The following is a 144,179-nucleotide window of genomic DNA, read 5'->3' as shown; positions in this document are numbered from 1 at the left end:
TCCCCTTTGAATGACACCAGAAGCTTAGCCAATTGTTGAAATTGATCATTTTTTCTTTATCCTGAGGTATCATTCTTGGTGAGGGCAGGATGCTACTCAGGGTCAGGGTCATACCCACCTGGGCTACATGATCAGAGAGCTCTTCTATGTCTCTTTTCATGTAGTCCAGGGAGGTACATCTCAGGTCATTCACACCAACATGAGCAATGACGGAGTCATATTTGCACTTGTTCTGGAGTGACCCGAGTGCTTGTGTTATGTGGAGGATTCTGGTTTCCGATAAGCAGCTAACAGTAACTTTCTCCTTGTCCAGCCTAGTGAGTGGGGCATCAGTGTGCCTGACTATTGAGTCACCTATTACTAGTGTGTTAGGTATGTTATTTCACCTTAAGGGCTGTGATTGTACAGCACATTGATTTTGTGTTTTATGTGTTGTCTGTTTTGTGACAGGAGGTGCAGGTTTTGTGGGTGTCTGCTTTGGAGCACTCTGATGCTTTTGCAGGTTTTTATTTAGAGCCTCCAAGTATGATTTTGTGTATTCATGTGTAGTTTTTGCCAATGCTGGTTTAGTAGGTCTATGTGAAGCTGGAGGTGTGGTGCAAATGTTAATCTTCTTCTCATGACTGTCTGTTCCAGTCTTGGGTGGAGAGACCTTAGCCTCCAGTTTGGTTTTATAATTGCATCTCTCGCATTGGTTAGTGTTTTGTGGTAGGAGGAGAGGGCTGTCTATGTACATGAGGCAGTTGTAACATTGCCTCAGGATACCCAGATTCACCAGCTGGACTGGAGAGTACACCTGAAGTTGCTCTTTGGTCATGCCTGAATAGTAAGTTGAGCTGCTTAGTCGTTTGGTTGGTGAGGAGTGGATAAAGAGCCTTGACCTGCTGGGAAGTCAAGTGTCGGGGTATATTAGTGCTTGCTATTAGGTCAGAGCAAGTGCTGGACTGTAGGATGCTTTTTGAGTACTCAGGTTGAGAGTTAGACTAGTTTCAAGTGAAAAAACTGAAGGAGAGACTTAGTGGAGCTGGGAATAATTTAACCCTAGCTAACTGGTGCTGCCCAGTACACAAAACCGTGCAAACACAGTTTTTAAACTACTAACTTCTGGGCTGGAACCACTCCTCCAGGGACAGATGGCTGCTTAAGGTTTCCCTCTCTCTTAGGTGAACAGAAAAACTAACCCTCCATCCAAGTAAGGTATGGGCAACTCAGAAACTTGTAACACAGCCCTGAATTCAGCACTAGCCTGAAAACTGGACTATACTAGCTTAGAAAGACATGAAACAAGAACATTATTTTTGTTTTTTTTTTTGTTTTTTAAAAGATAAGGCAAATATAGTAAAAGGTGAATGAAAAGGCCCAACACCAACATGCTGTTCCTAGATATTGGAGTGTGTTTCCTTGCAATTGGCTATGGGAATGTTACCACAGCTGTTCCACATGCAATCATCTAGAGGAGGGCTGCAATTCATGCAAAAGCCATCAGCTGATCATGATCATCACTTACAAAACACATGCTGCTACAAAGCAGGTGTAGTTCCCCACATCCACCAGAGAGGGAGTGTGAGAGGCACACAGAAACAAAGTAAGTCAGGGAGGGGGTGGGAGAGTAAAACCTAAGCATGTTTGTGTCACACACAGTACAGGGTACCAAACCCTTGACTAACTATATATTGCTATCACGTGTCCATACAGTTACTGCATGCGCCACATAGCTTACATGTTGAGGAGCTGTCCAAACGTATATGTGATGGTGAGTGACATCTGCAACAGTGATATGGTAGTGATACAGTAGGTGTAGTACATGTGCCTGTCCACAAGAACAAGTGTCAGCGTCAACACAGCTACACTCTCTCATGGAAACACACACACACTGACACACTTGGCAGGGTTCATTAATACACTTCCTAACTAGTTAGTTTGCCACAATACAGTACTGTGCAGGTATCACATGCACCACAGGGGTTATCCAGAGGTTATATGGGCAAAGGGTATGTGAAGGTGTCTGACATCAGACAGCATGCTTCAGTATGCCAGTTGGGGTTGTAGTGAGTGTGATTGTGGTCAAAAGCATCATACACCACACACAGACACAGGGTGCCAGTACTGACATGCATGGGTGCATTGCTTCATGGGTATGTAGCGGTTGACTGTGCCAGAAGGATATACAAGGCTAGGTGAAGGGTATACCTTGGCATCAGGCCACATGACAATGGTCTGCAGTGTGGCTCAGGGGTGTAGTGTCTGGATTGGTCCGCACAGGTGGGTATTGTATTCACCATCCAGTCACGTAGGTAACTATTATGTGTGGCCATTGCTGTGCAATGCTTGCATGTATGTGTTCTTTAGTCCATGACATGGACACTGTCTGGGATGTGCACATGTCCCACATGCATATACAGTGACATATGGAACTGTACCTGGGGTGTCTTGCCCATGTTGTGTACACAGATTGTTATCATCAGATGTGCCTGTCCTGGTCTCATGTGCTGGGAACAGGTAATGGATAGCAGGTTGACCCTGCACCCACATTGATAGCATGATACAGGTATTCCCTGGTGTCACTGGCATCTGTCTATACTGGGCATGTGTATAAGGCATGATATGTCCTTTATGGGTCACATTTGAGGGCACACCAGGTGTTGCAGGCATCCAGTGGGGAACATAGTGAAGGCCCACTGTCTGCATGTACGCATATATTGTACTGATGGAAAGGGAGCCATGCCCTCTGTAGTCCACTGCAATCACACCATGGTTACTATCTGTGGGCAATATGCAGGGTACTACCAACATAGCGGTTGTTGCCTAGGCAAGTGTGTTTGTGTATGAGACATGGGTTGAGAGTGTTCTCTGTGTAATACAAGGGTTGCTAACTTTGTTTGCCAGGCCTTGATGTCACATGACAGGAATCTATCCCTTCGGCATGTTCTATTTATTGTTATGGTGAGGTTTAGCTTACTAGAGCACGTGGCTCGCAGTGACTTGGATTTCTTTAGGTGGAGCATGTCCATCAATTCTGAGTTGGACATGGCTTTGTAAGTCAGGCAGAGATCACCTCTGAGTAAGCGATATGCCACCCCAGCCTCTCGGTGATTTCACATCTGTTATCCTTGTAAGGTGGACATTGTGACATATAATAGGGCCACCATATAAGACATTTGCAAAACCTGCTTCACAATGAGTCCAGTTGTCACAAACTCATAGCCACTTCCACACAGGATATGAATGACAGACACACATACACACACACACACACACACACACACACACACACACACACACACACACACACACACACACACACACACACACACACACACACACACACACACACACACTTGCCATGGCTGAGATTATAACTCCTACCTAACTAGTTTATTACACTACAGAATTACACAGTTATAGGATGCAAAACGGACATTACTGGGCTACTCCTTTCCCAAAGGTGTGTGTATGTATGTATTTATTTAATTTTATTTAATTTAATTTAATTTATTTATTTATTTTACATTTGTTAACTGGGAAAGCCTGACTGCATGCAGGTCCATTTTCAGCAGAGGCCCGGGGAGAAAAGCTCCAAATGTACATAACAAGTGTAAATACAGTGAAACTATTACAGTGGATTATCACAAAATTGAAATTTGTTTAACGATATATACACACTGGCACATGTTTTTCTCACATACACAGGAAAGGTTGGAAGTTAGTAGCTGAGAAAGAAAGCGTTAGAGATTTCATCTTAAAAAGGGAAACACATACATTAAGGTGGTTAACATGCATGGTATCATCTTAACTTTAAATCTTTCAGTAGGTGAGAGATATTCAACATTCTAAATAGAGTATCAGAGTTTTATTCTTGTAACGAGGTTCTCATTTATAGATTATGTTTGAGTGGGGGTTTGTACAGGGACAAAGCCAATGCATTTTTAGCTATTTCCTAAGGAATATTTTGAACTGGGATAAGAAGGGGTCAGTGGTGAGTTCAGCAGAAAGTAGGTTCCAGTTTTTGCCGGCAGAGTTGGAGAATAGTGACTCACCAGCTGAATTGTTGTTTTTAACAGTTTGTACTAGCATTTTGTTGGAAGACCGAAGGGCCTTTAGGTTACTGCAGGGGGTGATAATATTTTTCAGTATGGGTATACTGTTTGGCTGGTAGAGAATTTTGTGAACAACTATTAGTTGGTTATATTGCAGTTGGCAGGGTAATTCTAGCCAGTCTAACGACTGAAAGTTAAGACAGTGATGGGTTCTATAAGCTGATCCTGTGGCAAATCTGGCAATATTATTGTAGCAGCTAGTAAATATATTGAGGTTTGATTTGCTTAGGTTTACGAAGATGGGTGAGGCATAAAGAAGGATTGATAGCAGATGTGTACGGGCAATAACAGTTCTAGCAGATGGGATTAGGACTTGTTTAATCCTGTATAAAGAGCCTAGTTTTTTTATTAACTGTTTTAATAGTTTTGTCTATGTGAGCATCAAACTTAAGGTTGTTGTTGATGATTACTCCCAGTAGTTTAGTACTAGGTTCTGGGGAAATTATGGTGCCACTGTTAGATGTTGTGGTGAGGGGATCTTTGGGGGAGAAGAGTAATTGTTTGGTTTTATTTGGGGTTAATAGAATTCGGCGACCAGCGAGCCAGTTCTCTACTTTGTTAAAAGTGATTTGGGATAAAGACTGTAAATCTGTGGGGGAGGTGACAGAGCAGATTAGGGTGGAGTCATCTGCATACTGAATACAAGTTGCATCTGGGATGAATTTGTGCAGGTCATTAATGAATATGAAGAATAGGAGAGGACCTAATATAGATCCCTGTGGGACTCCAAGGTTGATTGGTAAAAAGGACGATAGGTTATCCTTTCATAGTACAGCTTGTTGTCTGTCACTTAGGTAAGAATGAAAGCAACTAATTGCTAGTTTATCTATGGAGAGTGATTTTAGTGTGTCTAAGAGTAGCTGGTTGTTTACCATATCAATTGCCTTGGATAGGTCTAGGATGAGGGCTGAGGAGAGCTTGTTGTCATTACAGTTTTGATTTATTGTGTAAGAGAAGGAGAAAGGGCTGAGGTTGTACTATGGCCAGGTCTAAATCCATGCTGGGAGGGGGCTAGGAGAGTATTTTGATTCAGATAGGCAAGAAATTGCTTATGGATACATTTTTCCATTATTTTAGCCAAGGGAGACAGAATGCCTATAGGTCTGTAATTTGAAAGTTCAGTGGAATTTCCCCCTTTATGAAGAGGAATAATGTGGGAGATTTTCCAGATGGAGGGGATATAAGCTTCGAGAATAGTTCTATTGATTAAAATTGAAATGGGGTATGCTATTTCATTAGCAGCTTTTTAGAGATACTCTGCAGGTAGTAGGTCTGCTGAAAGGGTGTTGGGTTTCAGTTTCTTAAGTAGGGACTTAATAAAAGATGTTGGTACTGGATCAGACTTGAAGGGGATTTTATTATCAGGGGTGGGATTGGTGGTACTTGGGGTATTGGGAGATAGCTTGCTGGCTAGGGATTGCACAGTTTCTGTAAAGAAAGTGTTAAAGGTGTTAGCAACAATTCTAGGAGGTTGTTGGAGGTAGTTAAGGGGGTAGGGGTAGCTGATTGACCTGGATGGAGAAGTTTATTTAAGCCTGACCAGAATTTTTGTGGTTGATTTTGATGCTTTCGTTACAGATTACAGTAGTATCTCTTTTTGTCTAGCATAATAGACATCTTTGTATCATTTCTCAACTGTTTATATATGAGGTGGTCTTTTGGGGATTTAGCAGTTCTCCATGTGGTCCACGCTTTGTCTCTGCTAATAATTTTTGTCTTGTATCATTTCACAGCCATGGTGCAACTTTGTTATTGGTTCTGATAGTACATTTGGGAGCATGGTTATCCAGGATAGCTAGAAATGTAGAGTTAAAATATGAGACCGCTTCATCTAGTGGAAGTAGTTTTAGGTTGGACCAGTCATGAGTTAAGTTCATTCTGGAATTTAGTCTGGATAAAGTTCTTTCTACTTCTAATGGTTTTAAAGGTAGATTGTTGAGGGATATCATTTCTTTTTCTGATTATATAGGTCAGAAAGTCATCACTAAAGTCCTCAGGTAGGGTGCCTGTTTTATGTATCTGGGGTAGGTCATTTATTAATATCCATTATAGGATACTTTCCTTATTGTTAGACTTATTGATTCTGGTAGGGGAAGAGATAATCTGGAAGAAGCCATGCAAATTTATATGGGTAGTGGGAAAATCTGAAGACCAAGTATTCCAATCGATTTTAATGTCCCCGAAAATAATATTTTCCTGAGGGCAGTTAGTGGACAGCCATTGGAGAATACCCTCCAAGGTATTTGTGTTGTCACCTGGGGGAATATAGATACATGCAATGTTTATAGATTTGTGTTTGTTGATTTGGACCATTGTGATAAGTATTTCTGCATTGTTAGTAATCAAGGTATTTGGAGTACTAGTTTTGGATACTTTTAGAGTGGATTTATACAAAATGGCCACCCCCCTCCTTTCTTAGAGATGCGATCAAGTCTTAATATTTTGTACCCTTGGGGTATAATCTCATTATCAGTGGTAGTAGGTTTGAGTCAGGTTTCGGAGAGGTATAGCACATCAGGAGAGTGGACATCAAGGAGAGCATGTAAATAGTGCATTCTCTTGTTTATACTTCTAATGTTTAGGTGATGCACTAGGAGTGAGTTGGAGGCATTATTTGAGTTTTGTAGGCTAGTAAGGGTATTTGTGGGGCTGATAGTAACAGGTGGTGTTGGGCCTGGGTTAGGGTGAATGTCACCATCCACTATGAGGTTAGGTAGTAATCTAATAGCAAGTTTCTGGAGTTTTAATAAGCATTTGTGATAGTATTTAGTTCTAGGGTTAATATATGAAGCACAAATGGGATGTTGAGTTTTTGCATTAGAAGAGTTTGATGAGAGGTGGGGTAGTAATTGATTAGAATTACGTGCCAGATTAGTAGTAGTACTGGTTTCGGATATAGGGTAGTGAGCATCAGGGAGATTTTGGTATTCATAGGCTGTGAGAAGATAGAGAATTATAAGTGGGGGTATTAGGCAATAAATAGGTTTTGATTCTGGAGGTGTGTTAAAAGTATGTGGAGGCATTGTAGGGGTATTTACGTAATGCTTGTTTAAAAGTAGAATTAGAGTGTTAATAATTGGCTTATAGTGAGAGATTGGAGAGAGTTTGAGTAATAGGGTTGGGTTCTATGAGTAAATGGTTAATGCTGATTGTTTCTTTTGGGTGGGACTGGTTTAAGATGAGAAGGAGTGACAAGGTGATAATAAGTGTAGGAGTACTGGAGGAGGGTGGGAATTGGGGGCAGGGTAGGGAAGCAGAGTGAGCCTGGAGGGTGAAAGGAGTGGGTAGAGCCAAAGAGAGGTAGAAGGCAGGTCTGCCTGGAAACAATCAGTACAGTGGAGAGCAGGTTTGGAAGTAAGTATGTAAGGTTGCTGAGAGAATAGTCAGCATAAAAATATGAGCAGAAACGCTTGCAAGAGAACACTGGCCACAATCTGCACAGGTAGATATGCTTAAAGGAAAGCCAGTGCTGAAAGGCTGAAATAGACTAGGCAGTGAGACTATAGAGGGAGAGAGAGGTATTACTAGCAGCAAATAGCAGGTCAAAGAAAAATTAAATAGATATTTTGCAATGGCAGTAAGTAAGAGACTACAGGCAGTACAACAGGGCAGAAATACTAGCAAGAGAGAGAGAGACCAGACATGTTGTTCAGAGGAAGAGTAAAGCAAGGAAAAGGAGAATAGCACAGAAACAGTATGCATGGTGAGGGTAGCCAAAGAGAAAGATTTGGGGTTGCTGGCATCTGCTTTTTGTAGCAACTAGTGGGAAAACACTGCACATATCTGTTATAGTATTTACTCTAACATTAATCAAAAGACTAGCTTATCATGTAGTAGTTATTCACCGGGACACATACTTCTGAGGTATTAATTTTAAACTTATTTGTTGGCTCCTGGACCGATGGTCAAAGTTGCAGGGTATCAGTTAAGGTCCACAACCCACTGTTGCTATTACTGTGGCCAGAAGAATACTGCAGGGGAAAAGGTCCTCTAGGGCTATGAAAACAAAGACGAGGGGGATTAGTTAAGAGCAATAATTCAGGAAAGAGAGAGAGGTAAAAACACAGAGAGAGGGAGAAGAGAGAATAAGTAATATTTAGGAAACAATGCGGTACAGTATTGCAAACAATAATTCTTCCATTTTCTTTTAGTATAGCTAAAAATAGCAGAGAAAATTACACCACTAAATGTGATCTTAGGGTGCAGATGCCTCTTATGACAATACAAATGAATAATCTTACAACAAGACAAATAGGCTTTGAATATGCATATATTCTGTTCAGTGTGTGTTTGTAACACAACAAGAAATGTGATGAATATTAGTAAATAGCAAGCTATGTGTGTTCCTAAGGTGCTGGTGCCCCTTGCGACTAGACAGATAGGCATTAAATATTCAGTGTGATAAACATTAGTTACTGTGGCCAGAAGAATACCTCAGGGAAAAGGTCCTGTTGGGTTCTGAGGTATTATTTTTAAACATACATGTTGGCTCCTGGACCGATGGTCAAATTTGCAGGGTATCAGCTAAGGTCTACAACCCAGTGTTGCTGTTACTGTGGCCAGAAGAATTTCACAGTGAATGACATCAGCAGGCTTGTCAAAGTAGGGCATTTGAATTGTAGTGATTGTGGCTAGCCTAAAAAGCATCAGGGTTACTATATCACACTACAGCATTACGTTGTTATAGGACACACCACAGAGACTACTGGGCTACTTCTTTCCCAAAGATGTTTTTCACAGTGAATGACATCATCTGGTTTGCCAAAGTAGGGCATTTGAATTGTAGGTAGTGTGACTAGCCTAAAATGCATTGCCCCTATACAGACAGAGAGACACACACACACAGTTGCCATGTCTAGGATTAGAACAACTACCTAACTAATCCATCACACAACAGCATTACACAGTAATAGGACATGTCATGAAGATTACTGGGCTACTCGTTTCCCAAAGGTGTATTTCACAGCGAATGACATCAGCAGCCTTGCCAATGTAGGGTATTTGAATTGTAGTGAGTGTAAATTGCCTAAAAAGCATTGCTCTCTTCACAGACACACACACACACACACACACACACACACACACACACACACACACACACAAACAGTTGCTATGTCTGGGATTAGAACTCCTACCTAACTACTTTGTCACACTACAGTATTATGCAGTTATAAGACACGCCATGGAGATTATTGCGCTACACTTTTCCCAAAGGTGTATTTCAATGTGAATGACATCAGCAGGCTTGCCAAAGTAGGACATTTTAATTGTAGAGAGTGTGACTAGCCTAAAAAGCATTTTGCTCCCTACAAAGACACACACGCACAAACTTGCCACATCTGGGATTAGAACAGCTACCTAACCAGTTTATCAAATTACAGCATGACACAGTTATAGGATACACCACAGAGATTACTGGGCTATTCATTTCCCAAAGGTGTATTTCACAGTGAATGACATCAGCAGCCTTGCCAAAGTAGGCCATTTGAATTGTAATGAGTGCGCCTAGACTAAAAATCATTGCTCCCTACACAGAGACACACACACACACACACACACACACACACACACAATTGCCATGTCTGGGATTAGAACTTCTACCTAGCTAGTTTATCACACTACAGCATTACTCGGTTTTAGGATGTGCCACAGAGATTACTGAGCTACTCCATTTCCAAAGGTGTATTTCAAAGTGGATGACATCACAGGCTTGTCATAGTAGGGCTATGGGGAGGGCAGTGTGTGTGCATGGACCATAACCCATATGTCTAGAGGTAGACACACCACACGCAGGCACATGCAGGTTTATATTCCACAGGTAAGTGTATACAACTGCTAGATGACTACTGCCTTGTACAGTCATGTTGCACAGCTAGCACTTGCACCACAGAGTCTGTATTGCTGATGGATACCAGTGGCTAATTTCTACAGTGAGTCACATTTATAAATCATGTGGTTGTAGCCATTTGGCTGTGTGCTAGGTGGGACAGGCCTCATGATGGAAGGCTTTTTGTCATTGTCACTCTCTTCTACACATCTATGTATGTCTACTTTTGGCATATTATAGTGTGTTGTCCTTGGATATATGTCTGTATTCCTATCCAATGTGTGTGCAAAGCATGACTGGTGTATACTGAGGAGTGTATGCACTAACATTTGGAACTGTCAGATATGTATGGTCCACTGTTGTTTGCAGACATGGGCTTCATTTGTTTAACTTCATTTGTTTAAGTGTGTGAGCATGCCCAGTATGCCCTTCTGTATTGAATGTGTGGAATCATTCCAGATAGTTTGCACTCCAGTGCAGACCTTTGTGTTCTACACCTACAGGTAGCAAACTGTTTCTGCAGGATATCTGTAGATCAGTTGGCAACATGGGTCAAACTGCACAAGGGATAGTGTGTACTGTAGGTGATTGTGTCTGTGCTGCTACTGCTACATGGTACTGGTGTCAGCAGAGATATTCAGGCATGTGTACTGTTATACACTATGATGTTTTATGTTGTCAAGTATTGTCAGGTGGACATTCTTGCTCACAGTTATGTCCTAGAGAACAAAAGTGAATGCAGCTGTGTCCAGTATTGTGGGAAAATGCCTACATATCCATGGAAAGCTATACCATTCTGGAGGGGGAGCTGCAGACGCTTGCTACTGGGTCTGTGTATCCAGTTCAGCACCTTGGTACAGTGCTGGCAGAGGATCCCATACTTGTATATCCATCAGCATGACAGTATGGCCTTATCTTGCTGTGGCAATACCTCACAGCTGTACAGATTCACACAGGTTACCCAGAGGCAGTGGTCATAAGTCAGGACATTACCCCTATTGTGGTGTAAGGGCAGGTTTATAGCCACCCATGTATGTGTTTGCAGCCAGGGATAGTATGTGCACATGGCTGCATTGGACCTTGCACATTCCATGCTGCCCATGCTCCCATCACCCCCCTCTATTATTCTGTCCTCTTCCATACATTATGCATACATTCTCTGATACTTTCCCTAAGGTTATCACCTCATCACAGCTGTTTTTTGGTGTTGGTCTTCAGTTCATGCAGTGGGACATGGTGGACATGTTACTGTGGTTTGTCCACATGGCCTTGCATATGGCTTATGCAGAGTGTGTTATGTTGTTATTTGGGTGTCCATGACATAACAGGCATTGGCAGTACGTGTGAGACACAGGCCTTTGGCAGAGGCCTGTAGGCCATTTGGTGGTGATGCAGCCCAGTTGTGGCAGGCCGTTGCATTCTGTTGGTCCTAAAGTCCCAGACCGCCATACAGAATATTCCCCTGAGGTGACAGGGTAGGGGTGCTAGGTGTTCATGCCAATACTTCCTATCAGTATTGATCAGGTGGTGTGGATGCTGGCAGGGTGCTACTTACAGTGATGACACACCTGCATGGGACACCTGCACTGCATGCTGCATTCTTTCGCTATTGCCATACACAGGTCGGGGTCATATTGTACCCATTCCCAACAGCAGGGATATGACCAGAGAGGTACCTGTGGGTGGTGTTTGGGTGAGCTGGGTGCTTGTGTGCTATGGACACTACTTGCATCTGACTCACAGATATTCATAGGGCATTCCAGTTATGCTGGCTTGTGCAGGTACATCAGATGTTTCCCAGTACATCAGTCCTATCACCTTTGTGATCTGCAAGTGTTCAGCCAGACGACACCGGTATTCCCAGATAATGTGATTCATACCTGTATGTACAATTCCAAGGGTGTGTCCATTTCATGGTTACACATTATATACTGTATGTCTAGGGTACTTTTCCCTGTGTACTGCTTGTATATCTAGCCCAACAGCCATGCCATGTCCATCTTTCAGATGGTGACACATATTACCACCATACATTTACAATGGCTTACTGCTAGCATGTGTTATACTGGGGGGAATTGTCTTTGACACTGCAGTTGTGAGGACTTGGCCCTGTCATTGGCAGTACTGGGCAATGGCCACCATGTCAAACCTTAAAATCCATACATACTGACCACTCTCACACAATATGAAACACACACCAACCTAACACATAACATACCTGCATATTGTACAAATGCTACAATCTATCCTGCTACCTTGGCCACCTCTGGGCATCTGTGCTCCACTGGAATTATACCTACACATACATGTTACTACATGTCTACATTGGATTGGGGGGGCACACCTGACTGTTACTACATGTCTACATAGAATTTGGGGGGGCACACTTGACTGTTTCTACATTGCTACACAGGTTGGGGGGCACACCTGACTATTACTACATTTCTACATATGATTGGGGGGCACTCCTGACTGTTACTACATGTCTACATAGGATTCGGGGGGGGGCACACCTGACTGTTACTACATGTCTACATTGGATTTGGGGGAGGGCACACCTGACTGTTTCTACATTGATACACAGGATTGGGGGGGCACACCTGACACTTGTACACATTTGCTATGACTGTACTGGTATATCAAGTACTCCATTTCATTTTGCTTTCTGACCTATCATGGTCACTAGAGGCATATCAGTGTACTACAGGTCTTAGGTTGGATTGACCTACATATTAGTTTCTAACTTCCTACCCCTCAGAACTAATATCCCACTGCCTGACCTGATGTAGTCTGTCTGTGTAGGCCTGGGGGGAGGTAACCCATAGGCATCATTCAGAGGCCTTAGCAAAGCCTTTGTTTGTGTTTGTCTACACCTGTCCTGCTGGCTGAGACTGTTTCTTGGTATGTGAACCTCCCTGACTGGCATGTGTGTGTCATATGGACACACATGTGTCCCAGCACATTTCCTGCAGGGGTTTTGCCACCTTGTGTAGTACTGGCTACTATGGTGACACCAGTATTTGTTACAGATCTCATGCTACCACTATAGGTGTCTACTATCGGCTGGCATCCCATTCGGCCACCCGATTCGCTTGCATGATCACATCCATACCATAGATACAGGTAAATATACATACTTCTCCATTCAGCAATTGGTAAGGAGAGTGACTTACCTTGTGGGTGTGCCAGTATTGAGGATGGTGCTGGAGGGCTGCCTATGTCGAATGCACATAGTATACTCCCTACACATGGTTGAGCACAGGTAGTGTCATGTCTGGCATCCATTTTACTGTATGTGGGAGTCAGAGAGAGGTGTCATTCCCTGGGTCCCTCCTGTGTCAGTGTATGTGCTATGTGTTGCCTCTTTGCCAAGGCCAGGGCATACTGGGCATGCCTCCATCTGCCTACTGGGGCAGGCTCAGGTTGTTCCTCCTCCGAGTCGCTCTCTGCCTGTGCAGGCCTTGACATTGGTGCAGGGCTGTGTGGCCCTGCCCCATGCTGTTCCTGCTGCAGCTGTTTCCACAGGATCATATTGTGTAGCATGGCACATACGATAACAATTTGAGTACATGTAGCTAGTGAGTACTGCAAGGCTCCACCGGATGTGTCCAGGCACCAGAATCATGACTTGAGCATCTCAAACACATGCTCTATTATAATTCTGGTCTGTTAGTGTGCCTCATTATGGAGATCTTGTTCGGGTCTGTGTGTATTTCTGATGGGTGTCATCAGCCATGGCTCCAATGCGTAACCAGCATCCCTACAAGGTGACTGTAAGGGATGTCCTCATTGGCAAATCTCTGGTCAGATGCCAGAAGTGGGAATCATGATAGCTTCCAGGGCAGCCAGCACACACATTCATTATAATGCCCTTGGCATTGCACATGACCTGGCAGTTGATGGAGGGGAAGCCCTTGTTCTTAATGTAGACCCTACCAAGCTCACCGGGTGGTGCTTTGATGTATATGTGAGTGCAGTCTATAGCGCCCACCACCTCAGGGTATTCTGCTATTTGGTGGAAGAGATGCATATTGCTGGCCAACACCTCATGGGTGTTGAGGAAATATATATGCTCACCAGCATGTGCTGACATGGCATCCAGGAACTGGTGGAATACCCTGGATGCTGATGCCTGTGAGATCCTTGTGATATCCCCAGTTGGGGTTTGGGAGGTACTTGTGGCTAGTATTCCTAGGCCTACACATACTTCGGTATCCACTGGGATGGGTTCCCCTCTGTTAGTTCTGTGTGTCAGGTGTGACGGCACAGCTTAACAATTTGCTGGAGGAGGTCCCTGTCCACCCTATAGCTCTTCACTATCTCTAGCTCATTTAGCCCCTGGTAGGTTACCCTGGGTCTGTACACCCTTCTCTGTCTCCTCACTGTGGGTTGGTCGACAGCATTCTCATCCTCACCACCCTCAGCCTCTTCCACATATTGATGTCTGATAGCTGCTGCAGCCCCTATCATTTGTTGTTTTTGTTTGTTAAAAGTTCCCCTCTTGTATACACTGGTGGTGTAGAGTATGTGGGAAAAACCAGAGGGAAAGGTGTTTGCATAGTTTATAGTAGTGTTTTGTGTTGGGTTGATCTGCTGCCTGTGTAATTGGCGGATTCTGATACATTTCACCTGCCAGCTATGCTTGTTCTCCTAAATTACTTTCCTACTGCTGTTTTCCCTTCCCATTGCCTTCCTGTTTAAGCCCAAGGGTGTGCCGCACAAACACAGTGCTCAAATGTGCACAGAGCTGCTATTTCCTGGTTTTCTTTTTTTTTCCTTTAAAACCTGGTGCACAGTGTGCATACCCACTTAGGCAATGTAAAGAGTGCTAGGCAGCCTCAGACACACCCCTTTGCTTAGTTCTGCTAAGCTAAGGGCAAACCCGGGCCACAGGGCTCCAATCTGCTTACAATATGCCTGACACCCACCCATGATGTCAGCTAACTCCTAGGCTTGAACCAAGCTATTCCTGCTCTTACACTGCTGGGTGCTGACTAGCATTGAGGGGCAATCTGGGATTCAGTATCATTCCCCTCATTTGCATAGGATTGCCTGCTGATGCATAGTTACAGGACCCACACTGAGCCTCCCCTCTTAGCAACCACTATTCACTGATCATGTTGTCTTCTGCTGCCCTTGAGTATAATGGCAAAATAGTGATTTTGGTTAGAATGCTTATTTTAGGATTTTTATTTATTTTTCTCCCAATCCCGTTTGCATGCCACTGCCCTACACTTAAACAGCTGAGATTAGATAAAAAAAAAATTAAAGTTATTTTTTTTTTAGTTTTGCAACTGTTTTCCATGCCAGTGGTCATATATTTGGCCATTGGCATGCTTTCTACATAATATCCACCCTTTATTTGGAGCTGTCATGGCTCTGTTTTGTAGTTTGCAGAAATGTACTCGGTTACTAACAGAGTACATTTCTGCAGATTGCACTAGGCCTGTACAGCCAGCTTCAAGCTTCCTGGATCACAAATTCACCTAATTTGCATGGATTTCACCTGCAAATGGGGTAATTTGCATACAGGAGCTGAGTCCGTGCAGGACTACTGCAGGAGTGCTCGTGCACATCCCTACAGCTTATTCCTGGATCGCATGGCAGACATATTGCCTGCTGGACCTCTTGCACTAGTCCTGCACACTGTGCAGGGCTTGCTGAATCCGGGGGATTATTTGTGCACTGAAAAATGTAATGGACATTGAAGAGCGTATTTTGCACTGAAGAGTGTATTTTGTGTTTCATCTTTATTAAAGGGTGAATTTATGGCCATACAGTGTGGATTTTTATTACGGAACGTTCATTCTGTGAGCTGGTGAGAGATGGTGCTGGGGGAATTTTGTGTGTTTGGAATTTTGGAATCTACAGTCCCTGCACAGCTTCACTTGGGGTTAGCCGTTGGTTTGTGCACCATCTATGTGGCTATATATACACACACACACACACACACACACACACACACACACACACACACACACACACACACACACACACACACACACACACACACACACACACACACACACACACACATCTACATGTACATTTCCTCTACTGTTGAATGACTGTGCTTGATGATATGTTTGAGAAAACATCAAATTTGTTTATACCTGTATGAGAACCAGGCTAAAATAGAATACAACAGTTGGAAAAGAAATGGTGGAATATGTAGACAGGGCACAGCAATAAAGTTTATGCCTGGTTGTGATTCCTGACATGGCTGAAGGTCATACAAAAAATGTTAGTGAAATGCTTGGGCCTACCTCATTTGGAGATATGGACAGAGTGATCTCCAAGCAGTTTACCTAATGGAACATACCCACTGCCGTTTATTGCCAGGTTCAATACTGACTGACCGAAGCAGTGTGTTATCTTTGTTATGGAAACCAAGGAAGATGTTTTATTATCGTGGCAGCAAGATATGTACTGAGCATGATATCAGTGGGGAATCAAGGAAGAGAAGATCACACTTTATACCCATGGTGCAGTTATGTCAAGCTAGGAAGCTGACATTCAAAATAATGCATTTCTCTTATTTTAGTTTTTTTTCCAACTGAATTAAAGTTTTGCTGGATGTTGACAAGGCAAACAGAGTTTTAAAGGAAAGGGTCACCTTTCCAGATGGGTAACAGAAAGTGAATGGGAGAACTCTTAACATGATGAAAACTTGTAGTATGGAAGGATGCTATACCCATTCCTTTATTTCAGAAAAGGTTGCAGCACAAAGACAAAAGCTATGTTTTTGGGGAAAGGGAAACAGAGGAAACATCTTTATTGTACAGTTCTTGTTAAGGTAAAGTTATGAATGTAAATCATACTGAGGCTAAACTAGTGAAGATAGCAGAGCTTGGAAGAATTATAATATTTGGGGAGAAAATATTAAAGCAATAGGTATTACAGAATGAATACACTGATGAATATGAGGAAAGGGAGTTTGCATTAGAGTACAGATCTTGGCTGTCTACCACGTGTGTGTGTGTGTGTGTGTGTGTGTGTGTGTGTGTGTGTGTGTGTGTGTGTGTGTGTGTGTGTGTGTGTGTGTGTTGGGGGGGGGTAATAAAGAGAAGGTAAATGTCTTTGAAATATTCCATAAGTATCATGAATGTATGTCTGCTTTGAACTGCACAGTCAGTGAGGTTCAAAGAGCCTTAGAAGTAAATAACTTTGGAACAATGGATGTGAGGATACCTAAACATGTCTTCCATTTACACAGACTTGATAGATTATTTGTTGTTTGTTATGTCATATTCTTAGATAGTTTGTTTGCTATTGGTTATGCCATATTCTTAAATAGTTTGTTTGATGTTTGTTATGTCATATTCTTAGATAGTTTATTTGTTGTTTTTTATTTCATATTCTTTGTTTGCTATTTATGTCATATTCTTAGTTTGCTGTTTATGTCATATTCTTAGATAGTTTGTTTGCTGTTTGTGATGTCATATTCTTTGTCTGCTGTTTGTCATATTCTTAGATAGTTTGTTTGCTATTTGTGATGTCATATTCTTAGATAGTTTGTTTGCTGTTTGTCATATTCTTAAATAGTTTGCTGTTTATGTCATATTCTTAGTTTGCTGTTTATTATGTCATATTCTTACATAGTTTGTTTGCTATTTATGTTATATTCTTAGATAGTTTGCTTGCTGTTTGTTATGTCATATTCTTAGATAGTTTGTTTGTTGTTTGTTATTTCATATTCTTTGTTTGCTATTTATGTCATATTCTTAGTTTGCTGTTTATGTCATATGCTTAGATAGTTTGTTTGCTGTTTGTGATGTCATATTCTTTGTCTGCTGTTTGTCATATTCTTAGATAGTTTGTTTGCTATTTGTGATGTCATATTCTTAGATAGTTTGTTTGCTGTTTGTTTGTCATATTCTTAGATAGTTTGTTTGCTATTTATGTCATATTCTAAGATAGTTTGCTTGCTGTTTCTTATGTCTTATTCTTACTGCCTTACATCTTATTACTGATGATCTTGATTACCAAAGTATTAAACAGTTACATTCTACAGGGTGGTAGAAGTGGGGCATGCATGGGGGTTAGTGCTCAAGTTATGATATTTATAGATTCATAGTTTCATAGTATAGTACTAGGCTATCTGCCCTGGGGCATTTGTAAGCCTAGCCATAGTTATGTGGCTTTTGCCACCCCATGAAATGGTACAAAAATGTACAGAATAAATTTAGAATACTGTGCCTCTGTCTAGTAGTGACACAATGAAGGTCCCCTTATATAATATAATTAGTTTACTATGCCCCTGTCTAGCAGTGACACAGATGTGACCCCTGGGGTAAACTTACGATCTCCCACTCACTCATCAAGATTTCTCTTGAAGAGAGTCAGTGAGGGGCTCTGCCTAATATGAACTGGGATCTTGTTCCAAAGCATGGGAAGCCTCTGGGTTATGAATCTATCCCTCCAGCATGTCCTATTCATACTTGTGCCGAGGTTTATGTCTTTAGCTCTCATGGTCCTGATGGATTTGGATTTTTTGAGGTGGAGCATGTCCATCAGATCCTGATTGGACATGGCCTTGTATGTCAGGCAGAGATCACCTCTGAGCAGGCGGTATGCTACTGAATAGAGCTGACGTTTCTTTAGTCTGGCAGAATAAGACATATGTTGGAGACCCTTGATCCTCTTGGTGAGGTACTTTTGTGGTCTCTCCAGCTGTTGCAAATGCCGGGTGAGGTACATACCAAATGGGGCATTGTACTCGATCATGGGTCTGATGAGGGAGGAATATAGGGGTACAATGACATCCTTGGATCTGGATGTGAATCCCTTCATGATGAGGTGTGCAAGGTAGATTGTTTTTCTAACCACTTTGGCAACGTTGGTGTCAAATGAGAGGTCGCTTTCGACTTGGGTCCCTAGGTCTCTGATTACTTTTTCCATACTCAGTGGGTTGCTGTCTATGTGATAATTTGTGGGTACTTTGTTTTTCCCAAAGGGGATGACTATACATGTTTTGGCATTTAGTTTAAGGTCGTGACTCCGGCACCAGTTGTCCGTTTCTGTGAGGCCTTTTTGTAGGATGTATGTGTCCGCTGGTGTATCGACTATGGCACCTAGTTTGCAGTCATCTGCGAACTTTGTCAGCCACAGCCCTCCCATGTTTGCTTTAACATCTGAGAAATAAATGCCGAACAAGAGGGGTCCCAGGACAGATCCCTGTGGGACACCACTTGTGACTGGCTTTGAGTCTGACATTGCTCCAGCGATTTTAACTTTATGGGTTCTGTCCTTTAGCCAGTTTGCAACCCATCTAGTGACATAAGGGTTTACGTTTAAGCTGTTGAGCTTATCTATGATGCCTGAGTGGGGTATTGTGTCGAAGGCCTTAGCCAAGTCCAGGTATGCTTTATGGACTGCTTTACCCTCATCAATGGCTCTAGTGACTGTTTCAAAAAAGTCAACCAGGTTCAAAAGGCAGGATCTGCCCTTTACAAAGCCGAACTGGGTGGGGTCAAGTGTCTGTAGGTCCCCTATGTCTCTGTTTATGAGTTCCATAATGATTCTTTCCATAGCTTTGCAGACCAGGCTGGTTAAGCTTATGGGGCGGTAGTTTTCAGGGTCTGTAGAGGCACCCCCCTTGTGGAGTGGGACCACTGTTGCTGTACGCCAGTGTTCAGGTACATTTAAATAGCATTTTTATCTGTGGGTTTAGCTCCTCTTGGAGTTCACATAACACGCAACCCGGGATACCATCAGGTCCCATTGATGCTGTGTTTTTAGCTTTGTTTAGGGCAGTTCTCACTTGGACATCTGAGATGACAGGGAGATTACATTCAGCTGGGATAAGTATTTCTTCTTTTGGGAGTGAGGGAGGGGAGAAATTTGCACTGAACCTGTCAGCCAGAATGTTGGCAATATCTGTGGGTTCAGTGTATTTTTTGTTGTTGTGAACCAACTCTGAGCATATCTGAGGGTTTCCGCCCAGGTTTCTAACATAGCTGAAGAAGGCTTTGTGGTTATCTTTAGTTTCCTTAGCGAATTTTCTCTCAAAGTTGGCCTTGGATGTTTTTCTGAGAGAACGTAGTTTTCTGCAAATGTTGATCAGAGATGTCTTCCCTTCATGGGATTTTGCTCTGACGTGCAGTAGCTTCCTTCTTTTGTTATACAATTTGTTTATGGCTGAGGTCCACCAGACAGGACACTTGCCTTTGGTGGAGAGGGACTTGGATTTGTTTGGGATTGCATGATCCATGCATTCTTGGAGATGTCCATAGAAAGCATTTGTGAAGGATTCGGCATTGTGGGATGTGGTATCCACTGGCACAGTGGGCTTAAAGGATACCATCTCAGTCTCAGTCTTAAGAAGAGTGAAGTCTGCTTTTGAGAAGTTTTTCACTGTGGTCTTTTGTGCTGGGGGTGGAGGTGGGATATGTATATCCAGGGTGATTAGTCTGTGGTCAGATCTCACTAGTGAGGGGTATACTTCCGGTGTGGAGCATTTTGTCCCCATGTTTGTGATGATCAGGTCTAGTATATTATCTCCCCTAGTGGGAGAGGTGACTAGCTGTTCCAGTGCATTTGAATTTATGAATTTCAGGAACCTTTGGGCTAGGGTATTAGGGCTAGAATAATGTACCCAATCTATGTTTGGGTAGTTGAAGTCTCCCAGTATGATGGTATTTTGTGATACATTCATATCCTCCAATGTCTTCAGGAAGGCTGAGTGGGGTTCTTGAGATTGGGAGGGTGGTCTGTAACATGCTACCAGTTGTATAGCAGTTTTTCCTATGGTTAGTTGCACCTGTATGGTCTCTGATGCTTCATGTGTTGCTACTAACCTGGAGGTGTGGGTGTCCTTGATGAATATGAACACTCCCCCTCCCTTTGTGGTTCGGCCTGGGTTTTGGGGCCGAAAAGCATGATATGAGGTATAGCCTGGTAGCACCGGGGTGCTCTCAGGAGCCTTGAACCAGGTTTCAGTTACTGCACAGACATCGATGTTCTCCATGCTGAGGAGTGGATCAAGTGCCTGCATCTTGATATTTAGACTTCTGGCATTGAGCAGCATTACCCTTAGTTTTTTTCCATTTTTGTTTTCTAAGGAGGTGGGTTTGTCTTTTGAGCCTTGCCTAAAAAGGGCACTATGGGGGTGGCAAGAGCCTTAGCCAATATCCAGAAGCCCAGTGGTGACAGGTGTAAGCCATCCCTTGCGAAGCAGCGTGGCTTGTCCAACATGTCATCCCAGGCAGACAGACATTGAATCCCCTTAGAATGACACCAGTACTTGAGCCAATTATTAAAGCTGATCATCTTGTCTTTGTATTGTGGTATCATTCTTGGTGAGGGCAAGATGCTGCTCAGGGTCAGGGTCATACCAGCCTGGGCTACATAATCGGAGAACTCCTCTATGTCTCTTTTCATGTAGTCCAGGGAGGTACGTCTCAGGTCATTCACACCAGCATGGACAATGACAGAGTCATATTTGTACTTGCTTTGGAGTGACTTGAGTGCGTGTGTTATGTGGCGGATCCTACCTCCTGATAGACAGCTCACAGTCACCCTCTCCTTGTTCAGCCTGGTCAGCGGGACATCAGTGTGTCTGACTATAGAGTCACCTATTACTAGTGTATCAGGCATGGTGTTTGGCCTTAAGGGCTGTGATTGGTTGACACACTGATTTATTGAAGTATGTGTTGCATGTGTTTTGTTTTGAGGTGGTGGATTTTTGGATGTCTGCCTTGGGAGCCTCTGTTGTTTTGGTAAGTTTTTTATTAGAGCCTCCGAGTATGTCTTTGTGTTTTTATGTGTTTGGTTTGCAGTTGTGGTAGGTCTATGTGGGACTGGGATTGTTGTGTGTGTGGTTACCATCCCCTCCTGTCTGGTCATGCCAGCCCTGTGTTGAGAGAGTTCAGCCTCCAGTTTGGCTATATAGTTGCATCTCTCACATGTATTTGTGTTTGTTGGGAGGAGGAGAGGGTTGTCTGTGTACATGAGACAATTGTAGCATTGTCTCAAGATACCCATATTGACCAGCTGAACTGGAGAGGATGCCAGTAATCTACCACTCGACATGCTAGAACAGTATAAGGGAGTGCTGTACCTTTAAGGGAAGTGGATATTCACAGGGGTGGTAAGTAGATGTAGTGCTTTACTTAGTACGAGAGTGCTTACTTAGTAGAGAAGTATTGAGAACAAGTGCTAGGCAGGCTTATAATATAGTGAGTAGTCTGATTATACTAAGAGTAGAGCTTCCTTAAGGGAAAATTTGAAGAGCAGACCTGGCGGAGCCAGAAGAAGTTTAACCTTGTTTAACTGGCGCTGCGCTATGCGCACAACAGCGCAAAGCGTGCAAATGTGGATTTTAAACAGTGAACTACAAAAGAGCTAAAAATGGTCCAAAACAACCAATTACTACAGCTTCTTGTGCTGAGGTCACTTCCTACAGGGACAGGTAGGCTGCTCAAGGCTCCCCACTCCCACTGGTGAGCAAAGAAACTTCCTTCTATCCAAGTAAGGTAATGGACAACACAGGAACTACACCACAGCCCAGAATACAGCAATGCCTGTAAACTGGTCTAAACTAGTCGAGGAGAGGCGGGAAAACAAGGATTGTTTTTTTTGATAGAAACACACAGAAAATGCAGAGACAGTGATAAATCAGTTACACAGGCTAGCACACTTTAGTGGGCAGCCTCAACAGTTTAATTAAACAAACAAACAAACAAACTTTCGATCAAATTCGACTAAAATGTAACTTTAAGTGCAGATTTTAAAATAATGCAGCAAACAGTATATTGTTAAAGGTAAAATAGCAAATACTTAAAGGGTTGAGTGAGTTTTACAAGGAATGGAGAGCTACAGTAACATCTGTGAATGTTAATACTTGCTCCTAAATATTTTGTCCCGTGCATGGGTTTCCTCAAATTATCTATGGCATAATCTCAGTTATTCTCATTAGTGTTAATATATTATTATTGACCATGGGATAGGTAAGCCCAATCTATAAACAATGTGGAGAGTTTACTTCAAGCACAAAAAGGGAAATTAGAAAGGCTTAAATTGGCCCACTGGGACAGCTAGCCTAGAACTTACCGATGAACCTATGAACTTATAAATGTGGAATAAAGTAAACAGGGCCTAATAGTGAATAGTATTCAACTTTGTAGTTGTGCTTGAGATGTACAAGGCACACAAATAGATAGCTGTACCTTGTGGATGAACATGTTCAGCAACTGTCTGTAACCATTATATTGAAAATCCTGATTAAAATATGCATTGACATGGGTGAGGGTGGGTACCTGACACATAATTATATTAGAGAGTATTATGAAGCAAAAAATATTGTATCCCTTCTTAGAAAATGTGAAGGTATCTTTCATAACTGTATCTACAAGCAATAGGCAGGGAGATGGCAAATGCTGGTCTTATTTTACTTATTTATTTATTGATAGGACATTCATCATTGTACATCTCAACCTTTTATTTTCTTTTGTTGACAATGTTCCTTCTGACAAATGAATTTGTGTCTATGTTGTATTAAGATGCATGAACAAACAGTATGTGCATGAGTGGAAATATAATGAGGACATAAGGAGGATACTTTTGTTTGACAAAATAAGCAGCTCACACTCAGACACATACTATTAATATGTGAAATATAACTGTATGACATGCATCTGGATCTGAACCCTCAAAAGTATAAAATAAAAGTGTATAGATAGGAGGAACTCAAGAATTCTTAAGTTTAACTGACACGTGAAGAAACACTGACAACTGATTGAAACAATGAAAAATGCAGGCATCAGCTATCAGAAAATGTAAGGAGAGGTGTAACATCCCATAAGGTGTATATGATAACTATCACCCTAATACCTATGTTACATGAACTGTTTATTGCCCACTCTTGTTTGGCATCTACTTTTCCGAAGTACAAGCAAACACAGGAGGGTTATGGCTGATAAAGTTTGCAGATGACTGCAAACTGGGCACCATAGTAGAAAATACATCTGACACAGATATCCTTCAGAAGGGTCTCACAGAAACAGATAACTGGTGCCAGAGCCATGGCCTAAAGTTAAATGCCAAAAAATGCATAGTCATACCCTTCGGGAAAAACAAGGTTACCCCTAGCTACCAAATAGGTGGCAATCCACTGAGCACAGAAGAAGTTATCAGGGACCTGGGGACCCAGGTTGATAGTAGTCTGTCATTCGACACCCATGTAGCTAAAGTAGTTAGGAAGACCTTCTACATTGCCCACCTTATCATGAAGGGATTCTCATCTAGATCAAGGGAGGTCATAGTCTCCCTATACTCATCACTCATCAGACCAATGATTGAGCACAATGCCCCATTCAGAATGTATCTGACCCGACACTTGCAGCAGCTGGAGAGGCCACAAAAGTTCCTCACCAAAAGGATAAAGAGTCTCAAACATCTGTCCTATGCTGCCCGACTGAAAGAACTCCAGCTCTATTCAGTCACTTACCGCTTGCTCAGAGGTGACCTTTGCCTAACATACAAGGCCATGTCAAACCCAGATTTGATGAATATGCTGCACCTCAAAAAATCTAGATCCATCAGAGCCACAAGGGCGGGAGACTTAAACCTCGACACGGCTATTAATAGGACGTGCTGGAGGGATAGATTCATCACCCAAAGACTCCCTATGCTGTGGAATAAAATCCCGGTATATGTGAGGCAGAGCACCTCGCTGGCCTTGTTCAAGAGAAATCTTGACCAATGGATATGAGATCGCAGATATACCCCAGGGATTACCTCAGTGTCACTGCTCGACAGAGGCACAGCAAAATAATGGGTATAGTTCCCCATACTAAAGGGGTGGCGTAAGCCACAAAACTATGGGCTAGGCTTGTAAATGCCCTCGGGCAGATAGCCTAGTATGAACCTATGAACCTATGTTTCACAGTAGTACTATCAGTCTGTATTTCTACAGCATAGCAGTGTTGAGCACATTGACATGATGTGAACCATGCTAGTGCAGTTGAAATTAAAATCTTCAACTTTTGCCAAAAGACATGAAAGGGCATTTATCATCACTCACCATTGGTGTTTGATGCCAGGCTTCAAACAAAAGGTGTGGACACTAAATAGGGAAGAGAGGTTGGGAGACAGGGAGAGAGATATAGGAAGAAATTTGCTTACTGTCTATTTCTGCACATCTTTGTGTTGTGTTGTATTATGTTGTGTTGTGCTGCATTGCTCTTTCATTTGTTATCATAATCATTTAATCATGATCTGTCCAAGATAGTGTTATCAAAAGGGAGCAAGAAGATGAATACAGAGCAGGAAAATGTTGTGTTAAAACTTACACACAAAGGAGTCATACAAAACATTCAGTAATACTTTGACATATACCTGGATTCAAACCTTGGCAGTAGTCTAGAAACATCTACACTCCTGAGTATTATCTAACCACACCACATATTTACTCATACTTCCCACACCACATATTTACTCATACTTCCCACATTTCAAAGAATGTGCCAGTCTCCATTGCACTCATCACAATTGCAAACTCCCATGTACATTAAATCCTGTAGCCACTAAACATGCAGAAGTAAAAAGTGGTGATACAGAAGTGGGGAGAGAAAGGGACATGAAGACAGGGATGCATGTAGACAAAGAATGTTATATTTTTGTGGGCCTCTTTAAACATATTTGTGGTGTGTTACTAATATGCTTTTTTCTTGATAAGCAATCTGTCATGTTGTGTACAATGAAGTGTCTCAACATTGAACAAGCAGGTATTAGAAAAATAGAAACATAATTAAGACATAAGCAAGATAATTGTGGGTTAAGATATGTAGATAACACTTGCACGCACATAATAGTAATATAAGTAAAACATTAAATATGACTTTCACATATTTCTGGATTCAAACCCTTGACATTATGCCAAAAAAGCATGTTACAAACATGTGAATTATGTATTCATGCTACACAGGAAATGATACTTTACAACCTTAATTGTACTGATGTAAAGGGACAGTGACAACAAATGAGGCAAGGGAGAATGTAGACATCAGGATTCATCACAGTAATGACAATTGTAGCATTACATAAGGTGTACAATTCAGCCAGCAGCATAATAAATAATCCAATGCAGAACAGAGATGTGTTACCTTAAGGTGTTTTGTATCATGATGTACACATTTGTCATGAAGCCAGACATTTTTGGACTGCATGCTTCCTAACAATATTTGCAATGGAATTTTCTATATGGTGCAAATTCACCTTTGCAGCCTGTTTAATAGAATATTAGCCTATCTGTACATAGTGCAGCCAGACTAAGCACAGTAGGGCAAAAGGCACCAGAGTAATGCAGACAAAGGCAAATAATCACAGGAGTTTGCCATAAGCTGTGTACTTACATTTCCTCTAAGATACAAGTGCTGCTTAACTTCAGGCATCGTGCAAATTCTGGGGAGACAGTCTGAAGACACATAAGAGGGTAAAGAGAGAGAGAGAGGGGGAGAGACAGACAGCAAGTAGGTTATGACAGAAGTAGAATAATGGTGGTTCAAAATAATATGTAGGTGAAAGCTACACATAAAATAGTCTTGTAAAAACAGTCAATAAGAATTTTCATAGTCTCGATTTGAACCCTTGACACTATGCAAAAATCAGTGTATAGAGTTTATCATTACTTCATCACAGAACACAGGAGCTCATACTTCATATATTTAAAATGACACAATTGGAGGGATAGTGATAACATATTGAAGGAAGGGAGGCTGTAGGCATTAGGCTTCCTCACAGCAGTGACAATGCTAAAATCCCACAAGATAAACATGACATCCATCAGCCTAATAAATATGCAACAGTAATAAGTGACGAGGCAGAAAGGGTGAAAACAGAGAGAGAGTGAGAGAGACATGGAGAGAAAAATAGAAAGACATTATGGGAGATTTATGAATATCATGATGGTGTATTCACTTGGGTGTTTCCTAATTCTTAATTTGTTATGCTCTGCACCAGTTAGTGATTTCTCTAGGGATACAGAAGTGGTAGGAGAGTAGAAAAATGATTTAGACATAGCAAGGTAAGGGTGGTTTAATAAGTATTTCTGTTGGGGGTGGAATGTTTTGGAAATGTTTTCTTGCTGCATTATTCAAATGCTATATTCATGAAATACTGTAACTGGAGAGAAATATACATTTGTAATGAAATATATGATAGTAATATAAAATGACATGGCATAATAATTTGACATACATCTGGAAATGAACCCTTGAGTTGATGCAAATTCATCAGTCTACACACAGGTGAATTATCTACACACATCACATAGGAACTATTATTTCATTACATCCAAGACTTATAACTCTTACAATAGGTGTTTCAAAGTAGTGCCTTCACTTTGGAATCCTCTAACACAGTGCATTTAAGCACATTTGTGTAAAGGTAATTGGACTACTGCAGGCAACTGCAACAACCCACAAGTGTTTCCAGTAGAAGGGAAACACCACTCATCATCACTCAACAGTGATGCATAGGTTCCAAGTTTTCTTTCTTTATTTATTTATTTGCTTGTTTATTTTTGAGAGGGAGGAATGTTGGGAAAGGTGCTTACAAACTACAGGGTCAGGCAGGTAGGGTAAATTAGGTAGCAGGTGCAGACATGCAAAACATACAAGACCGACAGGTTTGTTGATGGACACAAAAGGTTGGTGGACACCATGACTGGGGAAATGGGAGGTGTACCCGCATTCAGCTTGAGAACAGTGAGAATCTAGTTTTCACCCTCATAACTCTCATCAGTATCTCCTGTGTTAATTGTCTGGGTCAGTGTTAGACATGGTATCACTTTGGCAATATGATGCAGGATCCTTTTAACCCTGCTGATATGAGCACTGAGGCCCTCTCTATTATGTCCTCCATCAACCCTGTCAGCTATTGAAGGGTAATAAATTCTCCACCACCACTAGTACTGCTCCCACAGGGTACCATGGCATCAGCAACCGGGGAGGGGCAGAACTGTGGAGACAACACTGACAAGTTGTGACTCTGATGCGCTGGGTGTCTATGCTAACTGTGACTGAACAACTGCAGCCACCCTTGGAGGTATGGCAGGCCAAACCACTGTGTTTGGTCTGATTCAAAATGCTGATGGTCATTTTGTTTTCAACAGCAATGTATTAAAAAAACAAAGATATGGGGGAGACAAAAAAAGATTTAGATCAATGGCATGTCACACTATTTTATTATTTCCATACATAAACAAATATGAGAAATTTAAATGTACACATTTGCCACATCCAGATATGATGGGAAAGTATTAATATGTCAAAAAAAATCAATCAGTCAAAATGCCATGATATGACAAATAGAAACTTTTATCTGACTATGCCATATCACTATGATTTTAAAATTAATAATTGCATTTGCAAAAGTTGAATTGTTAATGTCATGCAGTATAGCAGCCAATATTTTGCAAATACTATCCCGTAATAAAATCTAACATTTATTTCTGAGCATTTAACCTATATACAATTAAGCTGGTGTACTCAATACCTAATGCAATAACTAAAAGGTATTGGAGCAGTATGTATGCTTGATATAAAAGTTAAGGTGTACCTGCTCAAGATGATACAGTGTGATGTACTGAAAATACATCGCTGCCTTGCATTCAAACCTGATGCATACTTACCCCATGCCTCTCTGACATGAGTTAGTTTCTACTGTTATGCAGCAGGCTTTTCTGTTTTATCTGCTGCAGTGGTAGAGAAGAGAAAAAACAAAAAGATATGAAAGCAGAATGACTAACTGCTTTGGGTGATAATTAATGCTATGTCATACACTGTTGATGGGTAACTATACATACACAACTGATGGTATGTTTGCAGTCCTACATTCATCCTTCCATCAGCTCAGGAGGTCCTGCTTGCACCTCTTCATGGCACCATAGCGGTGATGACATTGTTTCCAGGTATGTGGAATGTCAATTGTACTGAATAGAGCCTTGTCCGAGCTATTCCAAGTCTCAGCCTCATACCAAGACCCAGTATAATCCCCCAGCAGCAGTCTCCAGCTGTTAGTCTTGACGAGAAGTGCCATAAAAATCTTGGACTCCTCAACAACCCACCTTTGTGTTCTAAATAGAACACCATCTCTACCTTCTCCTGGAGTGTCTGCAGAAGTCACTTCAGAAATATGTGGCTGAATTTGCTCCTGATTCAGATCTCACATTTAACAGCTTTTGTGCATATATGCACAACCTTGCTATCTGCATTTGTTACTTAAAAGCACAGCAAAGGCTGACAGACACATTGGCATGGATTACATAAAAAATATGGAAGGTGTGAAATATGATAGTGGGATTTGGCCATAGGCAAACACTAGGCTAACTGCCCTTGCTGACCATTTTAAGCCAAGCCAATTTATTTCTATTTTAGGTTAGAATCATACCTTGTACCTTGTGCCTGTAAGGTAAATACCTAAGCCATTTTACAACCTCCAACCCCATGTGGGATGCTTAACCTAATGACACATGTTCCAATGTTAATCATTGAAATGCTTTATGATGTATGTTATGGTCATTATTGTTTGGAGAAAAAATGGTATGACTTGTGGCATATTGCACTGTTGGGACTTGCACACTGTCAAGATTGAGTAATACTACCTGGGAATGAAATCCCTGAGAAAAAGGTTAAAATGTTACACTTTACTTATCAACTTTCAGTACCACAACAGAACTTAATTTTTAATATGTTAATTACAGATATACCAATTTCAAAATGAATAGAAATATACTTAAAATATGCCTGTGTGTGTGACTTTCAGTAATCATGGGACTACATTTCTATGTACAAGGCAGTGTTTGAGGTTGTAAGTATATTTCAGTTGCATGGGGTACTTGACCTGATTAATACTTGTTGAGATATGTCACATACATATTTTGCAAAGCATACTTTCCTAAGCACATTCTTCGGATATGTGATGACACACAATAATTATAACAAAAATATTGTGCAAATCATTCCTATTCAAGTGTAATCTAAATTAAATAACATCATTGTCATGGTTAACATAATTTACAAACATTATATTGTGCTTATATAGGAATCATTACTGATAAATATGTTATAATACACATAGTTATGGTACTCATTAGTATTAAGGGTTAAATTCCTAATCAAAATGTTCTGACAAATGGCATTCTCAACTCCTCTGTAAAAAGTATCTCTGAAATGGATTTGAACCCTGCATCACCTGCTAACTTACTCTCCTTGTGTCCCAGTGAAAGTTATCTAACTGGTCAATTTTCCTCATTAATATTTAGCCTGCTGAAAGATGTATATTGTCAACAAGCACTTTTGCGCTAAAGAAGACAGCCAGAATCAAATTCTTCACTTTTTTTCCTTCTGTTGTGAACCATGTTTGCATGTTGCTGAGTGGCATGCAAGTGCGAAAGGCATTAGAATTTTTAAAACAATTGAAAATAAAATTAAAAACAATCAAATAGTGTATCGAGCAATGACTTGAGCAAGAAGTGCATTACACTAACACATTCATCCTTCTCTAATCTCCTTGCCATAACAGAACTTTAATTTTTATTACACATTATCAGGACTTTAGGTAATACCAAATAATGAGAAAAGGGACAGACAGCAGCTCACATGTTGTTAGCAATGCTGAGAATAGTTGAGTTTTCAACAACAACACATCCATATAACAAAATGTGGGTCAATATTTATTCACTCTCCCCTCTGTAAAATTATTTGTAAACTGGATTTGAACACAGCATCACCTGTCTTTTGTCAATAAACTCACTGTACTTACACAACAACTTACACCTTGTGCTGCAGAGATAGTTAATTGACAGGTGCATTTTTTTCACTCTCCAGACTGTAGATAGCCACACATTGTCACCAAGCTTGGTTGCATACATGAGGCAGCCAAATTACATTTTTCACTTCTTCTCTTCTTCCACATACCACAATTGCATGCTACAATTCAGAATGCAAATGCAAATGGCTTTAAAAAGTAAATAACTTCTATTGTAAAGTAAATGAAAGGGTGCATCTATCAAGGAACACATCACATACATCCTTTTCCCATCTGCTTGCCACTTCACAAGTCACATTTACATTTCACATCATCAGGATTCCATGTAATGGCAATTGTTTTGAAAGAAGACGCACAATAATGACAGAATGTCATTATTGTCACAGTACATACAATTATTTTCTGACAAAAAAGTTTACAATAGAATGTATCACTGTCATAATGAGTAACTGTGAGACATGGACAAGTTTACTGCATATATGTCACATATGTCTACATTACTTAGGCTACTGCTTTTGTGTTATCACAGTTTACAAAATGTTCTATGTTAGAACATCCACAGCACATATACTTAAAAATAATAAGAAGAGGTGCATTTACAACAATTTGGTAACATCAGTTCACATGGACTATAGGCAAGAATTTTAGCATGTATCACAGACTTTAGTATGTTAATTTCATATACAACATTGAGTGACAATATGTATTATGAATCCAGTCATAACAATATCTGTTAACTGGATTTGATCCCTGTATTATGTAGCATTTTTTTCAAAATAACCTGAAATGCAACATCAACATGACTTTCTAGATAGACAGATTCCTCTTCTAAAGGCTGCATCTACTCTAGAACAAGCTGCTAATTCAGGTGAAGCAGAGCCCATCATTCACCCTTTTTAAGCATAATTTGGATGATCAGATGGGTTACAGGAAATTCACCCCAGGGGCCTCACCTACATCCTTCTGGACAGGGACAGTAAATGTTGAGCTACTCTGTTTATAGCATTGATACTATAAGGAAATGTATTAAAATGTAGTTAGTCTTAAAAGGCCCCAGGGCCATTAGCCTACTAACCTATGATCTTGTGATCCTCTGAAGTATACTTCACATACACCTTGTGCTATCGAGAAAGCTTGCTAACAAATGGAATGTCTTCACTCAGTACTGTCCAGAGTGTTGATGTAAGCACACAGTTGCCAGTCTCAATTCCAGTGCTGATGGCATTCCACATTAAATTGGTATTTTCTTTACATTTGGATGTGAACTCTTGTTCACTTCTATGGACCATTGCCAGTCAATAGTGTGCAATGCCAAATGGTGCACAAAGGATGAAGAGAGAAAAAATTTAAAAAGGAAACATTACAAACCAAGTAGTTAAAATGTATATTTCTGATGTTTCCTTAACTTTGTTACTTGCAACATGAACATCTTGCGCCTTAAGCATCACTACATTTATGCAAACAGAACCTTTTCTGGCAAGTTCAGCTAATGTTTCCTCATACAATATTAAACAAATATTTGGAACACTGCAGCTGTTTTCTTCTCTTTAGTTTGCGGGTATCATTCCCTTATCTATGCTATTGTAACATGCAATCTCATTTGCATAGCTTTTGATATCTGTCTCACTGAGTAATGCACTTCCTTAGAATTGCAGAGAAACTTTTTACTCAGAGGCACAACATGTTATAAACATTACACAAAAATGTTAGGAATGTTACTCTCCTATGTCAGTTAATGTAATCCCAGACTTTTTTGTGAGTCTCTTCTACCTGACACATCCTCGTTAAGTGTACATCAAAGAGAGCAGACTGTAGAACACTGATTGTTCCTTCAGCCAGTCTATTCATTCACACTTGTAAGTCCTTAGCAAGAACACTTCTCAATACTAGTAGTTACAGTGCCCAGTGTGCACACAATCACGTAAGTCCTCACATCATGTTTACTTGCCCTGCACTTAGTGCACATTATGGAATTCATGAAAGCTAATGAGTTCATAACTCATTTGCATAGTCACAGTTTTCAGAGGATTGAATCTGCACTATAATAAAACGATTGTGTAGATAAGGAACTTGTATCAGAGTAGAACAGAATGCTTGGATCCAGGGAACGTGATACTGATATTTACTTTAAAAACTTGTTCTTAGTTTAACAAATGATATGCTGCAAAGGTATGTTGCTGTTACTGATGTATTACATGTCACAGTACACTCATTGGTTTACTGACTGCATTGTTTTTCCTTTGCTGTTGGCATAGCCATGTTTTATCAATTATTTATTTCCATTACAATGTTTGTAGAGACCGTTACCAGACATTATGGAAACCTTTCTCTGATAATCTGAACAGTTATTGCAGAAGAGTGTTGCATCACTTATTAGCAAGGTTATGGGGTTTACCTGTATAGCCAACCAAATGTGTTAAACCTGTGATATATACATCTGTGCCTTCCACACAAGTTATATCCATTTTTACCTGAAAAGTATATATTTTTTGTTAATGATGCAATATACTACAGACTTACACAACTGTTGTCTTATTGTCACACTTTTAGCCCTGTTTTTCATTTTCTTTCTCTTTCTTGGAGGGGGGCGCTGTAATATCTTGTGTGACCTCAGAGAGAGATTTGCCTTTTAAATTATTTTGAGCATGATGGATGCATACTTTAATGCATATTTGTTTTGTTAACAATCAGTTGTGTCTTAATTTTCCTTTCTTTTCTTTTGTTTCTTCTCAGACAGGGCTATCCCTGCCAAGACATTTGTACCCTCTAAGCTGCCATACAGTGATGCAGAGAATGAAGTTATCATCCAGGCACTATGTTGACATGGCTAATTCCTGTTAGACAGAGACAGAGATGATAAGTCCTCCCATGACTGTATCTAGGAGCAGGTGATCTGCAATGTAATTGCTGTAAGAGCCATGGCCATACCTATCAGAAAATCAGACATACAGCCAGTGACATTGTAATGTATGTGAAATGCAGGCTGGTTTCAATTGCACTGGAATGTATTGCTAAAGGTGGTCCTACTATTGAACCACTACTGATTGAAATTGAGTAGTTCCTGTCCACAGCTCATCAGAGGGTTCACACAGAATCATTGATGTTGAGTCTACTAATGATCTTCTAAGTCTGCAATATGATTAAATAATTCTCTCTCACTTCTTTGGTGTCAAGTTTGCCATTCTTTATCCCCCACCATTGACCATTTTCCATTGATTATGATAGTAACCTGTCCTTTGCACATTTCGTTTGTGACATAGGGTTGCATATATGTCTGTCTAATATACAGAATCAATAGCTAATTTGGGATTACTCAGAAGCTTGTTTTAATGTTAATGTAATGTGAAGAAATTGTTTTTATTTATTGTTCCTACTCTGTTTCTGCATGATTGGTTATGCAATTGCTGACCTTCATTATATTTTTATTTGCATTATTAGCAATGAAGTCAAAGTAGATATTCAGTTATCACTTATTGTTATACTAACTCAAATGGTGCTATCATTGACCTGCTCACTGGTTTATATATAATGGCTAACTGAAATGACTGATGCACAGTTTGGGGAAAAATCCATAACTGTATATTGCAAACACCAGTCATAAAAAATGACAATAATAACCACTGGATGTGGTAAATCTGCTTCACATCCAGGGAAGCTTTATTTCACAAAAAGTGAGTCACAGGATGAACAGGTACATAAGTGACAAGAGATACATGATAAGATTGATATCCCCAGTGTAAGGTTGAAGACTGACTTTATTTCCTTGTTATTTGTAAAAAATGAAAAAATGAAAACATTTAAACATTACAACATTAAGCAATGGTAATAAACAGTCCAAAACTTCAGATGTTAATTCTCCTTCTATGAACACAATAGATAGCGCCAATAGTGTGTGAAGAAACGAACGAGGATGAATTCCCAAATAGATTTATTCCAAAAAATGCAATATATCCACACAAAACACTCAGTACTTGCACATAAGCATAAACACATGAACGACTTTACACAACATGCGTTTTCGTCTCTGTATTCCCGACTTCATCAGATAACCAGTAAAATTATCAATTAAGCCTTATATACTTTAATTAATACAAAACAACCAATCCTATTCGAGCTCCAGATTTAAAAAACAGTAAACACTCCACAATGCACCTTTAGTAATAAAATGCATAAATTATGTTGAACTTTTTTCCATTTAATAAAATTTAATCATGAAGCATAAGGCTCTTAAATAATGGGTTTAAAATAAGATAATTTGTTATAAATATTCATTAAGTTTTGATACAAAAAGGTTATACAAATATATATATATATAAAATAACGGAAAGCAGTGCCATCTACTGGCTAAAGAACTAAGTGCAATCCCATTTTTAAAGTTTTGTAGATCTTACTTTTAAAAGTGGAACAATAGACACATAGTCATTAAGCCCTGGGGAATTACCTGCATCCAGGGTAACTTGCCACCACAGTTCCCTGAATTCTATTCTCTCTTCCCATGGGCCTCCCCTTATGTCTTTCATAATTTGTTCCAGGACAAGGAAAGAGAATTTGGCTTTGGGACAAGACTTAGTGTGCTTGTATAAAGCACTAGTTTCCTTTTTTGTTGTAATGTCATATTTGTGTTCATAAATTATTCTCCTTAATAGTCTTTCAGACTTCCCAACATAAAAAGATGTACATTCTGAACACACAGCTATGTCTCAGGTATGGAAATGTTTGAAGAAATGGTCTTTGATGATCATAAATTGTCTCATAATGATAACATTTTGTGTGTGGCCCTAATGGACATGATATTCAAGTTCAACTTTCTTTGCTTTAATGGGGAATTCTATCAGCAGATTCAGGGAGTTGCAATGGGTGCGGCTTGTGCTCCCACTTATGCCAACCTTGTTTTGGCAAATTGGGAAGAAAAATATATTTTAAATTCTGAATATGCCTCCTGTTGGAACCTCTATCGGAGGTTCCTAGATGATATAGTTATTTTATGGATGGGAGGTATGGAAAAGTTTGAAGAATTTAAGAATTATATGAAAAATACCACTGACTTCCTGAAATTTACATTTAATACTTCTAATGAAAGTTTGCAATACCTAGATATAGAAGTATACAAAATGAATGCGAAGTTTGAAATTAAGATTTATAGGAAACCCACTCTTTGTAATTCCTTTCTGCATTATCAGAGTGCTCACTCTCAATATTGCAAGAAAAATATTGTAAAAGGCCAATTTGTAAGGGGAAGTCGCATGACAAGTTTAGATTTTGACTTTCAGACTGAATGTATTTTTTTGGTAAAAATGTTTCTAGAGAGAGGCTATCCCCAGGATTTTATTAATAAAATGAAAGAGGAGGTTATAGAAGGAAGGGTCCATAGGTTTAAACCTATTCGGGGATGCAAAGCACATGTTAATGAAGGCATGTCTTTGGAGAGCAAAACCAATGACACCACTGCCAACCAACAAGCTGTAGTTTGGGAATACAATGCTCTCAATGATAGTACTAAAAAATAGTTGAAAAAGAATGGAATAGATTTATAGCATTTTCAGACTTGGACAAAATATCTAATCTTCCTTTCAAGATAGTATACAAGAACTCACAAAGTCTTAAAAATATACTGGAGTACAGAAGTAATAAAATCAAACACAATAAGAGAAGAAAATGGACATATAAATGTGGACATTGTCCCCAATGTGTAAATATTATGAACACAGTCAAATTCTATTTAGAAAGTAGGGATAGATGGATAGAAAGTGGAGACCATTAAAACTGTGAGATGCAGGTAATTCCCCAAGGCCTAACGACTATGTGTCTATTGTTCCACTTTTAAAACTAAGATCTGCAAAACTTTAGAAATGGGATTGCACTTAGCACTTTAGCCAGTAGATGGCACTGTTTTCCTTCTCTTTTACCTAATACTAATATTGAATTTTAACGTATTCATGAAGTTAATATATATATATATATATATATATATATATATATATATATATATACATATTTGTATAACCTTTTTGTATCTAAACTTAATGAATATTTATAACAAATTATCTTATTTTAAACCCATTATTTAAGAGCCTTATGCTTCATGATTAAATTTTATTCAATGGAAAAAAGTTCAACATAATTTATGCATTTTATTACTAAAGGTGTATTGTGGAATGTTCACTGTTTTTTTAAATCTGGAGCTCGAATAGGATTGGTTGATTTGTATTAATTAAAGTATATAAGGTTTAATTGATAATTTTATTGGTTATCTGATGAAGTCGGGAATACGGAGACGAAAATGCATGTTGTGTAAAGGCGTTCATGTGTTTATGCTTATGTGCAAGTACTGAGTGTTTTGTGTGGATATATTGCATTTTTTGGAATAAATCTATTTTGGAATTCATCCTCGTTCATTTCTTCACACACTATTGGCACTATCTACTGTGTTTTTGGTTACTTTGAGTGCCTTTCCTTTTTTCCGTTTCTGCTTCTATGAACTTACTGAAGAAATAAACTCAAACTTCTCTGGACTGGAATATTAGTCTGTATACTCTGTGACTTTATTACATTATGCTTAGTCATTTGTGGGTGCATGATGCTGGCAAGTAGCAGTATGTTTCCCAGGTGGGTTTGTGAAATAAGTCATAGTAAAGTTTCTGTGACTGTTTATACTTACAGTGAGAACCAGAAAACTAATCTTATGGTAATTGTGATGAGTAGTGAATTTCAAAATGTTAGTCGATTGTGCTTTGTGTAGAAAGAAACTCCTAAGAGCTTCCACTCCCCCTTCCCATACAATAAAAATATCATCAGGTAACATTCGATGAAGCACCAGAAATCTGAGTTATAGACTGTTTCACTCTTCAACTTAGCTAACACTATATATGCTATTCTAGGGGCCATAGCTACTCCCATTGCAATTCCACATTTCTGTTTGTAAATGCTACCATTAAATAAAAAAGTTGGTGCTCAGTACCAAATGCAGTAAGTTAGATATAAGTTAGATATTAGGGAAATCTCACCTGGGAGGGTTAAGGTTTCATTAATCAATGACATGTCTCACAGCCTCTTTACAGTACACTTAGGGCAGCACAGTATACAGTGCCTCTACATCAATTGTCACTAAAATTGAATCATCAGTGACAGGAACTGATTTAATTTTCCTAAGAAAACCAAGAGTGTCCAACACAAACAAATTAGCCCTTCTGCCCAAGGGTTTAATATGATATTCCAGAAAAATAATTTCTGGTTCAGTGATGCCACCATACCCAGCTACCACTGGCCTGTATGATGGGTCCTGAAGATTCTTGTGAGGCTTGGGAACCCCAACAAATTTAAGTAGCACAAGATGGGTTACTATTAGGAAATAATGAAGTTTTCCATTGACATATTTGTGGAAGTAAAAAACTCAAAGCTGACTTTATTATAAAAGTCATGTTACTAAGCATCCATTTGATCTTTTGAATACATTTGCCAGTGTCAGAAATATATATGCCACTGCCCTTGTCAACGCAGATGAACCAATGTGATTTGTCCAAGCTCATGTCTCTGAGGACTTTAATTTCATCTTTACTCATATTGCAATGCTTCTTAAGGCAAGGTCTGTTGAGGGCTCTCCTGATGTCTGCCTCACATTTACTTTCAAAGGCAATCATTGTTGGATTAGTGGTACAGCAAAACTCACTTGTGGTTTCAATTACACACTTTTCCAGTTATCATTGATATGGTCTTTCACTTTATCATGAAAAACTACTTGCAAATTCAGCTTCTGCAGATACAGTTTTAAGTCAATGATGGTGTTTACCACCTTACTGCAGTCACAGAAAATAAATGACATGCCTTTTTCCAGGACATTTCCTTCTACAACAGACTGAGGTTTAGAATAGTGTTTCCAGATCTTAGTCTGGGATTAGGGAATCCTGTTGCTAGGTAAAAGGTCATGAGCCCCTTCAGGTCTCTCTTCCCTTGGTAGGAGCAATTCCTGTGAGGGTAAAAAGATCCTTGATATCCCTGCTGAGCAGAGTGGAATTCAGATGACTATCCATCTGCAGATCTCTCCTGCTATGAATGTCTGTCTGAAAAGGAATAGAACCCCCTTTGAAAAACTTAAGAAGAATCCTGCATGAAGTGAACACTAGCATTAGGTTTCCTATTACACAAATCTTGTGGATGTCTCAGATTACTTTGGGCTGACCTAGGAGAAGAATCGAACTATGGAGTGGAGTGATAGTATGCATCCAAATATTTAGTCTTGGATTTCCATTTCTAGGTGGCAGGGATGTTATTTTGTAGGTTTTCTCTCAAAATGAAGTCACCATCTGTGCCTTTCTCTTGGTAGTCCCTGTAATCACTTATGTCACCTTCAAGTCTTCGCAGTTTAATTCCTTTGACTTTCATTTTATGGACAACCACTTTGCTTGCTTCATTGAATTTGATGTGAGGTACACCAGAATCTCTGGCTTTTTTTTTCAATAGTAATGATTTTTTTAGCAAACAGATATTGCATTTTTCTACTGTGTTTGATAAGAACAGCCAACAGTTTCAAACCTGCTTCCTCAACAATGTTATTGCATTCGATCGTAACGTCCCTTTCAACATTATTCCACTTACAAATTTTATTAATTCTCAGTCATCTGGCTATTCTCTTCTCCACAAAGCTTGTGTTAAAAAAATTTCTCCCATTGGAAGTTTTTCAGTTTTTTTCAGACTTTTTATCCAGTTGAAGCATGGTTGTTTCCAAATTGCTGGTGTTGTCATTTGTATCCTTGGATAAATTCTGGTTACTAGTGTTCTTGCTCAGCAGTTTTTTTTTTTTTTTACAGAGGCATTTCTAATTTTAAAAGGGGAATATCCCAACATATGTCTAAAATTAGAAATACACTAATTAAGAATCCTCTAGCAAAGCACAACATTGAATCACAAAGTCATTCTTTTTACACTTTTCACATTTTGGACATGATAAGGATGGGTCCACTCAAGGGGAACTGTAATGGCATTCTTGATAAAGTGTTGGAATGGCACCTTAACACCCTTTTCCCCAGATTTTATTGCTTGTTCCACCCCTAATTTTACTGTATGATTGATTTTATTGGTGTTCAGTTTTAACAGTCATGTGATGAAGGCTTATGGATGAGAGTGTTTTCTTCACACACACACACACACACACACACACACACACACACACACACACACACATACACACATACTCTAACAGACACACAGTCTTCTTCACTTTAGCTCTCTGATCTTTTGTTTTTGTTTTTTACTTTATCACTCCTTTTTGGAAATCATTTGTACTTTTTTATGTAAATATTAGTTTCCGTGTTTAAAGCTGTTATTGAAAAGTTGTTCTGATATATAGGTATTTACATGTGAGAATAATCAGTTATATACCTCTTTTTTCATAAAAGTTCCATACTTACCTTGTTAATATTACAGCTAAAAGATGGGTGGTGTCTCTGTCTGATGCTAAAAGAACACAACCCTTACATAGTTAAGTAAAGGTCATAAACTTTTGCAGGCATCAGTTTTAATAGGTTCATAGACTAGAACTAGGCTAACTGCCCTTGGGGGACATTTTAAGCCTAGCTAATTACCCCATGTGAGAATCAAACCCTGCACATTGTGACTGTAAGGTAAACACCTTAACCATTATGCCAACCTTTCAACCATATTCATATATGCTTAGGATTATAGGTTTTTACTTAGGTAGTAAGTTAGTGTATTAACCTTTTCCCTCTTATCCAGAGCCATGGTATAATGCGCATGCCTACTTCTGCTAGCAGCATCTGTTGCTGGAGGTTCATCTAAGACTACTTATCTGTATTTGATGGAGCTGCTGGTCCTGTCTGTGGTACTGGGAATTAAGGAGGTGCCCTTAGTTGTCCTTTTTGAAGCTGTTTTCTGAGAATGATATTGTGCAACATACATACATACATACATACATACATACATACAAATGTTTCAAGCACGGGCATTAAAGCCTTTCTAGCTTGCCAATATGTCAAAACACTTGTTCCCATAATGAATGTCCAGGTTGTTCTTAAAAATATCTAAACTAGTACTTGCTTTAATGTAATTTGGTAGTCTGTTCCAAGCATCAGCTACTCTGTCAGAGAACCAATTAGTACACTTCTCATTCCTATGGAATCTTCTACATAGTTTATCTGATAATTCTCTAGTACTTTTTGATAACCCAAAACATTCCCAGAGGTAGTTGTCCCTAAATGCCCTATATACCTGAATAAGATCTCCTCTTAAATATCTGTAAGAGACACTGTACAAGTTCAGATATTTTAGTCTTTCATAATACCTTAGATTTCACATCCATGGATGCCCTTAGTATATTTCCACTGTACTCTTTCCAGTTTATTCATGCTTGTTTTCCTATAGGGTTTCCATATTATTATTCCATACTCAAGTTTGGGTCTAATGTAACTAACAAACAATGACTTCATTATGTTTGATTTCCTATACTTTATACATTTTTTATACAACCCATAGTTCTATAACTATCATTAGCCAGTTGGTTGATACGATTAGAAAAACTCATAGCTGAATCTACCCATATACACAGGTCTTTAAATGAGTCTACAGTTTCAATAACTGTGTGCTGTATTAAATATTCACCTTCAGTTTATGTCTCCCAAATCTCATATGCTTAGTTTTTGATGTATTTATCAACATATTATTCTCCTGTGCCCAAATGGTCAATTTAGTCAAATTATTTTGCAGATATGCCTTATCTGTAACACTTGTAATCAGTTTACCCAAATTCAGGTCATCAGCATATAGACTGTAGAATACCTCAGATGAAAAAGTAAGGTCTGAAAGATACAATCTAAACAAGTAAGGGCCTAGTACAGAGCCCTGTGGGACACCTTGACTGTAACCAAGGATTTCACCTATCCAGTTACTGTGTGATACTTGCCATGTCCTATTTGTAAGCCATGCAGCTATCCATCTTATGAACAGTACATCAATACCTAGTTGTACTAATTTATTGATCAGTGTTTTGTGCATGACCCTGTCAAATGCTGAAGTTAAATCTATATAAATCACATCACAGCACAATTTGTCATTCATAGCAGTTATTATATTATTATAGAACATCATGTTACAGGTGGTAATAGATCTAATTTCAACATATGCATGCTGATATATGGTTTCAAGTCCCAACCTATCCAGTTCTGACTAACTTATCCAGTATTACCTTCTCCATTATTTTTCTACAACATGAAAGTAGATTTAAGGGTCTATATAATTCTGAGTTTGTCCTATTCCCCTTTCCTTTAAAGATAGGTTTAATAAGTGCATGTCTCCAATCATGAGGAATCTCCCCATATTTATATGACCTAGTGAATAATAGATGTAATGGCAGTGTAAGTTCTTGCTTAAGTGTTCTAAAATCATTTTTACTTATTCAGCCTCCTCCCTGTGCTTTGTTTGGATCCAGTTTGCACAGTTCTTTTTCAATATAATCTAATTTGATTCCAGTATCTGTGGTTACCTGGATGTCACTAGGACAACGTACCACCCATTTTGTGGAGCCAAACTGTTTTGCATAAGATTTTGTAAATATATCTATAATCTGTTGTGTCTGAGAATAAATTTTAGAATCATCACACAGTTTATCAATTTGTGCATCTTTACTCCTTCCACATCATATGTATCTATAAAAAGATTTCCTATTATGCTCAATATCTTTATATAAATTTTCTTAAAATTTTTCTTGATCTTGTCTAACACTATGCTTAATCTGTTTCTCCAGCTCATTTATTTCAGTTTTCAAAGTTGTAGTTCGACCTCTCTTTCATTTATTATAATTTTTTGTCTCTCACCTTAATCAGGTATCTTGTTCTTATGGAAATATACCCCCCTGATGTTACGTGCCTAGATCCTCATGTTAAACATTTTCTTTTACTTTTTGCACTCAAGCAATTTCTCTTTCAAAACTTTCCACATTCCATCTGCAGTTTTTCCACTGAACATCTCACTCCAGTTAGTTTTATATAGCAACTTTTTTGCTTCCCTATAATCTGTAATTAAACTTCTGTGCATTGGCTTAGATTTTAATTTGGCAGAATTATCTAGCAATAAATTAACCTTTATGACCCCATGATCACTGCACATCAGTGGTGGTAAAACTTGACTTGAAGTTACAGTAATTTCTTTAGGAACATAAACAATATCTAGTATATTCTGTCCCCTAGCAGGTTTTTTTTTTTACAATCTGAAGCATGTGTTATTCCTGAATATACTCTGTGAATAATTTTACTAACGTTGTTGAATCAATATTATTCCAGTCTGTTTCTGGTAAATTTAAGTCCTCAACTAATATTATTCTTCCTTCCTGTGTTTCATGTAAGAAATGTATGAATTCCTCTAGGTCATCTGCACTTGACTTTGGTGGTCTGTACACTCCAACAATTGTTATATGTTCCAGGGTTGTCTTTATTGTGACAGTTACACAGTCTATAGTATTGGTGTTATCATTGAACATGTAATAATCACAAGACTCATAGCTATCTTTAATGCCTATCATAACACCTCCACCTGATTTTTTGTTAGAATGTCTGTTACAGTAAAAATATTTATACCCTGACAGAACTGGTTTCCAGTCATTGTTCTTTAACCATGTTTCACAAACTATAACAACATCAATCTTGTGGGAACGTAGCAAATTTTCTAATAAAAAAAACTTTATTATTAATGCCCCTATCATTAACAACCATAAGAGATGCATCAAGTGTTGCTACCTGTGAACTGTTACATTTTTGACCTGGCAAAAATCCTGGCTAATGTTTGTCAAATATTGCAAAATAGCTGCTGCAAAAATTCTCTTCCCTGATCTAGACAAATGCACACCATCCTGTCTGAACACGTGTGCCCAAAAGAAGGCTTGGATGCTCTATACATTTCCATTTTTCAAAATAGGACATTTTTCCATGTAGGTGTTTATCCAAAAAATCTTTTCATTCACAGTGACTTGACTATCCTTTCTATAGGCGATTTGTGAAAAATATGTCCTAACACCAGTACAAGCTATACTATCTAGGAGGGCTGTCAGTTCCCGACTAACAGTCAGAGAATCTTTGTTGGTGACATAATTTGTACCAACATGAATAAAAACAGGTCCATACTTCCTTACATTAAGGTAATCCAAGGCTTGTTTCACATCTTCTATTTTTGCTAATGGCAAGCATAACACTACTCAATGTTCATCATCATCTCTGCAAATAAAAGTATCAGCTCCTCTAATGACTGAATCTCCAATTACAAGAATATCTTTGCTGACCATCTCTGAAGAATTTTCAGCTTCTAATACAGTCATTTCAGCTCTATCAATTGTTACAAAGGATAGATCTTCATCACTATTAGTCTTATTAATTCCACTGTTTTCAATGCATATTAAATTCTCATCCAGCTGGCACTGTAAATCCACAGCTTGAGTCATGTAGTCAACATCTGTCTTTCTCTTCTTTTTTCTTACAGTAATGTTCTTCAATCCCTCCACGTTCAGTTTTGATTTCTTCCTTTTCACCTGCCCCTTGCCTCTTTTTTCTACCTTTTCCATTGGAAAGGTGATACCTTTTTCTGTAGACTGAGGGTTTTCTAATAGACAGATATCTTCAGTCCCTGTCACCAGTGTGTTACATAACAAAGCAAAATGCTTTTTTACTACGTATTCTCTTTCCTTTACAGTCGTCGGTTTCTTTTTCTTCCTTATTTGCTGAGAACTTCTTTTTTTTCTTTGTTTCCTTCTAAACAAACCGGATCCTCAGAATGCTGAGTACTTGCATCCACAATTCCAAAGTTCTCAGGGACCTCATCATCTTTCATAAGAGTTGAATGTTCTTTGCAGAAAATAGATGCATCATTTCCTAAATCTGTTCTATTTGTTCTATGCTTAATATTATTTAATCAGTCCAGTCATTAATATATGATACAACAGTTCTCCAAGCCATGCCAACTGCACATGTGCAATCATCATCAAGTCGAGATTTGCTTCTAACAATGGTAAGCAAATCATCCAACTTTTGACATGAGGAACAAAGATCACCAGTGTTATCAGCTGTTACCTTTAAATATGCATAGCATTTATTACACTGTACAGCATACTTGTGCATTAACAAATCATTAATTGCATACTCATTTAAGGAATCCATATTCAGCTTTAATTGAATAAAATATTGCAAAGGAAAAAAAAATTACACAAAGTAGCAAAGAATTCAAAGGAACTTAAATCAACTTCTGTGACAAAAATTATACCAGCAATATCCAACTAGATAATAAAATATAAAAAGTTGTTCTGACCATACAAGTTCTACCAACAAGAGAGAAGTTGTAATTTCTTTACATCGCACGTGAAGTGTACAGTAGCTTCTGCTCACTATAGCTCACAGTCACACCTCCTTTTAACAGTAAAATAAATAAAAGTTCTCTTACTAGTCAACTCCACAACAAATCACAAACCAAGACAGGATTGTTTTGATATGCTCAGAATTTTCCTCTCTGCAGTCTGTGTAAATTTATAGCTGTCCAAGCCTCTTGTGGTGGCAAGAGCTTGCCTGTCCAAAACCTATCCCTTACTCACAACCAAAAGTGAAACTAAAGGTAAAACAACAAAATTTAAATCAAAGTAAAGCTTGTTAATAAGTAGTCTCTTCTTACCTACAAACAGTAAAAAAATAGTGATAACAAATGCAATATAAATTCAGATAAAACTTCTCTTACCAGTCAACTCCAGAACAAATCATAAACCAAGACAGGATTGTTTTGATATGCTCAGAATTTTCCTCTCTGCAGCCTGTGTAAATTTATAGCTGTCTAAGCCCCTTGTGGTGGCTAGAGCTTGCCTGTCCAAAACCTATCCCTTTCTCACAACCAAAAGTGAAACTAAAGGTAAAACAACAAAATATAAATCAAAGTAAAGCTTGTTAATAAGTAGTCTCTTCTTACCTACAAACAGTTAAAAATAGTGATAAATGCAATATAAATTCAAATAAAACTTTTCTTACCAGTCAACTCCACAACAAATCACAAACCAAGACAGGGTTGTTTTGATATGCTCAGAATTTTCCTCTATGCAGTCTGTGTAAATTTATAGCTGTCTAAGCTCTTTGTGGTGGCTAGAGCTTGCCTGTCCAAAACCTATCCCTTTCTCACAACCAAAAGTGAAAATAAAGGTAAAACAGCAAAATATAAATCAAAGTAAAGCTTGTTAATAAGCAGTCTCTTCCTACCTACAAACAGTTAAAAATTGTGATAACAATATGCAATATAAATTCAAATAAAACTTCTCTTACCAGTCAACTCTACAACAAATCACAAACCAAGACAGGAATGTTTTGATATGCTCAGCAATATGGAACAGACTGAATATTTCAGCAGAGATTGCTGGGTCATACTGTAGGACACATCCAGAAGTGCATAGACACTAGAAGCTTGATTTCAGCAAGCTGAATACACATCTAGTGATATTCCTAGTTTATGCATGGGCAACGTTGTATCCTTGCACAATGGAGTTATGTGGGTTTCCCATGGGTGTCATGAACCAAAGTTCCAGTGCATAACCTGCATCACAACCAGATGCCCTTTTGAAAAGTCAGCCCTAGCAAACCTTGTGTACAGCTTACAGGTGTTGCCATATGTGTGAGTCCTGAAAACTTACTGGGTTATGTACACAGACATTGTTAATGTTCCCTTAGGCATTACAGGCAACCTTACAGTTTCTGGAGTGATATCCATCCCTGTTAATGTATCTCCTTCCCTAGTCACTGGATGGGGCTTTTATTTCTGTGTGTCTGCAATCTATGGGCTCCAAAACTTCAGGGAAGTATGCATAAAATTTCTGCATGGTTCTTGCGCTCTCCTATGGGTTGTATGGGAAACAGATATGCTTCCTTGCCAATGTAATACTGCAGTGGTTGAGGCCTGTGACACTCCTAATATATCTCCTGTGTGTCTCTGAAAAGTACCTGTAGCTAGTATATGTAATGCTTCAATTATCATTGTTTCCACTGGTGTAGGTTCTCCATGATTTCCCTGGGGCCTCAGCTAAGAGCAGCAGAGGTTGCACATTTCCTCTAGTGATTCCCTGTCAACCCGGTACTACTCTATAGTTTCTGTGTCATGCAGTCCATGATAAGTCAAATGGGTCTGCACACCCTCCCTGTCCTGGCAGAGGACTGGCAGTAGCAGTGGCACCTGGAATTGAAGCCTGTTGCACATGCATGTTAATGATGGTAGCAGCAACCCCGAAAATTTTTTTCTGAGTATAGTTATAGCCACATTCTAAAGAGTTTTAGATTTCACAGCAAAAGGGTGCACTGAGTGCGCACAATTACTTCATACATTCCTGAGTAGATCTGCCATGTTGGATTGCTGAATTAGCATGTAATTCAGCTACTTATGCTTTCATTAGTTTATTCTGCCATTTCCCCTTGTTTTGAGTCTGTGTACTAAGTACAAAGCTGTTTAATGAATAAGAAATATCAAGCTATTATGTGCCCCCCCCCCCCCACACACACACACACACACACACACAATAGCAGCACTAGGTATAGGAGTTCACAAATCTGGCCCAGTTATCTTTTCTTCAGGTTCTGTGCTTTTAGAAAGAGAGTCAAGACATAGGTAGACCAGAAAACAGTAATAAAACCAACAGATGTTATGTATAGAAAGCAATTTGTATAGGCATCTGGAATCAATAATAAATGTATCAGTGAAAAGATAAGATATAGGAAAGGAATGACATATCTATCAAAATAAATAAATTACATCAAAGTTATAGTTTTTACAGAAATAAGATGTCAGGAAATGGGAATGTTTCATTTGTTAAGGATAAACCAAGCCATTCTACAATGAATTATTTTTTTCAGGGAAGAAATTATTTTATATAAATCATATGTGTGATATAGGTCATTGGATGTACAGTAAGTCTATTTGTGAAATAGGTCATAGGATCTAAGTCAAGCAAGCATATTAGAAAATGGATATATGATTAATACAGTGCAGCAAACACAATAAATAAATAAACATATAAAACAAATTCTAGAAGATCAATTATGGTCTGCTAGTATTTTCAGTAAAGAGGGAAATGTTGAGTGTGTGTAATTTAAGTGTGTCTGTGCAATCAGTGTTTGATCCTTTTTATTGCTGTGACACTACATTTCAACATTTTGGAAAAGAGCTGGACTAGCCTAACTTGTAATCATACACCATTACTAAGGCAATAAAGAGCCTCACTAGAATGAGAGTGTTTGTTAATACTGTTTATCTAATGACAGATTTGTACTTTGTTAATGCACAAACTAGAAGTGTGCTAAAAGTATAAATGTTTCAAATAGAATTGGCGTTCACGGTGTCAGGAAAATAGGAAAGAAATATGCACATATGTATATGTTGATCTATTGCTTCATTTCTATGGTTAAAACAGTACTTCACTGCACTAAGAAAAAAAGATAAGCCATCCAGAGAAATGTACATTTCTGTGCCATTATAAAAATGTAGTCTATTTGGGAAAAGCAAAAGTGCTTGTACAACAAAAGGGCATGAACATCTACCTGAACAGCTACACTCACCAGCAAAAAGAAACTCGTGGCTATATGTTGCCAAACAAGGGAAAAATATCTCTTATGTTTCAGTCTTTTGGCAGCAAACACACATGCAGAGCAAACATAACTTTCAACATTAAAGTGGAAGATTCAGTGACAAAGCCAAATATAATTTGGATAAGGACTTTTCTGTAATTTGAGTTAGTACAGATAACTACATTTCTGAACTGTTAATGAACTGCTCCTGTGTCTGTAGTAAAGGCTCTGATTCCTCCCACCTTCTTTTTCCAACTGTGCAGCTGAGCAAATCACTTAATCAACAGAGTTTTGTTAGGTTGATCCAAAAACAGAAAAATTATCCAGTGTGCTTACTCAACCAAACATTTTATATGAATACATAAACATGTAAGTAAAGACAGATTAATGTAAAGGGGCAGCTTCCCCAGGCACATACTTGTCAACCTCATAGTCCTAGGATCAGAGACAAAGGATAACTTTCAATCTTTTAATGCTAGAATTAGGGAAAAGGCAAAAATAAGGGAGGGGGCAAAGACCCAATCTGGAAAGATTTTATGTATTTGTTTCATCAACCTAAAAAAATTGTTAGAATAAGAGATTTTGCATACATGTACATTTCTTTAATAATATGAACTCTAAATTTCAAATGTTTGTCAATGCTTAATGATTGTAATCCAAAATAATTTGCCAGAGAACCACAAGACTTATGGCAGACAGACCCAAATTTATGACGCAAAAATCTGGATATTAAAAAAAATGTTTGGACAGTTATGAGGTATGCAGAGGTGCAAGTTGTCAGGGGGTGGAATTGGCAGCATTAGACTAATGTTCTGGCTTCATAAATGAAAGCAATACTGCAGTTACAGTCATGGCTAAAAAGTCTGAGATTTCAGTGTGGGGTGATAACTGCAGCAAGCTGCTTGTCACATTATTATCAGGTAGCTTGTTGCAATATTATCTGTCTGCTTGTTGCTGTTGCATTATTATCTGTCTGCTTGTTGCTTTACTATCAGGCTGCCTGCTACATTATTAGCAGGCAGCTTGTTGCATTATTATCTGACTACTTGTTGCTTTACTATCTGGCTGCTTGTTGCTTTACTATCAGGCTGCATGCTACACTATTATCAGGCAGCTTTTTGTATTATTGTGGTTCATGGAGCACCATGATTATGCTCTAATATTGGAAAAAAAAACAGTTAAGTGCTTCAGTAGCATGCAACTTGATCTTAACAATTGTGAAGCAACCCCCAAGCACTGTTAAGATCAGGTCTCACAGTAAAAACTGACAGTGCCAGACAGAAAATGAGAATTGCACAAGTCAAAATGGCTTTGTTTCTCCTTGCTGTCTGTTCCTACAGTCTGTCCCTGACTCAGTTTCAAAATCTTTCCTTGATGTACTTTACCAGTTTGAAAAACAGAAAAACACTCTTTTTGTAACTAGCACTATATGGAACAGATACATCTCCATGCATTCTTTCAAAATACTCCAAATGACCAATAGTTTACTGACTCAACAAAGGAATTAATAATCAGATTTACTGGGAAACTGGGTGTTTCTAGGCCCACATTGGGTTACAGACAGTCTGAGGTGCATTTTAAAGCAATTTTCCAACCATTTGATTCAACAGAGGTTTGTACAAAAACATAAATGAGGAAAGAAATTCAATCTTTTTTTTTTCTTTAAATGAAGACTTATGTGGAGTTTCACAATATAGCAGTTCACAATAAACTGAGGAGACAAATGCCTGTGAGGATACATGTGTTATATTTGGAAATAATGCATGCCGCCCTACCTCTCTAAAACATAGTCACCTTCTGTTATTCTGCTGAAGGCACACTTGGCCACAGTCATATATTTCAAGTGTCTGCTATCAAACTCTTTCCCTCAAAAGATAGTCATACTCTGCGTTCCATTCTGTTATCAGACAGGGATGAAACTGGGAAAATAACTAACAGAACATGTTAACATATTTCATTCTATTGCTGTTAGGCAAATATTACAGCATGCATCCTTATCTCTACCCCCAAAAAATAACCACCTGCATATGAGTCTGCGGTAGGTTGTAAGAAAAGTGAAAAAAGTGATCACAGTAATAAATTCCAACTCGATGCTCCAAAACAATATAGTGCCCCTAGACAAGCTCTAGTGAACATCTGTGCACAGTTCTGAGGTTTGTCAGGAAAGTTAAAGGAATAATGTCCACAGAGCCCACACAAGCTATTGCAACATTCTGAACATACTACAAAGGTTTGACTGTATGTAAAATTAAAGTAGTAATGAGTACACTATCTCCTATCTCCCACAACTCCACAAGTTAAAATGACCTTCTATGTACTCCTCTGAACTGAGCTAGCTTTAGGCTAGATAAACTTCAAGATAAACACCAGCACCAAGCCTCTGAAAAATCCAGTTATACAGCCTGTTGTGTGGGGAGTGTTAAACCACCTAGAAATTCTAAAAGCCTGCTTATTCTATAATGCAATGTATACCTTATTTTTGAAAGATAATTACCTGCTATCTGTTTTATTTTTAACCAGAAGTGTTATGAATGGGTCTGGCAAATGTTGACATTATTTTGTACACACAACAGACACACACACACACACACACACACACACACACACACACACACACACACACACACACACACACACACACACTCTGACTCTCTCTTCCTCTGACAATGTCCCTGAAAGCAAGGTTTATCAAAGTCTTTATTCACTTTTCATACAAGCATAAACATACTGACATGGGTTTTAGCAAGTCAGGTCTATCACAGGATGCATCAACTTTTCACACATGTGCTTACACACACACACACACACACACACACACACACACACACACACACACACACACACACACACATACACACACACACACAAATCTGAGAGATACCAATTCAACTATCTGAAATATTTGAAGTGTCAGAGCAAACCAGAATATATGGATAAATCCACACAGACTGAAGTAGAAAACAAGACTCCACATCAAAGAAACTTTCCCAGTGCTATGCACTATGAGATGGCAACTGTCCTTAATGCGTGATTACTCCTTTAATCAGTTACTTCAGCACTCAGCCTGCTCCTGTCAACCACCAAAAGATATTCACTTGTAATGTGCAGTGAAGAAGCATGTGATTTAAAGTGAAAGAAATTATGTCAAACTTATTATTCTTAAATAGACTATAAGCCACTTCCCACCATATATACTTGTGAGTCAGTGCAATGCTGTTATGACCCTGACTGTAGAAAATGCATTGTTTGACACTGTTCCTGCTACACCAGATCAGTGGCTGTTGTTTAAGAGTGATCAAACAACAGCAGCAGTAAGTCATTGTGTCAACAGATGGTTTTCACACCCACTGTATGTCTCAGACATCAGATTGCAGTAAAAAAGTAAACAAATATGAAACTTATAGTCACAATAATAAAACATTCCATTTTAGTTAATTTTAGTTCACATAGATGCACACTAGTCTTGCAAAACCAGATTACTGGTCGTTTAAACTGAGCAAACAATAAGAAGGTCAGTTACGTTCTTTCACGGGACAGTTCCTGCCACTTCTCAGCAGTTATAGCCAGTTACTTGTACACTTCAGGTGTCTGCAATAAAAATAACCATGCCATGGATATCTGTTTTGTTTCACACAAACCGTACCCAGACATTAAAGCATACTTAGTTGCTTTACACAAATCCTATGGATTCTGCAATGCCAGAATAATGACCAAACAGCATATAGCAATGTTCTTCAACAGACAGCTCTAGTGTGTCTAAGATGTCTAGCATGTGTTAAAATTTTAAAAAGACACTCGCTTAACTTATTAGCAGTGGAAACAGGAACAAAGCCATAATTAATGTCCACAGTCAGGTGCAGATACTAAATATTGCTTTACACCTATAGAGCTGATAACACATTTGCATAGCATTCACATTCTGAAGGATATGAAGTGAGATATTCAAATGTCTGTTAATAATTTAGTGATAACAGTCCTCTACTACTAACCAGAAAAAGATGCATTTTACTAACTAGCCAAAACAGAGATAAACTCAGGGCATGTATAGCTTTCAATTCTCTTGTTTAATCAGAGACAAAAACGAAAATAATGAGGGGAGATATTAAAATTTGGGTCATCTGTGTTATGGGCATGGTTTTATACAGCATTCCAAGTGCAACTGAATGAATCCATACACTAGTAACTAAATAAAGGAAGGAAATTGAAAATGATAGTATTTCTGGTAGAAAAGCTTAGTGACTTGAAATCCATGGCAAGAAGTAAAAATGCAAACTTAATAAGACTTCTGGAATTTTGCCAGAAGAATACTTATGTATTGAAATGGTTTACTATGTTTGTTTTATTTGCGATGGATATATATTTATTTATTTATTGTATATTTATGTATTTATTTATTTATTTAACATTTGTTAACCGGAAAAGTTATATTGGTGGTAATATCTGTCAATGTAAATCAATATTAATATTTAGATGAGGACATATTTCTGTTCATTCTCTACCAAAAATAGTTAAATTCATTACAGCAGTACATAATGACAAAATAATGGAAACAGTATTAAGAAAAAGGTTGAATTTTAACTAGTGCAGTTAAGATATGAACTAAATAATCATTTCACTAATAGCAACAAACCACAAGTCAGGAAATCATTTTAGGTCATAATATCAATAAAAGGCCATTGCAGATCTTCATCCATATTTGTCTGGATTTGTCAAATAAATCTTCATGACAATAAATTGTTGAAAAATGCAGTTAACTTTAAATACCATTCCATAATACATTATGAACATACATCCATCTATCCACAACCCCTTTTTTCATCGTGCACATGGGGTCAGGGTTTCACTGCAAGAGTGACTATCATCTTGAGCCAAGATTTACACCACCAGTTCTTCCATACCACACACTCACATGCACATTTAACCCATAGCCAGTTTGGACCCCCAGATCCTGTATGTCTTGCACAGTGTGCAGGATCAGTGGAGGAGCTCTAGCAGGCAATATGTCTGCTGTGCGATCCAGGAACAGCCTGCAGGGGCGTGCATGAGTGCTCCTGCACTAGTTCTGAACGGACTAAGCCCCTGTATGCAAATCACCCCATTTGCAGGAGAAATCCATGCAAATTAGGTGAATTTCCGATCCAGGAAGTTTGCAACCGGCCGTGCAGGACTAGTGCAATCTGCAGAAATGTACTCAGTTAATAACCGAGTATATTTCTGCAAAATCCAAAATGGAGCCATGATAGCTCCAAATAAAGGCTGCATATCAGTCAGGAAGCATGCCAATGTCTAGGTATAAGGCCACTGGCATTGAAAACAGCACAAAAAATAAACAAATCAACTTTTTTTTAGTTGATCTTGGCTGTTTAAACGTAGGGCAGCGGCATGCAAATGGGATCGAGGGGGATAAGAAAATAAACCTAAAATTAGCATTCTAACTAAAATCACTATTCTGCCATGCAAGTCAATGGCAGGCAGAAGACAACATGGCCAGTGAGTAGTGGTTGCTAAGGGGAGAGGCTCAGTGTGAGACATGTAACTATGCATTAGCAGGCAATCCTATGCAAATGAAGGGAATGATAGTGAATCACAGTTTTCCCCAGCATGCTAGTCAGGTCCCAACAGTGTAAGAGTAGGAATACTTTGGTGCAAGCCTAGGAGTTAGCTGACATCATGGGGGTGTGTGTCAGGCATACTGTAAGCGGAGTGGAGCCCTTTGGCTCATATTTGCTCCTAGCTAAGCACAGATAAACAAGGGGCTGTGTCTGACTCTGTCTAGCACTCTATACATTGTCTAAGCGGATGTGCGTACTGCGCACCAGATTTTAAAGGTTTAAAAAAAAAATTAAACCAGGAAATAGCAGCTCTGTGCAAATTTGAGCACTCTGTTTGTGCGGCATGCCCCTGGGCTTAAACAAGAAGGCAATGGGAAGGGAAAACAGCAGTAGGAAGGTAATCAAGGAGAACTAGCCTAGCTGGCAGGTGAAATGTATCAGAATCAGCCAATTGCACAAGCAGCAGACCAGCCCAGCCCAGAACACTACTATAAACTATGCAAACACCTTCCCCTCTGGTTTTTCCCACACTCTACACCACCAGTGTAAACAAGGTGGGAACTTTTAACACTCACAACAGCAAAATGATAGGGGCTGCAACAGCTATCATACAACAACTTGTGGAAGAGGCTGATGGTGGTGAGGATGTGAATGCTGTCGACCAACCCACAGTGAGTAGATGAAGAAGAGTGTACAGACCCAGGTTAACCTACCAGGGGCTACATGAGCTGGAGACAATGGAGTGCAATAGGGTGGACAGGGACCTCCTACAGCAAATTGTTGAGCTGTATCGGCCACATCTCACACACACAACTAGCAGAGGGGAACCCATCCTGGTGGATACCAAGGTAAGTGTAGGCCTAAGAATAATAGCTACAGGTACCTTCCAAAGGCCAACTGGGGATATGATGGGGATTTCACAGGCATAAGCATCCAGGGTACTCCACCAATTCCTCGATGCCATGTCAGCACATATCGGTGAGCACGTATATTTTCCCAACACCCGTGAGGCGCTGGCCAGCAATATGCAACTGTTCCACCAAATAGCAGAATACTCTGAGGTATTGGGTGCTATAGACTGTATGCACATATGCATCAAAGCACCACCCGGAGAGTGAGGTAGGGTCTACATCAACCACAAGGGCTTCCCCTCCATCAACTGCCAGGTCATGTGCGATGCCCAGGGAATAATAATGAATGTGTGCGCTGGCTGCTCTGGAAGCTATCACGATTCCCACATCTGGCATCTGACACAGCTGTACCAGAGATTTGCCAATAGGGACATCCCTCATGGTCACCTAGTGGGAGATGCTGGATACACACTGGAGCCGTCGCTGATGTCATCCATCAGAAATGCACTCACACCCGAACAAGAACTCCATAATGAGGCACACGCACAGACCAGAATTATTGTAGAGTGCATGTTTGGGATGCTCAAGTCACAGTTCTGGAGCCTGGACACATCTGGTGGAGCCTTGCAGTACTCACCAGCTACATGTACCCAAATTGTCCTTGTATGTGCCATGCTACACAATGTGATCCTGCAGACACAGCTGCAGCAGGAACAGCACAGGGCAGGGCCACACAGTCCCCCACCATTGCCAAGGCCTGCACAGGCACAGAATAATTTGGAGGAGGAACAACCTGAGCCTCCCCAGTAGGCGGCAGGAGGCATACCTGGTATGCCCTGGCCTTGGCAAAGAGGAAACGCACAGCACATACACTGACACAGGAGGGACCCAAGGAATAACACCTCTCTGTCTGACTCTGACGTACAATAAAAGGGATGCCAAACATTACACTACCTGTGCTCAATCATGTGTAGGGAGTGTACTATATGCATCCGACATAGGCAGCCCTGCAGCACCACCCTCAATACTGGGACACCCATAAGGTAAGTGACTCACACATGCCAGTCAGGGGGGTTCACATACATAGCAACAGTCACAACCAGCTGGACAGGTGTAGACAAACACAAACAAAGGCTGCGCTATGGCCTCTCAATGATGTCTATGAGTAACCTCCCCCCAGGCCTACACAGACAGACTACAGCAGGTCAGGCAGTGAGACGTTAGTTCTGAAGGGTAGGAAGTCATAAACTAATATGTAGGTAAATCAAACCTAAGATCTGTAGTACACTGTTATGCAGCTAGTCAGCATGACAGGTAAGACTACAGAATGAAATGAAGTACCTGACATACCAGTATAGTCATAGCAAATGTGTACAAGTGTCAGGTGTGCCCCCCCCCATCCTATGTAGTAATGTAATAACAGTCAGGTGTGAATGTAGAAATGTAGAAATTTAGTAACAGTCAGCTGTGCCCCCCCCCACAATCCTGTGTAGAAATGTAGAAATAGTCAGGTGTGCCCCCCCATCCTATGTAAAAATGTAGTAACAGTCAATACCAAATGATCAACAGATACCCTGCAGAAACAGTATGCTAACTGTAGGTGTACAACACAAAGGTCAGCACTGCAGTACCAACTACCTGGACTTGATCCACACTTTCAGTACAGATGGGCATACAGGGCATGCTCACCTAGTTAGAGAAATGAAGGCAATGTCAGTAAACGACATACTGAAAGGTCATATTGGGCATGCTCACACACTTAAACACATGAAGGCCATGTCTGCAAACACCAGTGGACCAGATGTATCTGGCAGTCACAGATGTTAGTGCAAACACTCCTCAGTATGCACCACACATGCTTTGGACACACAGTGGATAGGAATACAGACATATATCTAAGGACAACACACTATAATAAGCCAAAGGTAGACGTACATAAATGTGTGGAAGATGGTGACTGTGACAAGGAGCCATCCAGACTTGTCCCACTCAGTGCACAGCCAAAGGGCCCCAACCACATGAGGTTCAGAGGTCACTCACTGTAGATTCTAGACACCTGTATCTGTCAGCATTACAGACTATGTGCTGTACATGCTAGCTGTACAACATGACTGTACAAGGAAGTAGTCATCTAGCAGCTGTATACACGTACCTGTGAAATCTGACCCTGTGCGTGCCCGCATGTGGTGTGTCAACCTCTAGATGAATGGGTTATGGCCCATGAACACACACTGCCCTCTCCATAGCCCCACCATGACAAGCCTGCTGAGGTCATCCACTGTGAAATACACCTTTGGGAGAGTTGTAGCCCAGTAATCTCCATGGCGTGTCCCATAACTGCATACTGCTGTAGTGCGATAAACTATTTTGGTAGGAGTTCCAATCCCAGACATGGCAACTGTGTGTGTGTGTGTGTGTGTGTGTGTGTGTGTGTGTGTGTGTGTGTGTGTGTGTGTGTTTCTGTGTTTGTCTGTCTGTGTAGAGAGCAATGCTTTTTAGGGTAGTCCCACACCCCTACAACTCAAATGCTCTACTTTGGTAAGGCTGCTGATGTCATCCACCTAGAACTACATCTCTGGGAAGGCTGTAGCCCAATAGTCTCTGTAGCATGTGCCATAACTGTGTACTGCTGTAGTGTGATAAAATAGCTATGTAGGAGTTCTAATTCCAGACTTGGCAAGTGTGTGTGTGTGTGTGTGTGTGTGTGTGTGTGTGTGTGTGTGTGTGTGTGTGTGTGTGTGTGTGTGTGTCTGTCTGTCTGACTCTGTCTGTGTAGAGAGCAATGCTTTTTAGGGTAGTCACACTCCCTACAATTCAAATGCTCTACTTTGGCAAGGCTGGTGATATCCACCTAAAAATACACCTCTGGGAAGGTTGTAGCCCAGCCTCCATAGTGTGTGCCATAACTGCATACTGCTGTACTGTGATAAATTAGTTAGATAGGAGATCTAATCCCAGACTTGGCAATTTGTGTGTGTGTGTGTGTGTGTGTGTGTGTGTGTGTGTGTGTGTATAGAGTAATGCATTTTAGGCTAGTCACACTCACTACAATCCAAATGCCCTACCTTGGCAATCCTGCTGATGTCAATCACTGTGAAATACACCTTTGAGGAACGGGCACTTCAGTAATCTCCATGGTGCGTCCTATAACAGCATCATGCTGTAGTGTGATATAGAACTCTGGTAGGAGTTTTATCCCCACACATGGCAGTTGTAGATGTTTTGTGTGTGTTTCTATGTTTGTGTAGGGAGCAATGCCTTTTAGGCTAGTCACACTCACTGCAATTCAAATGCCCTACTTTGGCAATCCTGCTGATGTCATTCATTGTGAAATACACCTTTGGGGAAGAGGCACTCCAGTAATCTTCATGGTGCATCCTAAAACAGCATCATGCTGTAGTGTGATATAAAACTCTGGTAGGGGTTCTATCCCCACACATGGCAGTTGTGGATGTTTTGTGTGTGCTTCTATGTTTGTGTAGGGAGCAATGCATTTTAGGCTAGTCACACTCACTACAATTCAAATGCCCTATTTGGCAATCATGCTGATGTCATTCATGGTGAAATACACCTTTGGGGAAGGAAAACTCCAGTAATCTCCATGACATGTCCTATAATGCCATAGTGCTATAGTGTAATATACTAGTTAGGTAGGAGTTCTAATCCCAGACAGGTGTGTGTGTGTGTGTGTGTGTGTGTGTGTGTGTGTGTGTGTGTTTGTCATTCATATCCTGTGTAGAGGTGGTTGTGAGTGTGTAACAACTGGACTCAATGTGGAGTGGGTTTTGCAAACTTCTTATATGTTGGGCCAAGTATATATCACAATGTCCACTGTACAGGAATAACAGATGTGAAATAGCCAAGAGGCTTGGGTGCAAATCAATTCCCCTAAATGTAACATCAATGCCAGCTGAACAACATTAGAAACCCTTGTATTACCCAGGGTACACTTTCGACCCATGTCTCATACACACACACAATTGCCTAGGCAACAGCTGCTATGTTGGTAGTACCCTGCATATTGCCCACTGATAGTAACCATGGTACGATTGCACTGGGCTACAGTGGGCATGGCACCCTGTCCATCAATCCAATAGGCATGTACATGCTGACAGTGCACCTCCCCCATGTTCCCCACTGGACACCTGCAACACCTGTGGTGCCATCAAATGTGACCTACAAAGGACATAACTTGCCTGTAACACAAGCCCTGTATGGAAAGATGCCCTGACACCAGGGAATACCGGTATCATGCTATCAATATAGGTGCAGGGCAAACCTGCTGTCCATGAACAGTTCCCACCACATGAGGCCAGGAGTGGCACATCTCATGATAATGATCTGTGTACACAACATGGGCCAGGCACCCCAGGTACAGTTCCACATGTCACTGCACATGCATGTAGGAGGTGTGCACATCCCAGACACTGTCCATATAATGGATTAAGGAACACATATATGGCAAGCAATGCACAGTGTTGGTCACACTCAATAGTCACCCAGGTGACTGTATGGTGAGTACAATATCCATCTGTGTGGGCAACTCCAGACACTACACCCCTGAACCACAATGCAGACCATTGTCATGTGGCCTGATGCCAATGTATACCCATCACCTAGCCTTGTATTGCCATCTGGCACCATCAACCACAACACACCTGTGAAGCAGTGCACACATGCATGTCAGTACTGGCACCCATGTCTGTGTGTGTGGTGTATGATGTGTATGACCACATTCACACTCACTACAGCTCCCATTGGCATACTGAAACATGCTGTCTGATGTCAGACACCTCCACATACTCTTTGCACATATAACCTCCATATGAGCCCTGTGGTGCATGTGATACCTGAACAGTATTGTGTTGTGGCAATCCTACTAGTGATGAGTTGTATTCCTGGCCCTGCCAAGTGTGGCAATGTGTGTGCATCCCTGTGAGAGTGTGGCTGTGTTGACGCTGACACGTGTTCATGCGGGCAGGCAGTTGTACTACACCTACTACATACCTACCATATCCTTGTTGCAGATGTCACTCACCATCACATATACATTTTGAGGGCTCCCCAACATGTAACCTATGTGGTGCATCCAATAACTGCATGGACATGTAATAGCAGTGCATAACCATTGGGGGTTTGATACCTTGTACTGATAGGTGTGTGACACAAACATGCATACGTTTTACTCTCCCTCCCCTCCCTGGCTTTTCTGTGCCTCTGCCTCTTTTACTCCCTATCTGGCGGATGTGGAGACTTACACCTGCTTTGCTTAGGCAGCAGCATGTGTATTTTAAGTGATACTCAGGATCAGCTGATGGTCTCTGCACAAATTTCAGCCCTCCTCCAGCTGATTGCATGTGGAACAGCTGTGGTAACATTTCCATAGCCAATTGCATGGAAACATACACCAGTATCTAGGAACATCATGTTGGTGGTGGGTCGTTCATTCACTGTAAGCAGTAACTCGATCTGTTGTTTGGCAAACAGCATCTCAGAAGGATTGGGGTTTATCTCTAACAACATATACTGTGGAAACAGGCCAACACACAGGAGGAGGATGTGCCTGACCTGACTACAGACTGTAAGTGCTGCTATACTGCATTTGGAGCAATGTTGGTTTAACAGGCCATGTGTGGATATGGCTGTCCTACATGTTTACATGCCTGCCATGTCAGTGCTATGTTAATGAGGGAACACCCATCTGTAGGGCCATCTGCAGACTGGCCAGAGTGTGGTGAGTTTTGTTTCAGGTGTTTCCTACAGAGTATCTATCTGTGAACTGCAGAATGTAATGCGATGATTTCAGTCTGTAGATGGTGACAGCAGTGAGAATTACTGACTTCATATCCCTCATAGGACATATGGTGCAAAAAAACATTTTACAACAGTAAATGTATGAGGTTATCACAGCAACATGTCAATATTGGCCCTGTTTATGTGCCTCCAGCTACAACCCTGACAACCTTTCTACATATATGATGCAGTAAGGGGTGCATATGTACTTTCACCATAATTAGTGACATCATATCTGATAACAAGTCACTGAGATATCAGATTGCTACACATGTAATGTATAGTAGAGGTGATATTTGATGACATAACCTGGACATTCTGTGGTTGTGTGTACAGTACTGAGATCTGTGTACTTATGGTGATTGTTGGCCGTGTGTGTACTGTTAATAAGTACCTTGGCCTGTGTACCGACTGTGGTAGATGTCATAGTTTTTGGTCCTGTTCTATCTGATGTTACATGTTGCTCCACTGTATGTTACCCTATCAGCTTACATGCTTGCAGGGCCTTACACGCACATGTCCCATACCACAGACAGGCAGTGGACCACACTGTGTAGCAGCCCATTATATGTAGGGTTAGTGTGTGGGTGGCACATATGAGGTCGGTGTTAAACAGATAGTCCATATACTGTAATAATATGCTAGCATGCCATATGTAGCTGTGGCTGTGTTCACATTAGTTGTGGTGATGCACTTACACACAGGTGTATGTTACTCTGTGCTGTGGCATGCCTGTAGAGCCTTCAATCTATGTGCAGGTACATGTGCATCCCCCTATAGGAAATGTAGACCAGTGTTGAGCCGATCTGCCTCTAGCCTGCACAGTGCTTTGTTACATGCCTAGTAGCTTAATGCACTTACTCAGTGAGATGTAATGTCCACTTATTTGCCAGATGTACTGCTGCCGGGCCACCATAGCAGTCATGTATGACAGACAGAGCAGTGGTATGCTGTACAGATGTATGTCAATATCTAGTGGGTGGTATGTGGCCATGGCACCTCCTTACCAGCAGTTATTATGTGGCAGGACAGACAGGGATGTGTGAATGCATAACTTATGGGGGCAAATGTATGCCAGTAGCTGTGTGTTATACTCATCTACATGGCTGTTAACATCCACATTGTCAGGATTGGTCCACATGTCTTGCACTAAGGGGTTATTTGTATACCTCTGGACTGTCCAGAGTGTGTCAGACTGTCCACATACATTGGCCATTATCTCTGCTGTAGTCCACAGGAGTATTATGTGTTAGCAGTGGTACTGTACTATGATGTCCTTAGGATGTCTGTCAGTAGCCAATGGTGCACATGTTAAAAGCGGATGTGACCTTTCACACACAAAATGTCTGTGAAGACAATCCCTATTATAGTAGCAATACTCTACATGTATACTTGCTATACATACCTGACATCCCCTTGCACTGCACTGTCGGGACTACAGGGGCTGAGGTTGGTCTACACTCCATGTTCAGGACACATGGTGATGATATATGTACATATACTTATCCAGATAGCTATATAGACATACACATATTCATATCAACATACATAGATGGATATGTATATGTACATAGATATACAAATAAACACCCAGATATATACATATACAGAGCAATATATGTCTACACATATACAGATAGAGATACACATGCACATATATGTATGGATATCTACATATATATTGACAGTAGTAGGTATATCAAAATAGCTATGTATGCACATATAGTTATTGATATCTACATATATTCCAACATAACTAGGCATATCTGTACACATAGGATGTGCATACATATAAGGCTATATATACATATATCTATATATAAATATACGTATATCTATGTATACATATATCTATATATACATATATGTATATGGGAGCGCTACAGAATCCTGAAAGCCGATAGTCCTGAAGACCATCAGAGGTGAGCTGCCTTAAGGTATATGGAAGTACATTACCATACAATCCACCTTGGTTAAATGAAGGCCTACTGCCGCCTGCCATACAGACTTTTCTGTTTGTCAGTGTGCTTGTGATGGTGTCAGTTTTGTCTTATTATGTAACAGTTACATCCCATTGTGTCAACTGAGGTCTTTACTCCCTAGGGATTGTCTACAGAGTGTAGATAGAGGCTGCTGAACTATACACCTGCATTACTTACTGTTGATTGTTTGGTATCCTGTAGCCCAGTCTGTCTTTACTATTGTACTACTTGATGGCCTTAGCCTGGACAGCAACATTTGTTAACTTTTCCAGACTACTGTATTAGTATAACTGTTTCACAGTTGCATTACTCAGTTTATATGGATGTCAGTGTCTAAACAGCTATATGACATGGCATATACAACTGCAATAGTACACATAAAGCTTTCCCATTTATGCACACCTGTAAGTGGTGTTATATCCTTTGATATCTCTGTGGGTATATGTTGTAGGCAATGAATGTCATTTGTATGAGTGGCTCTTACAGTCTCCAATTGGTAAGGTTGTAACTGCAGGAATAGTGGCTGTTCCATATTGTGTGCACGTACTACATATGTAACTTACTGTACGTATCTTTGCATGTTTATATGTAGTTTTTATATATAAATATATATATATATATATATATATATATATATATATATATATATAGATATGTATATCTGTATCTGCATATTTGTGTCTGTGTATATGTATCCTAGGGATGCCCATGTGGTGTTTGGTCCTGGTTATGGGATCTGCAGCACTTGGTAGTGTATTGAGAGGGGGCATGTTTGGCTGTGGGGGGGGGTATACCTATTCATTCAAGACGTATATTGTTTGGGGCCTCTCAACCCCATTCACGTAGCATGTGGACATATATGTTTTTGTTATTTTCCCATTGTTATCTACACAAGTATAGTGGGTTTTGCAACATAAATATTGATCATAACATGCTTTGCCATGGAAAATGGTATGTGCTGCAGTGGGACTCGAACCGAGAATGCCTACTCATAAGACGAATGCTTTGCCCACTACACTATTTCTATGCTGCTTCATTTGCATATATCTTCCTTGTTATCCTCTTGAGCCATGTAAGCTGCATTAACCATAGTTAAGCGAGGAGCACACCTGCGCACCTATGGTTAGCTTTAATGGAATTTTTATTAAAAAAAAAAAAAAAAAGTTTGTGCATTTCATTTATGCATACCGTTGCTGTTGCACTCAAAGGGGACTGTTGTTGGGGATATGCGGACAACTATGAGTGGTCTCGCTCATTTCTAACCCCTTTCTGCTGTTCTTTATTGCAGGGGCATGTATATTCCGAGAGCTCTGCTCTCAGACATGCCCCTGCACTCTCACACGCTCCATGTAAGCCTAGGAGCTCAGGCAGTGCGCCTCATTACTATGCATGGCGCGCTGCCATCCTGCTTCTAAACGGCTGCCTCCATGCAGGATTAGCTTAGTCCTGCACGGAGGGATAGTAAATCCGGGGGAGAGTGTCTAATCCACCTACTACATGTCTTTGGAATGTTGGGAGGAAACTGGATCACCCAGAAGAAACCCACACAAACACAAGGAGGAGATGCAGACTGCACACAAAAGGCAGCCCAGCAGAGAATTGAACCGGGGAACCTCTTGCAATGAGGCAACAGCACTATCTACTGTACCACTGTGTCATCCTTTCATAACAAATAATGTACCAGTAATCCATAATATAAGCAAAATACTACAGCTTTTCAAGTGCAGCCTTGAAATTCATTATACTAAAATTATCACTGCAGGCAGCAAACATTATTTCCTGAGTGATGAATTGGGAGAGAGTGTTATCAGCAGATATGAAAACAAATACTAACAGCAGTGCAACAGGTCACCAAAAAGTAATAGCATAACAATGAGAACTGCTAACATCCTTTAAATATTCTTTTTGTAATACACGTGGTTAAAATAAGCACCTTTTGAGTTACAGTATTCCAGTTAAACTTGACAATGATGCCTACTTTCCCACATTTGAATTGCCTGTTCACCCACTGTGAAATAATCATACCCTATCAGATGACATTATTGGTACCTGCCCATACTGTCATCCTGTGAGGCTTTCCTGTTGATTATGAAGATGTGTCCAGTACATTATAGCATACAAGAATCAAAGGTCATGTTTACAGGCGATGATGATGTAGCTGATGGTCAGACTGGAGCTCTACTGAAAACCATCTTGAGTTACAGGTAATCTATTATTTTATTTTTAATAGGTAGTCAGCGGTGTCTCAATGTAGCAGAACTGAAAACAAAGGAAATCCAGAAAGCAAGAAACCACAAACCTCTCCGTATGCTGACACTGGTAAATTTAGTAGTGAAACCACTTTGGTACTCAAATGCACAGTTCCAAAATGATGATGTAGATTCACAAAAGAAGCCAAAAAGTAGATATAAAACTTTAATCCACAGATCAGAGACCAAAAAACACCACGATAATCTTTCAAGTGTACTAAGTTGCTGAAAGACTCTGCTTTTAACATAAAACAGCCCTGCCATGTGATTCTGTTAATTAAACAATTGCAATCAATTAGTTAAAATTCATTATGTAAAATATGTGAACAGCGTTGTCAAGCTTTAAATGCAGTTCATACATTTACAATACTTACTATATGCATTGTACTAACTGTCATTTCAAGACAGAATTCATTGTGTTTTAAAAATAATTGTACCAAGTAACAAATGCTTTCAAAACTTTGGTACCATAACTTTATATTAGCCAAGTTATTTGTTTAAAAATGCTCTTTAAAAACTATGACCAGAAACCTGAATGACTGTGTAATAAATATATTTTCAAGTACTACTAATATGTATCTATTTCATTGACAATAAGTTTTGTGTTAACTCATCTTATGGTTAACTTTGTCAACATGAGATAATTAATTAAATTTAAAAAATGCTTACACAAAATTCATGCAAGTCCATTCATCAAAATTATTAAAATATGATTAACTTATACATGAGTAACCTTTCGAAATACAGATTAAATTCATGTTAATATTGATTTGCTTCTTAAAAAACATATTTAGGGGTGTAACATAGTTAATCTAATATGAGATTCTATTTTAACCTATTTCTTTTAGCTTTGAGAATGTCACTAACACTAATCCCATCATTCAAACCTGGGATCTTTGTTGCATTGAGTTTTAATTGCCAAATTAATTCTTTTATTCCAAGAGCTGTCTCCCAGTCTCCACCTCTCAGATCCTGTAGCACTCTATCAACCACAAAAAATTTTATATACATGTTTTTACAATTCAAAGAATGTCTATAAAAAGCATTTGTTTCTTTCTTTGTTTTAATATAATTTATGTGTTCATATATCCTGCGTTTCAAGTGCCTTTCTGTTTTGCCCACGTAGAATGATGGGCAATTCTGGCAAAGCCCAATGTATACTACCCCTGATGAATTACAATTAAAATTGTGTTTGGCATATAAGGTGATGTTACAAGAAGGAATATGGACTAGATCTTTATTAATAAGAAATGCACGTTGGTGGCATCTGCCACAAGCAAAAGTCCCTTTTCTTTTACCTACCAATCCCACTTGTTCTTCTGTTTTATTCATATTTTGTTCAAACATTCCCTTTAAATTAACATTTCTTTTTCTAATAAATGAAATTTGTTCCGGAAAAATTTTTGTGAATTCTTCCTGTATCGAGACCAGGGGCCATAAATTCTTAACAGTATTTTCAATGACTGCCGCATCCTGTAAATATGTATACACAAAGTTACTGTGTCTGTTAACATTTTTAATTTCTTGTCTCTTAATTGATGCTGGCCCAGTTCCCAATATGGGTTGAAAATCTTGTCCCCTTTTGTTTATAATTTCATTCAATGTAGCTTGATACAATGTGGGTGGGTATCCCCTACTTGAAAATGCATTTCTTAAAAATTCCACTTCTTCAAAAAATAATTCATTTGTACTACACATTCTGGACGCTCTCACAAGCTGTCCTTTGATAATACCCTTCTTAATGTGCCAAGGGTGCCCACTGTCAAAATGCAAGTATGAATTACAATATGTTTCCTTCCTGAATATTTGTGATGTAAAACCCTTTTGGTTTAATTTTTTAGTAAGTTTGATGTCCAAATAATTTAAAGTCTCTTTACTTATGTTGTATGTAAATTTAAGAAAATTGGTCGTGTTTGTTAAGTAATCCATAAAGTTTACAAATTGCTCTTCAGTGCCCGACCACAAAATGCAAATATCATCCAAGAACCTTCTGTAAAAAATTATGTGTTCTTTCTAAAAGTTTTATATCTACTTTTTGGCTTCTTTTGTGAATCTACATCATCATTTTGGAACTGTGCATTTGAGTAAAGTGGTTTTACCAGTGTCAGCATACGGAGAGGTTTGTGGTTTCCTGCTTTCTGGATTTCCTAGTTCTTGTGTGACTGAAGCTGTTTTGTAGAACTGAAAACAAAGTTACAAGTTTGACTCCCCTCAACACCAACTTAAGCAAACCCTTCTTAACATCTCACTTAGTGAAATCCTCCCTCAGTTCTTAGAAGGAGTCTGTGGCTGCCACTCATCTAACTGCTGTTTAGCTAATCCTAATGAGGCCTTATTCTACTTACCTTTAAAAAGAACTACTTCTTCTTCTTTCGGCTTTTCCCGGTTAGGGGTCAGCACAGCGGATCACCATGTCTGCACATTAATTGGCAGTGAAGTTTTACAGTGTTGAGTTGCCAGCCCGGCGCCCAACCTTCCACAGAAGGCACACACACATGCACACCTAGGGCCAATTTAGAGTGTCCAATCCACCTGCAGCATGTCTTTGGGATGTGGGAGGGGAGGACATGCAGACAGAAGGCACCCCAGCCGAGGATCGAACCGGAGAACCTCTTGCTGTGAGGTGGCAATGCTAACCACTGCACCACCGTGGCCGCCCTTTAAAAAGAACTACTGAAAACTTTAAATAAAGAGTGTTGCACAGACATAAGACATAAGATCATAAATGGTCCTGAAGAAAATAGCTGTTCTCTTGAAGTAATCTGATTCACCTTTCTAAGACTGGGATGGGAAGTGGAATACATTAATTTCCATTGACTGCTCACAAGGCATTGGATACATTGCAACTTAGCCTGGAAGCAAGTCAAACATACATACTAAAAACAAACATACTAATTATATAGGTATTCTATTCATCCTTTTTACCTTATCCTGATCTGTTCTGCTATCTTAAACCCTCCTCTGAAAACATTCATTTTATTTAATTCAAGGAGTCCTGTAACACTGTCTTTCTGTCTTTGGGTCAGTTAATATCCATATAGAAATTGTGACTTTACTGTGCTCTATACACAACCCCCATTATCATGTACACCATTATCATCAAATTTATACATAAACAAAAATTCCCACTTCCCTTTATGAGCTACTCCCACTTACTCTTTTAAATTACCTGTGGCATCAGGCCTCATAACACCCCTAGGAAGGCATTAATTACACATTAACACACACCCTGTCAGGCATCATTACTTCTTAAAGTTAGCTTGGTTCTTGTATTGCAGCTTGCCAAAACACCAGTTAAAATCTGCCCTATATGGAGTTTTCCCACTTCCTCCACATGCTGATTTGCAGAGGATCTTTTATAAGTGACCCTGGTCTTAACCCACAATATGCTACAGGCCATGGATGGTCAATATCTGCATATCTAGTATCTTAGGACTTTCTGTCAGATGGCCTGAGTTACAGTTGGAAAGTGTTGTCTTTACTTGCACTACCTGAGGAAAAAAAAACGATCACAATAGGGAAATAAAATCAAGCCATAAAAGCATATTCATGAATACTTCCTTTGTTTGCTGTCATTTGTTTGTTTCTTTGCTGATAGAGAAGGTTACATGCTCACACACACACACACACGTTGCATGTTCACACATGCATATAAACATGCACAACATGCTGCATATGTATAGTGATCTCCAGGTCATGGCTGAAAGGGCTCTGGTGACCAATCCACCTTTCTTGTCAACAAATGTTAAATAAATAAATAAATAAATAGAACCTACAGCATTAGCAAGAAGACTTGTTCCCTTAAACAGGAGTTCCGTGTCAATGTATCCTATATTCACAAAAATACAACTACAAAAACAATGTAATGGTCTATGCCTAACTACAAGTCGGTGTAAAAAGGGAGAACGAAGAGTCATGCAAAAGGTCCATAAAACTAGATTGTTATATTAGTATTATTGTAAGATATTTGCTGCATTATCAGGCCAGTAAAAAAGATGAAATATAGCATGTTTACAACTAGTTGGGTGTATTTTTTTAGCCTGAATGTACTTATAAAGACTTAAGTCATGGGCACTCTGCATTCATGAAATAGTGGTATGTTCTTAAGGAGTCATTTCATATATCTTACTGTTCTCCACTACAGGAGGTTTGATGTATTTCTTGCAGTTTTTTATACAGCTGGCAGGGAGAAATCTGCAAATATTATCAAATGTATTTCTATTCTAGGAAATGTTTCATTTCATTAAGCTGTACACCTCACAAAATAGTTTTATAATCTGAAATATATTTTGGGTTACAACAGCAAGTATCTAGGATCAGCTCCTTTAAATTTCTCATGATACCATTGTAATTGAACATGGAAATCAAAATTTTGTAGCGTATACTAAAGGTTTATAAGTGCTTGGGGAATACCATTCATCAGGCTAGTATTCATTATTTTAGTTAGCAATAAACTCTAAAGAAAATATAATAGTACATGAATTGTTTCAAAACTGAAAAATAATGAAAACAAAATATAAGAAAATATACTTAATTTCAGTTGTGCCATGACTATAAATACTGTGATATAAGCTGTGGCAAAATGCTTGCATACAATCTGAGATGCAGCTTGACAATGGTACACATCATTGACGATCCTCCGAAAATTTCAGTTGCCATTTCTTTTATAATAATTTCTTGGATACCTGTTAACAGCAAATTTTAAGAACAGTCCTTATGCTAGCAATCTTAATGAAACAGGTGCACATGACTAATGCAGGAATAATGCAAGAAAAGCAGAACAATGCAGTTACAAAGGGATTCGTTTTTATTAGACTACCTATTAATTTTACCCCACGGCTTTATCAAGTTAAACTAGGAAGTTAGTTAGTGTCACAATAATAATAATAATAATAATTGTCTGAATCTGCTGTCACTGTTGTTTATATTACAGTATTAGTGCACTGTGTACTCACGTTTCCCAAATTGTTATTGGTGTTGCCTCTTTTGCAGGATTGGTGTAGATAGCCAGATGTGCTCACTCAGTAACATAATCTTAAATGTTTTTACAGGGTCCCACATTTTTAATGGAGAAAAGGCACTGTAGCAAGTGCATTATGCTGACAATTTCTTTCCCTTAAATAAGTCAAATAGTTTCAAGATATTGTCTTTAGAGTACCCTTAGTGACCTCTCTTTTTCTGGATAGTCTTTTTACATCCTTGTCTCGTTTTTTTTTTTGCATCCTTATCTTAAAATGTTAATTACTAAGGCCTGACTTACTGTAAGTGTTGACATATGTAAGAGTGCAACAGGTTTCTCTGGAGTGGTAAGTGTGCTGTGGAAAGAAGCATCACATCACTATAAAGTTCCCTAACCCAATATGCAAGGCAACCAATATAAACTGCATACTGAAGAGGATGATGGGGTCGGTATCCTCACAATAACGTTTCACTGAAACTCAAACACAAATAATCATTGAAATAGCTACACTGGTCATAAAGGGCATGGTTCCTACAGTAAGTGTTTTTTTCTTCTATTTTTTCCCAGCCAGACATAAGTAGAAGTCCATCATTTGTCAGTTTCAGTGTTATGGAAATTAATTTATTTTGGACTGGAGGAACTTTTCATTCAGTCATGAAAAAATGCGTTATTATTGAGGCCCTGTGACATTTATAAAAATATCATGATTCTTTAGAAAGGTGGCAAATTAAATCCCATTGGTAACTTCTTTCAGATATAATGCTCTGTTGTTCTATAGGTGGAGATAATTCTGACTACCAGTCATAGATATTTTTCTGATTTCTACTTTGTTTAAAACATGTGAAAAAGGATATTAGCAGTAAATATTATGAGTGCCTGGTGAAAGGTGGTGTACTGTAATTGAGATTTTTGAATGATGGATCTGCGTGTACAAATTTACAGCACTGTATATCAGGAGGGTTCTCTTTCAAATTAGGAGATAGCAAGATAGCAACTACGAAGCAGATAACCCCAAATGTGATGACTGCAACAGTGAAACACGAAGAACATCAGGAGGGTTCTCTTTCAAATTAGGAGATAGCAAGATAGCAACTGTGACCCTTGAAACAAAACAAACAGAAAAAAAAACTAAGTGCAGATGGAATAATATATTATAATTATGCAACTGAAGTCTTAGAATATTCACTCTCCTCTGAGGAACAGTGAATTTAGAGATAGTAGATATAATTAGCAGGGGTGTGAGTATACAGTCCACCCCACTTCAGAAAATACAGGGGATAAAGCCTCACCCAGAGAAAAATGTGATAAGCATAATAGCATATTTTAGAATTTACAGTTTGTTTTAACTCAGAATGTAATTTCTGAACTGTTGGGACTCCTCTTATCATGTCTCAGACTTCTGACAGGAAGCCAAATCAGTAATCACTTCATCTTGAAGTATTGCCCCTATTTGGAAGCGCAGTGACAGTGGAGGTCGTATATATTAATGGCAGGTGAGTGGAGGCGTAGTGGGTGGGGGGGGGGGCCTTGCCTACAGAAAAAAACTTAAGAGGTGTAAGTGACTTTTAGAAATCTTAGTTTAGTGTGAGAATCAACATTTAATTTTTAGAAGTTGTGAGGCTCAAAAAGCAGATCTCACTCTTCTGACAAGAAACCATTGATCATAAACATAAAGTCTAAAATATTTAAGTCCATATGAATGATAATAAAAGTACTTTGTTTTTATTTTCTTTCTTTTTCTTGAAATATCGGTGGACTATGGCATATGGGTCCATGATCTTGTTATGATATCAACCTTTACATCACATATAATGACTAGCTCATGCAAAAATGTCAGATACAATAGTAAGCAAAAGCAAACATTTATAATTCTGGTAAATTGTAAGTTTAGTTGCAGCACAGATAATGTAGCATAACATGATAATATAATCATAACTATAATACTGCCTATATTGCTGGCTGCTATTTATGCATATTATGTATTTGTAATGTTAATCTAATGCCTACTTGTAATGTGATATTGGAATAGATGCAACTATTTCTATTCATTTAGTTTTAAAACAGTTGTTGGTTGCACGTTTCAGTGAAAATGAAGTTTAGTAGTGTGTGTGGGCAGTTACCCTTTGGCCACTCGAATCCTAAATGCTAGAGTTCCACTAATATGAAGCCAGGGGCTTGAGTGGTTGTCTTCCTGTCTTCATACCTTGCCGAGCAGCTACTTGAACTCAAACATGAGCTCAGGGTTGCAGTCGTCACAACACTTGGATGCCATCAAGGTCTCATTGCGAAACTAGTAATTGGGGAAGGGAAACTGGGAGGAGGGTTTTAGGTCTATGGATGGGAGGTGTATTTTAGGTTAAGGCAGTAACTGCGAGTTAGTTCAGGTTAGGGAGGGAAGGGAGATTTGAGGTTTAGACAATGACTGCGAGTCATCTTCTAGTTAGCACAGCATTAGATGTAGGGATGGAAATGTTTGGTTTAGTGAATGAGTGGATAGGATCAGGGAGTTAGTGAGGGGAAATGAATTTTGGGTTTAGGCAGTGTTTGGGAGTTGTTTTTTAGGGTTGGGGTCAGTGTTCTTAGAGGGAAAATTAGGTTAGTGGTAGTGTGAGGAAAAAGGGGTGGTGGTAGTTAGATCACTTGCCAACATGAGATAATTGAAACAAGGAAAATAAGCTGCAAGCTAATTGTACCAAAGCACTTGTAGTAGCCCATGCAGGAATCTTTATAACTTTTAACATTTTTAACATAGCTCACTGTTGTAATCAAAATTGATTTGTTTTTATATTTGCTGTCATTCTTGTATCACATACTTTTTATAATGTTTTAATTCTTTAACTGATTACCTATCTTTCCAATTGTCTAAAAGTTTTGGCAGATGAAGAAATTTATCAGCTTACCTTTAAATGGAGACATAATTAATGGCTGGATGTTAAATATTTTAAGGGGAACCAAAAATATTTATGACATAGGTGTTGCACTCCATTCTTTCTTTACAGAGTTTTAAAATTGCAGGCACTTATTTTCTAATAACAGGATACTCAAGAGACAAATAGCATCAATTAAAATTTACAATCAAATTATTGTACAAATGTGTATTAACATTTTTGAAGTTACCAGTGACTGGCATTTATTTTCTGCTATGGAACTATAAATAAAAGAAAAAGTCAAGTGAGAATGCACTGTTTATACTATCTTTTAACTATTATTGATTGTATTCATCATTGAAAACTAATAAATAGTGATTTATTTCATAATTCAGCAAAAAGGGTTATAAATTGCATTTTATATAAAGCAGTTTACTTGCAGTATTCATCAAGCAGTCAAAACAGACATACATAAACCTTAGTAAAATGGTTTTCCTGCTAATGTATTTTTAATATTTATTTCCTCCTGTTGTCTAAAAATGACATGAGTTCTGTAGCCTTCAGTGTCTATTTCTTGACTTGCTTGCACTAATTAGGTGCAATATTTTCTCTAAAATGAAACCTATTATATACTGACAAGGTGAGGGGTTAGCTCATCTTTGAGCTCTTGTAGGACGCAGCCTGTGACACCGTTGGGTCCCACTGATGCTGTGTTTTTGGCTTTGGAGAGGGCTGTTTTAACCTGAGTGTACATTCTTCTGAGCTGGTGCTATGCTTTCATCTCTTTTGTACAAGGGGCATTTGTGTGCATAACAGACTTTATTTTCTGCAGTCTTGTTTGGTATTATTTCAGAGTTCAAGAGTTACTGCTGTTGATAATTTTCAGAGTTCATGTCTAAAAAGGGGAAAAGAAAAGGTTAACATTTTAGTTGCCTGGTGGGTGGTTGTTGGGCTGCCCCAGCTTACCTCCCTCTTCCTTTTCTGGCCCAGTTTATCAGGGTGCATGCTGGGAGACTAAGCAATATACAGTGCTACAGTGGTGAATGGTTTTGCTTGGCTAAAGAAGATTATTTGTTGTTATTGTCTGGACGGCTCAATTGTTTAGAGTTATGGTCATGCAAATAAGTTGGTGGCATTAGCATTACATGTTCATAGGTTCATAGTTAGGTACTAGGCTATCTGCCCGAAGGCATTTATAAGCCTAGCCAGAATGTGTTGGCTTTCGCCACCCCCTTAGATTAGTTCCCTGTGCCTCTGTCCAGCAGAGCCATTGAAGTGATCCCTGGGGTAAACTTTCTGTTTAAAATCCTTCCTCAATACTAATACAAACAAATCTAAAGACCAAATGGTTTAAATACAGGTCACTGAAGTCACATGACCAGCAGTCCAAAAACCATGTGACCATAAGTATATAAAACAAATCATTAAAATTAGAAAAATTAGATGAAAGCGTTTGCCAGAGAAATTAAATGTAAGTTGCTGTGCCTTCTTAATCACAGTGGAACGCGAGTTAGCCTCGCCGTCTTGCTTGTCACTAAGTTCTGACTGAGAGCAAGCATTCGTGGAGTCTAGCGTAGACGTCACCAAAGTAGGTGTGTTCACTTGTAAGTGATTCGACGAAGCTGCCAAAGCTGGTTCATGTTGTTGTGCAATATCAACTGTAGTTTCAGAAAAGCCATCAAGAACATCTAAACTTCTCTTATTACTACGTACTGCAGCATTAGGTTTAAAAGTTTGATCATTTTTCGGCCATGAGAAAATATGACCCCTTTGGAAGTCGTTGATATCACGCGTGAGCTTACGCTTCTTCGTTACTTCCAAACGGTCATCCAATGCTTGTGTTCTGTCAAGTAGCTGCTGATATAACTCACCCATAGACGCAAATACAGGCATATCCATTAATTCATTTTCCATATTTAGTATCTCATCTTTAAGTTCCTTCTCGATAGTTGAAAAGAATTAATTCATTAAACTCATGTAATCCAAACTTAACTTGATGTTGAGTTGCTGCCACCGCTTCAGGAGCTCAGGATAAGGGTTCCCATATGAAGGCATTTTGAGAACTCTCAAACCACGTGGGACGATGCCTTTTTGTCTAGATATGCGGAGAAGCTGAAACGCTGCCATTGCAAGTGTTTATAAGTACCCACTTTTCTTTCAAAAAGATTCAGCTTTTTATGAAAATCTGAAACATTCTCAGATTTCCAATGTTCATCACTTTTCGATGTAGAACAAACCGAAGAGGCAAACTGTAGTAAAGGATTAGTCTCATTCATAAACAGAGACTTGACAGAGTTAACAGTCTTCACCACTTCCATGTTAAATAAATGGATAAAGGACTGCAACACGACCCTTTAACTTGTTCTCAGAAATGCAGCAAAGTAACAAAAGAACAAGCTGCAAGGAAATATGAATAATAACCAAAACTGAGAAAAACACACTTTATAATAGCAAAGCTTTCGGATAAAATCCTTCCTCAATACTAATACAAACAAATCTAAAGACCAAATGGTTTAAATACAGGTCACTGAAGTCACATGACCAGCAGTCCAAAAATCATGTGACCACAAGTATATAAAACAAATCATTAAAATTAGAAAAATTAGAAAAAACATTAGAAAAACATAACATTATTGCAACCTAGTATGTTGCAATTTAACAAGAATAGGTTTCAAGGTAATCATATTATTTAAACCTGGAAAATGGTCAGAGTTCAACCTAAGAATCCATTCATACTCTTTCCTGTCGACAAAGTGAGTATTTGTTTGTAACGCTTGATATACCAACCCTTTTTACTGTAATACTGCATGATTTTGGTATTGAGTCTATCAGACAATTTTTGACCTCCCAATCTTCTCTTGTGAATAGATCTGTTGAGAATATTTGTTCTCTTCTATATGTAGTTTTGAGGAACAATATTTTTCTGTTTGATGAATGCTTATATTTGCAACTCACTGGTGTAGCCACGGGTACTGCTGTGACTAACATTTATGCCAACTTGGTGTTATACCAATGGGAGAAAGCTTATATTTATAATTTGGATAATTCTTTTGTAAATAATATATGTTTTTATCGACGTTTCATTGATGATTGTTTTATGGTTTGGAAAGGTTCCCTTTCACAGTTAAATGAATTTGTTCATTATTTAAATGCAACCACCAGTTTCTTGAAATTTAAGATGGATGCCTCTGATAGTGAGATTAATTTCTTGGATGTTAAGATACAACTACATGAGGGTTCTATCCATACCAGTATTCACAAAAAGGAGATAAACTCTGATAGATACATTAATTATTCCAGCATGCATGCCCCACATGTCTTTAAGGGGATTGTTACTTCACAGTTTAATAGAGTTAGTAGATTAAATACTGATGATGCTACATTGAATTTACAGTTGGATGAGATGTCCAAAGAGTTTCTGGATAGTGGTTATGATTCTAAACTAGTTTTAGATTTAAAAAATAAAGTTTTAGTTAATAGGAAGACAATATTGAAGCCGATTTTTCTTGGGGATGATGTTGGTTCTGTTAACCTAGAATGTTCAAAAGTATGCACTAGGTATCTTACTAGTTATAATACCTTGACTTGTTTTGTAAAACAAATAATACTGAGGAATTGGGTTGTACTAATGGCCTCTAGTGAGATTAAAGACATTCTTGGTGACAGGCCTTTTTTCTCATATAGAAATATGAAGTCCTTGAAGAATATGTTATGTTACAAAGATTTTTTCAGGCCTGTAGAGAGGACTTTTACCACTAAGCCCGGCACGAATGGTTGTTTGAATTGTTCCTGCTGTTCTGATATTGTGGTTGGCTGCAGTGATAAGTTCAAACATCCTATTAGTGGTAAAGTTTATCAGTTTAATTTTTCTACCACTTGTGTTACATCTAATGTGGTGTACTTAGCTAATTGTGTGAAATGTACTGCATTCTATGTGGTTAAGACCACTAGAAAGCTAAAAGAACGCATCATTGAACACAAATCGGAGATTAGAAGGGCCATTGACAGTAATGCCTTGTATAAGCACATAGTTGATTCAGGTATTGAGCATAGATTCTCCTTTAGAGTTATTGATGTAATACGGCCTCCTGCCAGAGGTGGTGATAGTGGTAATTTACTTGAATTAAAAGAGTATGAATGGATTCTTAGGTTGAACTCTGACCATTTTCCAGGTTTAAATAATATGATTACCTTGAAACCTGTTCTTGTTAAATTGCAACATACTAGGTTGCGATAATGTTATGTTTTTTCTAATTTTAATGATTTGTTTTATATACTTGTGGTCACATGATTTTTGGACTGCTGGTCATGTGACTTCAGTGACCTGTATTTAAACCATTTGGTCTTTAGATTTGTTTGTATTAGTATTGAGGAAGGATTTTATCCGAAAGCTTTGCTATTATAAAGTGTGTTTTTCTCAGTTTTGGTTGTTATTCGTAAACTTTCTGTTTCCCATCCACTCGTCAAGGTTTCTCTTGAAGAGGGTTAGCGAGGAGCTTTTCCTAATATAGATTGGAATCTTGTTACAGAGCATGGGAAGTCTCTGAGACAGGAATCTATCCCTCCAGCATGTACTATTTATTGTTGTGGTGAGGTTTAGATCCCTGGAGCGTGTGGCTCGAGGGGATATGTTTTTTTTTAGGTGGAGCATGTCCATCAATTCTGGGTTGGACATGGCCTTGTATGTCAGGCAGAGATCACCTCTGAGTAGGCGGTATGCAACCGAGTACAGTACTGCTTGAGGCCAGTGATCCTCTTGGTGAGGTACTTCTGTGGTCATTCCAGTTGTTGCAGGTGTCTTGTAAAGTACATCCCAAATGGGACATTGTACTCTATAATGGGTCTGATGAGTGATGCATAGAGGGACCCAATGACCTCTTTCGATCTGGATGCAAACACTTTTGTGATTAGGTGGGTCACATATAAGGATTTTCTAACCACTTTGTCAATGTGATTATCAAAGGAGAGGTTACTATCTACTTGGGTCCCCAGATCCCTTATTACGTCTTCTGTATTTAGGGGTCTACCACCTATGTGGTAGTTTGTGGGTACTTTAGCTTGAGGTTATGGTTTTGACACCAGGTATCTGTCTTAGTGAGACCCTTTTGGAGGATGTCTGTGCCAGCCAGAGAGTCAATTATAGCCCTTAAATTGCAGTCAACTGTGAACCTGGTTAGCCATAGTCCTCCTGTGCTTTCCTGTACCTCTGAGAAGTATATGCTGAACAGGAGGGGTCCTAGGACTGAGCCCTGGGGAATGCCACTTGTAACCGGTTTAGAGTCAGACCTAGCTCCCTCAACTCTTACCATGTGGGTTCTGTCCATGAGCCAGTTGGCAGCCCATCTCATGACGTAGGGGTTTATGTTCAGGATGGTGAGTTGTATATAATACCCGAGTGGAGAATGGTGTTGAAGGCCTTTGCAAGGTCTAGGTAAGCTGTGTGAACCACCTTTCCCTCATCTATAGCCTTAGTAACTGTCTCAAAGAAGTCCACCAGGTTTAGGAGGCATGATCTGCCCTTAACAAAGCTGAACTGGGTAGGATCCAGTGTTCAGAGGTTTCCAATGTCTCTGTTAATGAGATCCATGATGATGCGCTCCACAGCTTTGCAGACCAAGCTAGTCAGGCTTATAGGGCAATAGTTCCTGGGGTCCATTGTGGCTCCACCTTTGTGGAGTGGAATAACCATTGCTGTGCACCACTCTGTGGGCATGTAGCCTGTGGAGAGGCTGAGTTTAAACAGTGTGTTTAGGTGAGGGGTTAGTTCATCTTTGAGCTCTTGTAGGACGCAACCTGTGACACCATTGGGTTCCACTGATGCTGTGTTTTTGGCTTTGGAGAGGGCTGTTTTAACCTGAGTGTACATTCTTCTGGTATAGTTATGGGCCTTTTTGAGGGTGAGAGGGGGGTGAAGTTTGCACTGAACCTGTCTGCCAGGATGTTGGCTATATCGGTCGGTTCGGTGTATTTTGTGCCATTCTGCACTAACTCTGAGCAGATCTGAGAATTGCCACTTAGATTCTTGACATAGCTAAAGAATGCCTTGTGGTTATCTTTGGAGTCCATGGCAATTTTTCTTTCTAAACTAGCCTTGGATGATTTTATGAGGGAACATAGTTTCTTGCTGATACTGCTCAGGGATGTCTTCCCTTCTTGGGATTTTACTTTTTTCTGTACTAGTTTCCTCCTTCTATTGTATAGCTTGTTTATGGCAGGGTTCCACCAGAATGGTTTCCTTTTCTTGGATGAGTGAGTTTGGTTTTGTTTGGTATATCACTACCCATGCATTCTTGTGGGTGCCTGTAGAATGCATTAGTAAAGGATTTTGCAGCTTGGACAGCATTATCCTTTAGCATGGGGGCTTTGAAACTTCCCGCCTCGGTCTTAAGTAATGTGAAGTTTGCTTCTGAAAAGTTTTTCACGGTGGTTTCTTTGACCGGGGGTGGTGACGGAATGTGAATATCCAGACTAATTAGTTTATGGTCAGATCTAACCAGCGAGGTGTTGACCTCTGGTGTGCAACACCAGTCGCCCATGTTGGTAATGACCAGGTCCAATATGTTGTCACCACTGGTGGGGGTTTTGACCAGTTGATCCAGGGCATTTGAGTTTATAAATTCTAGGAAATGTTGGACAAGGGAGTTTTTACTTGAGCAGTTCTCCCAGTTAATGTTTGGGTAATTGAAATCACCCAATATCAGGGTGTCAGGTAGGACCATTAAGTTTCCCAGTGTTTCCAGGAATGCGGAGTAGGGGTCCTGGGACATGGTGGGTGATCTGTAGCAAGCTATAATTTAAATATCAGTTTTGCCCATTGTTAGTTGCATGTGGATGATCTCTGAAGCATCGTGCTGTGCCACTAACCTGGAGGTGTGGGTATCCTTGATGAATATGGATACTCCCCCGCCTTTTGTATTTTGGTCCAGGTTTTGTGGCTGAAATGTATGGTATGAGTTGTAGCCTGGTAGTGCTGGGGTGCTCTCTGGAGCCTTAAACCAGGTTTCTGTTACTGTGCATATATTGATTTTCTCTATACTGAGGAGTGCCTCGAGTGCGTGCATTTTGAGGTTTTGACTTCTGGATTTGAGTAACATTACCCTCAGTTTTTTGTTACTTCTGCTATTAATGGCGGTGGTTTTGTCTTTTGAGCCTTGCCTAAAAAAAGGCACTATGGGGGTGACAAGAGCCTTGGCCAGTATTTGAAAGCCTAAGGGTGACAGGTGCAACCCATCTCTAGCAAAGCAGCGTGGCTTTTCGAGCATGTCATCCCAGGCTGACAGACACTGGATCCCCTTTGAATGACACCAGAAGCTTAATCAATTGTTGAAATTGATATTTTTTTCTCTATATCATGGTATCATTCTTGGTGAGGGCAGGATGCTACTCTGGGTCAGGGTCATGCCGACCTGGCCTAAGTGATCAAAGAGCCCCTCCATGTCTCTTTCCATGTAGTCCAGGGAGGTACGGCTCAGGTCACTGACATCAACATGGACATTGACAGAGTCATATTTGTACTTGTTCTGGAGTGACCTGAGTGCTTTTGTTATGTGGCAGATGCTGGCACCCAACAGGCAGCTAACAGTAACCTTCTCCTTGTTCAGCCTAGTGAGCGGGATGTCAGTGAGTCTGACTATAGAGTCACCTATTACTAGTTTGTTGGGTATGTTATTTTGCCTTAAGGGCTGTGATTGTGTGGCACACTGGTTTTGTGAAGTATGTGTTTCATAGTTTGTGTTGGGGGGGGTGGAAGTTGCTTGGATGTCTGCTTTGGATGTCTCTGTTGCTTTTGCAGATTTTTATTTAGAGCCTCTGAGTGTGTTTTTGTTTATTTATGTGTGTTTTTTTCCAGCGCTAGTTTCATAGATCTATGTGAGACTTGTGGTGTGATGCAAGTAATTCCCTTCTCCTCTTGACTGCCTGGTCCAGTCTTAGGTTGAGAGAGCTTAGCCTCCAATTTGGCTGTATAATTGCATCTCTCGCATGTATTAGTGTTTGGTAGCAGGAGAAGAGGGTTGTCTGTGTACATGAGGCAATTGTGACATTGCCTCAAAATGCCCAGATTCACCAGTTGGACCAGAGAGTACACCTGAAACCGCCCTTTGGACATGCCTGGATAGGTACAGTGAACTGTTTTACTGATAGGCTGGTAAGGTCGAATAGAGACCCTTGTCCTTCTCTGCAGTATAGCGGGGGGTCACGTGCTAAGGTTTATTAGTGCTTGCTATGAGTTTTGAGCAAGTGCCGGTATGAGAGGTGAATGGTTTGAGTGCGTAAGTTGAAAGTTTGTCTAGTTCCAAGAGAAAATTGAAGAGTAAACTTTGCGCAGCCGGGAATAGTTATACCCTATCTAACCGGCGCTGCCCGGCATGCAAAACCGCACAAATGTCGGTTTTATAGCAGGGAAATAAAAGATATAGAAATTAGCCCAAAATGGCCAATAAACTACTAATTTTTGGGCCGAAACCACTACTCCAGGGACAGATAGGCTGCTCAAGGCTCCCTCTCTCACAGTGAACAGAGAAACTTCCTTCTATCCAAGTAAGGCATGCGCAAACACAGAAACTTGTAACATAGCCCTGAATTCAGCACTAACCTGAAAACTGGACTATACTAGCTTAGAAAGGCGTCCAGCAGGAAAATGATTGTCTGTGGGACCTGGGTATTCAAGTTCCTATGTAGAGGAGGAAAAATGTCCACGCATAAAATAAAATACCTTAGGGAAGCCAAGAACAAAACCTGGTCATCCATTTGTAACTTAGAAAGGCGGGAAAACAAGTATTTTTTTTTTTTTTTTTTTTTTTGTTTTTTTTTCAGAAAATAAAGCAGATACAATCAAAAAAACACTTGAAATGCACAGAAATGGGTATCACACTTGAGTTACAACAGTTAAACAGTCAATTTAAACACAAAACAACTTTGTTAAAGTATAGGCAGTAAAATATGTAGCTGAAACAAGCTTTTTAAATCACAGAAACTCTAGAAAATCAGCGTTTTAGGTGGAATTAGCTAACGACAGCAAGAAAATGCAGAAAAATTATACTTAATCACTCCAAAGTCTTCCTTTTGTCTCTCTGCTGCTGTAGAACTCTGCAGGGCACAAGGCAGGAGCTTGCTGAGCTGTATACTAGCACAAAAACCCTGCAAATGCAGCTTTTTTAGCAGGAAAATGAAAGAGAGAGAAATTAGCCCAAAATGGCCAATAAACTACTAATTTCTGGTCTGAAACCACCCCTCTACGGACAGATAGGCTTCTCAAAGCTCCTTCCCTCACAGTGAACAGAGAACCTTCCTTCTATCCAAGTAAGGTATGAGCAAACACAGAAACTTTTAACACAGCCCTGAATTCAGCACTACCCTGAAAACTGGACTATACTAGCTTAGAAAGGTGGGAAAACAAGTATATATATATATTTTTTTCAGAAAATAAAGCAGATACAATAAAAAAAAAACTTTAAATGCACAGAAATGGCTATCACACTTGAGTGTGTAACCTACAACAGTTAAACAGGTAATTTAAACACAAAAACAACGTTGTTAAAGTGCAGGCAGTAAAATAAGTACGATATGTAGTTGAAACAAGCTTTTTAAATCACAGAAACTCTAGAAAATCAGCGTTTTAGGTGGAATTAGCTAAAGGCAGCAAGGAAATGCAGAAAAATGATACTTAATCACTCCAAAGTCTCTCTTTTGTCTTTCTGCTGCTGTAGAACTCTGCAGGGCACCAGCCAGGTGCTTGCTGAGCTGTATACTAGCAGCAAAACCTTGCAAATGCGGGTTTTCTAGCAGGGAAATGAAAGAGATAGAAATTAGCCCAAAATGGCCAATAAACTACAAATTTTTGGGCTGAAACCACTCCTTCAGGGACAGATAGGCTGCTCAAAGCGCCCTCTCTCACAGTGAACAGAGAAACTTCCTTCTATCCAAGTAAGGTATGGGCAAACACAGAAACATGTAACACGGCCCTGAATTCAGCACTAACCTGAAAACTGGACTATACTAGTGTAGAAAGGCAGGAAAACAAGTATTTTTTTTGTTTTTTGCAGAAAATAAAGCAGATACAATAAAAAAAACACTTTAAATGCAGAGAAATCGCTATCACACTTGAGTATGTAGCCTACAACAGTTAAACAGGTAATTTAAACAAAAAAAACAACTTTGTTAAAGTCAAGGCAGTAAAATAAGTACAATATGTAGCTGAAACAACTTTTTAAATCACAGAAACTCTAGAAAATCAGCGTTGTAGGCGGAATTAGCTAACGGCAGCAAGAAAATGCAGAAAAATTATACTTAATCATTCCAAAGTCTCTCTTTTGTCTCTATGCTGCTGTAGAACTCTGCAAGGCACCAGTCAGGAGCTTGCTGAGCTGTATACTAGTACAAAAACCTTGTCTTGATGTTTATTTTGGTGCAGGCTTGGGAATGCTTTCATCCATAAGTGAATACCCTGTGCTTTTACTAAAGTGACAGTCACCTGCAACTCAGTATGGAAATTCCTCCCAAAGTTACTCTTATAAAAATGCTGAAGTTTAAACTTTTCTAATAGAGTTCTTACCTCCTCATGCCCCTTGTTAAAGAGAAGTGTTCCACTGGTCTCCTTCACTGTCACTGTTTTGGTAAGTATTTTTTTTTAAAGTATGCTCTCATATTCCGAAAGTCTATGATAATAATACCTTTGCATAACAGATGTCTTTTTTTTCTCAGAAATAACAGTATGATTGAAAAAGAAATGTAAAATAGGGTATTATTAAAGGTAATAAGCTAAAAATGAAGTTGCAGGTTTTCATCTTTTCTGTTTCTTATCTATGATATGAGCATAGCTATGCTGTTTGTTGTAAAATAAGTTTTTTAAACCTAAATATATTAATTATTCTTCAAAACCTGGTGAATAAAATGCAGATTACTCTACTACGGTGTTTTTCATCCTATCAGATACATTTTATTCAAATACCTTGGATATAGAGTAAAGTTAAAATGTAAACACCAGAACAAACAACATGAAAATGAGATGTCTACAATAAAGGGTTAAAAACAGAGAAATCCTATGAAACAAAAATAATCAGCAAGGTCCTCTCTCATACCACTAGCTCTAAATATATTATACTAACTCTAACAAAAGTTTTAAAGAGTCACAGAAGTAGAAATTCCAAGTTCCTACTGGATAAAACCCTCTTTCCTGAATCTCTGCTAAACAATTGTTGTATATTACAGTGCCATACAATTCCCTCAACACCCTGGACTTGACCATATCTGTCTCAGCTTTCTAGGTTTTCCCAGAAAAATTTTTTTACTCATATTTTTGGACTTTTCATTGTGTTTTTTTTTAGCAAATAGCTGTAGATTGAAGCCATTAAATAACAAGAATGTGAGTTTCAGACTTCATATCATTCAAAGAAGCCATGCTAACACAAACCCTGTTATTCTATCAATATTTAGAATATTTAGGGGCCTTTGTACACCAACTATGTTTGCATTTGTTCAGATTTGTTTTCTCAAAAAATGTTGAGAGGTATGAACTTGACCTACACTGCTTTGATGAGTGTAACAAATTACTGGACTAGTTATTTATGGTCTTCTATTGACATGCAAACAATATAAATGTTTAATGGCTTTGAAATTAATGTTTTTTTTTTTTTTTTCAGTTTGGCAAGCAGATGGTTGGTGGAGCTCTAACAGCCTAAACAAAATACATAGGAAAGGATGTAATTAATGAGAAAAATGTTACTATTGCCAATTGAACATTTTATTCATAAAACAATTTAAATATATAAATGATTCCATCTGCTGTTGTTTACTTTCCTCAGAGACTGCTGTGACTTCTCAGAAGGAAATGGATGATTTAGCAAATGATAATTTATAATGTGTACATTTTCGTCTGACTGTGAGCATTCCAAATTACTGTGCATTTACCCATTATCACTTTCTAAGCCTTACTTAGATAAAGAAGAATTAATGAATTATGTATATTTATCTTGTAACATCACAACAAGTACTGGCATTGGGAACTCTTGATAATGAGTTATATATTGCCATCAAAGGCATTTGATTAAAGGCTACAAAATGATACCTTGCAGAAAAGGGAACTATTTTTCAAAATTCTTTATCAGAATTTTACCTGTAATGTTGACAAATGCAATCTCTTAAGTATAAATGTGTAACCACGTTATGCTATTATGCAGGGTACATATTTGTCGTTTACTCTCCTCTCTCTAATTATAAATAAGAAGACAAACAAACATAAAGTAAGACAAGCTTGCCACTTGTGTGGCTGCTACTGAACTATTTAGTATATTATTTGGCAACAGAAGGACCATTGACCTGTTCCAGCAATAAGATGTTTTCTTTATCTAATGTGGTAGATTTTCCCTCTGTACCCAGCCAACTAATTCCGTTTTTCATTATGAAGCTCACATTGCAGGCAAATACTTCCTGACAGGGCTTTCTGGATGTCAGGCATACATTTGTTAATTGATTTGATCTTTTCTGCATAACCTCTGCAGGAGAATAATGTTCACATGAATCTTACAGATTTTTTTCTGTTTTACAACTCTAAATAGTGTGGTACTACAATACAATATAGCTTATATTAGACCAGACTATTGAGGAGATAGATTGGTGAGTTATTTTCAGTAGCCGATGACTCATGGCTGCATTATTTTACAAGGTATATCATTTTTATATTTGTTTTACCAAAGAGTGGACCTAACCCAGTGACCATTTTGGAAGGCCTGGTTAAAAAAAAAAAAAAAACAATGGCTGATCTTTTCTCAGTGCATGGTAAGTAAACTGAAGATCTACTTCTACAGGCAACACTTGTCTTTAATGCTAGATGACCACGTCTATAAATTATATTGTCGCCCCATGCAGAATTATTGCCAAATATGAGTTCTGCAGTAGAATTTAAGGAGAATGCTGCAGCTTTTATATGCCAGCCCTCATATAACCTGATGAATCAAGGTCCCATTTGTCAGTTCTGTGACAAAGGAAGATACTGCCAGCCCAGCTATCTGGAATTTTGTAAATAATTATATGTCATGTGTGAATATCGACATGATTTAGATAGGATGTTTCTGTTACAAATGTATTAGAACTGTATGTTATGTGTATATTAAAAAGGTATGTACAGGTATGTGTGGTGAAAAGATAGTTTATAAAGTGCATGTGCTTAAAATGTAACCACAGCATGTACTACTGTAAAAGAAAAGGAATGCGTATACACTATTGTAACTGTTTAGATGTATATATTTTAATAATGGAAACTGAAATACAGGAGTTTAACTTCAGAAAAATAGCTGAAATTAAATTACTTTATGGCAGCAAGGAGATACAATGTCTGTGCTGAGAAGTTTTCTGTATTGTCTTTGAAGTGTTTTATTATTTTTATTACTTTCAGGATCTGCCTTAGATCTGAGGAAAAACCCTTGTTTATGTATTTTTACAGGTAGATGCTAAATGCTACCAGCTGCCATCAATGGTTGTTTTTGGGGCCTGGAAACTAGGAGTCAGATGACAAGCAATAATGTAATTCTGCAAGTTATCCCAGGAGTAATATTTGAGATGTTAATTTAAGAAGTCTCTTAGAGAGATAGCATTCTGTATTCTGTCTTGAGTCTGACAACATCAGGATCCATTCACCACACATTTGCCTTGCTCTTAAGTAAGTTAACTAGGGTGTAGCAATTCTCTTAGATATAGTCAGAAATATAGAAAAACTTAATTTAGACGTTGTTCTTTATTTATCTGAGACTGTCCTGCAATGTTGTTTTAAACATTTCCTGTGATTTTGAACTGTGATGTCACTGTAATTATATACTGAATATTTTCTTTTTCTCTTATTATTTATTATTAAATATATTTAAACCTTTCATTGCAGCTGATGTTTGTAGAGCTATTTAGGTTCTGAGATTACATGCATATTTATTTGGTGACACTGTGGGCCACTCCTAACAGCCTTGTTCTTGATCATACTACCATTTGTATTAATAGTAACATTACACAGTAAGGTTGGACACCTTTTGTTACGGGCCTTAAAGTATATGATAAGGGGTTCTAGTGACAGTGATAACTACCTTATAGTCTGGGCATAAGGGGGCGTAGCTAGTAAACCTGTGCCAGCATTTCCCAGGTGTGTGCGTGTGTATGAAAAACAAATCTCCAAGAGTGTGTACGTCAGAAACTTGGGCAGGGACACGAAGCACTGGTTGGACAGAGAGAGTGTTGGTGGTCTTGGCTTGGAACCCTGGCTAAGGACTCAACTCTATAGCTGTGCCATTGGGGAGTCTTATTGGGGATCTGGAGAAAGAGAGAGAAACCAGCCTTGGACATGTGGTCTCTGTGTGCTGTTAAGGGAAATTGCACTTGATGCAGTGAGCTGCATCTGGAAATACTGTGTATGTACATATCATCCTCCCAGTATACATCCACACTGGTGCTAGTGGTAGTGGTGAGGACTGAGGCTCCTTGTTTGCTGGTCCAGTGGTGGGGCATCACAGGTTCTATAGCTGTTTATTTATTTATTGCAGTTTGTTAACTGTGTAAGTTGCCACAACCCTATCACCATGACGCAAATGATAAACAGAATATTATACATGGCCAGTAAAGATCCAAACAACTCATCAATTAAGAATACATTTGTTTAAATTTTCACAGCTATTACAAAACTTCTAGAACATAACTAAAATTTAAAATAATATAAAAATAAAATCTGTATATCCTGAGGAGAACCTATCTTCTGCAAGTAATACAGGTCATGTATATAGACATACTGTCTATCCATCACATATTACAGCATTTTTAATTCACTGCTCTCACACATACACAAACATACATACACTGTCTCATCACAGCTATGATTCGATATTGTTCACAAATAGCCACTTTAAAAGTGGTTTGTCTTCATAATTACTGATACTATTATAACCATAACTTATAAAAGCTGGAACAGTTTCTGTCATATAGTTTAAACTGCTAACACTGATCGCAAACACAGGTTAACAGACAGAGGACTCCAGGGACTCAGTGCTGTGGAGAGGCAAAAGGTAGTGTGTGTGTTTGAGAAGCTACAGATCACAAGTTTCATATTCTTCTCTTGAACTCATCTGTATTAAATGCATGTAGAGTGCTAAGTATGGCCTGAAAGATATCTGAAAAAAGCTCATGATTCAGCCCATGCCATTTGCAATTCATAAAACTTAAAATCTCACTGCATATTTTAAAAGGCAAACTAATCGACTCCTGAATGTTGTCAAAATCTGACAGTGCTGAAGATCCTCGAAGTTGTAATTTTTCTTATATGCTCAACAAGAAATGTTGAAAGCAGCATGAGTATTCACTGTGAATTCCAAATTAGAGATATGAATAAATGCATTCACATTAACTTTGATAATGACTATTCCATAAGACTAATGGAGGTCCTTAAGGAATCCATGCTTTTGGTAATTGCCTTTTTGCTAAGTCCAGATTAAATACTCACACAGATACTTTCCATTTGTTAATGTGAATGCTACACATAATACAAAGATTTTAAGGACCTATGAGAAGCATATTCTATGATTATGAAGCAAGGATATTTGCCAGACAAGTTTGCGATAGAATACAATAGCAGAAAAACACCAACCAGCTAATTCTGCCAGCCAGTGACTCCAACAAAGGAACCAGATCCCAAAACAGTAGAGAGTGGTAATTTCAAGATCTTCAGCAGAGATTCTGATAACATTATTGACTTTCACAGCTGCACATGGGTCTGCTGTTGAGCAGATACATACTAGTCCTTTTCACCTCTATGTTTCTAAGGAGGTAGATCTTACATTTGTCCGCCACTCAGCTACCATGTTAAATTGCACTTTCAGCTTGTGGGGGCCAGTTTGTTAAAGGGGTTAAAAGTTAAAGTGATGGAGGTGAAATATTAGTAGATTGTAGTCGAATATCTACATTCCTTATCATAAGTACAGTTAAGAGGATTTGTCTATAGCTACTATTAGGGTTTAAAGGCTTATTGGTTAGCCTGGTGTCCCAACAATAGTATAAATTCTGTGAGTGCATTAGTGTGGATGTTTGTTTTTATGAAGGCAGTTATCAATACGTCATTCTGAAATACTTAGAGAGAAGTCTAAGATCAGCAGTAAATGTGATGCTAATCTACAGATACGTAACGGTCAGGAGAGGTGAGAAGAGGAAAGGGAGGATTCACATCTAAGTGTTTATAGGCAGGAGGTGATAGACATATTGAGAAAGATGTCTTCTCAAATTAAGGCAGATGTGTACATAATTACTTTGTAATTGTTTAATCGACAGCACTTACAAAATGGGCCTTTATTACATTTCTAATTTCACTAAACAGACAGGCTTTTCTCACTTCCCAGCCTGGTATGCACAGCCAGTGTGTTTAACTATGGAATCACAAATAACAAGGACCTTGTGGATCTACAGGTCTACAGAACCTTAGGGGACCACACTCGCAATTTTTGTGATCATTATTCAGGTATGTGTGTGATTAAGTATGTCTGTGAATCCCTAGGAGGTTGAGGGGTCCGGGTGGTCTCGGCAGGGATATTTAACAACCTCAAGCATATGTTGCTAGTGTGTTGTGCTTCCATTTTCTTAAACTGGATGAGTTTGAGGTACAAACTTTTGAACTAACAAGCATTCATATGTGTAATGAGAACGGCTCATAAATGAGAGATGTTATGAAAGATAAGACAACTGCTATGGCACTTCAAAGTATCTATACCTGTCAGGCTGTTCAGGAAAGCAGTCTAAACCGTTCACGAGCTCATGATGTTGGGAGCAGACTAGGTTTTATTGAAGGAATTCAGCAAGGGTTGCTAGGAATGAGAATCAGCAGTTATCTGTTGTCTCTCTGGTTGCTACTAGTATTGGTCCAACCATAGCGTCATGCAATAGGAGGAATTGTTGTTCTACTCCTTCTCTCACTTGTGAAAATACAGTTGTAATTTATTAATGCATTTATTTATTTGGTACCCAGGTAAATGCACTGGTTCAAGGACCCTTTTCAAGCATGACCCAGGAGGCAAAGCAGGCAGAAATACAATAAATGAAGGTACACTGAAGAAATGATATGCAAAATTCAAAAGCTTTCTCCAATAAATACAGACACTGAATAGATGGGCAGGTATCCAAACAGTTTTCATTGTAAATCTTGAAGACTGCATTTGGATATGAAATAAAAAGAAAAAAAGTGGGAGAGAGATGACAAATAAGAAGGAGGGAGTAAAGAAGGGAGCGAAGGTGGTGGTACAGAAATTAACTAGGTTAGTAACACTGGCAACATATAAAATATAGTGCACACATTCAAATATGCAGTAGAAAAAACATCTTTTAAGTATTAGAGCAAGTAAATGGAATACATCAGATACATAGCAAAAATGTTAATAATAAAGTAGGTAGAGACATATACTCTAAGTAAAGGTATAAAGTTAGACAGTTTTTTTCCAGCAGTGTCTTTGCACTGACAAAGTGATTCTTCCTGCAAGTGCTTTTTAAGGCTTTTATGTAAGATTACTGAAGAGGCAATTTTTCCTGATTTTTTTTCATGAATTTTGTTGCAGAATGTTGGAGCTATTTTCAAAAACACTTTTTTCCAGTTATAGACAAAGTATATTGGGGTATGAACAGTAGTATTATGTTATGTTTCTCAATGAGTAACAGAAATCTCTGACGTGAAGGAATTTGCCTAAAGGTGGGCAGCAGTGGTCATTAAGGTGGGTGTAGATAAAGGTATTAAGAAGAAAAATAGGCCCTTCTGTGACCAAGAAGCCATTTAGATTTACTGAAAATAAGAAAGTGATGTTCCGTGGAGGGATTAAGGTGTATAAATCTGATAACTGTATATTCAGTTTTATGTAAAATGTGCAGGCTTTGAACTGACTGCAGCACAGTGAGAGAAAGTATTCTAGCCTGGGTAGAAGAAATCATCTAGCATTTTTATGAGCAGGTTTGGCAGCCTGTAAGCTACCTTAAGCTGTGGAAGAATGTTCTGGCAGTCTTAGTCTATATGTGGGAGGAAGAATAAAGTACCATCAAGACAGATGTCATTTTATTTTTGCTCTGAGGGAGAGCTCTGTTGGAATTCAGTTGTTTTCATGGTCAGTAATCTAAATTGATTGGACTTTTTGCAAGCTTCTTAGCTGTACCAGATAAGAAAATGGATGATTTATATTTGTTTATTGTAAGTCTGTTCTGAAGGATTGAACTGCATAATACCTTAAAATCATTATGAAGTGTGATGTGAATGCTATTATAGGATTATATCTATTAGGTTTACAGGTTGTTACTAGGCTAATGACCACTGAGGCCCTTAAAAGCCTAGTCATGCACCACAGACCATTTGGGTCCCAGATATCATGGGCATCTATATGGGGGGGAGGGACATGTTACTACTGAGGTAACTAAGCATATGTAGGGGGTGGGCTTTAGGATAATAATTTTATTATTGATGGCCTCTGTCCATAAGAGACATGGGGACTTGACCAGGGTTAAATGAATGATTATATATATATGAGAGCACTTGTCTTTAAGGGAGTTCCTCTTCCTGATTTTGGCTGTGAGTTTTCTTCTTTTATTATATACCCTGTTTGGGTGAGGGTTTGTTTTTATTGTTTGCTTTTGGTTTATTTCTGCTAGGTACAGTAGCCTCTATGTAGCTATTAACATATTTGTATAGGGACTCTGTGAATAATTCTGTATAGGTAGTTGTGGTTCCAAGTTTGGGGGGAACCTTGAATTTTGGCAAACTGTCACTTAATGTAATTTGCTTTTAAATAGTTCTTAACCACTAGTGGGTTAACTGGATCTTTTGGATAGATGTTTACTTCAAATGAGACAGCTTTGTGATCTGACTTCACAAATGAGGACGTGACATGGTTTTGGTGGTGGTTGTGTGTGTGTGTGGGGGTGTAACCCTCTCCCATATTGTGAGTAATAAATCCAGTATGTTTGATCCTCTGGTTGGATGTGGATTATTTGTTTCAAGGTGTTTGCATTAACAACATTCAGAAAGTGCTGTTCCTGTGAATTTGAGGCAGTGTACATTTCCCAGTCTATAGAGGAGTAGATAAAGGATAGTATAGGAAAATTCCTCACAAGAATCCCAGGCCTTCTCTTAAGGATCCAGTCTCATCATAGCTTAAAGCCATTTCAGGCTGGTGTTAATTTCATTTTAGGATTATATCAATTATAAGACAAAACAATTGTACTCAATGGTTCATTTTCATAGATTAAAGTCAATTTGAATGGTTGTACTAATGTTTTTACGGATCAATATCTATAACAGAATAAGATAATATCATTATAATCCCATGATGATTTCTGAGAAGTCTGTTGCAAGTTCTATGACAATCAGTCTTCTATTTCTGCATGTTTCAATAGTCTGTAGACATATTGTAGTCTTCTCTTGGTGGACTCAATATGTAGTGTATAACAATAACCAGAACGGTCAGGGAAGGGACAAACAATGCCCACTCAACAATGGCTAGGAATCATAATCCCTGTTCTCAGGGAAACAGTCACATTGTTACAGAGTTAGAGCTTGAGAGATGTAGAAATCAGCAGTCTCTTCATAGAATGTACAAATTTTAATGGTAAGCTCAAATGGGGTTAATGTCATAGGAATTTAGTGTGCATCTAGTCAGTGGGATGCAACGAAATGGAATGTAACTGAAGTTTTATCAACTTGTTAGAAGGTTATTCCCGATATGTTCTTGTAGATTACACAGGTCTGAGCATGTGAGATAAGAGTAAAAGGTTTACAAAATCAAATTTACTTAAGGAGAGGAGAACCAATGACACAAAATGTTGAAAGGACATCTTTACTTTGTAACAAACAGAAATGATGCCTTGATGTATTTTTCTTACCTGAAATTAAAATAATACTTTTCAATTCCTCTCAACATTCAGATATAGTTAACCCCACTGCAGTCAAAGAACAGATGTTTATCAACTAGACCTACGAACCTAAGAACTTGATTAGCTTGGACAATGAACACCAGACATGTGCTTCTGATGGTTGTATAAATATTGTAGAATATATATACACTTATATGACATATTGCCTGCCATATTTTGCTCTTCAGCACAGGATCTTAGTAATATGCGGTGTTTCAAAATTATGAGGATTGACAGTACACAAGTCCAATGTCTGCCAGCCTTTGAGGAAGAAGCCAGCTCTGTTGTCAGGAGGGAAAATGTCTTTACTATGATCCAGGCTGGCTGGTTTAAGTTAGGGACCCAAGCATCTCTAAGAACTGTTGGGGAATTTGCGAAAGATTAGAGTATGCCTGCTCATCTCTCTTGAGTGGAGGCATGGGGATGACTTACTGGTGTCAGACAGGCAATTCTTTAAGCTTTTTTGAAGCCCAGAGCCATGCACAGTAAACAGGATCAGTGAATGTACAGGATGTCATAACTTTAAGAGGGTGAAGGAAACATCAAAGAGATGCTCATGCCTAACATTTCACAATGGTCTTCTGAATATTGCCATCACCTATATCATCCGATCATCTGTGAGCAGCAATGGTGATTCTTAATCTCACTCTTCTCCTGTACTCGGTCCATACCATCTGATGGGTCTGACTGGGGTGGGGGGTATGGGTGGCATAAGTATTTACATGATGCTGTATAACTGTGTTATCATAGAGGTACAGTTCTGCATTTTTTTGTTTCTGAAATTTTTTTCTCTGCGGCTGAGATGAACTTGATCAATTTTGATTAGTGCAACAACAAATTTAAATAAATAAATACAAATAAATACAGTGGCATTGCATCATTGTTTGTTGAGAGGATATATGCATTTTACTGAGCAATATGTTTTAGGCATAGACCACCACCCAGCTCACCCCACCCCCTTACACTGCAATGTATATAGTAGAAGTATGCTGCTGCTGCTGTTTGATATGTGCAGTTGCTACTAGTGCGTAACTGCTGGAGGGTTGCAAAGTAGCTCTGACTTTACTAGGTGGTGTAATGTGGCTTATGAGAAACAGTGACCAAAAAGCTTTTAAGTACGTACACAATGCAACCTACCAGACTACGAGATGATAATTATTTTTCTATCAATACACATAGTTTTACTAGCTGCGTATGAAAAATTTTTGAAATGTAACATGTTAGCGACCATTCTTCTGTATTATTATTTTTGCACATGAGGCATTTCAGCAGCTTCTTGTCAGAATGGTGCTTAAATACTTCGATTGCACATAAAAACACATGACTACAGAAACTTCCCCACACTAAGTACCATATGTGGGTATTCTTAGACTAGCAGTGAAATACATATTCTTTTTTAATTAACCTTATAGTTATAGTCGGACTAAATGCAATATTTATTTCAGTTCTAGTGGTAATACCATATGTTTTCAGTGTGTACATAATATATTATACAGCATTACATCAGCATCAAAGTACAATCTGAACATACATTAAGATATAATTCTGGCAAAAGATCATGTGTAGTACAAGAATCTGACAATGATTTTATGGGTAATATGTAAACCGTAACTGACACATTTCTATTGGACATCTGCATCCTATGTAAGAGGTCCAAGTTGATGTATGAATTGCAACATCTTTACTTTGAACTACCTGCCTAAAACACTTTAATTAAAAAGCCAGAAAGAGCCCGGGTTAACAGAGAAAATGAGAAGATGGACTCTTCTATAACAATTAATACATCAGTAACCACAATAATATGACAACTCAAGGTTCCTTTGACACCAAGCTCTACCCAATGTGTATCACTATTAACAATATACAAATCTTGCCCAGCAAATAGAAGTAGATGTGTTACTACCTAGAGTTTAATATAGTACAGTATAGAACAATAATGATATATAAAATACAGTATTCATTGCACATGTGGTTGCTACACTGTCTGGTAAACATAATGCATGTTGTACATATTTTATAGTACGTGTGTGCCACTGCTGTCAGAGCATTGTGCAGCACCTGACATGTGTATTGTTTTGTAAGCAGATAAACTTTTGTAGCAGTGCCTATAAAGTCCTCATGGATACTTGGGTAGTGTGTTAACCATAATAGATAAGGGTATTTTCCCATTTCCCTATTTTGACAGCATGACAAAGCTTATCATAATAGTATATGATGAGGGGTAATAAAGCTGCTGGCACTGCTCAGGAGTGGTATTTAAAGAGTATTGTTACCGTTATACAACCCTTCACCTTACAAACATTTACAAACAGCCACTGACTCGCTGTTGTACATCACTTTAAATGTTCACTGTTCAATACAGCACACACATGAACTCCTACTGCAAACCAATAGATAGCAGCTCTATATGCATACAGGCATGACCAGGCTATGATATTCTAGACATACCTGCAAATGCCAGGTTTCTTTGTAGCCAAATCCTAGACTTTCCTGTCTTATGAAATGTTATAACACCACAAACTTCAGTTGTTTTCCAAGCCCAATAAGGCAACCTCGATAGCGAATTATGTACAGAATACAGGCAGTTTATTTAATTATTCAGAAGTATCCACACAAACAAAACAGACTTAGTGTTTTCATTTCCTACCACAGTAACATCATTAGAGTCACTGTCTAAGTTCCCGCCCTTACTTAAATAGACCCAACATCTAATTAACTTAATTAATTAATTATGACTTCATATCAAAAGATACAACAGCCTAAAACTATTGTACTTTTCATATATATTCATAAAATTCATAGCCTTTCATACATCAACATAATACCGTACAGCATTATATATAAAGATTATATAAAAACCTAAACATCATATACAAATATAAATATACCTATTTACAAACTAACTTTTCTCCTAACTTAAATATTTTCAGTATTATCATGTATCACATATATTTTTTAAAAAATAAACATTTTTAAAAATAATTTTTTATTTATTTAGTCAACTTTACCCATTAATACTTGTTTGCTTTAATTTTAAGTGCTGGCATAAGTGAAATATGGTCATTGAGTCCCGGTGGGTTGCAGGCATCCAACTGCAGTTGCCATTTAAGTTCCCATAACTCAAGTTGTGTTTCCCAGTCACCACCTCTTTCACTTCTTATAACCTGCTCTATGACCCAAAACTTAAAATCAGCCTGTGGACATACTACTGTATGTCTATAAAGGGCATTAGTTTCCCTCTTCCTATTAATATCATATGTGTGCTCATATATCCTTTGTTTCAGACTCCGCTCTGTCTTTCCCACATAATATGAGCCACATATACATTTAGCCAAATACACTATACCCTTTGACTGGCAATTATAATAACCCTTAGGGTAGAATGTCATGTTTATATGCTCTATATCTAAAACCCCTTGGTTATACACAAATGGACACTGTGGGCACCTACCACATTTGTATGTGCCCACCATCCTTTTACTTCTTACTACCTGTTCCCTCTCAAAAATTTCCTTCCAATTCCCGTTTCTCTTATACCCAAATTTTCACTCCTTAGAAAATATTGTAATACAAGTGGGCATAGATGAGAATAAAGTCCAGTTTCTATATATAATGTTCTTAATATCCTTAGTGTCTTGATTGTACGTCAGTACCATACATACTTCTCCTGTCTCTTTCCAATCATCTAGCTCCCTTTGTACTGTTAAGTTGAGCAGCTGACAAAATAAGAGAATCTGCATGCATTTCTAAAGTAAAAGTAATCTGTAACTCTGATCATTACAATTATTTATTAATTGTAAATCCTCCAAGTTTCTTCCAAAATTGCTATTTTGCAGAGGAGTTATTAGGGGGAGAACAACATTTTGAGCCAAAATCAGGGACAGTTGAGAGGTTTGGATATACCTAATTTTATAAAGCGATTTATTTGCATATACCTCACAACCTCTTTACGCAGGAAATCTAGACAAGGCCAAATATATTGGGGGACCAAACAAACAGTACTAAAAATTGCTCTTATATAAACTTAGACAGTTGATAGAATAACAGGTTTTGCTTTAGCATGCATTTTTCTGAAGGGTATGAAGTCTGAAACTCAATGTCTGTCATTATTAAGTGACTTCATTCCTAAATGATTTGCCAAAAAAAACACAAATTTTATGAGGAACAAACCAAAAATAAGAAGCAGAAATCTATTCATTCTGCAGAAATCTGGACAGTTAAGAGGTATAGTTCAGCCAGGAGAATTGTGTGACAGAAATCCTAAACGATGGACTTAGCTCCCTAGGTGTGGACAATAAGTGCCCCCCCCCCAAAAAAAAATAAAGATCTAAGAGAAGTAATTGCTTCAATCTGGCTTCATCAGTGTCAGTAGCATTCAGACTCAATCAGTGAAAATATTGAGTAACAAAAAAAGTTTGTGCTTGTAGACAGTTGATTTAACTGGTTCCTGATCAAACACATCCAACCAATAACTGGGAGGGGGTGTATCTGAGCTGATCAGATAATCAATAAACACCTTCCAGATTGTATTAAATTATATTCCTTGTATAACACAGTCCAGTTGTTAGAGGGCATTTTAAATGTATTGTTTTGAACATTTTCCAGTAAACAATAATAACAAAACTGCACAATTCAGAACATTTCCATTATAAAAGTGTACTCAAACTTCTACAGTCCACCAGTATCAGTAAATATGCACAATCTCTGCAGAAGTAAAACCTCATCTAAATAATTCCAAATTAAAGAGATATGTAACTAATGAAGATGTTGCTGCTAGCAAACAACTTTATATTTCATTGTTTCATCTACAAAAAGTACCTGTTGACCTTGAGGAATAAATTGCCTATGTTAAATTTAAAAAAAAAATGAAAAATGATACGCTAGTAATATTGCAATAGGGAATGGATGGCAGACTGATAAGTTCATAGTTACTAGCTATCTCTGCCAAAGAGGACATTCTCAGGACTGCAGCATCAATTCCCTTTAAAAGTACAGCACAGTACAGTAATGCATCTAAATACTGTGGGAGTAGAACCAACAGCCTTCTGCATCAAAAGCAAGCATTCAACCTATTATGCTATTAACAATGCAAGCAAACTCAGTATATGCAGCACTAAACTTATCTTCCCCTGAAGCTCTCAGCTCCTTGTAAAATGCACTTGACACTCAACAGTATCTCTCAACTTTGCAGCACAAGACATCTGATAAAAGTCAAAATATATTAGGGGGACAAAGCCCAAAAACTAGGGACACATTGCTTGCATAATCTTAGAAAGTTGCTAGAATAAAATGTGTTACCACCATGCATTTTACTGCCAAGTCTTTAACCCAGGACCCTGTCCTCTACACTCAGAGCAACATACCATTATGCCAAATCAGCTGTTTTTGAAAGACGGGAAGACTGAAACTTAAATGGCTACCATTTAGTGAATTCAGTTCTCACCATAGTTCTCAACCTCTTAGCACAAAACACCTGGACAAAGCCAATAATGGGGGAATACAGCCCCCAAACATATTCAGTGAATTCAGTTCTCACCATAGCTCTCAACCTCTTAGCACACAAGACCTGGACAAAGCCAATAATGGGGGAATACAGCCCCCAAAATAGGGACAATTTTCAAATATTGATCTTATAAACTTAGAAAATTGCTAGAATGAAAGGTTGAAGTCTGACATTCAAATGCCTGTCATTCACTGATTACAAAAATCCAGAAAAAACAGATATTTTATGAGGAACAGAACAGAACAAAAACATGAGGCACAAATCTCAACAGCTTTCACAAGTTGGGAGGGTGGTCTAATGGTTAAGGTGTTTGCTTTACAAACACAAGGTGCAGGGTTTGAGTCTCACAAGGGATAATTGGCTAGGCTTAAAATGGCTCACAAGGGCAATTAGCTTAGTACTAATCTATGAACCTATGAACCTAAGTGTGCTGGGTAGGGAATTCAGGCTCTTGCTACCTGTACCCAAAGTATAGGGTTTGAGCCCGAGTAACTCTAGCCACCAGGTATATTTAACTGGGGCATTTCACACACACACACACACACACACACACACACACACACACACACACTCACACGCACACACCTCTGAGAGACAGTACCTGTATATTCCTCCTTTGCCTTCAAATACAAATCCCCTTGCAGCAAAAATACAAATCCTCTCTTTCCCTGAGAGACAGTATAGTGCCAAATACAAATCCCTTTCCCTTCCTTCCCGAGAGCCAATCAGTGGATGATTTCTCATGTACATGACTGCAGATGTTGCAGTCTGATCACCTTCCAGTCTATGCAGTTACAAACTGCACAGACCTCTGGGTATCAGTGTACAGATGCCTCTCTTTGCAATCTGGACTGGTGAAATGGCAGTCCAGATGAACAAACATGTGCAGTTCTGATTTGGACTGGTTAAACAGCATTGAAACTTGCCGACGATGCATGGACAGTTCTGAGACTCACAGCTATCATTGCATAGCTGTGGGTGGGGCTACAGTCCTGCAGTCCAATTGCACAAGTTGCCACTGCAAATGCTAATTAGCAATATGTTCTCTTCAGAAAAGACAGTAGCTCTAGAGTAACTGAGAAGAGCAATTCAAAGAATCATACTACCAAATTATTTTTTATTTCTCAAGGAGGAACAATGATTACCATCTTTCACAGCAATCAACCCATTCAGTGTTATGAAAGAAGTCACAGCTAATACCACAAGTAAAGGTAAGTATAGCAGAGCTATGGGTGCGTGAATGTATGCCTGTGTTATTATAGTTGCATGGACATGTGTGTCTGTAGGGGCCAAGGATGTGGCTGTGATTTTGTGTGCATTTGTCTGTGTGCGTATGTGTGTGTGTGTGTGTGTGTGTGTGTGTGTGTGTGTGTGTGTGTGTGTGTGTGTCTATTAGGGCATGTTTGCAGATGTCTGGATATGTGTGTGTGTGTGTGTGTGTGTGTGTGTGTGTGTGTGTGTGTGTGTGTGTGTGTGTGTGTGTGTGTGTGTGCCTGTGTTTTGGAAGATGCCTGTGTAACTGTAGTGCATGGGTTGGTTCGGGGACAACTGGCATAGGCAGGTCTGATGGCGCAATATTTAAATAAGAGCCATGAAAATATGCTGTTAATGAGATGTTGGTCAGTGTAGCCTTACCATGTCTCTCAATCACTGATTATTGCCTTCATGCTATTGGGCAGTCCCATGTTACCAGCTAGCTTTTGCAGTCATAACCTTTCTGAATCATAAGGCAGCTTCATAAATACTTATCATACCAAAGGGCTCTTACCATGCACACAGGTTCCTACAAAAAATATGAGCAAAGTACTGAAAACTATAGCAATTTACCATTAGTAAAGGGTTATGATTTAACTGACTGTACAATGGTACTGAAATAAAATAAAATAAAAGGAGACAAGATAATTATGAGATGGGATAAAACATCTAGCCTAAAATTACATTTTCAAAACCAAAACACAGAGCGCTGCTAGGTCCACCTACTGACACTCGAATCAACAAAAAAGTGACTTGTATCCTAGACCTGAAGGAAGAAGACAATAGCTACAGAATTAAAAAGTATGTTAAAATTTTTCACATTTAATGAAGATAAAAAAACAAATTTAGCACTTTTGTTCCTTAACACAGAACTTCATCAGAATTTGAACCCTAGTTACATCATTTCCTTAAGTACGACAATCTTAAAGACACGACTACATTTTGTTTCAAATGATTAACTGTGATCAACAGATGATAAATTTATTCACATAATATGAAATAAAAAACATATACATATATATATATATATATATATATATATATATATATATATATATATATAAAATGTATGTATATATGAATACTAATAAAAAAGTATATGTCATTAAATACTGACATAATTTAAAATTTCATTATAACGTTGCAATAAATTTTCTGCAACTCACATGAAATTAATTTTAACTGACTCTTCTTAAAGTTGTATTGATCATAATTTTCTTGCAGAGTGAATGTACTCTACCTCATTTAAACCTGGTGGACTAATGGCATTTAACTTAAGTTGCCATATTAGTTATCTTAGTTCCAATTTAGCTTCCCAATCTCCACCCTAGAATCAACTGGAACCCTTTCTGTATACCAAATTTGTATTTTCATAAACCTCTGCAACTCAAAGAATTTTTATATAATGCATTATTTATGTTTTTAACTCTGATATCATATAAGTGCTTTTAAATTCTTTTGCACAAAGCACATTCCATCTTTCCAATATAAAAAATAGAACAGACTTCACAGATGGCTATTTAAACCATCCCTAATGTTTTACAATAACCTTTGGCGATCCTAACCCTGCTATTTAAACCATTATCTAAAGTAATCAGTTCTTTAACTAAAATGTGGGGGCATTAATTGCATGTGCTACATCTACCAGTGCCTGCACCCATAGGAGTGCCTCTTTGTGATTTATCATTCCATTCCAGGATTTGCTTAAAATTAGCTGCCATTTTATATACAAATAAAGTTGCTACCATGTCCATTAGTAAGAGGCATGTAGTGATAAGGTGGTGGGTTTATTTAATAAACAAATAGATACCACCAAACACATCCGCATTTGATATTAATAATGAGCACGATTTTCTGCAAATGAGGAGGTTGGAAAGACTAGCAATCCATTCCTCCTACCCCTAGGGTATGGGTCCAAGCACAGGACCCCAACAACATATAAATTACCTTTGTTTGCATATAACAGACAAGGAGAAAGGGAAAAGAAAGAGCAAGTCATGATGATGGTGCAGAATACCAATGGTACTGTGGTATCTTTAAATTGTTATAACATTTACAGATATTGTAACCTAGCCATTACTCTGGATCATTTTAGTTTGTTTTCCAAGGGTTATAAATTCATTCCAGTACCCCACTTTAATGTGGCTGATTCTCTGTTAGAATTGAAATTATTTACAAGGAAACTGAATTTAGCTGTTTTTCATAACAATATTGAAAGTGATGGGTTGCAACAAATTAGGTCTATGTTTAAGAAAAGAAGTATATTTAATCCTCCCATGCACCCAATGTTGGAAGCATTTGAGGAAGTCTGTAGTAAGGATTATTAAAATTTACTTTACCATAGAGTGTTGAAGTTCCAGGTTAAGAAACAAAAGTGCTAAATCTGTTTTTTATCTTCATTAAACGTGTAACATTTTATTATTTCTGTGGCTATTGTTTTCTTCATTCTGGTTAAGGATACAAATCATTTTTTTGTTGGTTCGAATGTTTGCAGGCAGACCTAGTGGTTCTCTATGTTGTAGTTTTCAGTTTCTTCATGTTGTACGCATGATAGTGTGGCTGGGTAAACTTGCATTTTCCTTTATATCACTAAAGCTATATATGAAGGAAAATGAGATATTCTTTTGATTATGCATCATTTACAAGTATTAAATAAGCAACTGTATACACTTACAATTGTCATTACATTCATGCTATATGCAACTGAAAAATACTTCTAAATGTCAAATGGCAAAAATACACTGATTTTAATATGATAGGGGCATTAATGACTTAACTTTCTATTATGCCAAATCTGATCATCTTAAAAAACAATTACAGAACTCCTGATATCTCATCTTGAATTTCATAGAAGTGTTTAAGAGTCTGCCATGACTTGTTTATATTCTGATATTTTTTAGTTAAATTGAATGAGAAAGATCAGCCATTAATGTAATATTTGTGAAATCTTGGCAGACTAACTCAAGTGGTCTAGCTTTGTCATGTTGCTTGTGTTATGGCTGAAAGGAGTGATATATTCCGGCTACCACTTTGTGTAGTATACAGTGGTCACATGAAGGTAGGATTTGATTATATCAGGTAGTATTAAGGAGCAGAGAGAACAGCAATGTGAGGAATAGTGTATTCCTAAAATCAGGAAGGAAAAGAGCTAACACGTGCTATAACTATTAGGCTAGCTTTTCAAAATATTTTAGAAGCTGTATCTTCCATTAAAATTATTTTTATCATAAAGGATGAGTCCAGAGCAATGTTTTGAATTAGATCTTTCCATGCCAGAGATAAAATTGAATTAATTACTTCACCTGTTCTTCTTGAAGAATAGACAATGTACAAGACCTAATGGGAACAGTAATGCATCTTGCTGAAAAAAACATTTCACTATGTACACTGGATTTTCCTTTTCTACCACACTACAAGTAATGAGTTTCCCTTATTAATTTTAAATTGGTTAAAGGGATTGTGGTCTACACCAGTAGCCAGTCAGAATGAATTAACCGAAGTAATAGAGTCACTCCCAAATTTAAATGTGAATATTCCCATCAAACCTTTAGCTTATGCAGATAATGATTTGCTCACCATTAGCTCATTAGCACAGTCACCCACAGTAGTATTTGAACCCACTGATGTAAGCAAAATGTAGACTTGATCCAATTCATGTATGCTTCCATTATATATCCATCTATCTCTCTCTATCTATCTATCTATCTATCTATCTATCTATCTATCTATCTGTCTAACTATCTATCTATAAACTAATTTTTCCCATGTCTGCACATGGGATCAAGGTGTCACATCAACACTGACCATCATCTTAAACCAAAGTTCACATTGCCAGTTGGAAATATTACTATTCAGTCATAATATATCTCATCCTGGTATTGACTGGAAATCTTATAAAAGACTTAGGTATTTATCTATGCATTTAGCTAAGTCTTTAAATAATACAGAAACAAACATTTATCAGTTAAAAATACATGGGCATCTTGAGATTAAATCTTCCACTCTCAGTTGGTAAGATTAATGTTACATCCTTACTTTATCCACTGCACGTACTTTTCTTTTTTTTCTCAAGAGGGCAATCTACTAGTATTAGAAAGAGTGTTAGAAAATGTGTATCGAAGGGCAAATATCCCAGAATTATTTACAGTGATGTGGTCTGCTCAGGATCAATAGGAGTTGAAACTGAGCCTAATTCTGAGATTTCCTGTTGGAGTATCAAGCTTAATACTTTATTAGCAACAACTATTCAGTTAAATGTCATTCTTTTTATCTATTCTGTTAATAATTTAGAAGGTAACATTATATGGTATAGTGCAAATGTTTATGTTCTGTTTGATTTATTTCACTGGACCAGTTGCCAGCTAATCTGAAGTGTTCCTTACCTAGACATTAAATAAAATGTTGGGACACATCCTGTTCCTCATAAAAGTAGGGCAAATGACTGTTAAAAATCCAAACATCTGTCTTTCTTATGTACTCAAGAATAGTTAAATTGTCACAGATGTACAGAGATATGAATTACCAGATCTTGCCCATCAAAGCAAGTTAAAGGGATTATTGATTTAAGGCACAGCTAGGTTTAGATGATGTTGGCACTTTTCATGATCCAGATGCAGCAGGAATAACAGTTTGCATGTACAAAATGATGTGGACAGGTGAGCGATTTAACTGAAGAGAACAAAGTAATGATGAAACAAGTCTGATTTAAAGGCTTTTTTTGATGTGACATATCACTGCATACCCCAGAAAATGGACACATTTAATTAGTGTTCTGCAATAGTTTTAGGAGATTCAGATAACATGTTGTCAAACAGTCCTTCAAAACAGCTCTTTTACTTGATTTTAAATCAGTGAGGATTTAAATAAGGTATACTATGTTCTTTACTTTGGGTGGCCACGGTGGTGCAGTGGTTAGCATTGCCGCCTCACAGCAAGAGGTTTTCTGGTTCTATCCTTGGCTGGGGTGCCTTCTGTGCAGAGTCTGCATGTCCTCCCTGTGGTCACGTGGGTTTCCTCCGGGTGCTCCAGTTTCCTCCCACATCCCAAAGACATGCTGCAGGTGGACTGACCACTCTAAATTAGCCCTAGGTGTGAGTGTATACATGTGTGTGCCTTCTGTGGAAGGTTGGGCGCCGGGCTGGCAACTTGACACCGTCAATCATGAGCGGACAAGGTGATCCGCTGTGGCGACCCCTAACCGGGAAAAGTTGAAAGAAGAAGTAGAAGAAGAATACTATGTTCTTTACTTTGTTTATTAGACAAACATTAACTTGTATTGAAGTACTTATCCAAAGTATGGTTTGCTGATATTAGACACTAACTGACTATATGTTTTGATTATGTACTACCAAATGAGGGACATGATTCATTTCACTTTATAACCAGTAACAGGTAAGATTAACCATTTTACAAGAGCCTCATGTCTGTTAGGAATCTTTCTTTCTTTCTTGCATTTCCATGGACTGCAATGTATCAGTTGATATTTAGCTGTTCTATAACTAGTTATTTATTTTTAAAATGTTTAAATATTTTACTACTTGCAAAATTATTGAATGGATAGAAGGGCTACGAATGAATTGTTTGTGCATAAATAGAGTAAAACGTCAAGCATCTCCAATAACCATTTTACACAATACACACAGTAATTTATCTTCTGTCTTTCTTGGGCAAATGCACTGGAGACAGCAAACAAAAGGGTGGCAATAGAACTATGAACTGCTACTTGACATAGTAATTTCAATAACTGACTGAGAAACATTGATTTTATTTCTTAGCTCTACTCATTTGATGTACTAGTGTAATGCCCTCTAGCAGTGTGCTGTGATAGCATCAAGTTTGTGTTATTTTAATAAATCCGTGAAACAACAATAAAGCATATTAACATGCCAAGTATAAAGTCATGCATTCTTGATGGCTGACAGCAGAAAAGCAACCCCTTTAGCTAGTAGCGCTCTTTCTCTCAGCTTAGCTTAATTTTCTCCCATTATTTTCATCTTGATTAACCTATGCATTTTCTAGTATGCAAATAAATTCCCTAATAAATGATATCTCCTTCACTGTAACAATACTATGCTTTCTTGCTGAATTGTTGAATCATCACACCCAACTCATCACCATGTCCACTATGCCCAGTTATTGAAATGCTCTTCAGTATTGCCTCTTCCCTTCACTACAATGGGTAACTGTAGCATTTTTGTTGAGTTAATTTTTCTTCTTGTACAGACCCAAGCAATTTTCTGAATCACATGGCCAGATAAATCTGTAACCGCAGGCATTCTGATAGAGAGCACATAGCTAATTAACATTAACCACTCCACTAGATTGCCTCATTATGCTGTAACATGGCAGCTGGATTGCCCACCGTAGTGATTATTTGTTCCTGGAAAAGTCACTGTGAGGGACCAATCTCTGAACTGGAAAGGGTTGCTACTAGGAGTTGGCCACTTAGGTAGGTACTAGGCTATTGGCCCTAGGGCCCATACAAGCCTAGCCAAAAAATGTACCCTGGCTTTCGCCACCCAAGAAAATTATTTTCCTGTGCCCCTGTCGAGCAGAGCCACAGAAGTGATCCCCAGGGTGAATTTCCCATTTCCCATCCAATCATCAAGATTTTTCTTGAAGAGTTGTGCTAAGACCTACTACTGTACTGACAATAACTCTTCCTGAATCCAATGGTTTGTGTTATAGCTCCTACTAAGGGATTCTGCAATTATTTTTACTTCCTTCAATGTTTTCCTTACAGTTGCCCATATCATGATCAATAGATTATGTGATTATGAAGAAAATGGCATTTGAGTTCCCCCTCTAAAGAAAATCTGCAATATATGCCACACTCCCACATTCCAACAACAGTTTTTTTCTTGAAAATGTTTTCCATTTTGGCCCTCTTTAGTCCACTCTGTGCCATTCTGTTTGGCATTATGTTCAGTTCAAATTATTTACAACATAAGGATTTTTCACTATAGCCCTGCACTGGAAAAAGAAACCTTTTCAGAGTTTTTTTTTTTTTGTTTGTTTGTTTGTTTCTAAGCAAACACAGTAGATCGAGTATGACAGGTAGAAATATTTGTCCACATAAATGTGCCTGGTGGAGGGATTTTCAGGAATGGTGTTGTGAGGTATGAGTAAGGGAAGTATGAGTGACAGGAAGTGCTAGGTCAGGGGGTGGAGAAGGTGAAGGAAGTGAGGTAGACAAACGAGAGGGAGGAAAACTAGCTTTTTATAAGTAATGACAATGTGTTTTCTTGTCTCTTTGGTGCATACCTTCCCTTTCTCCATCTATTTGTTCTTTCATTATTTTTTTATCCATTTAATTAAGTGGGGTGTCATTGGGGAACATTGTTATTAGGGTCTGCTTCTTTGAATTGTCCCACTTCTCCCCTTTAAGGTACATTTGTGCCTTATTTTGGCTGTCAACCTATTTTGGGCTGAGTAATGGGTACACTGGTCTGGGCATCTGATTTTACTTTGGACAAGAATGAGCTTTATGACTACTGCTTGTAATTTGTTAATGTAGTTTATAATACTTGCCAGTTGAATGGTCAGCAATGCTGCCTGAGATAACATTTGTTTTATTTAATTGGTTTTCATGTTTTCCTGTTACGATTTTAATGTGTTATTTGTTTATTAATTGGATTTTGTGTAACTACTAAAGACTTGTCACACTGGCTTTAGTGGTGTGGTCATTTGTGTTTAAAGGGCAGGGACAGTTTGACAAAATACTTAGGAGATAATGTCCTATGCTCTCACAAACATTCTGCTCCATCCCTTCATGTTGTAAGTACAAACTTCCTGGACCAGATAGTCAATATACCAACTAGGGGTGCAACCATATTTGATCTGGTCCTCGCTAATATGAGAGAGTGTTGCACACACTCTACTGTAATGTCTTCTCTGGTAAGGTCAGAGCACAAAATAGTCTCCTTTGAAGTAAAAATAAAACCTGGACCCCCAACTAAACCTGGTATATTCAGGAACTACTCTAAGGCTAACCTCCTGCTATTAAGTGATAACCTGGCAAAATTTCAAGTCCCCATAAACCCTGAGAACACTGCTGTTTATGCAGAACCATTCACAGAAACCATGTACAAGCATGCTAATAGCTGCATAGAGGCAGCTGTACCCACCAGGAAGAAGTACAGAACTAATTCAAACAACAAGCCACCCTGGTGGAACCACAAAGTCAACAGGCTGTATAACAGAAGGAAGAAAATCATGGCAAAAATTCATTGATGCAACACCCGACAGGATAAAATCACTCCCATTAAACTAAGCAAACAACTAAGAGGACAAATAAAGTCTACCAAAGCCAAATATTAGGTAAGTTTGGCCTCTCGGGCCAAGAACAACCACAAAGCATACTTCAGGTATGTCAGCAACCTCAAAGGCAATACCCAATTGTGCGCAGAGTTCAGCATAAATGGAGCCACCTATACTGAGCAGGAAGATATAGCAAACCTCCTGGCTGACAAATTCATCTCCAACTTTACCCCTCTTCCCCCTCAACCTTCCCTCAGGAAATACCATTAAATATAACTCCCCCTACTATCACTAAGGAACAGGTCCTTAATGTTCTCTAATAACAACAAGAGCACTGCATCAATGAACCCAGACAATATCCTAGCATGCCTTCTAAATAGCATGAAACATGACCTATCAGGGCTTCTGGAATTACTATTTAATTGTAACCTCCAAGCAGGTTTCATGCCTCATGAATGGAAAATGGCAACAGTCATTCCTCTGCACAAAGGTGGGCCATCTACAGACCCTGGAAACTACAGACCACAAGTCTCACTAATCTTATATGCAAAGTCATGGAAAGAACTATCATGGAGATGATCAATAGAGATACATATAGTAAACCTTTAGACATTGGACCCAACCCAGTTTGGTTTCATCAAGGGCAGATCATGCCTAGTCATCCTGGGGGATTTCTTTGAGTAGGTAACCAAAACAATGATTGAGGGAAAAATGGTTCACACTGCCTACATTGACCTGGCCAAGGCATTGTTGATAAACTCAAGAGGTTAGGTACAAACTCGTATGTCACCTGGTGGATAGCCAACTGGCTCACAGAGAGGACCCAGGAAGTTAGAATTGGGGAGTCCACCTCTACAAACGGGCCATTCAAAAGTGGAGTCCCTCAGGGATCAGTAATTGGACTGATCATTTTTGGCATTTACATCTCAGAAGTCAAGGCCAATGTCAATGGTCTCTGGCTGACAAAATTTGCAGATGAATGCAAATTAGGAGCTGTCATTGAATCTGACACTGACACAAATGTTCTACAGGAGGGGCTGACATGGACAACCAAATGGTGTCAGAACCTTGGACTAAAACTAAATGCCAAGAAATGCCTAATAGTATCCTTTGGGAAGTCATCCATCCCTGGTAACTATCATATTGACAACACACCCGTTAAAGTAGTCAGGGATTTAGGGATACACATAGATAGTAATCTAGCCTTTGACCAGCATGTGTCTACAGTAAAATGTATGAAAACAAGTAAACTTAAACCAAAGCAAAAAGCACAGGTCGGCAATCCACTCGATTTACACAATAATGTATTGTAAGATTAGCACTTTTGTCTGCCAGTGTTGACAAACTTCTTCAGATAAAGTAATAATGAAATTGCATCAGTTAAATAGCAAATACTTAGGAACATCACTTCCTGCTTCCTAAAAAATGCCTAAAATGACCATTTTAAATACATAAAAATAAAAAATGGAAAAAAAATAATAACATTGATTAATAAAAAGGTAATGAATAAAGTAGTACTTTTAAACTAATTAAAAAAAAAATATATATATATATATATATATATATGTGTGTGTGTGTGTGTGTGTGTGTGTGTGTGTGTGTGTGTGTGTGTGTTATATATGTTACACAAGTCATCTATCTAAGGACTTCAAATTCAGTAAACATTTGACATTACTATTATCATTAAGACCAGGGTAACAAAAGGAATTGAGCCGCAGCTGCCAGAATAGTTCTTTTTTTTTCCAAAATCAAAGACCATGGGCCTCCCCTAATATCAAGAGGTAATTTTTCTAAAACAGTAAATAAGAAATGATGTTGACCATTATCTGAGGTGAGCCTGGTCAAAGCATTATTGAGGTTTTTACTTGTGTTATAAATGTGTTCATAAATGTGCTGTTTCAGGTGCCTTTCGGTCTTACCCACATAGAAACAGTCACATTTATCACATAAAGCCAAGTAAACCACCCCTTTGGTTTCACAGTTATACCTGCCTAAAATAGAAAAATGCCGACCACTGATGTTTAAGTTCTTACCTGTCTTGATGTACTTGCAGAAGTTACATCTGCCACATTTGTACATACCAGGACTAGACACTAACTTTTTAGGGGGTCTTTCCAAAAGTGCTTTCGGGTTGTAACCCCTTTTAAAGGTGATAATAGGTCTATCACCTAACTTGTGATGTGTAGTAAGGTCAGTTAAAATCAAATCCCAATTTTTAGTTATGACCCTTTTCAAAATGCCTGCACTGGATGAAAAAGGGGTGATGAAAGTGGTGTTGAATTCATTGGGAAGGTGAAGGTCCTTAACAAAATGGGTCAAATCTGAGGATATCTCAAAAACCTGGTTTCCTTCCTCAAAAGGCCTATCTAAGATGGGTTTAAAGACTCCATTCTTTCTTTTAGAAATCACTTCTTGTATTACACTATCAACTAAATCTGTGGGATAAGATCTTTTTAGGAACATTTTCCTAAGGGTGTTACATTCTGTCAACTTTCTTTTCCTCATTAGAACTTGACAAGCATGCTTTTCCTATGGGGAATGACTTGGGAGATATTTGAAAATATTAACATTTAAAACAACTGATTGAATAATTAATGTATTCATATTTGTTTACCTCTTTTGTCATTTCATATTACTGTTGCCTAATGATTTTGATAGACATGCTTATGTTGAAAAACATACAACATATATGTGGTTTATTTTCACTCAATCTTAGCTACTGAATGCAGGTTCTTGTCCATGGCGACTTGCAGATTTTGGTGGTCAGATAGGCCTTTGAATGGTTGGGTGTAAGAGGTGAGTGATGTTCAGTACCAAGGGTTGGTAGTAGTGATGTCAGTACCAAGGGTTGGTTGTAGTAATAGATATTACTCATGTATATATGTAAAGGGTTTTTTTTTTTTTTTTTTGCTCTTTATTGTTTGTTGGAGATGAGGAAAGCTATACTTGTGGTCAACTGTCAGCAGGAGGAGGGTGGGTTTTCATGTGCTTAACACCAGCAGTCCTGTAGTGCCTCATCCTTGCCAGCTCCTCTTCAATGTGCCCTGTTTGCTTTCACAGGCTTGAGGTGCTAGGGTCAGTGGGGCTTGGAACTGCCAATTCCTGGAAACCCTTGCGCTGTGGTTTCTGTGAGGGTGCACTGATTTGGGGACGTTTTGGCTGCTGTGAGTGGTGGGTGCGCTGCTCCACCTTCTTGATTTCACTGAGTGTTGGTTTGTTTGGGTCTGCGGCTCTGCCTCTTGGGGGGGATTTAATGGCGGGTTGCTGATTGGGAAGCTAACTCCGTAGGGGAGAGGAGGGTGTAGAGGCATGGAGACATGCCAGCAGTCTGATTTAGGGCTGCAATTATTAAAAAAAAAAAAAAAAAAACTTAATGCTTCTTTACTGCATGGGGTGGTGACCATTTGCAAATTTTTCTTTCACCTTAGTTATCTCATTGGTGGTAGTGGTTTTGCCTTCTGAGGCATGGTTGTTTTCCAAACGTATGTGATGGTTTTCGAAAGTTTAGTATGTGGATGTGGTTTTCTTTGTCTTTGTTGGGCTCGGTGGCTCTATGGCAGTGGCTTTCGAGTTGGTTCTCCACAATGTGGAGGTAAGGCTCTGTAGTTTCTCGGGTGTTCAGGTTCATGGACAGGGAAGGCATTTATGGTAGGTGATCCTCAGTGCAGATTAGAGGCAGAGTCCCTCAGTGTGCATGGGTTTTCCCTTCGATAATAATAAAAAAAAAGGTGTGCATGGGCTTCCCTTCGATAATAATAAAAAAAAAGGAAGAAATGCTCTTCCACTGGTGAAAGGAGAGCTAGAAGGTCAGAAACTAGGTTAGGAGATCATGTTGCAGTAGGAGGTAGGCATTGGGAGCTGCATGCATCTTGGCAGTTTAAGTTTGCAGGCACACTTAAGAGGCAATGGGAGATGAGATGTCAGTCAAACTGCTCACCACTAAGGTCGGGCAATTTCACAATGATTTATGACTAGGCAGAATTTCTTGTGTATGGGGGGGTTGTGCTCATCATATTTTGTGGTTTGCTGACAAATTGCTGGCTTTGCTTTGAGTGTTGAAGTAACTAAGTAACGGCTCCTTGTAGAAATGTTGGGGAGGACTCTGCCTCCATTTTGGTTATAGATTATCTTTTCTCCTTTTCCCGCAAGTTATTGTCGGGCATGCTCAGTTACCACACTTCGCATGGGGTGGGTGAGGGGCTAAACTCTCTCTAAATATATAAGTAAAAAAAAAAAAAATTATAAGGCCTTCTGATTTTTTCCCCTTCTGCTAAAACATACTGTTTAGTGGCTACAATAAATTATTCTAAAATGCACTTTTTACTTTTGTTCATCTGGCATGCGGTATGGATGAAAATGGTCTGCAAGCAATAGTCTACTTTAAAGGGTTGGCAAATATTTAGATATAACTACCTCTGAAAGTTTAGTTTTAAGTGGATCGGCATGTGAGCAAGCAATGCAGTTACTAGGGAGAGGCCTGAAATGACGGCGATAATTATTTAGCAGTCTAAGGTTGTCCGGCACTTTTAGTTTGTTTTTGGAATTTCACTGACTGTATTAAACTACAAAAATGAACAGGGGACTCCATTTCAGAGCAGGTTTGGGAGACTACTGAAAATAAAGGAAAGAAGAAAGTGGTAATATGACATGAGAATGTATACTGGAGTTTAGAAAGTATTCATGATGTCTTTGACCCCTCTGTCTTCTCATAATTATCAAGCCTGTCTTCACTGACATATTTGTTCTGCACTTCCTTGCATCCATGGATATTGGGTGTGGGTGGCAATAACTGGGCAATGTAATGAGTCAGAAGATTTTGCCAGGTTCAAGTTTCAAAAGAGCTTACTTTAGAGCAGCACTGACTATTTGGCATTACCTGCAGTACCTCCCAAAAATACGGGCTTGCACACAGTACTTACTAAAACAGATTGAAAGTGTGCTAGTCATTGTACAAGAATGGCATTCACAACCCTGCGCAATTTTTCTTTAAAAAATAAATAAATAAATAAATAAATAAATAAAAGGTAGGTCTGACGTTTGCAGTTTTTGAACTTCCTTTTCTTTCACAAAGTTAGACTGCTGCAAGATTTGTTATTCTGATGGCTTTATAGAACAGTGAGCAGGGAGCATATTTGTCTTGAGGTCTGGGTAGTAGGATGATCAGTAATCACAGTGGGGATGCTTACATTCCGGAAAATGGTCTTAGAGACTTCAATGAGACATGGTGTGTCTGGTGTTAAAGGCCATGGGGGAGGAAATGATTCCTCTCAGCTGTATAGATTTTACAGAATGTCCAGATTTTGCCTCATTTTCGTTGGTTTTGCTGAAATTGTGATGGGCAATTGGGGGCAAATCATTACAGATGGAAGTTGGGAAATAATAGACAATTGAGTTTCAGACCGCATGCCCTTCGTGGGTTTCATGTTAGTGGGAACCCTCTTGTTTTATCGCATTTCTAGGTTTGTAGAGGCAGGGTCTTAAGGTTTTCCCTACTTTAGTCCTTTGTTTCACTTTTGTTTATGATGATGTTTATTTTGTCAAAAAAAAAAAAGTATTTTGGGTGATTTACATGTCTTTTTCTTTCTTGCAGATGCAGTCTTGGAATGCTGTGGGGAATAGGTGGGTATAAGGTGGAGCCTTCTCTTTACATATTAGAGGGTTTAATTTTGTCCTTTTCTTTGTAGATGGTGGTGTGCTGAGTACCAGTTGCGGTGACACACAGTGAATTCGCAGATGATGGAAGCAGTGGCAATCGAGGAGGTTACACATGGAGAGCACAAGTGTGCAACAGTTACTGATGAAATTGTGGAGGTACGTAATGAAGTGGGCATGATTGCTGATTGGAGGGAAGGAGATTCGGAGTGGAGGGAAGGAGATTCGGAGGTGTTGGAGCCATTTCAATGGATGCCACTGCTGCTTGGGTGTGCACAAGAAGGTCAGAGATGGGCATGTGCTGAGTGACTAGTGGTCAGCGCGCTGATTAAATGCCTTTGAAAGGTAATGGATGCTTTATGTGAATTTTGATGGCTGGACTAGTGTATAATGGGATTGTGGATTTTGCTACTAGCATGGTGTATAGGGAGTTACGTAAGGAAGTATGTTTGGGTCAAGGTAAGGTAGGACTAAGGGTGTGATGGTGCAGGTACACGTGGCTGTTGTCTTTGATGTAATGGTGCATAAATGTGCTGGATTGGGGGTGTAATGTAGATAGCCACTTTCCTGCCGGAAGTAGTTAAATGTAGTTGATGTTGAGGGGCTGGACGCTCTGGTTGTTGGAGTTGTGTACAATGGTGTCACAGGGAATTTTATTTAATTCTCTGTTTAGCAAGATATGTCTAACTTGGTGCGGTTTGGGAAGTGTATCGACATGTAGAGGAGTATATTGGGGGCTGGGTAAAGCAGGGTTGCAGATCTGTTATGGGGGTCTGGGGGTTTTCCACAGGTGGGGTGGATCCGCAGTAATTAAAGGCATAGGAAGTCACTAGGTTACTGGTGCTAGGGCTCTTAAAAGTCAGTTTATCTATATTCGTTTTATTTCTGGGGTAGTTACTAGGAGGTAAGGTATTATGCTGGGGGAGGCTGGGTTGATGTCTGGTAGATGGTATGTTAACAAGTGTTTGTTTTGTATTCATTAAGGCATTTCAAGGTGGGTAGGGTAAGGCCAAATGAAGATGTTGAGGGCAAGTTAGTTATAGCAGGGTTTGATATTTGCTTAGGGGTAGTTTGGGGTTTTTACTGGTGGGAGGAGAGGCACCAGTTTCAGGAGTGGGGGTTGTTACTAGGTTAATGGCTTTAAGGTTTTGATAGCATTTTGGCGTGAACTTGCTAAGGCAAGGTACACTCATGACGACCTGTAGGCGTTCCTGGAAAAAGATGTGCAGAGGACCATCAGTTGGTGGATTGTAGGAAGCGCTCATGAGAGGTGATGGATGCTAATCCATCTTTAGTAAGTACTCACTGGACAAGTCAGACTTGGTGCAAGGTGGTAAAAGGTAATTAAAATTAAATTAAAAGTAAGCTAAAGCAGGATTGGCAGTGTTTAAAGGGCCTTGGGTTTGTCCATTAAGGGGTGACATTATTGTGACAAGTTTAGGGGTATGGTCTGGAGTCTATGGAAGGCTTTGGGGGGGCAGGTTGTCCTTAAATGTGTTTGTATTTCAGATGATTTACATTTTTCTTTTTCTTTGCAGTAGGTGGTGTTATGTTGGGTGTTTTAGATGTTGGAATGCTACGTAATGCAGTCAATCATGATCTGCGCAGAGGTACTATCAGCTGGTGGTCTGAAGGAAGCACTCTTCTTAGATGTAAGCAGTCTGGGCTTGAAGGGAGTGGAGATGGAAGGTGATAGTTTTGTCGGGGTGGCTGTTCCTGCTGTTCTGAATACATCGGTCGCAGAAGATGTTTTGGTCATCAGAGTGGTATGCAGTGAGGTTGTAGAGGGCAGTTAGAATGCACAGTCCTTGAAGTAAACTGAGGTAAAGGTAATGAATTTTGTTGTTCTGGTGTGGTGCATATTACTTTATTCGGGTTCACTGAAGCACAGTTGAATTTACACTGGTTTGGGATAGTGGGGTTTTTGTGTTTTAGGGGATAGTTCGGGATTTGGGTACTGTGTCAATGAGGGACGCTCAAGAAAGGCATGGTTTGTTGTGTTTCTTTGCAAATGAGGGCTAGGCTTTGTGATTTAGCTGAAGTTTAGAAAATGTGTACACTGAATGATGTTTGGCCTTAGGATGAAAGCTTTGGTGAAAAGAGTGGGGGGGGGGGCAGACTGGTAAGGCTGGTGGGCAGAGAAGAGGGGCAGGTTTGCCCTCTTCTGTTCCCCCGCTGGTGAGGGATGTGCAATTCATAAGTTTGGAAGGTAAATGAGTGTTTTCTCACTTGGATAAGATAATAAGGAAGCTGAGCTGCTTATTTGGATGGTGGAGTAATTCAATAACTTGAAGGTGAGCGGGGTAACGCTGCCTTGTTAGTGCAAGGATAAGAGAGCAAGTGGGGGAAGCTGCTTATCAAGGGTGAGAGGTTGCGCTGCCCTTATGGTTATTTCATGTCTTCCTCCATGGGTGTTATTATCATCTGTGTCATGCTTTTGGTTGAAATTTATAACTATTGGTTAACAATCATGTTTCTGGAAGTTAAATAAAGGTCGTCAAATGTCATTCGGTGTTGTGTGTTTATTGAAGTGGAACAGGACAACAATAATTTAGAATAAGCAACTGAAGTGATGAATACCAGGATGTCCTATACAAAAAGACAGCATGTTAGGCTTATATAAATAAAACAAATAGAGAAACTGAAAATGCAAGTCCAAAATTACATTTAATAGATGCCAGAACACTGAAATATGAAAAGAAAAAAGAATCATGATTAAAGCTACATAAAATATTCCAAGTAAGAATCTAAACTGCAGGTTTAGGCATAAACAATGTGTATGCTACAGGGCTCTAAATCTACTGCATACTTTGCCACTTAATAAAACTTTTTGCTTTACTTCTTTCCTGAACTCAGACCCTATCATCATGATCAGTCATTTCTGAGGAATATACAATACTTGATATTAATGGCAGACACGAAAGCTGCATGAGATGGGAAATGAATTCAGGAATTGAATTATAAATTGTAAAATGAAGAATTGGGGGTCAAAATGGATGCAATCTAATATGAAGGAATATAATACTGTTTGGCAGAGGCTTTCTAGACAGTTGTCTACTCATTCATTTTCTAATAACTGCTTCATTCTATTCAGGGTCATGGGACTTTATGTGAGCATTTCGTTTAAATGATGCTGAATATGAAGTCAGTTATTGAATCAGCTGTATTATTTACATATATTATACTGCAGAAGTTAAATAGAAATACCCATGCCTTGTTTTGAATCATGCCATTTCATCTGGTCAATAATCCTTATAAGAAGAAGCAGACTGTTGCATTAAGTAGTCCTAAATAAAAAAATTAAAATGGAAACATGAATTACATTCACTTTAATAAAAGCTGTAGCTTTACGAATATTGTCAGAGTCTCTGTCAAATGCAGCTGGGAAAAAATGATAGCATAAAAAGATGTTGTTCCAAACCCCTTTCTACCTCACCATCCTTAGGAGACAATCACAGGATTTAATGTGAGTAAACAAATTACTTATGGTAAATATCCCAAGAAGTTGCCCAAAGACAAAAAGTTATACTTTGCAGTAAGTCAAAAGTTAAAAATAAAGCAAAAGAAAAAAAATAATTCAAGCACCTAAGTATTGCTCTTTGGTTATTCTTGTAGATGCGGCTATTACACATCATTAATGGAAACACAAATTAAAGGGTGCATACTGGCACTGTGGTTGCAACAGATTGTCTTGTCCATGGGGGCTTATTTGGCACCAGTGATGGCATTTCTTAACTCTTCTGAAATGAATGCTCATAAAGGCAGAGACACCGTTTATCAAGCATATTATTTCATTCTTTTGAGGTCACTACTGGCACCACAACATGAGGAGAAGCAGATGGAATGCACTGCAGTCTTTAAGGAAGCCAGTGACTTTCAGAAGTATTAATCATCAGCCAAATCAGGGCAGCAACAGTCAACATGCTCTGGTCTATCAGCTGATGCATAAGAAAACAATCTGCCTTATATACCAGCTCTTATTTCTGTCAAATTTCTTTTCCTCATTAGAACTAGACATGCATGCTTTTCCGATGGAAAATGACTTGGGAGATATTTGAAAATATTAACATTTAAAGCAACTGATTTAATAATTAATGTATTCATATTTGTTTACCTCTTTTTGTCATTTCATATTACTGTTGCCTAGTGATTTTGACAGACATCCTTATGTTGAAAAGCATACACATATATGCGGCTTATTTCCACTCAATTTTAGCTACTGAAAACAGGTTCTTGTTCATGGCAACCTGCAGATTTTGGTGGTCAGGTAGGCCTTGGAATGGTTGGGTGTAAGAAGTGAGTGATGTTCAGTACCAAGGGATGGTAGTAGTGATGTCAGTACCAAGAGTTGGTTTTAGTGATAGATATTACTCATGTATATATGTAAAGGTTTTTTTTTTTTGCTTTTTATTGGTTGTTGGGGATGGGGAAAGCTATACTTGTGGTCAGCTGTCAGGAGGAGGAGGGTGGGTTTTCATGTGTTTCCCGCCAGCAGTCCTGTAGTGCCTCATCCTTGCTAGCTCCTCTTCAATGTGCCCTGTTTGCTTTTGCAGGCTTGAGGTGCTAGGGTCAAGTGGGGGGCAGTGCACATGCTTTGGCTACTCTGTGCTTCTTTTGAGGTAATTTTATATATATTAATAAAAAAATAACAAAAAATAAGCCTTGAATTAGCGATGCGATTCCATCGCCTGTAATTTATGCTACTTATCCTCTTTCTCCATTCATAAACACACACACAGAAACACGAGGGGCTGATTTTCTGTTGTTAACTGCCAGGTCAACAAAAACTGTTTAATGTCACATAGAAAGCAGGATGCGAGCTTGGGGTTGTGTGGAATTTTTCTACTGTGTCTTCCAGTTGGTCTCTTGTGTTGTAATATATCTGGTGAACAAAGGTATGTTAATTATTTGCCTCTTGCTTAGCCTAGACATGAACAATAGTGACAAAAATATCTACTGCTCACTTCGATCACACCCACAAGCACATAAAAAATTGCCTATGGTGTGCAGCGTTGTATGCAAGATGTAAAGCCTTGTTCCCCATACTCCATCTCTAAATGCATTAATTCAGAGTTTGCACAAATTTGGGGAAAAAGAAATTGTATCCAACAAACCAAAAGCATAATACTTGCTTCTTCTCTGACTTCCACAACATAAAACTAAACCACAGTATATGCAACCAAATGAGTAGACATTTACAAAACATTGGCAATATGTTTTGTTTTCTCTGAGCGTGGATGTGGTGTCTCTACCTTTGGTGGTTGGTTTTAGTTTGATGGTCATTCTTTGGTGGTTTGGCTAGTTGGAGTGTCTTTGACTGGCAGAGATCATGTTTCTGTTGTTGTGCATGTCTTGTCAGCTTGTGTTTTTGGTCAGTTCACCGCTCATGGCCCCGGTTTGCTGTGGCATGCTTGCTTTGGATTTTCTTTCCTGTGATGGCTTTGGCTTGGAACTGCCAATTCCTGGACACCCTTGCACTGCGGTTTCTGTGAGGGTGCACTGGTCTGGGGACGTTTTGGCTGCTGTGAGTGGCGGGCGCGCTGCTCCGCTGTCTTGATTTCATGGAGTGTTCGTTTGGTTGGGTCTGCAGTTCTGCCTCTTTGGGGGATTTGATGGTGGGTTGCTGGGTGGGAAGCTAACTCTCTAGGGGGGGTGTGGAGGCATGGAAACATGCCAGCAGATGGATTTAGGGCTGCAGTTATTAAAAAAAAAAAAGTTAATGCTTCTTTACTGCATGGGGTGGTGACCGTTCGCAAATTTTTCTTTCACCTCAGTTAGGTCGTTGATGGTAATGGTTTTGCTTTCTTAGGCATGGATGTTTTCCAAACATATGTGATGGTTTTCGACAGTTTAGTATGTGGATGTGGTTTTATTTGTCTTTGTTGGGTTTGATGGCTCTATGGCGGTGGCTTTCAGGTTGGTTCTCCACAATGTGGAGGTAAGGCTCTGTAGTTTCACGGGCTTTCAGGTTCATGGACAGGGAAGGCATTTGCTGTAGGTGATCCTCACTGCAGATTAGAGGCAGGGTCCCTCAGTGTGCATGGGTTTTCCCTTCAATTATAATAATACAAAAAAAAAAAAAAAGGAACAAATGCTCTTCCACTGGTGAAGGGAGAGCTAGAAGGTCAGAAACTAGGTTAGGAGATTATGTTGCAGTAGGAGGTAGGCATTGGGAGCTGCATGCATCTTGGCAGGTTAAGTTTGCAGGCACACTTAAGAGGCAATGGGAGATGAGATGTCAGTCAAACTGCTCACTGCTTAGGTCGGGTAGTTTCACTATGATTTATGACTAGGCAGAATTTCTTGTGGATGGGGTGGCTGTGCTCATCATATTTTGTGGTTTGCTGACAAATTGCTGGCTTTGCTTTGAGTGTTGAAGTAATGGCTCCTTGTAGAAACAGTTTTGTATATGTTGGGGAGGACTCTGCCTCCATTTTGGTTATAGATTATCTTTTCTCCTTTTCCCACGGGTTGTTGTCGGGCATGCTCAGTTACCACACTTCGCATGGGGTGGGTGAGGGGCTACACTCTCTCTAAATATATAAGCAAAAAAAAAAATCATAAGGCCTTCTGATTTTTTTCCCTTCTGCTGAAACATACTGTTTAGTGGCTACAATAAATTATTCTAAAATGCTCTTTTTACTTTTGTTCTTCTGGCATGTGGTATGGATGAAAATGGTCTGCAAGCAATAGTCTACTTTAAAGGGTTGGCAAATATTTAGCTAGAACTACCTCTGAAAGTTTAGATTTTTAGTGGATCGGCATGTGAGCAAGCAATGCAGTTACTAGGGAGAGGCCTGAGATGACGGCGATAATTATTTAGCAGTCTAAGGTTGTCCGGCACTTTTAGTTTGTTTTTGGAATTTCACTGACTGTATTAAACTACAAAAATGAACAAGGGACTCCTTTTCAGAGCAGATTTGGGAGACTACTGAAAATAAAGGAAAGAAGAAAGTGGTAATATGACATGAGAATGTATACTGGAGTTTAAAAAGTATCCATGATGTTTTTGACCCCTCTGTCTTCTTTCTCATAATTATCAAGCCTGTCTTCACTGACATATTTGTTCTGCACTTCCTTGCATCCATGGATATTGGGTGTGGGTGGCAATAACTGGGCAATGTAATGAGTCAGAAGATTTTGCCAGGTTTCAAGTTTCAAAAGAGCTTACTCTAGAGTAGCACTGACTATTTGGCATTGACTGCAGTACCTCCCAAAAATACGGGCTTGCACACAGTACTTACTAAAACAGATCGAAAGTGTGCTAGTCATTGTACAAGAATGGCATTCACAACCCTGTGCAATTTTTCTTTAAAAATAAATAAATGGAAAAAAGGTAGGTCTGACATTTGCAGTTTTTGAACTTCCTGTTCTTTCACAAAGTTAGACTGCTGCAATATTTGTTATTCTGATGGCTTTATAGAACAGTGTGCAGGGAGCATATTTGTCTTGAGGTTTGAGTAGTAGGATGATCAGTAATCACACTGGCGATGCTTACATTCTGGAAAATGGTCTTAGAGACTTCAATGAGACATGGTGTGTCTGGTGTTAAAGGCCATGGGGGAGGAAATGATCCCTCTCAGCTGTATAGATTTTACAGAATGTCCAGATTTTGCCTCATTTTGGTCGGTTTTCCTGAAATAGTAATGGGCAATTGGGGGCAAATCATTACAGATGGAAGTTAAGAAATAATAGACAATTGAATTTCGAACTGCATGCCCTTCGTGGGTTTCATGTTAGTGGGAAACTTCCTGTTTTATCGGACTTCTAGGTTAGTAGAGGCAGGGTCTTAAGGTTTTCCCTACTTTAGTCCTTTGCTTCACTTTTGTTTATGATGTTGTTTATTTTGTCAAAAAAAAAAAAGTTTTTTGGGTGATTTACATGTCTTTTTCTTTCTTGCAGATGCAGTCTTGGAATGCTGTGGGGAATAGGTGGGTATAAGGCGGAGCCTTCTTCTTTACATATTAGAGGATTTAATTTTGTCCTTTTCTTTCTAGATGGTGGTGTGCTGAGTACCAGTTGTGGTGATACACAGTGAATTTGCAGTTGATGGAAGCAGTGGCTATCGAGAAGGTTACACATGGGGAGCACAAGTGGGCAACAGTTACTGATGAAATTGCGGAGGTACGTAATCAAGTGGGCATGATTGCTGATTGGAGGGAAGGAGAGTCGGAGGTGTTGGAGCCATTTCAATGGATGCCACTGTTGCTTGGGAGTGCACAGGAAGGTCAGAGATGGGCATGTGCTGAGTGACCGGTGCTCAGTGCGCTGATTAAATACCTTTGAAAGGTAATGGATGCTTTATGTGAATTTTGATGGTTGGACTAGAGTATAATGGGATTGTGGATTTTGCTACTGGCGTGGTGTATAGGGAGTTATGTAAGGAGGTATGTTTAGGTCAAGGTAACGTAGGACTAAGGGTGTGATGGTGCACGTACCAGTAGCTGTTGTCATTCATGTAATGGTGCATAAATGTGCTGGATTGGGGGTGTAATGTAGACAGTCACTTTCCTGCCGGAAGTAGTTAAAGGTAGTTGATGTTGAGTGGCTGGATGTTCCGTTTGTTTGGAGTTGTGTACAATGGGGTCACAGGGAATTTTATTTTATTCACTGTTTAGCAAGATATGTCTAACGTGGTGCGGTTTGGGTAGTGTAATCACATGTACAGGAGTATGTTGGAGGCTGGGTAAAGCAGGGTTGCAGATCTGTTATGGGGGGGTCTGGGGGTTCTCCACAGGTGGGGTGGATCCGCAGTAATTAAAGGCATAGGACATCACTAGGTTATTGGTGCTAGAGCTCTTAAAATTGAGTTTATCTATATTCATTTTATTTTGGGGGTAGTTACTAGGAGGTAAGGTATTATGCTGTGGGAGGCTGGGTTGATGTCTGGTATATGGTATGTTAACAAGTGTTTGTTTTGTATTCATTAAGGCATTTCAAGGTGGGTAGGGTAAGGCCAGGGGAGGATGTTGAGGGCAAGATAGTTACAGTAGGGTTTGATATTTGCTCAGGGGTAGTTTGGGGTTCTTACTGGTGGGAGGAGAGGCACCAGTTTCAGGAGCGGTGGTACTTACTAGGTTAATGTCTTTAAGGTTTTGATAACATTTTAGTGTGAACTTGCTAAGGCAAGGTACACTCATGACGACCTGTAGGTATTCCTGGAAAAAGATGTGCAGAGGACCATCAGTTGGTGGATTGCAGGAAGCGCTCATGAGAGTTGATGGATGGTAATCCATCTTTAGTAAGTACTCATTGGAAATGTCTGACTTAGTGCAAGGTGGTGAAAGGTAATTGAAATTAAATTACAAGAAAGGTGAAGCAGGATTGGCAGTGTTTAAAGGGACTTGGGTTTGTCCATTAAGGGGTGACACTATTGTGACAAGTTTAGGGGTATGGTCTGGAGTCTACGGAAGGCTTTGGGGGAGCAGGTTGTCTTCAAATGTGTTTGTATTTCAGATGATTTACGTTTTTCTTTTTTTTTTTACAGTAGGTGGTGTTATGTTGGGTGTTTTAGATGTTGGAATGCTAGGTATCGCAGTCAATCATGATCTGCGCAGAGGTACTATCAGCTGGTGGTCTGAAGGAAGCACTCTTCTTAGATGTAAGCAGTCTGGGCTTGAAGGGAGTGGAGATGGAAGGTGATGGTTTTGTCGGGGTGGCTGTCCCTGCTGTTCTGAATACATCGGTCGCAGGAGATGTTTTGGTCATCAGAGTGGTATGCAGTGAGGTTGTAGTGGGCAGTTAGAATGCACAGTCCTTGAAGTAAACTGAGGTAAAGGTAATGAATTTTGTTGTTCTGGTGTGGTGCATATTACTTTATTCGGGTTCATTGAAGCACAGTTGAATTTACACTGGTTTGGGATAGTGGGGTTTTTGTGTTTTAGGGGATAGTTCGGGATTTGGGTACTTCCAATGAGGGAAGCTTAAGAAAGGCATGGTTTGTTGTGTTTCTTTGCAAATGAGGGCTAGGCTTTGTGATCTAGCTGAAGTTTAGAAAATGTGTACACTGAATGATGTTTGGCCTTAGGATGAAAGCTTTGGTGAAAAGAAGGGGGGGCAGCCTGGTAAGGCTGGTGGGCAGAGAAGAGGGGCAGGTTTGCCCTCTTCTGTTCCTCCTCTGGGGATGGATGCGCAATTCATAACTTTGGAAGGTAAATGAGTGCTTGCTCTGTTGGATAAGATAATAAGCAAGCTGAGCTGCTTATTTGGATGGTGGAGTAATTCAATAACTTGAAGGTGAGCGGGGTAACGCTGCCTTGTTAGTGCAAGGATAAGAGAGCAAGTGGGGGAAGCTGCTTATCAAGGGTGAGAGGTTGCGCTGCCCTTATGGTTATTTCATATCTTCTTCCATGGGTGTTATTATCATCTGTGTCATGTTTTTGGTTGAAATTTATAACTATTGGTTAACAATCATGTTTCTGGAAGTTTAATAAAGGTCGTCAAATGTCATTCGGTGTTGTGTGTTTATTGAAGTGGAACAGGACAACAATAATTTAGAATAAGCAACTGAAGTGATGAATACCAGGATGTCCTATACAAAAAGACAGCATGTTAGGCTTATATAAATAAAACAAATAGAGAAACTGAAAATGCAAGTCCAAAATTACAGTTAATAGATGCCAGAACACCAAAATATGAAAAGAAAAAAGAATCATGATTAAAGCTACATACAATATTCCAAGTAAGAATCTAAACTGCAGGTTTAGGCATAAACATGTGTATGCTACAGGGCTCTAAATCTACTGCATACTTTGCCACTTAATAAAACTTTTTGCTTTACTTCTTTCCTGAACTCAGACCCTATCATCATGATCAGTCATTTCTGAGGAATATACAATACTTGATATTAATGGCAAACACAAAAGCTGCATGAGATGGGAAATGAATTCAGGAATTGAATTATGAATTGTAAAATGAAGAATTGGGGGTCAAAATGGATGCAATCTAATATGAAGGAATATAATACGGTTTGGCAGAGGCTTTCCATACAGTTGTCTACTCATTCATTTTCTAATAACTGCTTTATTCTATTCAGGGTCATGGGACTTTATGTGAGCATTTCGTTTAAATGATGCTGAATATGAAGTCAGTTATTGAATCAGCTGTACTATTTCCATATATTATACTGCAGAAGTTAAATAGAAATACCCATGCCTTGTTTTGAATCATGCCATTTCATCTGGTCTATAATCCTTATAAGAAGAAGCAGACTGTTGCATTAAGTAGTCCTAAATAAAAAAATTGCAATGAAAATATGAATTATATTCACTTTAATAAAAGCTGTAGCTTTACGAATATTGTCAGAGTCTCTGTCAAATGCAGCTGGGAAAAAATGATAGCATAAAAAGATGTTGCTCCAAACCCCTTTCTACCTCACCATCCTTAGGAGACAATCACAGGATTTAATGTGAGTAAACAAATTACTTATGGTAAATATCCCAAGCAATTGCCCAAAGACAAAAAGTTATACTTTGCAGTAAGTCAAAAGTTAAAAGAAAAGCAAAAGATAAAAAAATAATTCAAGCACCTAAGTATTGCTCTTTGGTTATTCTTGTAGATGCGGCTATTACACATCATTAATGGAAACACAAATTAAAGGGTGCATACTAGCACTGTGGTTGCAACAGATTGTCTTGTCCATGGGGGCTTATTTGGCACCAGTGATGGCATTTCATGACTCTTCTGAAATGAATGCACATAAAGGCAGAGACACCGTTTATCAAGCATATTATTTCATTCCTCGAGGTCACTATTGGCACCACAACATGAGGAGAAGCAGTTGGAATGCACTGCAGTCTTTAAGGAAGCCAGTGACTTTCAGAAGTATTAATCATCAGCCAAATCAGGGCAGCAACAGTCAACATGCTCTGTTCTATCAGCTGATGCATAAGAAAACAATCTGCCTTATATACCAGCTCTTATTTCTGTCAACTTTCTTTTCCTCATTAGAACTAGACATGCATGCTTTTCCTATGGGAAATGACTTGGGAGATATTTGAAAATATTAACATTTAAAGCAACTGATTTAATAATTAATGTATTCATATTTGTTTACCTCTTTTTGTAATTTCATATTACTGTTGCCTAGTGATTTTGATAGATTTTCATATTACTGTTGCCTAGTGATTTTTGACAGACATGCTTATGTTGAAAAGCATACACATATATGAGGTTTATTTTCACTCGATCTTAGCTTCGGAATGTGTGTTTAATAATTTTTTTTCATTTGGTGTCAGAGGTTTGTTGTTTGTTTTTTATAGTTAATTTGGAACATTAAAGAGTTTTATTCTTATGTTTAGCATTATGGCCCTCTGATTGTTGGATGCCAATGCGCTTGTTGTTCTATGGCATTAATAATGATAGTCTTGATAAACCAACAAGAATCCTATGGAAACATTTAGAAAGGCTAAACTTTGGACTGCACACTTTCATACAGTAATTAAGTTGTCATAAAGTAGAATAACCGTCTAATAGAAGACAGACATTTCAATATTCTCATGCAGTAAACAACTCTTCTGAGTTTCCAAACAGGTTTTTACTTTGAATTTGGCACTTGAGCTGTTGTCCCTATGGATAAAAAGACAGAGAAGTATATTTACAGTCAGTGGACCAAGTAGAAATTGATCGTATATAACCAACTTTGTCTCTGTATTTTTGGGTGTTCTAGTCATGAATAAACTTATTCATTGGGCCAGCTTTAACTTTCTTGTAGAAGAATAAACTGCTACTGAGCCAAATGTGGATGCCACACTAAATCAATCTGATCTTGTTAGAAGGGGTTTTACTAGACTCCTGTATCCATTTGACTCACTTCTTGGCTATCTGGAAAATACAAATGGAAAGCTTTGTAATTATTTAGCATTTTCCATGAAGGGTTAAGAGGAACTCGAGGAAAAAATAAATTGCTGCAAAGATAGTATACCCAGTATAAATGAATTGCACAGTGTCCTTACAGTAGCCTTTAGCCTTCAAAGAAGCAGTTCCTAAAACTATGAAATGCCATGCATGTGACATCAGTAGGGCATCTAAGTTATCCTGTAGTGTATGAGAAACTGATCAAGTTAGCCTAATGTCAGACAAGGTCTTTGTTTGCAATGTCATAAAAGCAGCCTCCATGGATTACATACATATATTCACAGACACCCTGAATTGCTTTTTTCTGCTATTACTAAATAATTATCCTAATAATTATCTGACAATATCAAAGGAACAGTGGATTCAAATTTATGCATCTATGAATTTAATTCCCTGTGAAGCACCTTTGGTAAATATACCAAACTCATTTGAGAAATGATTCACTGAGAAGAAATGGATAAGTGTATATTTCTGTTCTTTTAATGGCAGTATGAGGAATGTCCATAATTGCTTTAATATAGACCCATACAGCCTGATAAGGCTTTATATTTGAGATATCCACCATAATTAATCATCATCTAACTTGATACATTTTGCAAGGGATGACTGTCTTATCCATCCTAGCAAAGCAAACATGAAAGGCGATGACAATGGTAAGGAGAAAACACCATTGTGGAATGGCAAATGGCTACTTATTAGCATTGTACTATGGCATGGCTACTTACTACCATTGTAGAATGCCAGATGGCTACTTACTGCATGCAGACAGAGAACATGCAGAAGTAGCATATTATCGAGTTACACCAAGAAACACAAGTGCATTACCTCTGAGAGAAAAAGGGAGACACACAGATTGTGTGTCAGTGATTCACTTTATTCTTTTTAGAGATATAGTTTTGGGATTTGGTTTAGTCTTTCATAAACAGATTTTAGGATTAGTGACAGACTTTTTGATCAATGAGCAGTGTTTAAAATTAGGGTTAGGATCAGAGTTTCAGGGATAAGGAAGGGATTATGGATTAGGATTAGTGTCATAGTTTTAGGGTGAGGAACAGGGTTTTTGGATTACAATTAGGAGTGGACATTTAGGATTTAGGATTAGGGATAAAGACAGGGTTTTAGGATTAAGACTTGTAATGAAGTTTTAAAGTTTGAGAGGCAGTTATAGTGTTAGCCTTTAGCAAACCTCCTTCCTGACACCAACAGGATACAATAAATACAAATAATCCAATAAATCCAAAATGTAAGGGTGGTATTTAGTGAAACTCCCAGTGGTCTAAATAAATCTCTACAAACCTCTTCAGATGGTACTAAACAAGGCTCTGGGGATAGCAAATAGGATATTTTAAAAGGGAGCAATTAACATGTTGGAGCCTATGATGCATCTTTTCAAGTGCAGCAAACTTATGTGTCGTCATCTCACGTAGATGGCACTGCTCTGACCCCTCTAGTCATTACAAATATTGCGTAGGATTCCATGGATTTTCAGAAGCTCCCATAACAGACATTTTATTACCCTTCATGAAGTATCATCAGATCGCTCCTCATTTACTGAAATGGTGAACACTGAATTTGAACCTTCAGGACATGTTATTCCTTTTATCTCATCACGCAAAACATTTATCATTTATCTCATCTCTACTAATCAGGGCCAGATGCCCGACTGATTTCTTTAGGTAGAGTAAAAGCTTTGCAGCTATGCAGAGATATGCTGCTAGGGATGCAGTTCTTGCATATGAATATTGAAAACTATTATAGTTTCATAGTTTAGTACTAGGCTATCTGCCCTGGGGCATTTGTAAGCCTAGCCATAGTGATGTGGCTTTCGCCACCCCATGAAATGGTACAAAAAATGCACAGAATAGATTTAGAATACCGTGCCTCTGTCTAGTAGTGACACAGTGAAGGTCCCCTTATATAATAGAATTAGTTTACTGTGCCCCTGTCTAGTAGTGACACAGATGTGACCCCTGGGGTAAACTTACGATCTCCCACCCACTCATCAAGATTTCTCTTGAAGAGATTCAGTGAGGGGCTCTGCCTAACATGTACTGGGATCTTGTTCCAGAGCATGGGAAGCCTCTGGGTTATGAATCTATCCCTCCAGCATGTCCTATTCATACTTGTGCCGAGGTTTAAGTCTTTAGCTCTCGTGGTTCTGATGGATTTGGATTTTTTGAGGTGGAGCATGTCCATCAGTTCCTGATTGGACATGGCCTTGTACGTCAGGCAGAGATCACCTCTGAACAGGCGGTATGCTACTGGATAGAGCTGGAGTTTCTTTAGTCTGGCAGAATAAGACATATGTTGGAGACCCCTGATCCTCTTGGTGAGGTACTTTTCCTGGTCTCTCCAGCTGTTGCAAATGCTGGGTGAGGTACATACCAAATGGGGCATTGTACTCAATCATGGGTCTGATGAGGGAGGAGTATAGGGGTGCAATGACATCCTTGGATCTGGATGTGAATCCCTTCATGATAAGGTGTGCAAGGTAAAATGTTTTTCTAACCACTTTGGCAACGTGAGTGTCAAATGAGAGGTTGCTGTAAACTTGGGTCCCTAAGTCTCTGATTACCTTTTCCATACTCAGTGGGTTGCACTGTTATGTCCTACCTGTTGCGGTGCTGACGTAACTATGATTGCACACAATGCACAGATTGCAACAAACATAAATACTGTACTATGGTAATCCATTTAAACAGAAAACAATTAGGATGTCTCCACTGAAGTATGAAACTCCAGTCCAAGTACTGACAATGATGATTATAGCCATCTTATAAAGCATTATTACAAATCATGTAAAGGTGATACTACAGATGATTAACAAAGACACTTCTGGTCAACAAAGCTACAACCTTGGAAATTAGTAGCAGAAAGATTAGTAATACTAAAAATTGTCCTAAAATAGCATTATAAGGCATTATTTATTATTCATACCAGACACTATGAATTTCTATTACAAGTAAAGCAGATCTGGTTTTGGTATTTTATTAACGGTTATTTTTATATTATTTAAGAAAAAATGTTTGAAAACTCCACTATGCATACATAGATAATAATCTAGCCTTTGATTATCACATGTCTACAGTGATAAGCAAATCATTCTGTGTTGTGCAACTAATGTGCAAAGGTATTGCATCCACATCCAAAGAAGTCATTGTTCCACTGTATTTGGCATTCATCAGACTTATCATTGAGTGCAATGCCTCCTTTGGTATGTACCTAACCAGGCATATCCAACAATTGGAATGTCCACAGAGGTTCCTCACTAAAAGAATACAGGGTGAAAGTAATATTTCCTGTGCAGACCACCTCAGGGCTCTATCCCTGCATTCTGTCTCCTACAGGCTTTTGAGGGGAGATCTATGCCTGGCATACAGGGCATTGTCAGACCTCACTCTGATGGACTTCCTGCATTTCCACAAAACAAACAGCACTCGAATTACCCATTCTAAAGACTTAAACCATGCTTGTGATATAAATAAGACCTGTTGGAGAGATGGGTATGTATCCCAGAGACTACCCCATCTATGGAACAGGCTCCCCATCCATGTGAAGCAGAGTTCCTCCCTAACCCAATTCAAGTGCATCTTGGACAATTGGATGGGAAATTTGAACTTCATGCCTGGTTTGGCACCTATGTCTCTAATGGACACAGGTAACCTGTAAACAGTTAATTTCCCAGGCCCATGCTTATACTTATCAAGGGTATCAGAACTTGTCAGAGATTTGGGATGCATGGCTAGGCTTAAAAAGGCCCTTGTGGTCATTATCCTAGTAAACACCTATGAACCTATGAACATAAAAGTTTCCTGTACATAATAGCACACAAAAATCACAGAATTATGCACATTACAATAGTAATATTCATGTCTAATGTATTTATTTTCCATACTCAGTTCCTCTACATTCATTTATAATAAATTATTAAAAGGGAAAACAGGGACAGTTTATAAATGTGGACCTTTTTTAGAATACGACAAAGGTATTAATGTTCATAACTGATCCAGACACAAACTGCAGCATAATTCAATACCTTCAGTATAATAATTTAAATTAATTCAAACATTGTATTGGTGTACTACTACTCATTAAGTCGCTTTAAATACCCTTTTACTTAAACTGATTATGCAAATCAAAACTCAGCCATTAAAACATGCAAATGTAAACAAAAATAGGAAAGCAACCAATGCTACTGAAGTATTTATACACTACAATAAATAAATGGCAGCAGGGCTGCGGCAGCACAGTGCTAAAATAATATCACTTCATTTAATTAATATAGGGCATTACTGGTCCAAAACCCATTCACTTAAAGATATACAAAACATGCACCATTCCAAAGTCCTCAGAACTATCCATTTATATACCTAAAAAGTCATGCTGCCCAAGTATTGATTGTTCGTGTAATATGACACGTTTTTATCAATCTTAGACAAGTTACTTTTAACATATGTAATATGCATACCACAACATAATACGTATTAAGACAGGGCTTGCAGAGGTGGCTAGGCAAGCAGCGGTAGGCCCTGCCATTACTGGAGTCTGAAATGAATCATCAACAGGAAAAGGTAATTGGAAGCTTCTCAGATAATAGAAATACAATCTAATGTGGGCAAGTTGTGTGAGAAAATTGATCATATAGAAAAACTAACAAAGGAAAGGAAATATAAGATGCCGATACTAATTAATTAATTATTTTTTTTTTGTTATGGGAAATTACTATCTGCAGCAATTACATGAACTTATATGGATTGGTAAATAGAAAGAATCCACAGGTGGGAAGGAATCTTATCCCAACATCATCAGGCAGTTGACCCCAACAAGTAATTTGTAAACTGCAGTTTTATTTGGCTAAGGGTCGGCTTCTGAACAATGCACACCTCCTACATGACATAAAATAAACAGAAATATTATCAGAATGTTCCAGATCTTTATTTTTGAAGAGTTCAGAATATACTGAGATGTAGATGGAATTAAAAAAAAAGCATTTGCTTCTTGGGTTGTGTACCCAGTCACTCCTCATGTGATAGTGGGTGATCGCTAAGAAGATGAATTAATTCCCCATTAGACGGATTGGATTTTGTGAATGTCATGGGACATACTGAGTCATGAAGAGAAAGACATTCAGCATGACAATGGAGGGCTAGAAGCTAAACAAGTGTGATTGCTGCTGAAGATAATGTACATGCTACAGAATGGGTGACTGACATAGGAGGACTACTGAGAATGACGGACACGAAGGAAGGGAAATAATCAATGTGCAGAAACTTTATGAGGCACTGAATGCACATATCCACACCTTCCAGCATTAAAGGAATCTCATCCAGTGTAATGTGCAGAGGGACAAACTAAGACAAGAAATGGAAACCATGGAAAAGACATGCATCCTATATGTGTAGTGAGGTGGAGCCACACAAGTTGGGAACAGAATATATCCAGATGATTGACAAAGGAAGTTTATTCAGTAAGAAATGAGGGAGATGACCAGCTGACATAATGGTTAAGGTCTTCGCCTGCCATGCACAAGGTACAAGGTCTAATCCTAACTTTTCACCAATGCAGATTTGGAATTTCCATGTTCTCCCTGTGTCTCTGTGAGATTCTTTTCACCTTCAAAACACATGCTGAGTGTTTACATCTCCATCTTACCTAAAAATGGAGCTGTGGGCAGCAGTGCAGACACTAGATTGTACCCTACAGGGGAATGAGTTGTATAGAACCACTTTGTGCATCTACTGCAGTGTGCAATATTCTCAAGATAGATTAATTGCATGCTGTAGCAGGGCTAGCCATTCGACAGTGTAAAAATATAGCTGTAGGTAATCCGGTTGTGTTGACTAATGCCAATAAAATGGGCGTTGGTATTTGCTGGTGATAAGTGAGTTGAGGACCCAGCTTACTCTGACGTAAGCCAGAGATCCATGCTAATTGTAGAAAGGGGGTGCATGTGTCCCTTTTGGCAAGTTTATGTCCACCATAATGGCCAGCAGGCCTGGGCTGATAATCTACTGGCTGGCTGGTGTCCAGTTGTCCTACCTGAGTTACCTGGGATAGCTCTGTTGAGTGAAAGCTGAATGTAAAACCAATCAACCTGCCAAACATGAACTTAGAATTGCCATACTCAGTGTAGGTCCAGTGACAGGATGAGACTTGGAAGTGGTGGACATGATGGAAAGAAGGAGGCTAGACATCCTATGTATCCAGGAGACAAGATGGAAGGGCGGTGCAGCAAAGCCATTGGCTTGGGATCCAGAGTCTTCTACTCAGGAGGAGGACAGAATATACATATTGTGGTGAAAGAGAGGCTTCAAAAGACAGTGACAGATATTATCAGAATTACTGACAAACTTATGGCAATCAAACTTCAGTGTGATGACAGAGAAGTATTCATAATGTCAGCTTATGCCCCACAGCAGGGTTGTGATAGTGAGGAGAAAAGTGCCTTCAGACAGTAGTTGCAAGACCTTCTAGATCAAGCAGGACAACAGGAACTGGTGTTGATAACAGAATGACCTGAATGCACATATTGGGACAGACTGAATAGGATATGAGGGCTGCATAGGACCATACGGGTGGGGACACAGAAATAAAGGAGAGGCCATTCTAGATTTCTGTCTGGTGAATGGCTTGATAGTAGCCAGCACATGGTTCAGAAAGAGAGACAGTCACAAGATCACATACAAAAGTGGCCAACAGGAAACTCAGGTAGACTTCTTCCTTTCTAAGAAAAAGGCACCTGGGTAGATCCAGAGATTACAAAGTCATTCCAAATGAAACAGTCACCAACAGCATAAACCACTGGTTGCCACAATCACATGCAAGCTTTGGTCAGAAAAGGCTCTAAGGTCAACAGAGACTAGGCTGAAGACCTGGCAGTTAACTGGAGAAAAAGCACAACAGTTCCTGGAATTACTCAGGGGTCTAGCACCTCAAGAAGAAGCAGAAGAAACAAGTTGAGTTGAAAAAGAATAGCAGCATCTCAAAACAGCATTTTTAAGGGCTACAGAACAGATATGTGGTCGAGCCAGGCATGGAAATAAGGTACATAAGGAAAACAGGTGTTGGAATGCAGAAGTCCAGGAAGTCATCAAAAGAAAGAAGGCATGCAGGAAAAAGGGTAAGATAGAAAAAACAGACCAGTCTTGAAAAGGATATTGGTTGACTAACAGATGAGTTGTAATAGCAAACAGCAAGGTATCAGAGACACTCTACCAAATTCTAGAAAGTGATTCAGTGGATGGCAAAAAGAAACTATCAGGTTGCAAGGCAAAGACAGCAAGATAAAGAAAATAGACACACTTGATAAGAGATAGCAGTAACAGCCTACTCAGCAGTCCACTGGACATCAAAGGAAGATGGATGGAGTTCTTCCAGCAGCTTTTGAATGAAGAAAACCCCATGGAAGCTGTATTTCCCCAGACAGAGCTTGAAGTGACAGAAGAAGAAGAGGAGCCCACCACAGAAGATGCAAGAACAGCACTAAAGAAAATGAGGTCAGGGAAACAGGAGGCTCAGATGAAGTCACCACAGATGTGATCAATATATTGGTGAGATAGGGGAGATATGACTACTGAGAGTACTGATGGCAGTATGGAGAAAGAAAGGTGTACTCCAGATGACTGCAGAACAAGCATACTAGTGCCAGTGTTCAAGAACAAAGGGGGCATTCACAACTGTGGGCAGTACAGAGGTAACACACTCCTATCACACTGCATGAATGTTCTGGAGAGGATGATTGATAAATGAATGCACAGAGCAGTAGAAAGTAAGATGTGAAAAGAGCAGCTCAGATTCAGATCAGGATGCAGCACAACTGACCCAATGTTTGCAGTTAGACAGATACTTGAGTAGAATCTAGAAATGGTAAAATGTACTTTGGTGCCCAGGCATACAGTCAGAGTATTAAGGAAATGGTTTCTGCTATGTGTATATATTGGTTACTATACTAAAATGCAAATATAAAATAATTAAGTAGTACAGCCAGGGTTTAGTTTGTATATGCATGTTAAAACAAAGTTATGTACACTGCTTGCATACATACATACAAATAATTCAAACATGGTCATTAATGTCTGTTTAGCCTTCCAAATAACCAAAACAGTTGTTTCCATAATAAAGTTACAGGTTGTTCTTAAACATATCTAATTTTCTAGTCCAATCCGCACATCAGCTGCTCTCTCAGAGAACCAGTTTGTACACTTCTCATTCCCGTTATTGTATGTAGACTGTTATTTGCAAACCTCATAGTCAAAGCTAACTTTATTGTCACATATGTTCTGTTAAATGTGTTTGTTTTTCTGTAGAAATCCAAGGACTCTCAGAATATGTGTGAATTATTTGTAATAAACAGTAAGATGTGCCACCATTTACTTGTATATATTTAAAGGGTTATGCTCATCACCTGGTCTTGGAAACAAACTGCTTATGCATTACTGTTTTAAGTTGGATTATTATTATTTTTATTGTGACTTTACTGACCATTTAGCACATATTATTGAAACTGTTGTTCAATTATCACTGTTTTTAAGGGAAGATATTGTGCTTTATCAGCTGTATTCCTATTGCTGTAATTTAAAAATTAATACTAAGCAATTAATAGTGAACTAATTTAACTGCTCACTATATGCTTATACTGGGATGTAATATAATATCTTATAATTTGCAGACACTCAGCTGCTATAGTGTAACAATTAATATCTTGTACTATAGATTCTGTTGTAGTTATACTGTTCTATGTTACAGTGACAGGTCACCCAGGCCAAGTTGGATATTGTACATTAATGTTGGTTGAGCACTTTATATATGGTATGTATGCCTAGATGCTTGTTGTATTTGTGTGAACATATTCTTAGTTTCAAATTAGTGCTTAGGGTTTTTAATTTAACTTATTAACTGTAGTGTTATTAGACTGTGTTATCTATTTCTCTTCCACTCCATTCTTATATTTCACCAACTATAAATACAGTCCTACCTCCTCTACCACTCCCCCTTGTCAGCTTTTCCTAACCTTTTTTTTATCCATTTAAAGTTCTCAGCTAATACAAACACTGTGAGGCATCCCTATAGCAGTTCTCTACCAGCAAGCTGCATCTGCAAAAGTCTGTGGCCGGTTTACTTAAACTAAAGGCAACATTACAGTGTACATTAATGCTTTAACCCTTCTATGATTGTAAATTTCATTAGAATTTATTCAGGGAGTGCACACTATTGGCAACCCCCACCCCCACCAGAGATTTCTCTAAACCCAATACTTTCTAGTTAGGAATCATTGTTTTACTGAATCTTCTCCTACCCCAGTATACTTGCCCATATTTCTCCCACTCCATAATCACTCTTGGCATAAGGTTCCTATTTCTCTAAGAATTCCTGCTCTACAAAATTGTCAGCTGCATAGATACTTTCCAGAGTACCTGGTAGTCTAAGTGACTGTCTGTTTCTTGCTGTGCAGTCATAGAACTTAGCTCAACAGTCCAACTGAACGAAATTGCTTTACTTTGAACTCAATGTGCATACAACATATACTGATATTAATACATGCATGTATACTAAAGCTAATCGAACAATGACAACAGTAAGTCATTTATGCAGTGCAGTAACAAGTACAGTGGCATGCACCAAGACTATTCCACTTACATGTCTTCATCAGTACCCAAAATATTACACAGATAATCCCCCGGATTTACTACTCTTTTGTGCAGGACTAGCTTAGTCCTGCATGGAAAAGACCATTTAGGAGCAGGACGGCAGCACGCCATGCATATTAATGAGGCACACTGCCCAAGCTCCTAGGCTTACACAGAGTGTGTAAGAGTGCAGGGGGGAGTGTTTGAGAGCAGAGCTCTCAGACTAAACACCCCCCCGCAATGTTGAACAGCAGAAAGGGGTATGCAATGAGCGAGACCACTCACAGATGACCACATATCCCCACCTTGTGTACAATAGCAACAGCATATATAAATACAATGAAGAAACCCTTGTATTTTTTTTTTTAAATCCGATTAAAGCTAACCGTAGGTGCGCGGGTGTGTCCATCATTTAGCTACGGTTAATGCAGCTTAAATGGCTGAAGAGGATAATAAAGAAGATACATGCAAATGAAGCAGCATGGCAATAGTATAGTGGGCAGAGCATTTGCTTTATGAGCAGGCAGTCCCGGTTCGAGTTCCATTGCAGCAAATTCCATTTTCCATGGCAAAGCACATTATGAGTAATATTTATGTTGCATAACTCACTAAATAACATATTTTTATAAACTGGAGTACTACAGTAAATGCACATGTGTGGTGTCAGTGTCATAATGAATAAGGCACAAGTAAGCAGGTGTAAGCACAAATAAGCAATAGTAAGCATATTTAAGCACTAGTAAGCGGGCTTAAGCCTGTTTGCATGGTGGTAAACAATGCCCACACTGGCTAAGCAATTCTAAAGCTAACACTGTGTAAGCAGTGCTTACCATCGTGCAAACCCACTTACAACTGCTCAAAAGTGCCTTAATCACTCTGTATCCAATGGGCCTTGTTCTGCCCATCAACAAAAGAAACAGACATGCAGGTCTCGAACACAGGGCCCTATACACCATAGTCCCAGTAGTTATCCACCAAGCCAGCACAGAAGTACAGAAGAATGAAGAAGTAGCAAACAAGTCCTTACCATTATATAACCAAACTGAACCTGTGAAAGGAATCAGTATACAGTCATATGTACCATAACCCACTACATAACATGAATACATGAACTGGAGTACAACAGTAATCCCAGAAATGAGGTGTATTTGTAATAGTGTGTTAAAGACCCCAGTAAAACACAAGGACCCCACAGAGTGTACGTAAACATTAATCATGGATACCAGGCATACATATAAGGTGTAATGAATAATAACACAATGCCAAAAAGGCATTATAATTAAAGTCTAATGTAAGCAATGCTAAGCATTGCACAGGCCAGCTTAGGAGGTGTGAGCAATGTGTAGACCAGCTAACTCATTGTGCCCAGTGGTATACCTCTTTAAACAATGCCAACCTTGGGTAAGCAGGTTTGCCCATAGCTTAGCCTTTTCAAAACCGGCCAATCACAGAAAAGTGCAGGAAATCGGCCCTACTTAAACCCTAGAGGTGGGAATACATCTCATAACTGGTTGTAGCTTCCCCCTGCAGGTGCTATGGCAGTAATGAGAGAAGGAGTGTGCTTCCGGGCACAGCACTTGTGCATCTAGGAGTCTAAGGTCATGGTAGGACTCCAAGGTAAATACCATGCTCAGAGACTGCTGCAGGGCCAGTACCAGGGCTCCCAATATAAGACGGAGGCCTGGGACTGTCTCGCCCACGACCTCACCAGTGCCACTGGCATAGCCCGAGCTGCTGAGCAGGTCAGGCACCACTATGCCGACCCGAAGCGGCGGAAGGGGGACCTCTTGGAGGAGTGGCTTCAAGAGGCTAGAGCATCAGAGGATGTTCCAGATGTGTGTAAGTATCACCCCAGTATGAGTGTAATAATTGCCAGCTCAGGTATATCATGGAGAAGTATGGTTAAATATTCCTCTTATGTCCCCCACAGCTGCAATGGAGTGAGCCGTGAACCAGGAGGCCCACATCAGCTGCCTGGCAAGGTTGCAATGCGAGGCAGGTCAGTAATACTCATGCATTTACTGTCATAGGAAATAAAAATAAATGTAGTAGTAAATTAATTGCTAGTATAAAACCTGTATTGTTCAAGGCAAGTACTGCATACACTAGATAATATGGCAGTAAGAGTCTCATATTGTCTGTAAGTCAATAAAAGTGTAATAGCCTGACAAAACAGGTCTAACTGTTGGACTGCATGTGTATATCCTGGTATCATACGGTAATGTAGATATGCAATCATGTAATAGTACTGTAGTATTAAGCACTGTTACCAACACTGTGCACCATAAATTGAATGTGTAGGAATGCCTGTATATGACAGGTGTAATCCCCAGAGGCCATTTAGTACAAGTGAAAGACTCATAGACAGTAAGCAGGGAAAATGCAGACAAAAAACACAGAATAGCACATGCAACTGAGATGTGAACTGTATTTTTTTAGCACACACAGCCACGGTCCGAATCCTGCCAGTGGTAGTAGTCTGCATACAAAATCATACCCCACAACTGTACAGATATGTCCAGAATGTCTAGTGAAGTGGCCCATATCTGTTGCCTATCAACCTGTCACCCTGTGAAATCAGTGGGATGATCCCAGACGTATAGGCAGCAAACAGAAAATAGAACTGATTGACACACAGCTATGAGAACAAAGCTGGCCCACTAGCAACTCCACGATACCTTATGTGATTAAGAAGTCACGTATGTCCCATTTACACCCCAACTTGTCAAGCTGTGGTCAGAGTGTGTACAGCAACAGAGTGAGATGTATGTGCATAATAATAATGTGGACTCTGGTACTGCGTGTGGGAACATTCAGGTAGTGCTAATAAACATTACTCCCACAGGTCTAGGTTTATTTAGAATGCAATTTCGGTTTATGCTGCCTGTGGATATAATGCACATTATTAGTTTTTATATATGTATATAGTTGTATATAAATTTATCATATTGATAAGATCTTTTTTACTATTCTTAGTCGCGCCGAAGACATTACATTCTGAATTTGTATATATGAAACTGGTATTTACTTGATATGTTTATACCGTATACATTATAATATATATTAATACCTTCTCTATAATAGATGTTGGTCATTGAATATTAATTACATCTATGTGAATTTTTGGGCCGCTCTTAGAAAGTCAATGACTTTCTCCAGCTATAGGGCCTGAAAGAGAAGAGATAAAATAGAGTTTTTGTGCCCTTATGCATCTCATTAATTATTACAGTTTTTATTCTTATATTATATATTCTTGATGAAAGATTATTTAATGTAATTATAAACATTTCATGTTTTAAATGTCGTAATGACATATGGCATTTTGTTTTCATAACTGTTAATGAGAAATATTTACTTCGTTTTGCCCTCGTTGACTTGAAAACGCGGCTTACAACAAAATACTCTGAATCATTTACTTTCCAAATATGGGCATGACTTCCTTAAGAATCATTAGTGAAGCGCATTTATGCCAATTATGGATGTTATTGTATGATATTGATTATAATATGCCTCTAAGACTTTAAAACATGAAAAGTCACTCATAATGAAAATGTTTTAAAACAGTATGTTCAAGCTCTTCTATTGAACACAAGCTTATTAGTGTTATTAGTGACATTTTGATGAGTTTTCTCTTAACAATGTACTGATTTATTTTAGTTGATTGAATAATTGATAATGAGTTTGTACTATAAAAGGCAGCCAAAATCTTTGTGTAATTTGTAACCTGATGAAGCGCATTTTATTGCGTGAAAGCGCTCGTTTCTGTTTTTATTAATAAAAGATTTCTACCTTTCTCGTGGTGGTTTCAAGCAATTTTTAAGCCTTACTCCCACAGGTCTGTCAGATACCAACACTGTGCCCAGAAATACAATAATGATATGCAGTTGCTCTGAATAATGAGGTATTAAACATCACTGTTACCCACACTGTCCAACAACATATAACTGTCTAGGAATCTGTATATGGGTGTTGTAATACAAGGTCAGAATGCAAAAGCACAGGGGATTAATAAGACAGAAAGCAGATAGGAGATATACAGCAATAGCTATATAGCAGACACAACTGTGATGGACAGTGTTTAAGTTGTAGCAAACACAGCCGTGGTCTGAATCCTAGAAGTAGAATTAGGCTGCATACAGATGCATACCCCAGAACTGTACAGATGAGGCCAGAATGTCCAGTACATGTGCCCATCTGCCTGCCCCCCTGCCCCCCTGGTAAGTCTGTGGGATGATCCCAGATGTGTAGCCAGCAAACAGGGAATACAAGTGATTGTCAAACATCATGAGAACACACCTGTCACTGTAGCAACCCCTGAAACTGTTAGGAGAGTAATATTGCAAGTATGTCCTATCTACACTCCCATGCCATCAAGATGTGACCAGAGTGTGTACAGTAACAGAGTGAGATGTATGTGCATAATACTAATGTGTAATCTGGAACTTTGTGTGGCAACAGTCAGGTAGTGCTAACAAACATTGCTCCCACAGGTATATTGGATATGAACACTGTGCTGAGAAATACAGACCATTATAACCTGCACTGGTACTGTTCACTTTGGTATTGTAGGGAATTGTGAGTGTTGCAGTTTCTCTGAATAATAAAGTATCACTGGTCACTGTCACCCCCACTGTGCTACATAATATAACTGTGTAGGAAATCATGTATATGTGTGTGTCAGGTCACTAAAGGTGGAAGAGGGCAATATGCTAGATATGTCCAGGCACACCAGCATGTGGTCAACACATGGCCAGAGTCTGTGCAGAAAGAGTTGGATAGCTATGTGCAAACCAGCAGCCCAGAATCTGGGAGTATGTGTAGAAAAAAGTTAATTAGTGCTAACAAACATTCCCTCCACAGGTATACCAGGTAAGAGGTGTATACTGCAGGTAAAACCGGGTCATGTGTAACGATGATGACAGCCATATCACTGTCCAAACTAAGGATATAGGGTTGTGTAGTAAGACTTGTAAGGCACAGGTAACAGCACCGACTAGGAAAGTAATGTGGACTACAGAAATATACTAGTTGTTAACTGACATCTTTATCCCCCCCCCCACCATATCTCCAACAATAATCAACATACCCACCCCAACTGGTATGTATTGACTCTGATAATGTCCAGTTGTTTGATAAATATATTAATGGTTTCCATGCATGTGCAATATTGAATTATTCCAACATTAGTGGCATGGTGCCATCAATGTACCTGCATGCTGTTCTTATTACCACTGAGGTCCTATATATGCATGTGTTCTATTTGCTATGCGACTGTTCCGTATCTGGTGTCTGGGTTAATGGGAATATCTATGCATGCTGTTATACCTAACCCTGGAATCTGTTGACTATTACTAACCTATATATGATGATGAAATATAAACACTATAGCATGCTCGGGAAGGCCGGTCCCAGCGGACACACCTGTCCCACCTCAGCTGGCCATGGCACCAGCCACCAGCATGTCTGGGGCCCAATTCTGGACCTCCCTGTCCATTGTTCCTGCACCACCTTCGGGTGGAACCACCTCAGGGGATGTGGCTCGCCCCCCCGGGAGTGGGCATGTACAGGCACTAGTCACCCATCTCCAGGTTGGGGCTGTGGTGCGTAGAACGATCATTGAGCAGTTTGGTGGTCTTCTATGCCAGCTTGAGGGCCGCGTGTCATGATTAGAGAGTCAGCCTGGCTCTGCAACTCAGCCCCCCAGCACAGCCACCTTCGGGGCTGTGAAGGTGCAGTGGTGACTGCCCATGGGTGGGGACCTCAGTCCCACTGTTATCACTAGGGGGCTTGTGGGCTTCCGATATCCCAACACCCCTCCCCATCAAAGTGTATACCCCCATATGTGTCATATACTGCCCCTGTATGCATCTTGTTTGTCTTGTCTGTTAATCTACCCAACCTACTTCCCCAAATATACCTACTACCCCTCCCCCACATCCCACTCTCACCTGAAAAAAAGAAAAAAGGGTAATTTGTTCCCACAAAAAAAATCTTGCCCCATACATAGCTGTCCATTTTGCACACATGTCCACTGGACACAAGTAATCTGGTCTAATTGGCATCACAGCTTATTATTGTTGTCCTCACCCTTCTCCCAGGGGTTTGAGTGTCCAAAATCTACCTCCAAATTCAGTGTATATGCACAGCTGTTGCTGTAGAAGAAATGGGCAGCTATGGACCTTCCCTACACCCTTCCTGCACACCCCCAGCTATATTTCCTACTGTCTTTCCCTCTTTGTGCCCCTTTTTCACCGCTTTCCTATCAACCCTTTTTTCTTTTCTTTTAAAGAAATTAGCATGGGGGTAAGCAGGAGAAAGCACTTTTAAGCAGCAGTTAGCAGGTCTACGCCTGTTTGCACAGGGGTAAGCAATGCCTACACTGGTTAAGCAATTTAGAAGCTAACTGAGTATAAGACACTTTAACCGGAAGTTAGCAATGCTTACCTCCACGCAAACCAGCATAAAGCTGCTTACAACTGCTTTAAAATGCCTTAATCACTCTGTATCCAACGGCCCATGTTCTGCCCAGCAACAAAATAAACAGCCTCTGCAAGACTCAAACTCAGGATTCTACACATCATAGACAAAGTGATTTATCACTAAGCCATGCCAGATACACATAACCTAGATGTTTTCAAAAACATATCATCCAGCCCAGTCATTAAACAGTACAGAGAATGTATTCCAACATTTAGATGTATGTGTGTGTGTAAATATATTAATATCTAAACAGATACAACATATCTATATATATATATATATATATATATATATATATCTCTATATATATATATATATATATATATATATATATATATATATATATATATATATATATATATATATGTATATATATATATATACATACATATATATAATTATATATATGAACATATATACATGCAAATGCCTACTATCTAGGTAGGTATAGATGAACATAGTTATATATATGTAAGCAGATATATATATCCATATAGGTATATATGAACATACATGTGTAGATATTAATGAGAGATTAACTAAATCATATATGTCCACATGCACCGTTAATGGGGTTGAGAGGCCTCAAACAATATACGTCTTGCACGAATAGGTATACCCCCCCACAGCCAAACACATCCACCCTGCAATACACTACCAAGTGTCACAGATCCCATACCCAGGTCCTGACACGACATGGCCACAAGATGTTAACAGTACTACATTCCACCTCTATGATGTCAGGCTGGTATTGGAAACATATCATGCAGTACAGTCTGGCTCCCATAGGAAATGTAAAATGTGGAAGCTATCAACATCCCCAGGATACATATACACAGACACATATATACAGATACAGATATATACACACACACATATATATATATATATATATATATATATATATATACACACACACACACACACACACATATATATAGATAGAAGAACACCAGTATGAAGACCACCATGACAATGCAGCAAAAACCTCCCCACAGATAAAGTATGATGATCTTCACAGTAGACTGCCACTTGTCGAAGTAGAGCTCTCAGGAAAGTGGAGCATTAAAACAAGAGCAATTCACCTCCTTAACATCCAAAGTATATATAGATATACATGTGACTACACATACACACACAGATATATGTACAGAAAGATATGTAAGTAGGTGCATACAATATGGAACATCCACTATGCCTACAGTTAACACCTTAACAACTGGACACTGGATGAGACACCCATACAAATGACATTCATTGCCTGCAACATATACCCACAGAGAGATCATATGATAAAACACCACACACAGGTTTGTAGAAATTGAAAACCTTTATTTGTGTGCTATTACAGATACATATATACCATGTCATATAGCCATTCTGACACCGACACCCATATATACAGAGTTATGCAACTGTGACACAGTTATACTAATACAGTAGTCTGGAAAGGTCCACAACTGTTGCTGTCCAGGCCAAGCCCTTCAAATCGTACAATAGTAAAGACAGACTGGGCCACAGGATACCACACAACCAACAGTAAGTAATGCAGGTGTATAGGTCAGCAGCCTCTCTCTACACTCTGTACGCAATCACTAGGTGATAAAGACTTCAGTTGACCAAATGGGATGTAAATGTTACATAGCAAGGCATAACTGAGACCATCACAGGCACACTGACAAACAGAACAGTCTGTATGGCAGGAGGCAGTAGGCCTGCAGTAACCCACTTTATGTAAGTAATGTCAAGATAGGTGAAATGTATGGTACTGTACATCCAGATACCTTAAGGCAGCTCACCCTGATACCCCCACATTTTGTAACAGCCTAGGTTATGTATGGTGCAATCCCCCCTAGACTCAATAGTACAGGGCCATATACCACTGTTACATACACTAACCTCTGAAGTGCACATGTGCACACATGAATTGTGTAGGTAAGGCCCACACATATATGGCTCAAGCCTCACCGTATGTGTGGGGGATACAACAGCATTGGACTGCTGGCAGGAATGGCAGCGTGGTATACATATATGTGCATATGTATCACTATCTGTATATGTGTAGACATATAATGCTCTGCATATGTATATATCTGAGTGTGTATATGCATATCTATGTACATAT

The sequence above is a fragment of the Protopterus annectens genome, chromosome 1.part1, assembly GCF_019279795.1.
Source record: "Protopterus annectens isolate FY-2018-M chromosome 1.part1, PAN1.0, whole genome shotgun sequence".
Lineage (NCBI taxonomy): Eukaryota > Metazoa > Chordata > Ceratodontiformes > Protopteridae > Protopterus > Protopterus annectens.
The sequence above is the reverse complement of the archived record's forward strand: the minus strand, read 5'-3'. Positions refer to the sequence as shown.